The sequence below is a fragment of the Aricia agestis genome, chromosome 4 (assembly GCF_905147365.1).
Source record: "Aricia agestis chromosome 4, ilAriAges1.1, whole genome shotgun sequence".
Taxonomy (NCBI): Eukaryota; Metazoa; Arthropoda; class Insecta; order Lepidoptera; family Lycaenidae; genus Aricia; species Aricia agestis.
Genome location: NC_056409.1, coordinates 4,420,327 through 4,542,070, shown reverse-complemented (window position 1 = coordinate 4,542,070; position 121,744 = coordinate 4,420,327). Strand labels below are relative to the sequence as shown.

General features: G+C 36.1%; 7 protein-coding genes and 2 non-coding genes across 12 annotated transcripts; 6 read left to right on the top strand and 3 right to left on the bottom strand.

Annotated features, from left to right (window-relative positions):
- Positions 1–18,457: 18,457 nt before the first annotated feature.
- Positions 18,458–21,616, top strand: LOC121725850. Its single transcript, XM_042112972.1, has 3 exons — positions 18,458–18,509; positions 18,735–18,775; positions 19,019–21,616. Exons 1-3 carry the CDS (start codon positions 18,495–18,497, stop codon positions 21,513–21,515), a joined length of 2,553 nt encoding a protein of 850 aa, XP_041968906.1. The 5' UTR covers positions 18,458–18,494; the 3' UTR covers positions 21,516–21,616.
- A 1,107-nt stretch (positions 21,617–22,723) lies between these two features.
- On the top strand, positions 22,724–71,933 carry LOC121725852 (torso-like protein). 3 transcript variants are annotated; one of them, XM_042112974.1, is made up of 8 exons: positions 22,724–22,989; positions 60,386–60,498; positions 67,335–67,559; positions 68,327–68,449; positions 68,748–68,922; positions 70,038–70,172; positions 71,099–71,233; positions 71,528–71,933. In XM_042112974.1, the coding sequence occupies exons 2-8, from the start codon at positions 60,401–60,403 to the stop codon at positions 71,786–71,788; spliced, it is 1,152 nt and encodes a 383-aa protein (XP_041968908.1). In that variant the 5' UTR covers positions 22,724–22,989; positions 60,386–60,400; the 3' UTR covers positions 71,789–71,933. The 3 variants fall into 3 exon arrangements, with proteins under 3 accessions (XP_041968908.1, XP_041968910.1, XP_041968909.1); XM_042112976.1 differs by lacking the exon at positions 70,038–70,172; XM_042112975.1 differs by lacking the exon at positions 71,099–71,233.
- Trnal-caa lies at positions 57,793–57,907 on the top strand. Its single transcript has 2 exons — positions 57,793–57,830; positions 57,863–57,907. It is a non-coding gene; the product is annotated as a tRNA-Leu (tRNA).
- Positions 58,192–58,263, top strand: Trnad-guc. Its single transcript has one exon. It is a non-coding gene; the product is annotated as a tRNA-Asp (tRNA).
- A 6,987-nt stretch (positions 71,934–78,920) lies between the features above and the next one.
- LOC121725853 (torso-like protein) lies at positions 78,921–101,316 on the top strand. Of its 2 annotated transcripts, XR_006035448.1 has the most exons (7): positions 78,921–79,062; positions 90,378–90,590; positions 90,969–91,110; positions 91,618–91,770; positions 92,147–92,281; positions 93,194–93,642; positions 101,305–101,316. XR_006035448.1 is itself a non-coding variant. In XM_042112978.1 (6 exons), the coding sequence occupies exons 1-6, from the start codon at positions 78,953–78,955 to the stop codon at positions 93,452–93,454; spliced, it is 1,014 nt and encodes a 337-aa protein (XP_041968912.1). In that variant the 5' UTR covers positions 78,921–78,952; the 3' UTR covers positions 93,455–93,675. The 2 variants fall into 2 exon arrangements, 1 of the variants encoding a protein (XP_041968912.1); XM_042112978.1 differs by lacking the exon at positions 101,305–101,316 and having other exon boundaries at positions 93,194–93,675.
- Positions 97,269–103,721, bottom strand: LOC121725851 (tetratricopeptide repeat protein 5-like). Its single transcript, XM_042112973.1, has 8 exons — positions 103,555–103,721; positions 103,326–103,458; positions 102,993–103,216; positions 102,531–102,827; positions 102,143–102,328; positions 101,825–102,003; positions 100,409–100,553; positions 97,269–97,492 (listed from the first exon to the last, which is right to left on the bottom strand). The coding sequence occupies exons 1-8, from the start codon at positions 103,627–103,629 to the stop codon at positions 97,373–97,375; spliced, it is 1,359 nt and encodes a 452-aa protein (XP_041968907.1). The 5' UTR covers positions 103,630–103,721; the 3' UTR covers positions 97,269–97,372.
- A 2,713-nt stretch (positions 103,722–106,434) lies between these two features.
- Positions 106,435–107,682, top strand: LOC121726456. Its single transcript, XM_042113839.1, has one exon. The coding sequence runs from the start codon at positions 106,604–106,606 to the stop codon at positions 107,348–107,350; it is 747 nt and encodes a 248-aa protein (XP_041969773.1). The 5' UTR covers positions 106,435–106,603; the 3' UTR covers positions 107,351–107,682.
- Positions 107,683–108,797: 1,115 nt separating this feature from the next.
- On the bottom strand, positions 108,798–111,348 carry LOC121726277. Its single transcript, XM_042113554.1, has 7 exons — positions 111,114–111,348; positions 110,733–110,940; positions 110,336–110,541; positions 110,130–110,223; positions 109,878–110,006; positions 109,169–109,392; positions 108,798–109,017 (listed from the first exon to the last, which is right to left on the bottom strand). Exons 1-7 carry the CDS (start codon positions 111,287–111,289, stop codon positions 108,801–108,803), a joined length of 1,254 nt encoding a protein of 417 aa, XP_041969488.1. The 5' UTR covers positions 111,290–111,348; the 3' UTR covers positions 108,798–108,800.
- A 210-nt stretch (positions 111,349–111,558) lies between these two features.
- On the bottom strand, positions 111,559–118,889 carry LOC121726059 (pickpocket protein 28-like). Its single transcript, XM_042113282.1, has 9 exons — positions 118,697–118,889; positions 118,259–118,373; positions 117,483–117,640; positions 116,914–117,139; positions 116,346–116,613; positions 115,297–115,362; positions 113,627–113,807; positions 113,104–113,195; positions 111,559–111,689 (listed from the first exon to the last, which is right to left on the bottom strand). Exons 1-9 carry the CDS (start codon positions 118,882–118,884, stop codon positions 111,559–111,561), a joined length of 1,425 nt encoding a protein of 474 aa, XP_041969216.1. The 5' UTR covers positions 118,885–118,889.
- Between the last annotated feature and the right edge of the window lie 2,855 nt (positions 118,890–121,744).

Sequence of the window (121,744 nt, the reverse complement as noted above, 5' to 3'; positions counted from 1 at the left end):
ATCTCAAACTTTTGTCGCAGACTTATTTTTGTCTTAGATTATAGATATAAAAGTTTTACCGCAATTGTAGGTAACTTGTAAGTAGTAACTACACTGCAACGAAACGACACGACACTTCACTTTCCATAGCATGGCCACAGCAGAAATGCGAAAGAATAGAAACGCTGACAGTTTTTGCGGACAAACTGACAGATTTCATTTGTTCATCCATCAATTTGTCACTTTACCATAAGAATAAACCTTTCTAAGGTGGCCATGCTGAGCCTGCTGCAGTGCCGTGTCTGGTAGCTGCATGAATCATGATGCGGTTTCGCTCATACAATTATTACATAGTCGCCAAGTGCGGTCTCACTTTAAAAAGTGCTAAAGTGCTAACGCTCTCACATAATTGATAATATGCATCGAATCGTAACTGGGGTTTCAGTGTGCAAAGATTCGTGCAATATTAATAAATATACTTACTGTAACAATGAAAGTTGAAACACATGTTAATGGTGCATATACAGGGTGTAACCAAAATAAGTGATAATATTGTTCCTTGTAGAGAGTTCACTGTGAAAGTAGCAGCGCTGAAAGACCAATTTTTTTTACTTTTGTATGGGGAAACTCGTGACGCTCGGGCCCTTTCCCAAACAAAAGAGAAAAAAAAATCGTCTTTCAGCGCTGCTACTTTCACAGTGAACTCTCTACAAGGAACACGTACACACCCTAAAGTATTATCACTTATTTTTGTTACACACTGTATAAGTACTATTTCTTGAATTAATTAATTATTTTGGCTTACTTCGTGGTTAAATTATGCAATAGAATAATAAAAGCAATGAGAAAAAATACTAAAAATATTAATTGATTACTCGCAAATTTTTTATAAAGTTTGAGCACCATCGACGATGTATCGAACATGATGGATGGTCGTTCAGCCGGCGAGGTGTCGGACCGCGGACGTCCCGTAATCGGACGATAATCGTTATCGCGACATCCAACGGCCGACAATTCGGAACTTTTGATATAATGGATGACTCGTGTCCGACATTATACCGACTTGTCAGACGTCGGAGGATTCGCAAAAAGGATTAACAGGATTAACATCTAGGTATGGCGGCCATGTTGATACATGTATCAACAGGGCCGCTATATTGTATAATAGCGAACAACCTTAGAAAAAACGCGCGAGACCAATCATTTATCTAAGCGAAAAACCATAAATTAACCGACTTCCAAAAAGGAGGAGGTTATATTGTATATTTTTATCATAATTTCAATTCCGTAGAGAAACGAAGATTTTAAAGCTTATTATGCTAGTGCTGTAAATAATGTAAGTAAATCATGATCATTAATCGAGTATAACTTATAAATTATAATTATGTCCGCTGCCTGTTTTCATCTACAATCACACAACAAGTGACGAAAATCGAACTTACGAAAGTTTTGCGCTGTCCCTTCATGCTTTGCGACAACACATTGAACAATACTGACAACAACGACGCAAAGATCACTCTCCTATGAAAGTTGAGAGGTTCTACTTAATTTCACCATCATTAATTTAAGTAGCGTTTAAGCAATGTAAAGTTTAGGAACCGTAGACAATAGAGACATTGTCACCTCGGCGCGCGCGCCGCTCGAGCGTGGCGGACCACTTACCTAATGGGACGACTGACGCCCAGCTCGACCGTTATAATTACATGACATACATACATACGTAGCATATCTAATACCTATCTATCTATCTTAATATATATATTTCTTGTGTGCGTGTGTATGTGACTGAACTCCTCCTAAACGACTGGACCAATTTTGATGAAATTTTTTGTGTGTGTTCGTGGAGATTTGAGAATGGTTTAGATTTACAGTTTGGTCTACTGGAAAATGTTTTTTCAATTAATTTCTTATTTATAAGGAGTTGTTGATTTTGGAATGTTTTACATTAGATCCGGCGGACGGCGCTATCATCGCATTCAATATTATTCTATTTCAATTTTAGTTTGTCCTGACAGATGGTGCTACGATTAATTTGAAAAAAAATTTGTTATTCAATTCATGTGCTGATTAAAATATTAAATAAATAACACATAGGCTACAATTTTAACCGACTTTCAAAATGGGGGAGGTGTTATGTTCGTTTTCTTATATTCAACGATTACTCCGCCGTTTGTTAACCGATTTTCAAAATTTTTCTTTTGGTATATAGGCTATCATCCCAATTTGGTATTATATTCAGAAAAGTGGTGATCTGATGAAGGATCCATAAGTAATCGAGGGAACTCCTCAAAACTTATAGGGAAACATATGGTGACTTCGGTTTCGTGAGAAGTATTCTAAGCATATGCTACCAACAAGTAAGATTTTGCACCGAGATATACCTGGTATACCGTGGTTCGGAAGGTGCTGAGAGAATTCCTGATTCTTTATAGATACAAGTTTGGGAGTTTCGGCGTTGTTTTAAGAACAGAAAGCATATGCTACTATGCAAATTACATTCTTCATCATCATCATCATCATCATCACTACCATATTATACCATTTCATAGTCTTTTAGATCGAGACTCGAGTTTGTCAAGCGATAATTAAAAAAAATCTATATCTACCTAATATTATAAACCTGAAGAGTATGTTTGCTTGAACGCGTCAATCTCAGAAACTACAGGTCCGATTTAAAAACTTATCTCAGTGTTAGATAGATCATTTATCGAGTAAGACTCATCATTTATCGAGAAGGTTATATTATATTATTACTCTAAGACTAATACGACAGAAGAAACTCAGGAAAATGTGGGAAAAACGGGGGAAATATTTTTTATGGGAAAATGTAGCTACGGATTCTGTAAAATTTCTAATTTACGCGGGCGAAGCCGCGCGGGACATCTAGTATACTTATAAAATTACATGTCCTGACTGACTGACTGACTGATTCATCATCGCTGAGCAAAAACTGTAAAGTTACAGCCACGAAATTTGGTGAGTAGGGTTGTTTTATTAAGTAGACACCCACTAAGGAAGGAATATTGAAAATTTTACCCCGAAGGGGGTGAAATAAGGGTTGAAAGTTTTAATGAAAGTCCGTCATTTCTTGAGTTAGAAACATGAAACTATATTTTTGGGTTACTGATTAAAAATTAATGGATAGGTTTTTAAGCGTTTTTAGAAATTCTACCCCCAAGGGGGTGAAATTGGAGTTGAAAGTTTGAATGAAAGTCCGTCATTTCTTGAGTTAGAAACATGAAACTTTATTTTTGTACTACTGATTAAAAATGAATGGATACGTATTTAAGTGTTTCTGGTAATTCTACCCCCAAGGGGGTGAAATTGGGGTAAAAAGTTTCAATGAAAGTCCGTCATTTCTTGAGTTAGAAACATGAAAGTTTATTGACGTTTGCGTTTGACGTTTGCTTAAATAGGGTCCGTTTTTTACCCTTTGTATAAGGAACCACAAAAACAAAAATGAGAAAACTATCCATCTTTGTTATTATACTATGTTAACGCGGATGAAGTCGCGGGCAACAGCTAGTCGTTTATATTATGCGAGTTTACCAGAGGCTTTGATTTTTATTATAGGGGTAGGAGGGGTATTTTGTTCTCTAACTACCTACTGCCGCACTATTAGATAACTTTAAAATTAAGATTTTGAAATATCTTCATTAAATTGAAGTTTAATCATCATTAAAATATGTCTCTGACTCGGGAGTTAGGTTTACAGACTACAGTGCGTCACATCAAAAGCTTTAAGTTCAAAACGTGCGATATTCGAGAGAGGAGCTTATAGTTGCTGAATTTTGCCAAACAGTACACTAATAGCCTAGTAACTTCTTCAAAGCGGATTGTATGATAGCTAATGATTAAATTGTCATATTTTCATCCTTATCTTATTTATTCAGCTCATAACTAATATTATGTTCTCTTTTTTTCTATAAAATCCCTAGCTGCTGATCTTCACATTTCAAAAGCATGTCAATAGCTCCAAACAGTATGTCATAACCGCTGTTTTTTCTGTGGACCGCCCAGTAGACACCAGTAGACAGTAGAACTCGGTAGCAACAATACACGCCGTATTAACTCCTCATTGTTAGAACTTACTGGCCAAAAGTTAATTTAAAATCACTGAGACGGGCAAAAAACTTTGTGGTGAGCGTCAGGCCTTAAGCATTTGTGGAATAGATTATTATGAAAAGATTAGGAGCTTATGATCGTTGGTTATATAAAATTCATCTTCACAATATTATATTATGCTTACAATAACTTGTAGGAGCATTCTATCGGTAAAAAATGAGTATTTTGAATCGCCCTTGAGGTCTCAATATCTCCATGTTGGTTTTTTTTTATGAAATAAGGGGGCAACTCGATTGCCCCCTTATTTCATGCAAACGGGTCACCTGATGGAAAGCAACTTACGTCGCCCATGGACACTCGCAACATCAGAAGAGCCGCAGGTGCGTTGCCGGCGTTTTAATAAGGGAGGGTAAGGAAGGGAATAGAGAAGGATAGGGACTAGGGAAGTGAATAGGGTAGGGGATTCAGCCTCTGGTAAACTCACTCACTCGGCGAAACACAGCGCAAGCGCTGTTTCACGCCGGTTTTCTGTGAGACCGTGGTATTTCCCTGGTTGAGCCGGCCCATTCGTGCCGAAGCATGGCTCTACCATGTAAAATTGAATCGGTAAAGCCCCCTCATAACAGCTTTAAGCTCGAACTGCATTATTATAAATTACCTAATTGTCATTAGCAGCTTTCGTATGTTTTTAATCGTAGAACTATAAAAGGAGTTTACAGAAACAGCCAAACTAACCTAAGGTAACGGACCACAGCTTAGCAAATTACAGAAGAGGATTATCCAAATAAAATAACAGGTAGTTTATAAACAAAACAATAACATACTTAAAATATCCTCTCGAGTACCTAAAGTGGTATTAAAAACTTTTAAATCTTTACAAAGAAATGACATTATATTAATCTTCTTTCTGAATTTCTTTCTCTTTGCTTCTTGCCCCTAAAACTTCAAGGAAAAGTATGTTTAGATGAATATTATGATAATATAGATGAATAATTTAATTACAAATAAACTAGTCGGAAATAGATAATTTTTATAATATATTAATTAGTGTTATGTTTTGTTAAGTACCATGTTTTGTTTCTTTCAAAATTATAAATCCGACTACTTATGTCGGCCTTAACTCGAATTATTTTAAAGATTATTTTTTATCTTCATTGTAACAAACATACCTAATTATTATATCTCAACCCTTTTTTCCTATATATTATATAGGAAAAAGCGGTTGTAAGGGGGTGAAAATACGAAAATTTGTTCAAATCAAGTTAGTTCCAAAAATTCATACTAGATGGCGCTATGCGTCTCTTACATCGCGCTAACGCTTGCCCAACATCTTTCTATAAGAGGTGGTATCATCATTCATTAGAGTTCCGATTATTTTCGGTTGTTATTTCTATTTTACATTATTTAATAAGTCAGTACTTTATCCTACTTCCTACTAATATTATAAAGGCGAAAGTTTGTTTGGATGTATGGATGTGTGGATGTGTGTATGTGTGGATGTATGGATGTTTGTTACTCTTTCACGCAAAAACTACTGAACGGATTTTAATGAAACTTTACAATAATATAGCATATACATCAGAATAACACATAGGCTACAATTTTAACCGACTTTCAAAATGAGGGAGGCGTTATGTTCGTTTTCTTATATTCAACGATTACTCCGCCATTTGTTAACCGATTTTCAAAATTTTTCTTTTGGTATATTTGGTATTATATTCACAAAAGTGGTGATCTAATGAAGGATCCATATGAAATCGAGGGAACTCCTCAAAACTTATAGGGAAACATGTGGTGACTTCGGTTTCGTGAGAAGTATTCTAAGCAAATGCTATCAACAAGTAAGATTTTGCACCGAGATATACCTGGTATACCGTGGTTCGGAAGGTGCTGAGAGAACTCCTGAATCTTTATAGATACAAGTTTGGGAGTTTCGGCGTTGTTTTAAGAACAGAAAGCATATGCTACTATGCAAATTACATTCATCATCATCACCATCATCATCACTACCATATTATACCATTTCATAGTCTTTTAGATCGAGACTCGAGTTTGTCAAGCGATAATTAAAAAAAATCTATACCTACCTAATATTATAAACCTGAAGAGTATGTTTGCTTGAACGCGTCAATCTCAGGAACTACAGGTCCGATTTAAAAACCTATCTCAGTGTTAGATAGATCATTTATCGAGTAAGACTATAGGCTATATTATATTATCACGCTAAAACTAATACGACCGAAGAAACTCAGGAAAATGTGGGAAAAACGGGGGAAATATTTTTTATGGGAAAATCTATGGTTTCTGTAAAATTCCTAATTTACGCGGACGAAGCCGCGCGGGACATTTAGTAGTACTATAATATTGTGTATTCCTGTTTATAGAGTCCGAGACATCTCCAATAAAGATAACGATTATGATGATGATGATAATAATGTTATACTCACCAGCTCCTTATTTCCAGCACTTCCAGCTGTGATAATTACAGATGTAAATAAAGCTGTATGAGATGAAATTTAATTTTTGATAGTTGTCAGGGCGAAACGAATTGAATAGGAGTTGACCTCTGTCCGGCAGCGGCAGGCAGCGGGGTGCGGCAGCGGCAGGCAGCGGGGTGCGCCTGCGCCGGTAATCGTCTTGTCGTGATTAATGGTGGGACGCGAATCCTATTCATAAAAGTATCAAAACTCGTTGGTCGGGTTAAGTTTTTTTTTTTTTAATGAAATAAGGGGGCAAACGAGCAAACGGGTCACCTGATGGAAAGCAACTTCCGTCGCCCATGGACACTCGCAGCATCAGAAGAGCTGCAAGTGCGTTGCCGGCCTTTTAAGAGGGAATAGGGTAATAGGGGAGGGTAGGGAAGGAAAGGGAAGGGAATAGTTGAGGGTAGGGAAGGGAATAGGGTAGGGGTTAGGGGATTGGGCCTCCGGTGAACTCACTCACTCGGCGAAACACAGCGCAAGCGCTGTTTCACGCCGGTTTTCTGTGAGAGCGTGGTATTTATCCGGTCGAGCCGCCCCATTCGTGCCGAAGCATGGCTCTCCCACGTTTGTTGATTGATATACTACAAGTACTATCAGAGAAATTGATCCATAGGCAGATGGCGGACCTACGTAGTTTAGTCGGGTTTTGCCAAACCCAACTGACTAATCACGACTAATATTGAATTGACTCATCTCGACCAAATGACGTTGGTCCGTCAACTGCCTGTGAATTAATTTCTTCGATGGTACATACTTGGTCAAAATGTCTGTAGATACTTTACCAGTTGATGACGAGGAGTGCAGAGGACCGCGCAGGACATATTGCATTATGCATAATATAGTTTGCGGCGTCTGCAGATAATTATTTTGATTGTACTGTATTTGGTTTTAGATTAATTATAATTATTATATTAGAGAGAAAGATAGCAAGATATTTAATATTATTAAAATGTATGTTAAGGTATCAATACGGCCACATGGTAAATGGTCATAATAAGTATTTCAATTAAAGTAAGAAGGATAAATGTACGGAATGCCGAATGTACGATCAGAGAAGTTGATTCATATACAGATGAGGGACCCACGTAATTTGGTCGCGTTACGTCAATACATTGTATCATTGAATCGATATGATCCGAATTCCAATCAAGTGACGTTGGTCTGCCAACTGGAAATTAATCAATTTCCTCGACGGTACATACCGCAAGCGTTTTAAGCTTACTTAAAATAATCACTATGTTTTTTTAATTCACACGTACCCAAATAAAGTTGTCCCGAAACCATCAATCATTAAAAGTTATTAAAACAACAAAACAAGTTAGACCAGTGTTCCAATAAAAGACAATAAAACAAATACAGCAAAAACTATCATTAGTATCGATCAGACGCAAAACAGTAGCTCGAGAAGTAATAAAGAGGATTTGGTGCGATGACCCAATACATTTTAATATTGTACAGTTAGCAGGAGAAATCGTTAACCATTTCTTAAAGAATAATCCACGCCAAAATAACTTATAACCACTTGAGTCGCTATGGTTTGATTTGATAAACATAGGTAGCTAACAAATCTTATAACGTGAATGAAACTCTAATATTTCCCCGATTTGAGCAAACCGGGGTGAATTTTTGCATTTATTATGATTCATGACATTTGAAACACCTCTATTTCTGCACAAATGGTGTCTTACTTTTTAGGTTTCAGATTAATTATAATTATTATATTAGAAAGAAAGATAGCAAGATATTTAATATTATTAAAATGTATGTTAAGGTATCAATACGGCCACATGGTAAATGGTCATAATAAGTATTTCAATTAAAGTAAGAAGGATAAATGTACGGAATGCCGAATGTACGATCAGAGAAGTTGATTCATATACAGATGAGGGACCCACGTAATTTGGTCAAACGTCAAACCCAGCCGACAGATTACATTGTAACATTGAATCGATATGATCCGAATTCCAATCAAGTGACGTTGGTCTGCCAACTGGAAATTAATCAATTTCCTCGACGGTACATACCGCAAGCGTTTTAAGCTTACTTAAAATAATCACTAATATGTTTTTTTAATTCACACGTACCCAAATAAAGTTGTCCCGAAACCATCAATCATTAAAAGTTATTAAAACAACAAAACAAGATAGACCAGTGTTCCAATAAAAGACAATAAAACAAATACAGCAAAAACTATCATTAGTATCGATCAGACGCAAAACAGTAGCTCGAGAAGTAATAAAGAGGATTTGGTGCGATGACCCAATACATTTTAATATTGTACAGTTAGCAGGAGAAATCGTTAACCATTTCTTAAAGAATAATCTACGCCAAAATAACTTATAACCACTTGAGTCGCTATGGTTTGATTTGATAATCATAGGTAGCTAACAAATCTTATAACGTGAATGAAACTCTAATATTTCCCCGATTTGAGCAAACCGGGGTGAATTTTTGCATTTATTATGATTCATGACATTTGAAACACCTCTATTTCTGCACAAATGGTGTCTTACTTTTTAACTTAAAGATGAGGTTACTAAAATTTTGTAAGCCGAGAGGAACACTAGCGAGCTCGATTTTCTGCTGTTTCGTCCGAACCATTTAAGGTAACGCCGCATTAAAGTAAAAAACCGTGTCGGATACGTTTTAGATTGCTTGTTTTCTATGAGAGGCCGGCCCGGCCTCTCATATTTAAAAACAAGCAATGGAACAGCGAAAAATGGAAAGGGTGTAAGCGACAAAATGGTTTTTGTCGCGTAATTTAAAAACCTTAAATACATTTCATAATATAAGCTATGGGCAAATTAAAGTGTATGCTTGAACCAATCTATGTACAAATTTTGGAAGCTTAAATCACTCTCCTCTGTTGGCAAAATAGGAATTCCTTTTTTTACAGTGGTCTTTTTGATTGATTATTCTGTGTTATAAAAGTTGACCAATCGTGTTATGCTATGGGTAATTCAAAGACAAAGACATGATGAATACTTTAATTTCTTAGCTTTAGCCATTGCTGAGAAAAATCGATATCGCTACAGCCAAATTATCAAGGCGTCGCCTTAATCTATCGAAGCAAAATCCCGCAGTTTATTACAATACACACTTAAATGACTAATTTCAAACAACAATAAGTAATTAAGTAAATAATTTGTGCGGTTTTGCTTCCATTGTTGCTTTTGTGTACAGATTATCGGCTTGTCTTTTCCTATGAACAGACAAAAGGCAGTAGCCAAAAACAATGAGTTGAATTTGAAGAGGTTTCTTAAAACCCCTAATCCTGTCTTTTACTGTTTGTAAAATAATATTTAAATTGAAAGTGGTATTAGCTAGTGAGTTTTAATACCGATAATACTTCTTAACTAAATAGTAAAAAGGCGTGCGCCGTGGATGAAAGGGGCTAAATGATATCGCTGAAATAATTGTGATTAGTCGATTTTTCATAAACTTTCCCTATACTAAGTTAAAATCAAAATACCGATAGAGAATTTCATAAAAAAATTTAAAGTATGCAGGTTAAAGGTTTAAGCCTCGATTCGCCGTTTAAACGTACCTGAAAAGATTAAATAAGTGTAGAAACAAAACCCATACTCACATTATAAATGCGAAAGTGTGTCTGTCTGTCTGTTGCCTCCTCACGCCCAACCCCTGAACCGTCTTTGCTAAAATTAAGTACGGAGATACTTCGAGTCGCGTGAAAGGACATAGGATACTTTTTATCCCAGAAAAATGTACGGTTCCCACGCGATAAACGAATTTAGGCGCAACGGAGTTGAGATCTCCCTAGTTCTTCAGAAATTGCTTATTGTATGAGTAACATGTTTACAAGTTATTGGCGTTGAGTGTACATTTTTTAATTAGTCTTCACCGTATGGTGTGAACCGCGCTCGGTATATCGCATGTATGCCCGTCAAGTGCGCTGATGCGGAATACAAACTTACATCTGCATTATGTATGCATTTATAATACTGAACATTGTGCGAGGGAGACAAGTATATTTCAAGCACTAGGTAAAGGTTAAAGAAACAAAGAAACGTCAGAAGTGGATGATTACCATAAAGTTAATATACCTAGGTATATAGGTATATTAACTTTATGATGATTACCTACTAGGTGGAGACACAGAATGTAGAGTTTAATATCACGTCACGTTTAGAGACTACAATACATAAGTTAGTGTTTATTAAAAATTAAAATCATGTCTCTTTCTTCTTTCAGCACATTTCACTTACCATGCGTTTTTAAAAATTCACTGCTTCTATGGCCTATACCTACTTGTCTAAAATCTGAATTACAGTTAACAAAATCATTTTTCCAGACTGAAATCTACTTATCCTGTTGAAACAGGATAAGTAGATTGAACATACGTTGACCAAACAATCTTCAAAGACACACTTCTGAAAGCATTCGGCACTATGAAAGGTACTTAAGCCACTGATCTATCGCGTGCAAAAAACGCCGACGAAAACGCACGAGCGTCGGTCATCTAGAAAGTGTATTGTATCTGTATTACACTGACCGGCTATTTATGCTCTGCTGCATATCCATTACACACAACAATATTTATCCGCTCCTAATCTTCGGATCACTTCAACACTAAAGAGATGCCGAAGTGTTTCCCCGAACGGCCGTAAGACTGTTGTTTTATTGTTGTTGTTCTAAAAGATGGCGAGGATTATCTCAAAATCATCTGGATTTGACCACACAGAAAAGGGTAATAGCAAAACTACAGAAGAGAGGGTTCGGCCTTGTTAAACATAATCTAGAATTTAGAACAGTTCTAGGTACTAGCGGATTCTGCGACCTAAAATGCAGCGTAAGTAGTTATATAGAAGAGCACTGCATTTTTGTAAAGACATTGCCTACACACTTTGCCTACCAGTGAAGAAGGTTGTTTACTTTTTAGAAAGATATCTAGTTTTTTAGTCCATCATTCCTTATCATACTTCCATCTGAAGGAGATTCACAGCAAGGCCCTAGCCTGAATATCATCTTCCAAATTTTTTTTTTTTATGAAATAAGGGGGCAAACGAGCAAACGGGTCACCTGATGGAAAGCAACTTCCGTCGCCCATGGACACTCGCATCATTAGAAGAGCTGCATGTGCGTTGCCGGCCTTTTAAGAGGGAATAGGGTAATAGGGGATGGTAGGGAAGGGAAGGGAATAGGGGAGGGTAGGAAAGGGAATAGGGTAGGGGATTGGGCCTCCGGTAAACTCACTCACTCACTCGGCGAAACACAGCGCAAGCGCTGTTTCACGCCGGTTTTCTGTGAGAACGTGGTATTTATCCGGTCCAGCCGGCCCATTCGTGCCGAAGCATGGCTCTCCCACGTATAAACTTTATTACTTACACTCTACCTATTATACAATCATTGTGCAGTAGGCAGTAGCTAGTTTTGGAGGAACTTTAGAATATAAGAGGTAAGAACCAATGGGGAATGTTAAAGAACTTATAGAAACCTTACGTCGGTGCCTACTGCTTATTGCTTAATCAAAATTGTATTTTTTTAATCAACACGGCATACAATACAAGCTTACTATTACCGTGCCATTACTTACTGAACAATGGCATTGCGGATTCTTGGGTGGTATCGGCACTTTGTGGGATTATCCTCGATCTGAGGCTACTCCTGCCGAATTGTTGCTTGCTGCTTATTCGTTTGTTGCTGTTTATTCGGCCAGAAATTAGGAACACTTTGTAACACCGGCAAGCGGCGTGTTGCCTGTTTTTTGGCAAACGCGACAGTCCTGAAAATTGCATAGCGCTTTCAATGTCTTCATTCTGGGCACCTTATTGCTTATAGCTCTACATCGAAGTAGTGTTCTTGTAGTTTAGGTATTATGGTTGCGTACATTCTCTTGCCAATTATTATCACCAAAACTTATTTATCTGCCAACTGCCAAGTAATAATTATCTACTCTTATTTAGCTTAAATTTGCTTTTTGAACGCTTGCTTGAAGATTGTAGAGCCAGTTTCAGGTCCTGAAAAATAGAGTTGTTATAGTAAGTTTTAATTTAAATCAAAACGGAAAAAGAATTAGCGCGTTGTACATGTTGATATTCTGAGCATCTTTTCATGATAAAAGTTAACGACTGCAGTTCACAAAATTGTGCGCTTCCGTTGCACCATACAAGTTATTTCACAATACTTTCTTTCTCCGTGTATCAAGGAAAATATCAGTAACGTGAGCTTAATTATTATCAATTGAATCTGTAATGTATGCCAATCGCCGACTGACTTCGTGTGTTCTATTACTAAAGCCATAAGGTTAAAAATCCCGGAGGTGTTCGCTACAACAGTAGCGGCGGCCGCCGGCCACACAAAGGCGCGGCGCGTTTGATCCACAACAACTCGTTTGAATATCGAATCTCAGTTTAATTCGAGCTGACGCAGAGGGCGCTGTCATGATAAAACGCACCTGCGAACTCTCTCAACTCTCTGGTGGTGTGGATGTGTAAGAGAAATTAAATAAGCGTCGCTTAATCAGCTATGTAGAGAAAGGAAAAGCCAATGGTAAGTAACAAAGCACAAAAAGACTGCCAAGAAGGGAAATACATAGTTTCACGGTTCACCCCATCCTCTTTGTAAAACATAAAAGTAAGCATACACGTTAAACATTACCAGTTAAACGAAATACGTAACTTACAGTAGACCATTTTCCAATCCGGATCGTGCAAACGCACACATGGGCATGATAACAGATATCTTGAAGCAACAAAAGTCAAAACATCCAATATCACTTTACGCGCACGCAGCACGTGACACTTCTCTTCTTATTGAGCTAGTTTAATTTCAAGACCATGTTAGTCTATTCTACTGTATGAAAATTATACTGTGGGTTTACATAGTAAAGAAATCACGAATTACCTTACCCGGAGCCCGGAGGTCGGATCTATCATTTTAGCGCGATCAATCATCTCGATGGCGCGGTAGATCGTTGACTTCATGATTATTGGTTTTGAGTCTAACTGTAACAGCATTATTGCTATTGAATTGAAATAAAAAGGGATTGATTTGAGTATGATCTTTTGGAATGAATTTATTAAAATTATGCTGAGTCTATTCGTGTAAGACGACATTGTATACAGAGTCTGTTACAGCAATAGCGCACTAGCGTTTAGGCCGCAGCGGCCAGGTCGCGTCGGCCTTCGCGAGAGCTTGGTGTGGCTAATATAATATGCCATAGCATAGACCACGTGCACCTGGCCACCATGCGGCCAGCGGCCACACAAAGCTCTCGAAGGCCGTCGCGACCTAGCCGCTGCGGCCTAGCTGCTAGTGCGCTATTGCTCTTATTGTAATCATCATCGTCAAGCGTGACCCAAACTTTGTTGTGACGTCACAGTCACCCCATTCGAAGTGTCGGTAATTAAAAAGTGTGCGATGATTTATGGTCGGTATTCCTGTCCGGTCCCGGCTGACAGCGCCTGTTAACTCGCAGGCCGGACCGCACTGCGCCCGCGCTGAAGAGGTACTGTGAACAAAGAAATAAAGAAAAAAATTAAGGAATGCTAAAAACAAGAAACGAGTGTTTTTGTGCCGCGCCACTATGTATTTACATGCAATTGCTTGTGATCTCGCGAAGTTATTCGAAGGGCGAAACGCATATAAAGCGAGCCTCAATACAACAGTGGAACCTACTGAAGAATCTAGTAAATTTTGTTTGAAGTTATAACTATCTATAAGATAATTTTACAAGTTTTTCAGGTATATCCCACTCAGGGATCTTATTTTTTTTTTTATGATATAAGGGGGCAAACGAGCAAACGGGTCACCTGATGGAAAGCAACTTCCGTCGCCCATAGACACTCGCAGCATCAGAAGAGCTGCAGGTGCGTTGCCGGCCTTTTAATAGGGAATAGGGAAATATGAGAGGGTAGGGAAGGGAAGGGAATAGGGGAGGGTATGGAAGGGAATAGGGTAGGGGATTGGGCCTCCGGTAAACTCACTCACTCGGCGAAACACAGCGCAAGCGCTGTTTCACGCCGGTTTTCTGTGAGGACGTGGTATTTCTCCGGTCGAGCCGGCCCATTCGTGCCGAAGCATGGCTCTCCCACGTACAAAACTTGTACAAAATTCTGTGTTAAAACTTAAAACATCACTTTTTATTATAATTTATACCAAGAATGACCATATTTTACCGAGGATCAACTTCCACTTACACTATTTTAAGTAGGTAGGAAGAATTGGTTCTAAGGTTTTCACGGTAAAGACTCATGAATTAGCTCAAAAGCTCTTCTTTGGATTTTGCTGATCGTATGACGAGGCAGACTCAAGAATATTAGCTCAAAAGCTCTTCTTTGGATTTTGCTGATGACTCGTATGACAAGGCAGACTCAAAAATATTTGCTCAAAAGCTCTTCTTTGGATTTTGCTGATGACCCGTATGACGAGGGAGACTCAAGAATATTAGATTTAAAGCTCTCCTTTAGTTTTTGCTGACGACTTCGTACGAGGCAGTTCTGCGGGAATCTTACCGTAGTGTCACAGTATAGCAATATGACATAATATGGGACTAATATTGCTATACTGTGGTAGTGTTATGTGTCTCCGTGCACATCATATTATTTTGTACTTTAGTCGTAAAAACAAACGGATACACATATTTTATAGTCTTAGAGCAATAATAATACAGTTTTCTTGAACTTATTCCACTTTTACATATTTATTTGCTGACGGTCCATACGGGAGCCACGACGTGCGCAGCGTGAGGCCAATCTGTGCATCATCTCGTCCCGTCTCCCCTGACAACCAACAGCTGATCATCAGAAGGCAACTCTATCTGGGATTTAATTGCATAACTGTTTCCTTTACAACTAGTTTACTGTATGCCCTGGTGTCAGTGATGGGACTATGTTAAGGTTAAACGAAATTGTAGAGGACCCAGAAGACTGTGTACAATGAAGTTTGAACTGAAACCTAAAGACTCAAAACTATTTTGCGTACAGTTAAGCTTGAGTGAAAATGTAGAGAATCAGAAATAAACAACAAAAACGAAGAGAAACTTTAGATTAGATTAGAGAATAGATAGTAGAGACTGTAGATGGAAATTGAAATAAAGAAGAGAAAAAGAGATGCTGAGCACAGTTTATTGTTAAATTAAAATCATCTCAGTTACTTTCAAAGGAATTTGAACGAAAAGTTCCTTTATACTTCGCCGAATACATTTTTTTTGTTGATCGACTCAATAACTTATGAAGTCTTCCGAGCCGTGATAGTTCTCCTTTTAAATTCAGCATATTTCCTACTCCTGTGAATTTTTTTACATTTTTTTACATTTCCAGAAGCCACAGTTTAGCTGGTAGAAGGGGGTGACACTGGACTCTAACGATATTTTCCACTTTAAAACTTAAAATTTTACAAACGGATCCCTAAATCGGAAAATAATCTATGAATACTCATAATATTTTTAAAAAACCTATCCAACGACACTCCACACGATGGAGTGGACGCGAAAAAAAATATGTCATCCCCGCTTGATGTGTAGGGAAGGTACCATAAAAAGAAATATTTTTTTAAGATTTCATGTACCATTTTGTCGGCATCATTAATATACAACTGTGCATTCATGCCAAATTACAGCTTTGTAGGTCCTATAGTCTCTGAGCAAAACCGTGGACAGACAGACGGGCGGGTGGTGTACCTACCCGCCAAGCCGCGTGTTCGAGCGGACGCATATTTTTAACCGACTTCCAAAAAACGAGGAGGTTATATATTCGGCTGTGGATATTTTTTTTTTGTATGTTCGACCACTCCTATTTCTGGGTGTTGTGGTCTAAGTTCCAACCTAACCTAACCTACTTTTGGACTTTCTGGATGGTGTTTGTTTTTGTTTTTGGGGGACGGGGGGTCGCAGCCCCCCCTTTAGGGGGGCTGCGACCCCCCGTCCCCCCCTTCGGTATCCGTGGCTAGGTAGTTAAGTAAGACCCACTCATCACAGCCTTGAGATGCCTTAAAAATACTTCGTAAACATCAGAAAACCGATGATCTTATCTGAAGATTACGAAAATCTCAAATGCGAATTTCTTCTAAACGGAGAGTTTACTGGCGGTGGAAACGGCAAGTAGGAGTTTTTCTCACCCAAAACAATCCTCCTTAACCCATGTCACCAACATTTAATTGACGTAGGTTCCTAAACCTTAGCCAAATTTTTCTAAGTATTTTCGCCATACTAACGAGGGTCACATTTCGGCCTGTCATTCGACAGGGGTTGATTTTTGAGAAAAGTTTATCTGAGCTTTTTTGCTTCCCTTGGCGCGGGCGCCCCCTATAGATTGGTTTAATAAAAAGGGGTGGTCATTGGGGGTTGTATTTTTTCGTCACAATTTTTTAAGTCTTTTTCCCATAGTGCCCAGTTTCCTTCAGGCCAACCGAACAAAAAAAAATACAATGTTGGCGTTGCGTTCTTTGACGTATTAAATTATTGAATGCGCCAATACGAATTGAATGAAAGAAGATGACGAAAATTGAAGATGAAAGTGTACAGTGTGGACATACATAGCTAATCTACATCGTAATAGGAATAAGAAACACAATCGCAATTAGTATAAAAAATACTTCGTTTATACGGTTTATATTTACACGATTTTGATACATATACAGATCGAATTTCTGTGCAAGTTTATAGGTACAATAATTGCCTAGCGGCTAGCACGTGTTTACTGTTCACTTCGATTTTTTTAAATGTATTGTATAAAATTATCTACCTGATATTTGTGAGCACGACGTCTGACTAAGAATTAAGATACGTAGAATATTAAATATACTTACGCGATGGTTAGTAGGTAACTAAAAAGAGTGAAATTATTATTTTTAACAAAAAATTAAAACCGACTTCCAAGGTTAAAACAATAATAACATCCTTATAATATGAACTAAAAAGTATTAAATAATTTTTCCTATCTAATAGTGCCTTTTTCCGAATTCGGCTAAACCTCAACTATTTCTGTACTCAATCTTCATAATTTTGAAGTCGGTGCCAGTTCCAAAAGTTTCAAATATTCTGTCAGAGAACTAAAGATTCAGCTATCTGGTACCGACTTCAAAATGATGAAGATTGAGTACAGAAATAGTTGAGGTTTAGCCGAATTCGGAAAAAGGCACTATTAGATAGGAAAAATTATTTAATACTTTTTAGTTCATATTATAAGGATGTTATTATTGTTTTTATCTTGGAAGTCGGTTTTAATTTTTTGTTAAAAATAATAATATAAATCAGACTTATTTTGTGAACCGAATTATATTTTAGCGCTCCCATTGTTTCAATTTTAAATGCATCCTGATGAAATAAATCACTCCTCAAGACTCATCCCTTCAGTCCCTCAGCGCCCACAAAGGGGCGTTATCGCCCACTTTGGGAAAAACTAGGCCTTTACATCCGTTGTGGATGATTTATACAGTATTTTTCAGAGCGAAGTAACCACTCCTCAAATACTGTAGTGCCTGGGACAAGATTTTTAAATGTCCTTATGGTTACCCAAGCGCATACGGCATTCTCGCATCATAGTCGGCCTAGTCCAGAGGAAAGAACTAGTCAATACGTCTGGGACCAACTATGTGCGGGCGTACGAGCGTCCGTATTATGTACTTGAGATCAGAAAATGTCTCATAGGTACACGCCTCCACCCGGGTTCGAACCTGCACCCTCTAGGAGTGCGAACCGAAGACCCATTAGACCACGGACGCTCTTACTTTGGGAAAGGCTGTTATAAATCGAGCCTAAACAGACGTAGGCGCCGACAGCAACTAGTTTTTGTTTTTCACACTTCTAAATATAATTAGCAACCGTATAACGCACACTGAGTGTTAATTGCAATATTTACTATATTATTTCATCATTGCACCATTAAAATTAGTTTTAGTATGTAATTATTTTCTTTTACGCATTTCATTATAATATTATATTAATTAGAGTATACCTGTATATAAATAGACAAAATATTCTCTACTTGGTAGTTATGGTTTTCTGATATGGATGTGATGAAGGTATGATTTTTTATTTTTTTTAGACTTTAAGCATATTAAATATAGTTTCTTTTCTACTAACGTCACTACGGTTACCTACTTTTTCTATTAATTTAAGCTAAACGGAACGGATTTATTAACAAAAACAATGTTTTGCAATGATAACTTCCTGTATTATTTTCTTGATTATCCGTTTTACGTAAAACGTTTTTTTATGCAAAACATTATATTATTTTGATTTTTCAGATATTCCTGTTGTTCTTCATATCGATAGAATACTCTATAAGGTATTTATTTTTATTTTGGGGCAAATATCAGAATTTTCTAAGCTGTTTTATAATATCGAGAACTTTTGCAAAATCAAAACATAGATTTTTCAACCATTAAAATATTTAAATGGTTGAAAAATCTATGTTTTGATTTAGCAAAAGTAAAAAGCCTAAAAATATTAATTTTAGGCTATAATATAAATCTATTTTGGGTGCAGACAATGACTGAAACTTAAATGCATTTATTTTATTCCTTTTCAGTCAAAAAATAGAAGAAAACCAAGATGTAGCAGAGCCTAGGATAGATTTGAACATAAACTACCCTCCAAACAGCAAAGGCAACTGCTATGGAAAGTTTTGTAAGCAGATAAAAAGTAAATATGCTCACAACGAACGATGCACTTGCTTCCCTTTGAACAACTACAACACACCAGTACTGGAGTATTTAACAAATGGTTTTGAAAAACCAATAGAGAGGACGGTGGTGTACATTTACACCGTTGGTAAAAAAAATGCACTTTACGTGCCAAATTTACATAAACAGTCCCTTTTTACTGATCTCACACTCGACGACGGTGATGTTTTAAGGCCTCTCCCATCACATAATGTAAATGTACTGACGGCGCTAGAAGAGCTTCCCCAAGAGGAAAATGAGGATCATAGTAGTCGAACTAATGCTCATATTATAACAATCAATGAAAATCAACCCATAAATGAGCAAAATCTACAAAAGTCTATCTCACCAACTAGTAGTGAGAGGATAAGCAAAGAAGCTCTGAAGCATATTTTCGAAGATAAATTACATTTGTTAGCATCGTATGAGTATCCTTCATCACAAGATTTTGACGGAATAGGAGAATCAAATTTGTATGACGATGATGATAGTCAATCAGTATTTGGAATATATCCTGACGAAGATGATGAGTACACTGAGAACGTTGAAGAACCAAATCCAGTGTTAGTATCCAAACCAGGTAGCAAAAATGTACTTGTAGATGATACGGTTAGATCTCAAGAAAAATTATATCTCAATACTGGTGCTGTTAAAGAACCGTCTGTTTTTGTATCCGTTGAACATGGCTTAGATCCTATTGTAAATGAACTATTTTCACATGAAGTTATTAAACCTAAAAATATTGTCGCACCTCTTAACATTCCTAGGCCTAACTTTGGAAATATCGACCTGAAACCTAATGCGCAACAGGTAAAATTCCCGTATAAAGGATTTGGGTATAATGAAGATGAGAATCAATCACAAAACGCTTTTAAACCAGAACCCCTTAACCAGGCAGAAGAGGTGTTAAATATTAATGGTCCTTTAGCTATTCCGAACTTACACAACGCTGATCGACCAGTAAAAGTTTTCGAATCAAAACCCAGCGAGGAAATCATAGATGAACATGGCAAAGCTCCTAAAATAGATTATGGACTAAATTTAAATAAAGATTATTTTCCTTTATACCATAATTCAAAACCACAGAAAATTGTCGGGTTAAACTCAAATAAAAATAAGAAACTTGTAGAAAACATTGCGAAACCTCAAAATTTGTACGGAGTTGATAATTTACAACCACAGAATGGTTTTGGATTCGGTTCACCATGGAATACTTTGCCAGTAGACATTTATGAATCAACGCATAGTAAAGAGTTGAATTTAAACAGTATTTACGACCCTCGCAGAAAGGTTGAAATAGAAATCGATGAGGAAAATTTAGCTTCTGCGAGTCTCATCAAGCACCGACCGGACATTAGCTGCTCATCTGGTATTTGTAAGCTTCATATTTATTGCTCAAGATATGAATGTCCCAAATATTTGAAATCAATATCCAAGCTACACACTAGTATACACAAACACCCATACTTGGAGAATACTTTCGTCGCAATAAATAATGTCGGGGGTAATGAGAATAGTACAGATTCACAGCTGAAATCTTTCTACAACTTGATTGGGTTAGAAAACGCTGAGAATAAGATACAAAATATCCATGGCGTCCAGTTAGAAGAAGAAAATCCAAACAATTACTTGAGCCATGTCCAAAGAAAACAAGTACCAAGATCAATTCCGATGAGTTTCGATCCTTTATTTAGTACGTTAAAGCAAGGATCGGCCCTTCAAAGCCTTCCTTTCTCTAGCCCGATTAAAGATCAGCTAGTTAAATTTTACCCAGAAAACAAACAAATACTTTCAACACAAATTCTGAATCCACCTCAATATCGGGGTATTTACTTTCCAATGCCACATCATGATCAACATAACAATATAAAAATCACACCAGTTACTCCAAACAAGAAAGATCCATCGCAAAATTTGAAAATTATACCGGTAACTCCAGAAAAGAAAGACTCACCGAAATATCGGGATATTTACTTCCCGATGCCACACCATGATCAAAAACCTAACAACATAAAAATTACTCCAGTAATTCCAGCAACACCAGAAAAGAAAGACTCACCGAAATATCGAGGTATTTACTTCCCTATGCCACACAATGATCAACTAGTAACCCCAGAAAAGAAAGACCCTCTAAAGGATCTACTACTTTTGCCGTCTAAAATCCATAACGAAGGAATGAAAACGGTAGCTGATCTGATACCAGGTCTGAGCTTACGAAGACATAATGTGGTGGAGGAAGATGTACCTGATGAAATCGAGGTTCCTGTTGATGAAGAGGATATAAAAATAAAAATAATCGGTGGACAGCCAGCTGTTAGCAGTGGAACGCCAATGCAAATCAAAGCGAGGTTAGGAGACATTTAGGAGATGAAGCAAACAAAGAAATCTACATGATAACACAGCATTCTAACGGACTATGATGAATTATTGAATCATTTTATTATAACACGAGCATTACAAAATCATGGCGTTTTAATTCTTTTAAAACCTAGTTCATATTTTTTATACATGAGTTTTTTTTTGGTATTTTACGCTAGCTAATAAATTATTATGATATTAATTTATTAATAATTTTTGCTTGCTTTTACATTTTCTAATAGAAGCTAGAAATAACCGGCCTGGGTTTTTTTAATTTTTTATTTAGATTGTTAGCATTATTTTAAACAAATATGTAAGCAGTTAAAATTAATTTATTATAAGATTCATAATATTATTATATTGTTGAGTGAATAAATAAAAAATATAAGAAATCTAAAATTTTACTTAAGTACCTACTAGAAAATTAATAAGTAAGGTTTTTTTTTAAGTACACGAATTTTACTATACACACTGGTGTTATTTTTATTTACGAAAATTACAGTTATTAAACTTCGTGGCGTAAAATTTTTAGAACAGGTTTTTAAAGGTGTTACAGAGGAGAAAACCCAAGTTTGGTAACATGCTACTTGTAACTTGTAGCACACCACGAAGTATTTGTTGGCCATAAAATGAAATTTAAGTATATTATAAATAGAATACAAAACAAAAACATAATAAAATAAAAATATTAAATTAAATATAAATATATTCCAGAGATATTATTATGAATTCTAATTCAATACCAAGGTTTTGAATTAGGATTAGTATAGTTCACTTTGTTCATTCTACTTTCTGAAAAACCTTTAAAAGCGCCATCTATATTATTCATGATTCACCACGATCAGTCTTCTGAACGTGCGAACGAACGTGCAGTCTACTGCAGTGTCATTTAGTTCCAATACATAAGCATAGATGTCACTTTTTATTGTTAAGGAGTACCGATAGATGGCAGTTAAGATTAAACATTTTTAAAATTAAAATTTTCTGTGAAATTAATAAATGATTTAAAATAAAACTTATAAATAATAAACTAGGTCAATGTTTGCATGTAAATAATTTCTAAGTTTGTATCAATAAATAAGATTGCGCCATTAAGTTCATTACGTCAATTTGTAAAATGAAGTCAGGCAAGTTAGCCGAAGTAAGTTCAGTCAGTCACAGTCAGTGACCGAGTCGAATCGCAGGAGTGTGTCGCCTCGCGCTAAAAATATCGAAACCGTAGCTTCGTTTTAAAATCCGCTAAGGAAACTTGGATTTCTGTGACTTGAATGAAGATTGCCACGAAGGACGTTCGACCTGCCTTCTCTTGAAAATAATGATAGTCCACATGTTTTTATAAATAAGTTTGTTTTCTGTGAACTGTCAGTCCCGCGCGGTGTCCCATTGTTTGTGTCGGTGTTATGGCTTTGAGAGGATGTTAACATTATTGAACTAATTTCCGTGTAACTGATATTTCACATTTCATGGGATTGCACTTCGGGTGAGTAATATTTATATCTTTCTTAGTCTTTATTTACACTTGTTTAATGAGTTGTCTTATAAGAATTGCAATAAAGATAAAGGCAAGTGCTTCTAAGGTTGCTTGCAATTTTATATTAATTAAGTTTAATTAGATAAAAATTGAAACTTCAAGATAGTCAATTACGGTAAGTACCTAATTAGTTTTTAATTTGTGTCTAATTTGTTATTATTTAATTATTTATTTATTCTAAATTATTGGAAACTCCTGTTTGATAATATTGAATGAAACTTCTCCAAAAACAATAAACATCCTTTAACGTTTTGCTAGTTTAGGGATGTATTTTAATTGCCTATCTAATTATGGATAATTTATGTCCATAGCTCTAGTTCCAGTCGTTAGTTTTGTAGCTTTACTTACTAAAAATATATTTAGCTCAGGTGTACGTTCACCTTCAAAATATAAACGTCAAAAATAATCATTCCTTAGCCATTGATAACTTGACCGTACTTTTCAATTTTCAAAATTGCTGGCATACTGCACTACATACAGTTAACAATATTAATTTATATTTAATCGTTTTTGTTCTTTATATGGGTATTATTGCTGAATGCTGATTGTTAATATCGAGGCGGTAATCGCATCAATTTTTTTATCGAACTGTATAAAAACTAATTGGTACTCTAAAGGCCCTTTTGCCTTTTTTTAAATAAAAGGCTAGTTATCTGTCTTTGATTATTTACACGTCGTACACGTGTAAGTAATCAAGAAACTCTAAGCGTGAATAAATTTTATATTTTCCTCGTTCTCCAAAGTTACAAAAGAGATGGCATGATATTTGATGGACAATTAGTAACTGGACTTATGAAGTAAGCTCTCTTTAACTATTAAACGTGATTGCGTACTAAAGCAATTCGAGTCTTTAGCGATATTTATCAAAACGTTACGAATTAAAGTAGCAATTGTGTCTCAATCGACAATCAACGATTTAACAGAGCAATGACTGTCGAAAATGTTTTCTTCATTAATTGACTGTGATTGAGTTAATATAGCTTAGCTTTTTTAATACTTAAGCAATATTATACCTAATACTTTTCTAGAAAAACATGACCATGCTGAGGTAATTTATTGAAATTGATTCCCCATTTTTTTCCTTCCTTCTCCTTTTCCTTAGCTTGACGTCAAGTGCAATGTCTTGTTAGCTCATTCAATCCATTATTGGTGTTAAATAAAATATTTCTCTTCGCCTTTTATTTTCTTCTCCCTGTTTTTTAAGATCAATAGATGTCAATAGTCTTCTCCTCTTCAGTTTCTTCAATATTTCAATCTCTTGCTACTAGTTTGATTCTAATTCTTTATTTTTCTTCGCCCTTGTTTCTTTTACCTGAAAGTTACGATCTTAACGCTTATTTTCTTCAGTTTCTTCAATCTTTTCTCTTGCTACTTTGTACTTTGGTTCAAAATCTTTAACCAGATAATAAGATTACCGCTAACCTCGGCCACCGTTGCACAATTCATCTGCTATTGTTTAAATTTCATGCCCCAGCGGCCTTGGGTGTCGTCAGGTTTGGAAATTAAATTAAAACGACCAGTCGCCCATGAATGCCCATGATTATTGCGAATATCATAATCACCAAAACCTCTTTTTTCATAATTTTAATTAATAGGGGTTGGTTTTCATAGATTTTCATTTTATAATCGGGTGTTGTTTTTTTTAGATTTTATTTTGATTGATTTTTTTAGATTTTATACCATTTGCATTAGGTCACCTGATTTTGTTTTATTTTGAGTTATTCCATTTATTTTTGTTGTGATTTAACTGTCAAGGTTATCAAACCTTTTTTTGATTTACGTCTTGGTTGTTTTTTGCACTAATTTGATGAACCTAATAATTGAAGATATAAATGGATGTACCGGGTAACTAACATTAAAAATATGTTAGTTACCAAGGAAAAAATTGAGTAATTGCTCTTCTGTTGTAAATAACAGAAGAGCAATAACTCAAATTTTTTCCCTATAATTTGAACCTACTCCATTATCCGGCCAATATCATACCTCGCTAATCGCTATGTATAGACATAACATCCACATTCCCAGGCGTAAGTCTCCATTAATAATTCAAGAAACGGCAAATTTTCAAATTGTTATCTTCAATTTTTTTATTATGTTACATTTTTAACACAAAAACATAATATATTTTTATGTACGCAAGCCGGTATTCCAAGTATTATTATATCCTGTTATACAGTACCTGATTCTTTAAGTGCCAATTCACTTGTTACTAAATCTAGGTTAAAAGTTATACCACTCGTACAGCGGATATTAAATCAGCTTTTGTTACTCTTGAACCAGTTCTACAAAGGCTGGACTGAACCTTAACTGGTGCATTGTTGATATGATTCACAGTTATATTACCATTAACAGGACCTTACACGAACGACATAAAGACGATAATAGAAACTCTGAGATGAAGATCTGTCTGTGACGTCTTCTCAGTCTGACTCGCGACGGATGCAAAAAGACACATTTTTTATTTGAGCGGTGTAAGTGATTTTTTGCTCCTCTTCTGCCTTTCTTCTTTTGCTTCTCTGAACGATCGATGTTTTTTTTTTACTTAAACCTTATCCATATGAGTGTCCTAAAGGTCCTTAAAAGTTACTTAATGTATTTTTAATGTTTTGGTACACTTGTAAAATGCCCATTATCAGAAATTATTTTAATATAATGATGACTCTTTATATACAATTTACGTTTTGACCTCTGAGTTCCTACGGTTCTCAAAAATGTAATTTTTAGGTACTTAGGTTCTCTCTCATTACATTTAATTTTTGTGACGTTTTTGTAAAGAGATAATTAGTGACAGTAAAATTCCACGAGAACCAAGGGAAAGTAAACAATATAAAAATCATAAAGTGAACAATGAGTAGAAAATTTATAATCACGTTCAAACTTTCTTCATTTAAGAAGTTAGTAGCCAATAGGTACATAATAAAGATTATCATTTTTGGTTCAATTTAAAAAAATAACGTTTTATGCTGGACAATGCGATTACGGTCTACTTATGGCACATAATTAATGTCGTAATTAATGATTATTATTTATTAGTGCCAAGTTATCCTTATATTATTTCTTCATGCATTTCTGTTATTTAAAAACAAACATTCAAATATTTTAATAAGTATTTAAATTTATTCTCTTTTTAAAATCCTGTAGCTTCATATACATTCTCTATGGCTAATCTACGAATGTATGTTAGATTTTAACCTCTTTACTTACACGAAATTGGGTTAAAGTTAACTGTGGGTTAAATATTATGCTGTCCCTTTCATCAAAAACGAGGTGTTACCACCTCGTCCCATTGTGCATGTAGGTTATAGGATCAACTGCCAATATCGGACGGGAAGACACAATCTACAAGAGCGAGGTCAATTGACCTTTTGTTTTATGTTGTCGGGACTCGGGACGCGGGAAACATGAGTCTCGAGTCTCGACGGAGGTCGGAGTCTGAGTTTATTTGAAGTCATGAGTAGATGAAGTGAGTAACTAACAATTTGTAAATTATCGTTTTTTGCATAAATGGAGGCTTCAGGGCCAAGAAAATGATTTAAAAAATATCGGCTAAATGCGAGTCAAACTTGCGCACGAAAGGTTCCGTACCGTTACCTATAGCGGAAAAATGGGCCGAAAATTGTGTTTGTATATAAAAACACAATTTTCGGCCCATTTTTCCGCTATAGGTAACGGTACGGAACCTTTCGTGCGCGAGTTTGACTCGCATTTAGCCGATTTTTTAAAATTCATTTTCATAAATAAATAAAATAAAAATAAAATTTGAAACCCCGGGGGCCGGGGTCACATCACGCGCGGGCGACGCGTCGCGTCGTGTCCATTAATTGTAGTGTTTTTTAGGATAAGTTTCGAAAGCTATTTCTCAACATTTTAGTACTGAGTGATAATAAAAGAAAAAATAAAAGAAATAATCCACTCATGTCTTCATTTGTGAAGACATGAGTGGATGAAATGAGTTCTTTAAAATGAGTATATTTCTTAATTAAATGTACCTTAATTAATTAATAAATAAAATATGCCTAGATTTACAACTAAGAATTCTAGGTTGATGAGATTGGTCAGTATGCATATTTTGCCCCATTAAATGGTAAAATACCACCGATATAATATAAAACATATTATCGATTACGTAATAGCGATATAATAATTTACATATAGAATCTCTGTTTACCTTGACCAGATGTGATATTTGTGGTACCACATACGTGGTGTATGAAAGCTGTGTGCCATATCTGGGAGTTCTATAGTTCATTAGATCGCTGAACATTGGCTTTTTTATTATTTATAGTTGCCTCCACCATCGCCTGTTCCAATGAAAAATAATACGAGAGCTGCAGGTGCGTTGCCGAGCTTTTAAGAGGAAATAGAGTAATTGAGGAGGGTAGGGATGGGAAGGGAAGAGAACGCTGGTTTTCTGTGAGAACGTGGTATTTCTCCGGTCGACTCGGTGACTCGCATTTAGCCGATTTTATATATATATATATATATATATATATATAGTCGAGCATCGTCGAGTACAATTTTTTCAACTTTTTGGATAAGTTCTGGCGTGGTCACCTCGATGCTTCTGCCCGGCCTCGGTTCGTCTTCAAGGGACTCCCTTCCTTGTTTAAATAAACTATGCCACTTGTAAACCATGGTTTTTCCAGTACAAGAGTCGCCGTAAACCGATAACATCTCATTCATTATGGTCGCAACTGATTTTCCTTGCTTGGTAAGAAACTTTATAACGGCTCGAAATTCGATTTTTTCCATATTTCACTTTTCTCTCCCGATTATGTTGCTTGATTGACGATAAGTCAAAGACTAATTGCCTAATGATAATGAAACCTCGTATTTATACTAATAATGAGTCCCTTAACCGTTACGGGTCTAATGAGCCTCATCACCCCCCTCCAACCCTCTCATTCCGCGAACTTAAAAACGCACCCTCGTATATTGAAATTTTGGAAATCAATTTTGAAGTTGATATATCTACTTCAAAATTGATTTACAAAATTTAACCCGAACATACATACTTACATACATACAGAGCAAGTTAAATAAAATACACTGTTCTATAGCTTCTATGCAAATACATGCAAACGACGATGTAATTAAACACTAAATTCCCAAAAAGTAAAAACTCAAATGTCACATCAGCAACATTATCTAAATGTGAGTCTTTATGATATTTTAGATCTGTGATGCTGATGAGTGACGACTTGAGCACGAGTCGCGCAGAATTTTCAAAGGTTATTCTTGTGCAACTTAAGATTATTCGATTCATTTAATAAGACCTATCTCTTAATATTATCCAATTAATTTAAAACAAGAAACTTGCATGGTTACCTACTTGTATTCATGTTAAATTAAAACGAAGCATGGAGCTGCCTTCTTAGAACAGGTAGAGATATTTGAAAAGCAAAGCTCCACAGAAGATTACCAGCAGTGTTTAGATCTAAAGTACTAACTTTCAACTTATTTCTCACAAAATATACTTTTGAAATTTCGGTTTACTGTAATTAAATTTTTGTAAATTCCATCGTTTATAGGTAGTCCAAAATAAGACCGTAACGAAAGTTGTTCCTAAAGGTCAATCTGTTTTAAATAATTCATACATAAGCTTAATTTTACACCAGTCAGGCTCAGAGCATATGTTGCAATATGTATTTTTAAGCCTTGCACCTCGGCTGGGGTATTCACGTAAGACCTTCTATGGAAAACCAGCTTTATCTGTTTCATTTTTAAATCGATTTTCGTTTGCGCCTCATGGAAGTACGGTTTGCATACAAATAAGCAGAACCTTGCCGTCAAAACTACATCCTATTCGAATCTGTAACCTCTAAAACAGGTTATAACTTATCTGTTTATTTCGACGATGATTATGGTAATTAAATATCTACCTGCATTGTTCAAGGTTTGTTAATATCTTTTTATATTTCCCATCTTTATGACTTATGAAGTAAACTCTTTGCTTCGCCAGTCTCATTATTCATAATTTTAAAGAATATTGTTACTTTATGTCTTCTAGTTCATAATATGATGATAAATCAATATATTTTCCTGATAATCTTCGACATAAATCTTAAGGATTTACACTTTACTTCTAATCTAAGTTCTAGCTAATATTATGTGGGTCACGTTACTTAACATGAGCTGTTTTTTATGCTCGTTTACTTGTTTTTCCTCTTAGATACATCACTATGATAAAGAACTTGCTTTTATCGCACGTACACATTCCACTTTTGCCGCCAATTTTACCAGATTCATGTGACAGTTTATTTTTTTAATTCCAACTTTAGGTACTGGCTTGGAACTGGGACAGCCCTACTTCTTATGTAATCTGTGATATAACGTTTATAACTGGAGTTTTCACACATACTTATTAAGTAAATATATTATGTATCCAGAAAATTATTATTCTGGATTAGAGGATTATAGGTCAAACCAAATATTGAAAGCATTGCAGTTTGCAGGTTCTTTTTTAACTCTTCAATTTTTGTTACCTACACCTGCATAACCCATTGTCACTAAGTAAGCTCATCTCTTGCTATGCCTCACATCATTTTACATCTCGCCTAACCAATAACCATCCTAAATACAGAATATAGAAACTTTCCGCCACTGCAAAATATACAGTTCATAACTTTTCCTACCTACAGACCAGGCACACATTGATTTCAACATACTATAACATCACGTATGCTCTTTTTACTTCTCAATATTATTCACGTGTTAAATCTATATATATAAAACTCAAAGGTGACTGACTGACATGGTGATCTATCAACGCACAGCCCAAACCACTGGACCGATCGGACTGAAATTTGGCATGCAGGTAGATGTTATGACGTAGGCATCCGCTAAGAAAGGATTTTGATCAATTCCACCTCCAAGGGGTTAAAATAGGGGATAAAGTTTGTATATAATAATACTTCTTAACGCGAGCGAAGCCACGGGCAAAAGCTCGTGTTTAATAAAGGTGTTATTATCTAAAAATGCGTGAGTAGTAAACAAGGACGAAGACGTTACTGTTTATGTAATTGGACCCCAGTTATATTACTTGTTAATATGTAAATACTTTTACTTTATCTTGCCTACGTTTATTTAGGATCAGATTACTAATAGTTCCCGACCCGGAATTCTAAATGAGTATTTTACAATACCAATTTTAAGAAACAAAATTTTATTTTAAGTTTAATTTAGGTTTAATTATTAAAGGTTTTTTTGAGGTCGGTTACAAAGCCATCGTTACAAATGTTAGCAACACGTAAGAAAGCTTAGAAGAATCTGTATATATCTAGTTAGAAATTTTGAGTCAGACAGTACATGTAGACGTGATGTAGACTGTAAAGTGTAGCCGTAGAGCTCGTTTATATAGTAAAGATATTGCTGAGATAAGTTTGACAGTGGATTCAAATCATAAGATACGAGTAGGTAAACTTGTCCGATCTCCCTGGAAAAGTAATATTTGCTAGTAAACTTATATTTAACATAGCAACCTATAAAATAATATTGACCAAATGAATAAAAATTAGCATGTCATCGCTAAATGTGCATGAAAGGTGCATGTGACCTTGTCGCGGAGTACACAAACGTGAACGCACTGATTGCATAGAGCCGTGCACTTGGACTAGCTTAGCGATTAGCGGGTGATGCTGCCGAAGTAGGTACTCAGCTGACGTATCTCTGTTTCAACTTTCAATGCCTAGAAAGGAAGTACACGTACAGCTTCATTCTACTAATATTATAAAGGCGAAAGTTTGTTTGGATGTATGGATGTGTGGATGTATGGATGTTTGTTACTCTTTCACGCAAAAACTACTAAACGGATTTTAATGAAACTTTACGATAATATAGCTTATACATCAGAATAACACATAGGCTACAATTTTAACCGACTTTCAAAATGGGGGAGGTGTTATGTTCGTTTTCTTATGTTCAACGATTACTCCACTGTTAGTTTACCGATTTTCAAAATTTTTCTTTTGGTATATGGGTGAATTTCAACAAATGACCTTTTTTATCATATCGGTGAACTTTTTTATTTATACATATTTTATATACTTTTCAGGTTTTATGTATTCTTTAGGATACAAAATGTTCCCAAATTTAATATCATTAACGTATCATTTTAATAATTTTAAATTATCATTTTAAGTTTACTAGCAAAATTCAGTTTGAATTCTGGTTTCCACCGATATGATAAACCGGCACCGATTTTTATTTCTGTGCACCGATATGATAAGCTTAACCACCGAAATGACATACTAATCCAGCGTTGTGATACTATTATTTTTATAATATTATATTTATGTATTTATTTCGATCAGGGTGCTTAAAATAAAATTAAAATATTTTTAAAATGTTTTACAATATTTGAGTGGATTTCAACAAATTGCATTTTTATATAATTTTTGTGGAAATTTTTGTTTCCACCAAAATTGGAGATTAGGTGTTTACGAGAAACTGGTACGACAACCACCACCTAGACGAGTTAGCTTATGACAGAATGAGGTGAATGGCGTATTTTGTATGCTTCAAGAATCAATGGTATTTTGTAAAAATAATGTTTTACACACCCTCTTACCCACCAAAATTGGAATTTGCGAGAAAAATAATCATTAAAAAAATTCGTGCACTAAAGTTATAGCACATTAACTTAACTATAAACAAACCAAAACTACCTAAAAAAAAGTACGTGTAATATTTATAGCTGTCTCCCTTACCTCAAGCCTATACCGTAGAACGCGATAGAGACAACTGCAGAAAATCAACGATTCGTTGTCCCCTGATTCCTTCTCCAAAACTTAACCGATTTAAGTACTTTTTTCATTAAAGATTAAAGAAAGGCTTGATCTGTGTTTTTATGTTTTTTTTTTTTTTTAATTTAGCCAAATCTGTTTTCTGGATGTTTGAACACAGCGAAAAATCTGGCCATTTTTTGGGTTTTTGAACGTTTGTATCTTATTTAATAATTAAATTATGAAAAAAAAGAAAACATAGGGACATTCTATTAGTGGCCGTAGATATTCAGGAAAAAAATCATAACTCTACTATCATTATCCAGGGAGGAAACAGGGGACAACGTTTGTATGGAAAAAAGAGCGGTGTGGACTCCTCTTAAGTACACCAAAATTGCATAAAATCGGGGGATTTGTGATAAAACGGTTTTCTTTCATTTCTGGCTGGAAACTGGTGCGACCCAGCCCACAGCCACCTCCTAAACGGGTTAGCGTGTGAATGAAGTATTTTTTATGCTTAAGGGATCAATGGTATTTTTTAGAAACAACGTTTCGTAAATCCCACCAAAATTTAAAAATTCTCCGCGACAGACCTAAACTGTGTCATAAAAACTCAACTACAGAAGTTAGAACAATAAAATTGATATATTATAAAGAGTCAACTATATAAAACGACTAAATAAAAATAAAAATCTAATCCAGTATCAAGTTTTCTGTTAATCGGTCTAGATATTGAGTAAAATAGTTCGGCGACAAGCCACCAAAATTGGAAATCACCTATAAATTATGTTTATTTTCTTGGAAAATAATAATTATTAAAAAAATAATAAAGATAGGCCCAAATTATAAGCGTTATGTTTTACTTTTAAATTAAAAATGAAAACGATATCTTGAAAAAATAAGATAGCTTTCAGCCTTGCCGCGCAAAAAAGTGGTTTGGGAAATCCAGTTTTGATGTAGGGATATAGAATAAATAAAATAATATAATTTATCATCGTTGCCTTTATTAAAATGAACTAGATATGAAAAGAAAAATAAAGTAAAAACTTTAAATGGCCCATCATACATCTTTACATCCATTCATTTTTACTATCATGCGCATTTGTGATTTCTTTGTATACTTAACGAAATGCCTATATGATAAAACAATTCACCGATATGGTGAAATTATCAACCGATATGATAAAACAATCCACCGATGTGACAAAACTGTGCGTTGTTCCTGATTCCAAACACCGATATTAGATTTAAGACACCGATTCGTTTTTTCTTATAATTTCGGTGTAAATTATCATATCGGTGGTTAAAATGACCACCGATTACACCGATATGAGAGCAGCGACGTGAGAATAAAAGCACTTATTAGGAAATTATAAAAAATGAATTATATCTAAGATAAATTTGGTTACAGATAATGAAGCTTAATCACTTAATACATTCATTTGAACCAAACAACAATTTGAAAACTATTATTTACATTAAAAAAATTCAATCACCGATATTATAAAATAATTGCCCGAGAACATTTTAATGGCATACTTATATTGTTGGCACGAATATGCAGCGGTTTGACGAAAATCTGTCTTGACTGCGTGGAAGCACATAATAAGGAGTAAATTAAAATTGGGGTGGGGAGACTGCCCGACTCGTCGATGAAAAGTAATGCTCAAATTTCTTTTATCCAGCGATATGAGGAAAATTCTCAGGACAAGTACATTTGTGCCTCTAAGTAACTATAGTCATTAATTATGTAATAAAATATGGTATATAATAATAGATTTACTAATATTCTACGAAATAATATAAGTTATATCCTTAAATTATTAATATTTTCTAGTATGTAAGCGTTTTTGTTTGTAAAAAAAAGTAGAGGGAGAGCACCGATTTGATAAAAATAGATCTTCAAGTTATTTATTTCTACCTTTGTAATAGTCCTAGGCATATTATATTTTTGCCACAATCCTATAGCTACCCATTGAATAGTAAAACAAATAATTTACAACAATTTTCCCTTTTTTTAATAGTAATTTCAACGAAGACAAAAGAAAAGCCGTTTGGGAAATCCACCCATATAGGGTATCATCCCAATTTTGTATTATATTCACAAAAGTGGTGATCTGATGAAGGATGCATAAGTAATCGAGGGAACTCCTCAAAATTTATATGGAAACACGTGACTTCGGTTTCGTGAGAAATATTCTAAGCATATGCTACCAACAAGTAAGATTTTGCACCGAGATATACCTGGTATACCGTGGTTCGGAAGGTGCTGAGAGAACTCCTGATTCTTTATAGATACAAGTTTGGGAGTTTCGGCGTTGTTTTAAGAACGGAAAGCATATGCTACTATGCAAATTACATTCATCATCATCATCATCATCATCATCACTACCATTTTATACTATACATCGTCCCATGGTTATGACTTATGAGCCTATAATGACCCTGTCATTGGTACTTTTCATAATCTTTTAGATCGAGACTCGAGTTTGTCAAGCGATAATTGAAAAAAAATCTATACTTAATATTGCTTGAGAGTATGTTTGCTTGAACGCGCTAATCTCAGGAACTACTGGTCTGATTTAAAAACTTATTTCAGTGTTAGATAGCTAATTTATCGAGTAAGACTATAGGCTATATAATATTATCACGCTAAGACTAAGACGACCGAAGAAACTCAGGAAAATGTTGGAAAAACGGGGGAAATATTAGAAATTACGAACTACTGGAGCAATTTTTATGGCAATATTTGGCACAGATATAGAGTAAACCAAGTGAAGGGAGTAGGGACATAAGAGCTATTTTTTATGGGAAAATGTACGGTTTCCGTAAAATTCCTAATTGACGCGGGCGAAGCCGCGCGGGACATCTAGTTTTAAAATAAAGCTTTTTTTAGTTCAAGTTAATAATAATATCTATGGACGCTTAATAAATAAGTTAAAATCAAAGTGTATTAAGTTGAATGTTTTCTCCCTTGTTCTTCGCATTTGTGTTAAAGAAGGCATAATAATATCATTTTGACAAACAAATAAGTAAAAATAATCCAGACTGGCAAAATTGGGTCTTAAAGGGCTTCTAAAATTGACTTAATTTTCAATTATCTACGTTGAATTATTGTTACTGTATAATTAGCTTTACGTTTCTCGAATTAGGTACCTAACACTACATCGCAAAAATCGCTTCTCGCTTGTTGCTCACATTCTCCGCATTTCTCTATTGCGGCGTTAGAGTTATTGCTAAGCACACGGACAGACGTATGTACACAATACACATTAACTTGGCTGTGTAAACATCCTCGTGGCGTGTCAATATTATGGTTACAGCCGATCGCGAATAGTTGATCAAACATCGATTTGATCGCTCTGATTAATGACTGTTTGGTCAACTCAAACTTTTGCACGTGCTAAATTCTTAAAAAGGCTATTTTGGGATCTTCTTGGCATAGGATCTACTGATAAGTAAAAAGTTTGGGCAATGGGCATATTATTCCAATTTACAAAGTTATCTGAACATTTTTTGGAGTTTTTTTGCCAAATGTTTTACAGATTTGATTCTAACATTTTTTAATTTCTCTTACCGAATCTTGTTTTGACTAAGTAAGCCAATATTTACGCAAAATTGATGAACGGATTTAACCCACAAAATAACCACATTATTACTACTAAACGTCGTCGTGTGACGCCTTAAAATCTATCAACTCAGATATGCACATTTTTATGGATCTCATCATAATATTATTACACAACATAATATTATTTAGTTGATTGATGGAATATTTTTATAATTCAATCGATTTAGGCCTCTACAAGGTAGGGCGGAAAAATGTATTCAAACGAACACACGACTCACGAAGCATGTTTTTGCCGCTGAGGTAATCCGTCTACCATCAACAGGATTCTACGCCCGTCCTCGCCCGATTAACGCGTAACCACTAATAGAACCACTAACAGAACCACTAACAGATACTAATAGAACGCTAATAAGCTGTCATTTTAGTTCCTTTTAGTACACGTAGGACATTGATCTTACTCACAAGTCACAAGATGTCCCCAAAAGTAATACTTCGATACCGTACCTGTACTTTGAACTACCTGTGTTTTCCATCAAAAAAATAGAATTTTATTTTCCTTTTTACTTCAAAAAACTGTTTCGGCCAACATGTTTTGACGGACGGCGAAGTTTTCGAACTTCACTAAATAGGTGTCGAAATTAATCAAATGCACATTCGCCAAATCTCAAGCCCCCTTATTAATAAACATTGTATAAGCTTAGAATAGTTATGCAGTGTTTTGTTCCTGTCACACAAGTGACATTTTTAATTGGATTGTAGAAGACAAAACATCGTGTAACTATTCAAAGCTTATACAACGTTTATTAATAAGGGGGTTAAGGTATAATATGACCCCAGTTTTAGGATACCCATTTTTATTCCTTTTTCGAAACTTGGCTCATGATTGGCTTAAACGAGGAAGTTATACCGAATGTCTTATTGGACTCAAGGCTGTCAATTTGCTGACTGCATTATACGAAGTTATACAACTTGATCACGTGTTTCCGTCGGAGTTTTTGCTGATTTAGATATTACGATAACAAGGTCATTGTGAGATCTCGGTTTTCTTATCGAAACATCTTTTATAATAACGAAATAATCGGCCAAGTGCGAGTCGGAGGGTTCTGTAACATTATAGAGCAAAATTAGGCAAAAAATTGTGTTTTTGTATGGGAGGCCCCCTTAATTTTTTATTTTATTCTAGTATTAAAATAAAATATTAAAGTACACATATAACTAAGGACTTTGAGAAAAATTCAAGTACCTACCTGTTGCCATTTTTGATATAGAGCAAAAAAGGCCAAAAAAATCACGTTTGTTGTATGGGAGCCCCCCCTTAATTATTCATTTTATTTTGTTTTTAGTATTTGTTGTTATAGCGGCAACAGATATACATAACCTGTGAAAATTTCAACTCTCTAGCTATTGCCGTTCTTAAGTTACAGCCTGGAGACAGACAGACAAAGAAGTCTTAGTTATAGGGTCCCGTTTTTACCCTTTGGGTACGGAACCCTAAAAAGACGTTTGATTATTGACTTTTGAAATCTGATCTAGTATAGCTTCTTCTATAGAGATGTAGAGTACTATCTCATTATCGATTTTAGAAGAATATTGCAATACCATGTGGTATCTTGCTATAATAATTTCAGTAATTTCAGTTCGTTTCGATTAATTTACTAACAGATATTTTATTTATAAAATACTAGCTGTCCCGGTGAACTTCGTGTCACTTTAAAACCTTCCCTGGACTTCTACGAATATTTTAAGACTAAAATTAGCCCAACCCGTTCAGCCGCTTCCGAGTTTTAGCGTTACTAACACAATTGAAAATCCATTTTTATATATTTGACTTTTAATAAGTATTATCACAAATCTTTTGTATGGGAGTATAGAAAAGTGTTGTTTTTAGACTTTTTCAGGAAATGTAATTTTTTTTTTAGAATTTTTCTCTCCGTAAGAACCATCCTCGTACTTCAAGGAATATTTTAAAAAAAGAATTAGCGAAATCGGTCCAACCGTTCCCGAGTTTTGCGCTTAGCAACACATTCAGCGACTCATTTTTATATTATAGATAGATTATGTCAATTTACAATGCTACTAGACGTTCCGCGCGGATTCGCCCGCGTAAATTATTACGGAATCCGTACATTATTTCGCAAATCGTAGTCTATGTCCTTCCAAGTAGTCTACTCTATATCTGTACCAAATAAAATTAAAATTGTTCCAGTATTTCGTGAGATAAGCCCTTTCAAATAATTTTCCCCGTTTTTTCCATATTTTCCTTTGTTTCTTCGCTCGTATTAGTCTTAGCGTGATAATATATGGCCTACAGCCTTCCTCGATAAATGAGCTATCTTACACTGAAAGGATTTTTCAAATCGGACCAGTGCTTTTTGAGATTAGTGCGTTCAAACAAACAAACTCTTCAGCTTTATAATAATTATTAAGTATAGATTATATTTAAAAATATTGAATGTAACCTAAACCTGTATCCGTAGATATTAAGTCAGCATTGAACATTTTTACTATTCATCTTCTATATATCTATAAATATTCATTATAATATAGGTATTGAAACTTAAGCAAATGTGGCTTTTGCGAAAATTATCTTAATTTTTTTTACGTAAGTGATATAAATTATCTGATCAAAATAAACAAGGTGGCGAATTGGTCGCGTTGTGCAAGATATAAGGCGGGTTATGTAACGAATGTCGGTCAATGTTAGCTAACGTCGCCAACTGGTTGTTACAACTCACTGGTTGCAGCTTACAAGCTCGTGCTGTTTGTAGCACGTGCTGTGTTTAATTGGCAAGCTGTTCCGCCTGTTGTTATCAAGTAGCTATTTCAGCTGATAGATTATTTTCTACATCTTCTCAGTACTTTTCGGCACTAATGTTTCGTTTTGTGTTGCGTCGGTTAGGGTGCGTTTCCACCGGAGCTGCGTTGCTTGGAATGTGTTTTTGAGAACCAATAGAATCGCTTCATTTGCCTGACCTCGCAAAACGCAGCGATTCTATTGGTTCTCAAAAACACATTCCACGCAACGTATCTGCGGTGGAAACGCAGCTTTACGCTAAAATGATTGATATAATTTGAGGCTGTTACTATGTACCTACTTTTGTAATATTTGTAAATTTTTTCGTTTGTTTTTCAACGGAAGTTCGTAACTAAAGAAAGATTCAAATTAGCCAAAACCTTGACCATTCAATCAAGTAGGTACTGACATATCATTGGTACTGACCAATGTGACCATAATATTATCTGAACTTGACATTTCTGTCCCATTGTCCGAGATTTATCCTACCACCTACACCGTCCTACGGAATATCTCGTTAATAAACAACCTAATTATTATTATTATGATTAGCGAAGCCGAAATGGTTAGTGACACCTACGTCCTATACCATTCTACGACATTTATTATGTACTTAAATATAATTATAAAATAACAATCTTGTAATAAAAAGTCCAAAAGTATTTATTTTAGTCTATTTGTATTTTTTACCTTAGGTTTTACAACTTGTTATTGGCTACTCTATCTGCCGCATTTAGAGACAATGACTATTTTATTTAATTCAGAGTTTGATCGAAAATGTATGAAGTGTATGTCAAAATCTTCATTCATTAAAGTTCTTTTTGAGTTCCGCCATGTATATTCAATGTGTAGGAAGTTTACGCGATTTAATAATTTTAACATCCTATTTAAGACCCTTGGCATTCAAATTAAAAATAAAATAAGCAAATTGTCAGTTTCCTAAATCCATTTCAATAACGGAAACTCTACCTCGGCATTAACCTTCAGAGAAGCTAATCTTTTTGCTCATTACCAATCAAAATATTGTATAATCAGTATTAATACTTATAACTATTATGTGACCTTATAATATCCTTAGGGACGTAAGTCATAAGGAAATACTTAATTTTCAATAATATTTTTACTGTCCGGTCATTTTTTATCACTAGGGACATTAATTCTGCTGTTTAGGTACCTGTTTTTTTTTTAACTTTCAATAATGATAAATGAACACAGAAATAAACAGACAGAAACATGGCTGAAATTTAATTACCATTTTAGAGTGTCTTAAATAGAGTTTGGGCGCGTAGAGTTAGTAGCTTAGGCCGGTATAAATAGTCAGTACTTAAGATGCGATTCGGCTCTGTGATTGGTCCAAATTTTGACAGCCAACCAATCACAGAGCCTGAACCGTGTCTTGAGACCGAGATGCATCTTGAGTACTGAATATTTATACTGGCCTAAGTATAATATGGTTTTACAATATGACACGTACCATAACAATAAGTAATAATAGGCACGTTTTGGATTTATTTTACGTAAAAAAAACCAATTAGCCTCCATTATCCTTACAAAAAACTCGCCTAAAGCACTCACATTAAATGGTCGATTGTTGAAAAACTGGAGAACCATAGACAAGAAATGCGTGGTTCTACTTGACCCGGTGAGGTCAGGTGCAGGGCAAGGTTATCTGTCAATTACACTTCGTTTGTTAATAGCTGACTGCTTGTTGACGCGATTATCCTAACGATAGCGAAGCGAAGGCTTAACGAAGTTTCGGATATTTTCAGAGCCCCTTGCGTTTTCTTTATAGCTTCTTTATTATATAGAATCCCTGATCAAAATGTATGCAATTGACAAGCGTTCGATAATACAAACATTCGACTCAATGTCATGTTTTTTTATCGGCGATTCTAATTTCTATAAAGAAGCGATACAGAAAACGTGTTGGCTAGAGGCTTTGGGGTTTTCAAGTATGTGTTATTTTTTTGTCAGACACGTTTAGGTTAAATCTGTTAGCATAGCAGCTGCGGATAGTAATTGGAAGAATAAATATTATGAACCATCGAGGAAATTTATTCCTAGGCAGTTGACAGACCAACGCGACGTCATTTGGTCGGATCATGTCAGTTCAATGTTAATTGTAATCTGTCCGCTGGGTTGGGTGGGCGACCAAACCAAGTAGGTCCCCATCTGCCTAGCAATCAACTTCTCTGAGAGTACATAAATCATAATAATACATATACGTGGGAGAGCCATGCTTCGGCACGAATGGGCCGGCTCGACCGGATAAATACCACGTTCTCACAGAAAACCGGCGTGAAACAGCGCTTGCGCTGTGTTTCGCCGAGTGAGTGAGTTTACCGGAGGCCCAATCCCCTACCCTATTCCCTTTCCTACCCTCCCCTATTCCATTCCCTTCCCTACCCTACCTAAGAGGGAATAGGGTAATAGGGGATATTACCCTATTCCCTCTTAAAAGGCCGGCAACGCACATGCAGCTCTTCTGATGCTGCGAGTGTCCATGGGCGACGGATGTTGCTTTCCATCAGGTGACCCGTTTGCTCGTTTGCCCCCTTATTTCATAAAAAAAAATATTATGTTAAAACTTAAAATACTTAAAAAAACATGCAAGTTTTATCTTACTGTACACTCTACATGGTATGACAGTCTTCGCTATTGTCTATTTTCATACAGTTTAGATAATATCATTTTTATTTTGGGGCTACTGATTTAAAACTTTAAACACTAAATGGGCTTAGATTAAAAAGACTAGGCCGCGTTTGATGAACACAGACAAAACGAAACAAACCAAGGAGAAGTCTCGATTTTCTGTGATTTCGGTAATACAATATTGTTGTATTTCTAATTCTGGGTACATTTACCGTTCATTTACCCAGTAAAAAGAAACTCGATTATTTGTAAATTGTAACAGCTTACAGTTCTAACAGTGATTCGATCAGACGTTCACACGACTTGACTTTTTACAAGAAGGCACTTGGTAAATGAGAACGTTGAACCTTCTAATAGATACTTCATTGATACTTACAACAGATAACAGAATCAAAGCTAGATAACACAAAATATCTGCACATCCTTTGAGTGTGTATATAATCAAAGTGCTCATCATTTAAAATCCTTATGGGAATAATAAAATATGACCATTCGTTTAGACGACGAGTTAGGATGTAGGTCTCGAAAGAGGTATTGTGAAGCAGACAATTTGCGATCATATAAATTCAGATTTACGTATTTACATGATATATTTTGTGTTATGTGTATGTAGTTAATAGAATCAGGCGTTACTTTGCGGAAATCCATAGCTTAAAATTTAGTTTGTTATCATTTTTAGCAATATTCCGCGAAATAAACCTCAACCTTTAAGTAAATGAGTGAGTGTACGCATAGGCATGCGTACAGCACCTCCCTCCTCCCACACTGTTCTTGCATGCGAGTGTACGCATAGGCGTACACTCGCATGCAAGAACCCGCAAACACCACCACCACACAAGCAATAATGTTGGCAAATCCGTGCAAGGCCCCTCACCACCATGCAGGTAGAAAACCTCGACGCGCGTTACGAACAACGTCCGTCCGTCAAGTACTTGGGAGAGGATCCCGGTGCTGTACGCATGTACGCATGCCTACGAGTATGCGTACACTCATTTACTTAAAGGTTGAGGTTTATTCCACGGAATATTGCTAAAAATGATAAGAAACTACATTTTAAGATAATATGTGTGTTTAAATTATTTATTATAGAACCCATCTTACCCATCACATTCGTGACTGAATTAGCATACAGTGCTGATTTATGCTGAATATTGTCACGTTACGCCTCGAAAAGGATTATCACATTTCGACCCTATTTCACAGATTATAAGATTGAAATTATACACAACAGTCCGCAAGATTATCACTGCATTGTTATGAGGTACATCCGAAGACAGGTTTGAATGCAAATGGGTATAAATATGAACAAGAAAGTAAAGTGATGAAAATTTTATTTCAAAGTTATTACTTTTACGTATTGGTGACGCCTGCAACTCCGTTGCGCCAAAATCCGTTTATCGTGGGGAACCATATTATATTTTTCCGAGATAAAAAGGAACCCAAATCCTTCCCCGGGACTAAGTAACTATCTCTCTGAGCTAGCACGTACATTGCTGATCCTACATAACGAAGCGTACGGCAAAGTGCATACTCTAGGGCAGCTCGCTATAAGTTACAACTCATTGTTAGCATATGGACGCTGTTGAAACTCCAAAGTGCTATTTTGCTCTTTGGATTTGTCTAATTGCCTAGTTGTAGCTATAAAAGCGCTTTTCATAATAGTGATTGTTATTAATTTGTCTAATGTTTCGCCCGTGGCTTTTGAAACGGTGTGGCAATGTTAGTGAGAGGTTGCACCGAATTTGATACAATTTCAGACCAGCTGGTTGGTACTACAACTCTAATATCAGATAAAATATGGTCATTCGCATACAATATATATTCCATACCACTTTATGTGCACAGTATACTAATATTAAGAGAAAAAGGAGATGTTTTCTTTTTTCATAGGCTTTGAAGCTGCGTGACCAACTTTGGTGATGTTTGTTTCTAATAAATAAAAGAAAACACTGCGCGAATGAACTTCTGCTACGTCAACTTAAATAAAACAACATTTTTGTATGGTTGACGATCAGAAGTCGGCGATTCATAAAATAACACAAATCTTGCTCGTAGAAAAAGTCTTAAGAATTTTGTTATTACCAATTTATTTAGTAATTTTTCTATAGAAACTTTATTTTGTTGTTTATTTAATTTGTGTCTTTGAGGAATTAAAATTAGGTGACCTAACGAATATAATTTATTTAGACCAGCTATCCCCAACCCGCGGCCCGCGGGCCGCATGTGGCCCGCCGTGACTTTATCTGTGGCCCGCGTGATGTTAAATAATTTTAAAATTCACGCCCACCGGCAAAATAATGTAAATTCGTCGTGGAAGACATGAAATTTTTTCCACTATTAAATCGTTTATTTTGAAGAAATTTATTTTTTAAACCTAAAAAATTTTTGTTGAGGCCTGTGACATCAAAACCAAGACATGTTTGTGGCCCGTATGAAAAGAAGGTTGGGGACCACGGATTTAGACCCAAACTGTCCTCGCTATGAGTATTGAGTAACTTGCTAGTGAAAGGACATAAGGAAAGGCGCAGACTTGCCGTTTATTATCACGAGACTGTTATCAAAGTATCGCGTTCCAGATTAATATTATTATTAGGGCGACTACTATAGAGATAGAATAGAAATAGTGGAAATAAACGGTACCGTACTAAAAAATAAAAATCGATCTAGTACAGGAGTTATATTGATATAACAGCGGACGGCATACAGCGCTAGACCGTAGTCGGATTCATTAATACTCATGATATCAGCTTCCAAAGTAATACCAAATACCAATTTATTAAAATTCCAGCATACTTTCAGTATCTCAATTCCAGCATACTTTCAGTATCTCAATTCCAGCATACTTTCAGTATCTCCCTAGTATTCACAAAGTACTTTTATTTGAAACACACGCCAATAGATCGCTACATATTCCCCGTTTGAATTTTTTTACGTCAATTTTGAACTAAGATAAGTAAAAAAGGATTTTAGTGGGATCTCGGCAACGCGGCAAATGTATGGTCAAGGTCGTTTGCTCGGGGGATAGCCTTAAGTGTGATAGTCATGGTGAAGTAAGGGCTCCGTAGTAGGCGAATAACGATAAAAATAACTACCTAAAGCCGAGTCCAGACGAGTGTAACGTGTAATGTAATTCACCGTGTAATGTAACACGAATTCTAGGTGTGGACGGCACTACAAGCATTACATGTAACGCTCGGGGTTTATCCATCGGCTGTCGGTTATCGCGCGAGCACAAATGCTCGTTTGGACAATTCGCTTTGAGTTCGTATACCGTCCACACGATTGACGCTAAATTACACGTAATCTTACATTACACTCGTCTGGACCCGGCTTAACGCTCAACGTGAGCCAGTCCTATAAGCGCACAATATAGAATCGAGCGCAGGGGTCTGGGAAAATGTAACACGTGTTGTGGTCTGTGGACACGCAGGGGAGAGGGGAGGGGCATTGTTTGTTTAATATAGAAAAAATTACTTACATATTGTTCAAAAGCATTTGACTACTAAAAGCGATATTTCCCATCAAAGAAAATGTTTCATGAGATTATACAGGGTGTAACAAAACTAAGTGATAATACTTTAGGGTGTGTATGTGCCCCTTATAGAGTTTAATGTGAAAGTAGCAGCGCTGAAAGAGCAACGTTTTTAAAAGTTTGTATGGGAGAATGCATGATGCTGGGGCGTCGTTGCCCATACAAATCACAAAAAAAATGCTCTTTCAGCGCTGCTACTTTAGACATTGTACACCTAAGGGGCACGCATACACTCTCTAAAATATTATCACTTAGTTTTGTTACACCATGTATATTAGTCACTACGCTGATAGGCGATAAGTTTTATAATTTTCAAGATACTTGAAATATTTAAAACAAAAGTGAAAATGTTAACAACGAATAGTAGCCTTGTATTTTAATATAGAATGTGGTGCTTATAGAGCTGTTGAGTGCTTATTATCAGAAGTAATAATATGGGAGCAATTACCACAGTATAAGTCAAGGTCTATAGTCTATACTCTATGTAGTAGAGTAACTCAGCCATGTCCTTGATATCAATTTGCTCAAGACTAGTCAAGACGCAGATTTTTAGCGTACGCACAGTGACACTGCAATTTTTGGTACGAAAAGTTTATTAATCTAAAATTACGTTTAACTGTTTGTATCACAGAGATAATACGAGTATCTAATGAAGTGTTTTCTTATGGCTTTACGTAGCATAATATTACAATTAGTGATCGAATGATCAGCGGGGCTAAAATGGTCGCTTTGAAAAATCATGATATGAATCTTATTATGATTCATTTTTCTAAAATCGCAAAATGCAACTCTGCTTGCAATTTATTTCTATATTTTTGTACTGATTTGACATTTGTCAGTTTGACAGTTTTGACAATTGTCAAAATACAATTACAATATAATACAATAGCAATTCCTCTCAAACAATTCAGCAAATGAATTCATTTGCTGAATTGATTGAGAGGAATTGCTAAATGTGACCATTTTAGCCCCGCTGTCTAGACTAGAGAGTAGAACCTACTACCTACAAAGAAAATAGTTTGAAGAATTTGGAAAAAAAAACTTTTCTCAGTTTCCATATTTTTCCTCCTTTTCCTTCCTCTTCTTTATTTACGTCGAAGTACCGTAATTCGTAGCCAATATAAGTAGGATTCTATAAAATCTCTATCTTCTTGGCAGATCACCTAGCTGAGGTCTGAGGATAATATGACATTATACAAGGTGTAACAAAACTAAGTGATAATACTTTAGGCTGTGTATGGGTACCCTGTATAGAGTTCGCTGTGAAAGTAGCAGCTGTGAAAGAGCATATTTTTTGTAATTTGTATGAGCAAGCGCCCCTGCGTCACGAATTTTTCCATACAAAGGTGAAAAAGTTACTCTTTTAGCGCTGCTACTTTCACAGCGAACTCTATACAGGGTACCTAATAAGTACCTATACACGCCCTAATGTATTATCACTTAGTTTTGTTACACCTTGTAGAGCCCAGCTAAAATAGGTACGCAATTTATTTTAGACATTGACAAGATAGCCACAAGTTTCTACCGAGGCCTAGAATCTTGTACCATCTTCTAGATTAGCTCAATACAAACAGGCTAAGAGTCAACTCTCTGCCAATAACAATGTTTATAAAGAGTGTTGGTTCACTTGGTAGTTTGTACGTCACTACGTGACATTTACCACTGCTAGTGCGATGAGCCAACAGCCAATATAAGTTCAAGGTTCCAATTTCAAATTATAATTTCGTTAAAAGATTATACTTTGGAATGTGTCACTATAATTGAATGCTACCTATATCTTTTTGATACTTTGAGTCTACCTTTGAGTTGAACTTCGTAGACTATAATAATTTATATTGATGGTACCTACTAACGACTATAGTAAAAGGTTAATTTACATAATTTAGAATCTTTTGACTTATTATTATTTTCTATAGATAGACAAAGGTTATTTGGCACGTTGTGGCTTTTGTAACTAAAGGTGGTTTAAGGCTCTCCGATACCGCAAGCGACTGCGACCGACAAAACTTCAAATAATTCTTGTTAGTCGCGGTTGTTTGCCGCGTTGATAGGAATGACGGTTCCTTATGGCTGCCATACATGCTGCGGTGTACCTGTGAGGACACCTGTGCAGGTGAGCCTGCGCAGGTGTCAGTCGAAAGAATTGATTTTCGATTTTGCGCCGGTAGCCTGCGCAGGTTCAAAAAACTGCACAGGTCTATTCCGGTCTACCTGCGCGGGCATTCCTGCACAGGTGGACCTACCCGGTAGACCGTAGCGTTACCTAACAAGGAAATAATAAGTATTTATAGCTTGTTGATGGGAAATATTCTCAATATTTTCCTCAGATACAAAACACAGACAGAAATGCTATAAAAAATAAATTATTACTGACGTAAGCTAACAAGAATTTAGGTATTTTTTCTTTATTGTTATCAAGGCTCCAAGCAATTTAATATACGCTATAAAAGGAAGGCAAATTACATTATATCTTTGAACATTTGATGTTTTCCTTAAATGACTTATTGTGGCAAAACTTTTTATTGCCTGTAATAAAATAATGACAATAATATTTATTATTATTATATCTCAACAAACTTAAAATTTATTATTTTAATATTATTATCATCACACATAAAAATAAAAATATAGTTACTGGTGTTGTCTATACCTGAGATTTCAACGCGCGTAAAGCTAGTACATACTACATACTACATGATATCAAGTTTTTTAGGGTTCCGTACCCAAAGAGTAAAAACGGGACCCTATTACTAAGACTTCGATGTCTGTCTGTCTGCCCGTCTGTTCGCCTGTCTGTGTGTCTCCAGCCTGTATCTCAAGGATGGTAATAGCTATAGAGTTGAAATTTTCACAGACTTTGTATTTCTGTTGCCGCTATAACAACAAATACTAAAAACAAAATAAATTAAATATTTAAGGCGGGCTCCCATACAACAAAAGTGATTTTTCAAACATTTTTTGCTCGGTATCAATGATGACAACAGGTAGGGACTTGAAATTTTCACAAAAGTCTTAATTGTATGTGTACTTTAATATTAAATAATAATATTTAAATAAAATAAAAATTTTAGGGGGCTCCCATACAAAAAACACATATATGGCCTATTTCTCTATAATCTATATTACGGTACCGAACCCTTCGTGCGCGAGTCCGACTCGCACTTGGCAGATTATTTCTTTACTACTTAGGTACTTTTAAATTATTGCTATCATAATGGCATAAAGCTCAAGGTCCCATTTCGATTCAGTTTCATCTTAATTGAAAAGTATATGCGGTTTTAATATTACCAATATCACTTACCTTAAATACTTACGGTCTATCATATCCGTAATAATAAAATGCCAAGCTTTTTTGTTTTGATTAAATCGATAAAAACGAAATACCATAATATACATTCCAAATCAGATAACATGAATAATATTATAAACTTTAGATTTAATTTTAAATACTAAAAAACAAACAACAAAGTCTTGTTATGACAGAGTTATGATTAGACTCGCATATGGTAAGAGACGCTGGCCACAGGCTAGATAAGTCATCCCTGTGAGTCTTCCAATACCATCATCATGCCATCATTGGCATTTGAGAATTCCTCGCGAGTCGAGGACGAGTAGTCACGCTTCTGTCATTTTGTTGCTGATCTAGTGCATGGGTAATTTTGATACAATTACTGTAATTTTAAGATGATGAGCGCACCTTATGGTCAGGCGCAGTCGTTTAATTTGACCTTTCAATTGGGGGGGGGGGGGGGGGGGGGTCATGTCCCCTGTTACCCCCCCCCCCCTTCGGACCGCGCCTGCTTATGGTAGGGCAGTGCGGGTCGCGTTTACCACACACTTTATCACCTATCGTGCGTTCAGGCAAAAAATATTTGTGGAATTTAAAAATAAACCCCCGTTCTAAAATTTTAAGTAGAAACCCAAACTTTTTAGCAGGCTGATGATGATGATCTATAGCTAAGAAAACTCTCAATAATGTCAGCTTTCAAAGAGCAAAAAAAACTTGTTTAAAAACTGCCCAGCCATTTGGATGCTATGATGCCACGGACAGACACTCACACAGACAGACAAACAGACAGACACATCAAACTTATAACACCCTCTCTTTTTTGTCGGGGGTTAAAAAGCGGCTAGAGCCTGCATCGTCACAGTGTGCGTAAAAAAAGTACTGTAAAGGTCAGTGCACACACAAGGGGTGGCAGCCTCGTCAAGGCTTATCTAATTATGCGTAATTTTTAGCCCCAGTTCAGATATTAGGGGGGTGAGCCAAAATCTTCTCGTTTTCGCTTCGTTAAAGAATCGCCGATGAAAATGTATGGAATTGACATAAGCGTTCGTTAATATGACGTTGACGTTCGACTCGTCTAATGTCAATTCCATACATTTTGATTCTATAACGAAGCGAAAACGAAAAAGTTTCGGCTAAATGACCTGACGTCTAACATCCTTATGCTTTTCAACCGTCGCGTCGTCGCAGGAGTTAAAAACACTCCGTGTGTTTTTAGCCGTCTGTTAAAAACACACGGACGCACAAACAATTAATTATCACAAAAGGTTTCCCGCGGTTACTGCTGTGTCTGATCTAGTTATTAGACAAATAAATCACGTACATTATAAATATGACACAAGGTAACCTACTAAATAATAAGTAACACATTCCAATGGATTCGCTGTTCTTGACACGACAGTCTGGTGACCAGCCTTGACATTACGACATCTCGATACGCCTGTCGTATTATTATTTATTTTATATTTTTGGGACTCTGACAGGCGTGGAGTCGCTTTCGATTAATTTTTAAAATTTTTCTTTTCTTGAGGAATTTGAGTTAAGATTTCATAGTGACCAAGTGTGTGCAGTATAACGACTGTCTTCCTTTGCTTTAAGTAAGAATTTTCATTCTTATCAGACAATCAGGTGAACAGCCTGCTGTATAGATCCCTAGAGTCACAACTCACGACCTTCAAGTCAAGAGCCACGTTTAAACCTCACTCAATTAGGCATTTATATTAATACGAGCTCTTGTTAGCAAGTATTATTATATACAAACTTTCATCCCTTATTTTGACCTCTTGGTGGTAAAATTGATCAAAATCCTTTCTTAGCAGATGCCTACGTCATAACATCTACGTACATGCCAAACAGCCCGATCCATCCAGTGGTTTGGGCTGTGCGTTGATAGATCACTATGTCAGTCAGTCACCTTTGAGTTTTATATATACAGTGTGTAACAAAAACTAGTGATAATACTTTAGGGTGTGTACATGTTCCTTGTAGAGAGTTCACTGTGAAAGTAGCAGCTCTGAAAGACGAACATTTTTTTTCACTTTTGTATGGGTAAGGGCCCGAGCGTCACGAGTTTCCCCATATAAAAGTGAAAAAAAATTTTGGTCTTTCAGCCCTGCTACTTTCACAGCGAAATCTCTACAAGGAACACGTACACACCCTAAAGTATTATCACTTGTTTTTGTTACAGCCTGTATATAGACTAAGTAGATGTCGACCGCAATAACTCCATTGCGCTGAAATTCGTATATCGTGCGATAATCGGACTTTTTTGGTATAAAAAGTATGCTTTAAGCTTTCCCGGGACTCAAAGTATCTGTATACCGAATTTCACCAAAATCGGTTCACAGGTTTGTGCGTGAAGAGATAACAAACAGACAGACACTACATGCTTTCGTATTTTTAATATTAAGTAGTATATTGGCTGTTTTGTAGATGTGTTGGTTGTTTTGATTATCTTAAATTTAATTGACCGAATTAATGAGCACATTGCAATAATAATTTTAGCTAGTACTTACAGTATTTGTTTACTATTTTGACATTTGACTTGACTAGATAGATAACTTGAGTGCACAAAATCAGTTCAAGTGGACTGATAATATCTAGGCATTTCTAGAACTAGGGTTCTAACTTCTAAACCTAAATTAGTTATTGTCTTATTTGAACGCTGTTAAGCATTCGTGTACTAACCCACACAAAAATTACGTATTGAGTTATGAATGCAGTTATGTTCTGTAGATGATTTAGAACAAGACTGCATTCAAAATTTAACAACAAAAAAAATTGTGGGTTAGGACACTAATGCTTAACAGCGACCATTTATAAGTTATAACTTACGACTGCACTCAGAGATTTAATGATTACTTAAGGGGGCGACTAAAGCAAACTAGATGATCTTATTTATAATAATTATTCATTTATGTACTTAACTTGATAATAATAAAAAATAAGAATAATAAGAATAAGCTTTAAATCGTTTCGCTTTTTAAACATAGATATAACATTATATTTGCGAGGGTCTGTACTTACTAGCGACAATACGATATCTTAAAATTTTCTCTATAGAAAAAAATCACAAAGATGCGTCTTATTTTCACGAAATTTTCATATACTAAGGGGCGATTTCACTAAAGAAATGGAACGCGTTAAAAGCACTCTGAACCGGTTCAAAACGTATAAACGCGATTATAACATCGAAATGCATTTCACCAGCATAAACTGAAAGCGTTCACAGCAAATCCGAGTTTTATCTTCTGAACGCCCAAAGTCCGAAGTTTAACGTCATAAAACCCTGCCCTGTGTCATGGCGGAACGAAAAACATCAAAAGAATTGTCAAGATGACAGTATTGACACATGCGTTTGTTAGTTTATGTATTGTTTCTTGCTATTTTGTAGTTACATTATTTTGTAGTTAAAAACGTGAAAAGGCTTTAAAATGATGAAAATATGTAAAAATAATTGCGTAACGTCATACATGACTTCACGATTATTAAATCTAAGTTTACGAACTTAGATTTAATAATCGCGATCAAAAGAAGTTTGCGAAATCCAATCGAAACAAAACGAGATTTACGTCGCAGCATGAACGCTTTCAATGGGAACTAAGTTTTATAAAACTAAGTTTTATGTGTGTTTGGTGAAATCGCACCTTATTGTCAAAACCGCGCTAAACTGAGTTTTAATATTTTAACACATTGTATAAAATTCACCGAGGGACTGACCTGGCGGATTTTTAAAATGTTGTTTATTATTTATCGGGTTATTAAGAAAAAACCTTGACGATGATTACGCGTCGTCATTTTTCGTCGTGCATTTGTATAAAACGAAATAAAATTTGTCTAAAACTAAAAACGAAAAAAAGATATATGGGTCAGTTCACATTGTTATTTATAAGTACTAACAAGCCATTGCGATGGATTTTTTAAATGTTCGACACTCGAGCAAGGCAATGTGTATCTTCTTGTGTAGGAAATAAAGTTTGGAATGGGTCATAAATTAAAAATGCATCGCATCGTCACATTGCAATATTCACTGACCGTTTAAGGCGACGCAAATACGGTATTTAGACCGACAAGTATCACCTGAAAATACAAAATTCATTTAAGATGCTTACAGAGATGCAACAAATGAACCGCATGGATTAAGCCAAATTATCAAATTTGGCTGTAGCGGTATCGATTTTTCTCAACAATGACTAAAGCTTAGAAATTAAAGTTCATTGTCAGTATCATGTCTTTGTCTTTGAATTACCCATAGCAGCATAACACGATTGGTCAACTTTTATAACACAGAATAATCAATCAAAAAGACCCCTGTAAAAATAGGGATTCCTATTTTGCCAACAGAGGAGAGTGAAGCTTCCAAAATTTGTACAAAAATTGGTTCCAGCATACACTTTTATTTGCCCATAGCTTATATGAAATGTATTTATGGTTTTCAAAGTACGCGACAAAAAAATCATTTTGTCGCTTACACCCCTTTCCATTTTTTGCTGTTCCATTGCTTGCAGCAATCTAAAACATATTCAACACGATTTTTTACTTTAACACGGCGTCACCTTAACCACTAGCCGCTAGCGTTTATAGTGGGACAGCCAGCCAGGGCAGCTAAATAGGCCTTCCCTTCAATAAAAGGGATGGCCTATTTAGACCCCCAGAATATATACAGACAGCCGGATACAACCGTCTAGTGCTCAGAGCGTTGACCCTAAGTACTGTTGGTTGCGGTAGTCTGTGGTAGCTTACATCGTAATACCGTACTTGAGGTTTAACATCTCAAGATGTACGATAATGTTAAACCAGTACTTGAGATAATATTATGTACAGTCGTATTACATAATGTTTAGCATGGCAGGGTTATTATGATGATGAATTATGATGATGACATGGTGTTATCTCAGCCTAGGTGCCGTCAAACGCTAGGCTTACCAATTTACATTTAGCAAGTAGTTAGTTATAGCAGTACCAAAAACTGAATTCAAAGATCAAAAATTTGGATTTCCTTACTGTCGCATGTAATTATGTATTTCAAAATTTTGACATAATCGCCATACATTAATTCTGCCAAACTCTTGATGGTTATTCATAATTAAGTGTCTCAAAATATGGCGGTTAGACACGAACAAATATACTCGTAGATGGCGAGAACGCCCTAAAGCAGGAGATGCTAAGATCTCCTGGCCTAAGCCCAGCTTTACCACTTAAATTTTATGTCATCTCTTGCCTCTTGGTACTTACGAAAAACGACAATAATTCTACGTGGATGTAACCAAACAAAAAGATTAAATTTTAATCCAGACTAGCGTAAGTAGGTCTAAGTTTAGTTAAAATTAATATAAACTTAGTTTATTCAATCTGAAAAATGCTACCGGAGAACTGACCTTCACTTTTCGCAACAAACTACAATATTGCATAAAAATATTTCAATTAATTCATCAACACAGACTTCCGTAAAGTAAAACTTATAATAAACATAATTCCTACATAAATAACAAATAATTAAGTGTAGATAAGCCTCGATTAACATAAATAATTTGAATTTAAAGTCTAGAATTGTAATAACTCAGCTTAAGTTGTATTTATAAATGCTAAACGTTATTAATTTGTGCAATAATAATTATTTTGTACCTAATCCTTAAATAGACCTCAGAGACATAGTACCAGACATAGTAAGTATAAGGCCATAAGTGTGACGACCAGCCCTTACTTATTTTTAAACAACTTCAACAAAGGATTTCTGTGGGGTTTCTGTGTTTGGCTACTATTTTTTTCTACATACCTATTTAAAATTTCGAGATTTAAGTACTTATCTTTAATTGAATGGAGAGTCTTTACAGATTTATAAAACTTTTGTCATTAATCATTATACATATTATAAGTACATTTTTTTACACCCTACTTTACTCAGGTAGGTATACAAAAATATACATAAATAAACACTTTCAATGATTATTATTATAGATAGGTTAAGCGGGTAAATACTTAACAATATATATTTTTTAATCATATTAAGTATAATTTTATTTTTTAATGATGGAAGATCGACTTTGCCTTTCCACGACGCGACGCACCAGCGTAGCTAGCACAAGCACGTAGACAAACGAAAGAAACTAAATTTTGACAGTTATACCGGAAAAACATTGGAGTAAAAGTTTCTTTCGTATCTCGATATCTTTCCCTTTTGAAAATCTATATGTCAAGCATGACGATCCGCTTATGACATTTAGTTTCTTGATTCTGTTTTTATTTTTATTATGGCACTTGGCTATAAAACCATGGCCAGTGTCGAGTAAATGGCGGCAAATTCAAAAAATCGATGTATAGCAACCCTGTCTATAGCCCTAATTATAGTTTTGATCTACAAACTACGAATAATAAAGTTCCTTAGTTTTTATTATTCGTATTACGTAGATCAAAACTATAATTCCGGCTATAGACAGGGTTGCTACACGTCGATTTTTTTAATTTGCCGCCATTTACTTGACACTGGCCATGATTTTATAGCCGAGGTGCCATAATAAAAAAAAAGAACCAAGAAACTAAATGTCAAAAAAAATAATTGCCGTTGCTTTAATGGTTGCTATGGAAAGAGTTTCTTGTCTTTGTCCACTGAAACTCAAGTCGATGGGTGGTGCCATGCTCGGGAAAAAGATATGTAGACATGGGAAAGAAACTGCCATTACTTTCTTCCGAAGAATCGACTGGGAAACCCCGTGCTAGCTATGCAGGGCGCCGAGGCGCACAGTTTGGGAACCCCTGGCTATAAATCATGAAATCTCTTCCTGAGTGTGGCCGTCAAACTGGTTCATAATATATTTTCCTAATGCAAATGTAAAGAACGCCTAATATTATTTTAGATTTACAAGTGTATTTACAGAATGTTACAAAATATTTCAAAATATAAAATAATAGGTTGGGGATAAAGTCTTTTCGCATTATAATATATTATAATATTTTATTTTTCCTTGTCTCCTACTATATGTTTTAAACAGAATATTGTTAATTAATAATACTCATTTCATTCACAATATTTCATTTCATTTCATCCCATTGTCGCAAAGCATGTTGTATTTCACCTTTCATTGGAACACATTTCATCCATAAAAAACTGTGCTGTATTTTGTATTTTGTTAAATGTGATTCTGTTGGTGAATCAATAAATAAATAAATAAATAGTATGTATGAACACAATAGACATAATTCTGTCTACTCTGGTATGAACTTGTCACAAAATCTCTTAGGCTATATCAATTGTATCTGGCTGATTTTGGCATCATTAAAAAGTTTTAATTTTACGCAATTTTACGGAAGACAGTTCCAAATTCAAATAAAATAAATGTGAGATTTACATTTGTTTTTCATATTGTTAAAATGAGTGATTCTAATGAAGAAATTCGATACATTTTAAAATTTTATTACAAAAAAGGTAAAAATGCAACACAAGCCACGAAAAAAATTTGTGATGTTTATGAACCTAATGCAGTATCTGTGAGAGTAGCGCAAATTTGGTTAAAAGCGTTTTCAATCCGGAAATTTTGATATCAAAGGTGCAACGTCGCTCTGGTCGCCCTTGGGTCGCCCTGTTACGGACAAAACTGATGCCATTTTTTAAAAAGTGGAGCAAGATCGACATAGTTACGATGAAGCTGAAGAACTGGGGATTGACCACAAAACGGTTTTGGCGCATTTGAAAAAAGCTGCAGGGTACACAAAAAAGCTCGATATTTGGCATGAGCTCACTGAAAGAAACTTACTTATAATGAACCGTGTACTCATTTGTGATTCTTTATTATCTACGACGTAATAAAACCAAACCATTTTTGAAGAAGCTGATAACTGATGATGAAAAGTGGATCATGTACGACAAGAACGTGCGAAAAAGATCGTGGTCAAAGGCCGGTCAGGCTTCACAGACTGTGGCGAAACCCGGGTTAACTCGCAACAAGGTGATGCTGTGTGTGTGGTGGGATTGGAAGGGCATTGTTCATTACGAACTGCTACCGCCAGGCAGGACAATCGATTCTGAACTGTCCTGCGAACAACTGATGAGATTAAAGCAAGAAGTTGAGAGAAAGCGGCCGGAATTAAACAACAGAAAGGGTGTAGTTTTTCACCATGATAACGCTAGATCTCACACATCTTTAGCCACTCAGCAAAAATTACGGGAGTTTGGCTGGGAGGTGTTAATGCATCCGCCGTATGGTCCTCACCTTGCACCTTCAGATTTCCACCTGTTGCGGTCGCTGCAGAGCTTCCTTAGGCAGTCGGCAGTGTCAGGTTGACATCACAAGAGGACTACCAAAACCGCTTGTCGCAGTTTTTTTTTATCAGAAGCCCCAAAATTTTTATAGCAATGGGATCATGTGCATGTCCCTACCAACAAGATGGCAAAAAGCTATCGAACAAAATGGCACCTATATACTTCAGTCAATTGTAAATAAACTTTATAAAAAAAACCTTATGAATTTTTATATAAGATGCGAAGTAACTTTTTCCGCAACCTAATAACTATATCAGAAAATTACTAAATACTATCAAAGTCTATACTTAATATTTAAGTACAAGGGCGACAATCGATCACGAATCACGATCTATTTTCATAACAATGAGCGATTTGTTCCCATGAGAGTTTCGATATTACCTAATCGAGACATTACTCAACTGATTACACGGCGAACTGCTACTAGTCCTAATTAACTATTTACGAGTCGTAATAACTTATGGTGCTATTTGGCACTTGTGCTTATTATATTTATTAGATTTCTAGTTATATTTTTAATATTTTTCGCTTAATCGCTTGTAGAAGTTTTTGCTTCAAAAGAGATATTTCTTAATCTATTGCAGCCTTTCCCAAAGCGGGCGATAACGCCCCCTTGTCCCAACAAAGGGGCGTTATGGCCCGCTTTGGGAAAGGCTGCTCACTGCTCAGCCCCTGCTGAAGGTCTAAAGAAGGTCTGGGTGTGAGACCCAGAAAAAAAATGAGGGCGTTGTTCTACACAAAGCCCCCATTTGAAATTATATTACAAATCACCCCCCAAAGGCTTGGGGGGTGATTTGTAATATAATTTCATCTAGATGAATTTTAAATTGAAACAATGAGGGGCGCTAAAACATAATATTTTGTTCTCGAAGTGGGCAATAAACAAAATAAGTTTAGGAACCCCTGATCTATTGTGTGGTAAGAGTAAGAAAAAAAACCTTATTAGTTAGTAACAGACTGCATCCGCTCATCAGCAGGTTTCTAGACGCTCGTTTTCCAGTTCAATGTGATACATCCATCTCATGAATAACTATGAATAGGTAACAAAAACCAACAAAACATCTGAAAATCTGAGTATTGAATATAAAATTGCCGTAATGATAATAATTACATTCATTGCATGAAAATTGTTTGTAGTAACAAAAAGTATCCGTGCAACACGATAAACGTGACCTTAGCTCAATTCCCCTGGTTTCATAAAAAAAAAAACTTGCGTTTCTTAGAGGGATAAAGTAGCTCATGTTTTCTGTTTCATGAACTGGTCCATTTTGGACTTCTTTAAAAATTTTATGACCATTAATTTTTTTTTTATCACATTATTCTTAAAGTACGATAAAGTAGGTACCAATCCTTACAAAAATAAGTACTTAGACTATGCTAGTTACTGATATTATAGCATAAGCATATCCCTATGTACCTAAATAGGCTATCTAACTGCTAAGACTCACGAAATCGGGACGAAAAAAAAAGAGTTAAAATTCATTGTTCAGTTCTAAATTAGGTACGTAAGTGCCATCAAAATCTCTGGCTTATACTAATGAGGTTTGATTCCTCAGTTATTTTGGTCATTGGTTGCCTCACGTCAGACCTCGAGTGCAGTCAAGTGCGGCTCAAATTCAATGTAATTAGTGTTTAATCGAACATCTTGCAACATTGCTGCAGCTGGCACGTCGATGATTGTTATTGCTTCTCATATAAATTTTAAATAGGTCTCATATTAACATACTTTGCTTGTTAGTGTTTTAGTTATTATGACTTGAAAAACTCACCAATTATGATTCAATGCATATAGATACGGGACCCTAAAATTATTCCAGGTTGTATTAAGGGAAAAATTAAAACTACCAAAATTTTATACATCTAGCGCCATCTATTATCTCGCGGTTGTAACACAACGCTTTTAAAACTGAATACTAATTTCGCCGCAATGCATATCTGTCAGGATGGCCGAGCGGTCTAAGGCGCCAGACTCAAGGGTACCCTTGCCTGCAAATCAGGTTCGAGTTGTTCTGGTCCTCTCTGAGGGCGTGGGTTCGAATCCCACTTCTGACAAAACTTTTTAGTTTTTTACTTTGTAAAATATTATTTTTATTGCAGGAATATAATATTTTATTATTTTTAACTTTTTTCTGGAACAAATTATTGTGACTTATGTTTTTGGCTTTACTACCTTGCGAAATCTACTTACTCATAATAATAATAATAGTTAATACTTAATATTATAATAATTGTAATTAATAATTATATTTTTTTATATTAAAAAAAAGATGTATCTTAAATTAAGTAGTGGGTTAAATTAGCCTTATAAGTTTCATAAATTCGCCACGAATAACAAGTCTTCGGTAGTATAGTGGTCAGTATCCCCGCCTGTCACGCGGGAGACCGGGGTTCGATTCCCCGCCGGAGAGGTCTCTTTTAACTTTTTACGTTTCGATAATAATTATTTTTATTCTTTACTAGCTGTTACCCGTGACTTCGTCCGCGTCAACAAAATGTAAAAAGACAGACATACAGACAGACAAAAATTCTAAAAATTGTTATTTTGGTGTAAGTACCGTCTAAATATTCATATGCATGTAGTAAAAAAAGGTTATATTAATATTACAAACAGACACTCCAATTTTATTTATATGTATAGATTATAATATATTTTTCTTTAAGATTTAAATAAATTTCCTATTTTTTAACTATTGGCAAGAAAAAAATATACTAAAATCACAATACAGGTGGTAAAAGTAAATACCGAAATCCGTTTATTATATTGTGGTTTTTCCAAATAACAATAATCGGCCAAGTGCGAGTCGGACTCGCGCACGAAGGGTTCCGTAGCGTTTATAGTATAGAGCAAAAATAGACCAAAAATATTCTTTTTTGTATGAAACCCCCCTTAATTCTTATTTTATTTAAATATTATCATAAATTATTAAAGCATATTATATTTAAGGTCTTTGTGAAAATTTCAAGTGTCTACCTGTTGCCATTATTGATATCGAGCATAAAAGGCCAAAAAAATAAAATTTGTTGTATAGGAGCCCCCCCTTAAATATTAGTATTATTTTGTTTTTAGTATTTGTTGTTATAGCGGCAACAGACATACACAATCTGTCAAAATTTCAGAAATCTAGCTATAGCGGTTCTTGAGTTACAGCCTGGAGACACACAGACAGACAGACAGACAGACATTGAAGTCTTTGTCTAAATAGGGTCCCGTTTTTACCCTTTGGGTACGGAACCCTAAAAAAACTATCTTATGTCCTTTCTCGTCTCTCAAAATATTTCCATAAAGGGAAACCACTATCTGATAAGTGCAGGATAGCCTATCTACCACTTAACTTGACAGATAGAGTATGGAGAATCTGTCAAAAAAGTTGTGGATAGCCTATCCGGCACTTTATCAGAAAGTGCTGAAACAGGCCCTAATAATATTATCAATTATCATAACTGCTGTTTGACCAAGCTTTGCTCGGTATTCGATAAAACACGAATAAAATGACATTTTCTCTCTCATAAACTCATAATTTATTAAAATAATAAAAATACAGCAATTATCTTCAGCATAATATGAACATTCCTTTCTCCGTTATTAATCTATACTAATATTATAAATGCGAAAGTATCTCTGTCTGTCTGTCTGTGTCGCTTTCACGCCAAAACTACCGAACCGATTGTAATGAAATTTTGTATACAGATAGTCTAAAGCCTGAGAAAGGACATAGGCTACTTTTTTATTGGAAAAAAGGGTTGTAAGGGGGTGAAAATACGAAAATTTGTTCAAATTAAGTTAGTTAGAAAAATTCATACTAGATGGCGCCGTGCGTGTCGTACATCGCGCTAACGCTTGCCCAACATCTTTCTATAAGAGGTGGTATCATCATACATTCGAGTTCCGATTTTTTTCGATTGTTATTTCTTATGTTATTTAATAAGTCGTGCTATACTATATTATATACAGTGACGTAACCTTAAACCTATCAATGATTTATAGTTTATGGGTAAAGTTGTGTAATTGGGGGGCTAAATAAGCTTTAAAATTAGGCATAAAATATAAAGTTTAATATTAAAAAATGAAATATTATGTGCACACTGCACAGCTGTTTTGATTTAAGGGGTACCAGGGTTTTTCTTATAAAAGCTTTTGACACCAATTTTGTTACGCGCTATAAACTGAAGTCCACGCGGACGAAGTCGCGGGCAACAGCTAGTTTCCTATTTTTGTTTATTATACTCATATCATGGTATCAGCTTCAAAAGTAATACCAATTCAGTATCTCCCTAGTATTTACAAATTATTTATTTAAAACACACGTCAATTATACTTAGATCGACAATTTAATTCATTAACTATAATATATTTGCCGTTTGATTTTTTTAGGTCAATTTTGAACTAAGATTAGTAAAAAAAATAGGATTTTGGTGCGACAAATGTATGGTCAAGGTCGTTTGCTCGGGGGATGACCTTAACGTACTTAACTTTATTATCAGTTTTTATATACTTATGTTTATTAATATTGTGTTATGAATTGTCATCAGGTGCCGGTCAGTGTGATGCGGGCGGCGGTGCTGCTGGCGGCGGTCGCACTGTGCCATGCTGCCTCGCTGGACTCCGAGCTGGGTGTTGGCAAGTCCATCAATATATTTATGAGGTAAGCTTTACTCAATTTTTAGGGTTCCGTAGTCAACAAGGAACCCTTATAGTTTTTTTACTAACACTATAAAATCTAGTCAAGTTCATATCTCATCTTATATCTTTATAACGAGCAATTCTTGTATATATGTATATATAAGCTATGTACACATCCACAACCAATCTATGTACACATTTTGGAAGCTTAAATCACTCTCCCCTGTTGGCAAAATAGGAATAGGTACCTTTTTTCCAGAGGTATTTTTGATTGATTATTCTGTGTTATAAAAGTTGACCAATCGTGTTACGCTATGGGAAATTTTAGAACGCTCTGTATATCATCAACTTCAATCTTTCTTTAACATGCACAATCTATTAAATCCACTACAATCAGGATTTCGTTTCGGACATAGCACTTCCACAGCCCTGGTGAAAATTGCTGATGATATTCGTCTTGGGATGGATAATCATTATTTAACTATATACTTACACTCCTAGATTTTAGTAACGCTTTCAATTCGGTAGATCATGATATTCTACTGCTTCTTCTCAGCTCGCTCAATCTATCTCCTATCGTAGTTGAATGGTTTCGCAGTTTCCTTCAGGGACGCCGGCAGCGCATTAAAATTGACAACATATCGTCATCTTGTGTGCCTCAAGGCAGTGTGTTATCCCCTCTCCTGTTTTCCATCTTCATCAATTCTATTTCTCGTAAAATCTCCTCTTCCTATCATATGTATGCCGATGACCTTCAAATATATATTCAGGTTCTGCTTCCCTTACTATCTCACGGTATTGCCCAAATGAATGCTGATTTAGAGAACATTCGGGAGTGGAGCAATGCCTATGGTTTGGTCCTCAATCCAATAAAAAATCAATGCATCGTAATTGGCAGCAGGCAGCTTATTGCGAAAGTAGACTGGAAGACCTTACCTGACATTCTTCTTGATGGAAATATTATTCCCTACAGCTCCTCCGTGCGTAATCTTGGAATTCACTTTGACCGCACCCTCTCATGGGATTTCCAGGTCCAAGAACTACGCAAAAAGCTGAATGCTGCCACTGCATCTCTTAGGCGATTGAGCAATTTCCTGCCAGTTGCAACCAAAATAAAACTAGCCACTACTATACTTTTCCCAATTCTTGACTATGCTGACGATAGCTACTGTGATCTAAACGAAAATCTTATCTCTTCCCTTCAACGCCTTCAAAATTTGTGCATCCGTTTTATATTTGGCCTTCGCAAATTTGATCATGTGTCTGAATACCGGTCTCAGCTCAAGTGGCTTCCGATCAAGATGCGTCGAAATTCTCACGTCCTGCATTTACTTTACAATATCCTTTTTAATCCCTCAACTCCTGCCTACCTAAAATCAAATTTCAATTTTCTAGGTCATGGCAATCCTATTCTTCGCTCTGCAAATAAATTTTCACTTGCCTTCCCTTCCCATAAAACTTCGTTCTATGATTCTTCTTTCACCATCTCCGCTATTCGTCTCTAGAACTCCTTACCTGATTCTATACAAAGCTCTGAATCCATAAATGTCTTTAAGAAACGTGTCAAGAAACACTACTTAGACCTATTTCCTTCAATATGAAAATTTTGGTGTTAGTACTAATATCTACTATAGTACTTATCATAAAATTCTTATCTCCTGTAATTTTTTCATATTTTTGCCTTATTATATCTATGTAAAGTATAAGTAGTTTATTTAATCTCATATTAAGTAGTGTAAGTAATAGTTTTATACTATTGTTTTTTCAATTATTTTATATTGACGGTTGCCTGGTAGAAACCGCGGTTTACAGCGGTAAGGCCGCCAATTTGCACATTTTTATAAATTTGTAAATTTTATTGTAATTGTATTGTCATTGTTTTATGTATCTTTTGTTGTGTTCTTCATTTTGTATGTTACCTTATGTGCAAATAAAGAATTTATAAATAAATAAATAAATAATTCAAAAACAAAGACATGATGAATACTGACAATGAACTTTAATTTCTAAGCTTTAGCCATTGCTGAGAAAAATTGATATCGCTACAGCCAAATTACACTACTCAACAAATTACTAACTTTTTTTATCTGAGTTACGACTATGTGATTATAATTCATTGTTATTGCCCTAATATAAATATGTAAATAAAATTTTTGGATCACATCTCATTTCCGAGATAAATTTCATTATTGAAACATATAATTTTGTAGCGAAATCAAGCTCATCTGTTAGGTTTTTTTGATGTTTTAATTAAAAAGGGAAAGATTTCTTGGTGCAGCTGGCTTTACACTTGTAGTAAGATCCTGGAGGTTCACTAATAAGGTTCCAATAGTAATCTGCTAGAATAGCAGGGCCCCATCTTGGAAATAATTTCAGCCATATCTTCATGAAAAAGTTTACCATGTTCATGGCCAACTGATCCCATATTTTTGGGAAAAAAGTCTAAGTACAAATTAAGTAAATGACATATTATAGCATTCCTTTCTAAGGATACCTACAGTCCAACATCAGTTTTATTTTTGGCGTTTAACCTCAACTATTTCTGTACTCAATCTTTATAATTTTGAAGTCTAGCACTATTAGATAGGAAAAATTATTTAATACTTTTTAGTTCATATTATAAGAATGTTATTATTGTTTTTACCTTGGAAGTCGGTTTTAATTTTTTGTTAAAAATAATTATGACATTGATTTTTGCCTCACTAAACTTTGGAAACTTGATAGAGAAATTGTAATGCAGGACTATCTTTGTTCAAGTGTTTTACGAAAATTTTTATAAGGCCTAATTTAATGTCTTACGGCAGCAAAATGATTTAATCGGGCTCAAGCAATGGACCAAATTTATCAATTTTCTGACCCGGTACGAGAGTCTGTCGTGATGGTCAGATTTTGGCGTAAGTTCGCCAAAAATGTAACAAAATAAGTTAGGCCTGCTAGCAGTCACGCATATCAAATAAAAGTTCATCAATGAAACTAACATTTAAAGTAAGTTTTGTTGGTAAAATAATCTTATTTTTGAAATACCAGCTACATATACATCAAACTTACGTCCACGTTACAGAAAATTTGAATTCATATTTATCAGTTTCTAGATGTGATATCAAAATAAAATGCCTACATATATTTATTAGTAGTCAACCTCGATATGAAATGATATGTAGCAAATCAGATTCTTTTTTAGCGTTGAGTAGTGTTATCAAGGCGTCGCCTTAAGTACTTTTTGTTTTTAATTATCTAGTAGTGCATAATATTATGATAATAAATAATAATTAATAGTACTTTCAATGTATGCAAAATAAAATGAATGATTATAAAAACATTTTAATAAAGTGACGCTGTAATACACATTTGGTATTTGAGTCCCATTGAAACATTCTCAGGTGTTTACAAACTTATCATGTCCTTTTATAATTTATTACAATACAATCAACATCGTTTACTGAGGAGTGAGGAGTAGATATGAGAGGTATGCACATTGCATACAATAAAGTAAAGTTTAACACCTCCGTGGTCTAGTGGTATAGAGCGCGGCTCTTGACTCGGAGGTCGTGGGTTCGATTCCCGCGTTGGAAACATGTTATTTCCAAGTTTGGTTAGGACAATGCAGGCTGATCACCTGATTGTCTGACAAGTAAGATGATCCATGCGTCGGATGGGCATGTAAAAAGTCGGTCCTGCGCCTGATCTCTCACCTCACCGGTCGTGTCGGTCTTCCGTCCCACTGGGTTATGAGAGTAAAGGAATAGAGAGTGCTCTTGTGTACTGCGCACACACTTGGGCACTATAAAATTACTCCTGCGTAGCTGGCCTGGTTTCAATGAAACCGGCCACCGTCACCGAAACCGGTGTGGGAGCTATTATAATTATTATATTATTATTATTACAATAAAGTTAGGAATTATAATATATCTAGGTACTCATTAGCCTCCTTTGGGTAGGGTTACCAGATAGCAAAATTCCTGACAAAAATCCTGATTTTCGGCCAAAATTCCCAACGCGAGCTATTTATTTGTTTATTTTTTAAACTATTGGTTCTTGTACCATCGAGGAAATTGATTCCTAGGGAATTGACGGACTTACTTCATGTGGTCGGATGTCAATTCAATGTGTGATCGGTCGGATGTTTGACTTAACGCGACCATTACTTAGATCCGTCAGCTACCTAGGAACCAACTTCTCTGATAGTACTACTGATGAACAGAGTAGAAGAGACACTCGATAGATAGATACAGCTGTTTATTGTAATATTGATAAGTCACACTGACGCTGAGACATAAGTGTAACTTGATCAGGCGTATACAACAAGGCTTAATAGTAACTTCTGTCATAAACAGTTTGTCATATTGTCATTTGTACATTATCAGTAATTGTTAAATATACTGTATTACATAATGATGTTATGTTATTCTAAATCACCTATTTACAACTCAAACGAAATGTATCAGCGCTAATATTTTATGTAAAACGCCATATACGGTGACTGTAAGTTATTATGAAGTACATTTTTACGTTAATACAATGCTATCTAATTCATAATATTTCATAGTAATTACAGTGTTATTGTAGGCTACATTCCACCATAGCCCTACAGGGTTGTCGCCTGTCAGTAGTAGCGTCAAATCTCAATTTCAAGCTCGTCAATCTTTGCACAGGATCTCAATTATACAAGTACGCTGGACTTATGATACCCAGCTGCTTTTTGTGCCTATTTGAAGCGGAATCAGCGCCATCCAATGCGGGAGAAGAGAACTAAATCTGACGTAAATTGCAAATGGCCGCATAATCGTTATTGGTTGTCATCACTAATATTAGTTCCAAGTACTCTCACTTCTACTATCAGCGCCAATATGGCGACTTTCAAACGTCATTTTTACGTCAGATTTAGTTCTCTTCCCCCGCATTGGGGGCGCTGATTCCGCTTCAAATAGGCACAAAAAATAGCTGTCATTTCAAAGGGTATCATAAGTCCAGCGTACTTGTATAATGGAGGTCAGTGAATAGGGAATATTAAGCAAAGGTCGGAGCAGAGGGCACTACTAAGTACTAGCACATACAGTAAATAATCCGACCAATGCAAATACCAATGTTGCACACGTCATACCAGAATATTGACAGAAATGTTGTCAACCGTCAAACAAAACTTTTTGTTTACTGCCTATGCTGGCGCTGCATCTAGGTAAATCAACCTATCGGCTATCAGCACGTCAATCACAAGTTACAACTGACAACCCTTATCCTACTTGCTTACTAATATCCTACCGACTGTTCTAAGAAAACACGTGTACTAATATAAATTATTGTTATTTTCATGCATAATAACACCGCCCTACAAATGCTTGTTTTGTCACTAACACTTGTATTGATATGGCATATGCTAATAGGAAATTTAAATATTAATAGTCGTTTCCACTTATATAGACAAGCGACAGAAATCTCGGCACATAATGATCTAAATAACAATATTGACAAAGAGGTGTGGAAATCTTTGTCTTCTATAGTCGCGAAGGAGTTAGCCAAACTATTTTCTCTTTGCACGATATAGGTCAGCTATTTCATTATAAGTTATAACATTCGGAGAAGTATTTGTAAAGTCAGCAGGTTATAAGTTACAAAACTATTAACAATAAGCTTAATCTCATGCCTGATGTTTGTAATGAAGTAGTTATTTCAATTATTTGCTTCTGTTTGAGAATTAGGGACAGTAACCAAAGCTACTGCCTCACTCATAACAGAGACTTTATATTTTATTTTGTTATTTACTAAGGGTGGATTCCACCAGAGGCGTATAGTTAAGGTTAAGGTTATAGTTAAATATGGCGTCCATTATGGACTTTTACTCGGGATTTGACAGTTCATTTGACATTTTGTTATGGTTAAATTTACCCACCTTTAATTGAATCTTTTGACATCTAGATCATCGGTCAAACTATAATTAAATTAAAGTTTGATCGTCAGTTAAATGTCTTTTATCGCGGACGTTAGAGTTATAAACAGTGCCGAATTTATATTTTTTATGAGAGTAGGCCATGTAATGTATTATATTTCTCTATAGTGGGCCTTCATTTCCGCCGCCCCATGTAGGTACGTAAATCGTAATCTGTAGGGACTCTATGGACGCTGCCGCCCCTAGGTCGCGACCTATAACGGTCTATTTATAAATCCGGGGCTGGTTATTAAGCAAATAAGCATCATGTGCCTCACTTAATAAGATTATACATATTATCTTGTTCTATAGATATATCGTAAATGTATTTTATTTAGAAACATCAGCGTCACCTTGAGCTAACATTTTGCAGAACCGGTGTTTATCTAAATTGTCTAGCACGTAACGATGACCACGCCATATTAGACAAAAATGTCGCAACATTTACACAAAAATTCTATTGTTTTATTATTTGTAATAAGTAAAATATTTATTGTATTGTCATAAACTTTGTGGCAGGTGTTGTATTAATTAAAGAGCTGCAATTATCCAATTATACCGTAATTGTATCTAAAGAATAATTATTAGGCAGAAAATGTTTGTCACTGGCAACAATACCTGGCCTACCTCATTCACCAGATCTATTTAATCTATAACGAATCTCCGGTAATTAGCTACTGGAGATGATGATGGAAGAGTATGATGTGCTGTCAGCAGGTTGCGTATTAGGCGTTTAACGGCTGACTAAATTAAAAAGTTATCTGTTGTCCCAACGTGAGATACTGTAGTACCTATCATAATGATGCTTCTTTATCCACATTGGCTGTCGCCTATAACTAGCTAACTTACCGAGTTCTCTTGCGTGTGGTCCCAACATTCAGTATCCGATTACCAATTCCCACTTATCTCGACCTCTAATTCCCTTATCTCCACAGATATGGCTACCTCAGCATCTGCATGCGCGTGGTCCCGAGAAACGACACGGAGGGCTGGGTGTTCCGGGAACCCACCGTGTCCGTATTCAGGGATGTGGAACAGCTGGCCATCGCGCCCAAGCCCCGCCAGGCCAAGACCCTCTTCGATGGAGATTTCCACATGGAGTTCTGCGATAACTTGAAGCAGCTTCTCCAGGCGTACTTCAGGGATTTTAGTTTTGAAAGGTAAAGGTTGAAATTATTAATGTGACCTCTTTGCCTGAGAATTCTATTGGTGGATAAATTCAGTGACCACGGTCCACGAGTCTGTGTGTGAAAATCTATTAGATAAAGTAATGTTATATTGTTAATGTGACAGACAAACTAACGACTTAGGTAATTAAGAGCAACCACTATATGGCGGATAAAATAATAGGAAGCGCTTGATTGCGTATATTTCAACCTAATTATTGATTTAAAATGTTTAAATCTAAAACATAGTATTTTGTGTATTTTGTGCATACTTAATTCGCCAAGTCCTTGACATCAAGGTACACTAGAACTGGGACGACCTTAATTAGGCACCGTTTTTTTGTCTCCAGTCTTGACCACATCTAAATTTACAGTGGCCTTGACTAGGTATAGCAAAATTAGACGGATATTTTTTGCGAGGTCCCTAATTTGGTTAGTTATCGTGCCAGCAAGCATACCATCGATAAAATTAGTTCATAGTCAAATGGCGGACCTAAGGTCTTAAGTGTATTTGATTTACTAAATATGAATCTGCCTATGAATCAATTTTACTGATAATACTAAAGCTATATTGTATGCCTAAACTAGTCGATGCTCGCAACTTAATAGCATTTCAGCAAAATCGGTTCAGCGGAAGCGTAAACAGGTTACGGTACCTCTTTTCGCTACCGACACATTTTCGCACTTACAATATTACCATGGATAACTGCGATCTTCGAGCTCTCTTCGAATCTTTTAAGAGGATATTCTGTCGTTTTCAGATTAGAGCGGCCATGGCGCGCGTTCACGGCGGGCTGGCCGACAGACATAATGGCGCGGAACCTCGGCATCAATTCCTCCTTCATCACCGGCGACCACTGCTACGTGCTCGTCAGAGTCTCGAGGTAATAAAGGTCTTATCCTAAAGAGCTGTGCCTGAGGGCCAAAAATGCAATCAACTGGGAATATAAAGAAGATATTGATGATTAGGAATCGGCTCTTGAATATTCTGTCAAGCGGCAAGCCCTAGGCTACACCCTCAAGAATGCAATGCTTGCAATGAGATGGTTTATCTAAAATATATACTTAATTATGATAAAGTAACTAAGTATATCATGTTCTTGGGATATTGGTATTGGGAAAATTCTTTCAAAGTTCTTTTTTGATGGCAAAAACCTCACCACAATCTTCAATAATTTCCAGGTTCCGCGAGATAGCCAAGTTAAAAGACCTGCCGCCAAACATAGCGGTGGAAGACGTGGTCTTCGATGCCATAGAGGATACTACCATAGGTGATACGGTCACTATTGCTGACTTCATCAGGAAATATGGATCACATTATATTGCCTCGTATATTACGGGTAATTCTTTGTATCAGGTAAGGAGTTTGTATTATCAGAGTTTTTGATAAAATATCCTATAACTCTACAGTATTATACTGTTTCTATCACTTGCAACATGCAATTACCGTATCAAATGTGGTTATGCTCTTTGTATTAGCTCCGTGGTTATGCTGCTTTTTCAGACATTGTTTCCAAAAATGGTCTTGTTGCTTTTTAATGTTCTGTTAACGTACTACATCGAGCAGGCCTCATTGCTCAGGCTGGAATCATGGCTTCTTCCATTACGATGTAGGGACGGGGGACCATGACTTTTGTTGCCATGCCATGTTCGATCCAACCCCCATAACACGTCCGCAGGTCACACGCAGTCATATGCTAATCCATTATGAGAGGCGATACCCATCTAAATGTTTGGCTACGGGCCATCGTTTTCACTGTCATGGCAGAAAAGTTTTTCTGTTATTTTCATGGCAGTATATTACTAGATACAGGGAAATTAAAAGATGAATGGCAACATCTCTATTTTTCTTTCGCAGCAAATCGCATACTTTGCAAGTCTCAAATTTTTTGTCCCTAAACCTGACCTTTTATAAAATAAGATTGTTACATGGCATATCAAATCTCTGTTTGTGGCAGAGGTGGCCATAAAATGCCATTAGCGTGTAATGTCACGTTAAAATCACTATTATCGAAAACGTGACTAACGTCTGCATGTTGATTATCTATTACGACCTACATCCATTAAGGATCTAGAATCTAGATCTAAATCCTTGATAGTTTCAATTGCTCTGTTATTATTGGGTACAGAGATAAATATCATTTGGTTGTAATTTGAAATCTTGCACAGTATTGCTTAATTCTACAAATGAGCCGTGTATGGCGCCAGCGTACCTCAAAGAAGCCTCTTGGCAAGCCATACAAATCACAAAAAATGCTCTTTCAGCGCTGCTTCTTTCACAGTGAACTCTATATAAGGAACACATACACACCCTAAAGTGGCTTATAGTATTATCACGTAGTTTAGACCACCTTGTATTATTATCAGTAGAAATTAATCATCCCGTGTGTACTTGTTTGCCTGGCGTGAGCTGGATTGGATTCTTCCAGCTCCGTAAAAAGTATTTCTCTGTTAATCCCTATCTACCTCCAGGTATTTGTGTTCACCCGGAGCGTGTACTCTCGGATCAAGGAGCGGGTGAAGACGCGCGGCATCGCCAGCATCCCCGCGTCGGAGATCAACAATCTGTTCTCGCCGCTCTTCGCGGAGCATGTCGGCGCGCTCAAGGTTTGTTGGGGTTTGGTTGTGTTCGTGGGAGTGGGAGGGATGGAAGTTCTTAGGTAAGAGAGGGATGCAAAAAGGCGAGGAATGGAAGGAATAATGCTGAAGATCAAACATTGCAAGATTAAAGAAGTAAGAATAATTAAAGGCAGAGAAAGTGGGTAAAAAAGATGAATGAAATATGTAAGGGATCAAAGAACTGAAGAGGTTGAATGAAAAATAGAGGAAGGATGAATGGTCTAAGGGTGATAGATAAATATAGAGAAAAATTAGGAGGTAGAAAATTACATCTTCTATAATCTTGGAAAAATGGGAAGAACGTGGTAGCGCCAAACTGTGATTATGATTACTGATTAAAGTATGAATGATGTAGAATTAATTTGTGTGTGTGGTTATATTCCCATCGAATGCAACCAAATCTCTTCATAAGCCTCATCTTGTCATGCGCGAAGTTCAAAAGCTGACAGACAGCTCCACTTCTTTTCTGTTTTCATATTATCATCTTCTCAAAACTACATTATATCTATAAAATCATAGCCTATATCGCATACTCTACATTTTTCGACTACATTTTTATCAGCTTCAAATTTTCATGATTTACCTAACTATTTTTGTTTTTGCATCTACTATTCGCACAGACCGATCAAAATTTATTTGCATTTTTAGTAAGACGGATGCACATTATGTTTTTATCTGATAAATCTGAATTGTAATAAAACGTTATCGGCAATGTTTGGTATTCTAAAGATACTTTGAACTACTCCAAAAAGATACATTATAGAACTATAATGATTAGCAAAAGAAGTACTAAGGATATTAGGTAGGTAAGATAATGATGTAAAATAGAAAAGAAGGCACCCGTCTCTTGATCCGCGGGTACACGCTCGTTGTACGCATGTTATACAATATACAGTGTCTTGCTCTCACTCTAGGTGTTTGTGTTCTCTAGAACCGCTTACTCTATGATCAAAGAGAGACTTAAAAGCAAAGGCGTTGCGGACATAACGGCCAAAGAGTTGGAGGGCTATTTCTCGCCCTGGCAGGCGAAACATATCGGCCAGATTAAGGTAAAATTATCAATAACTTATATGTTTTTGATGCTAAAAGTTTTTTTATAGAAAAGACAATAAAAAATCCAGAACGTTACCTGCCATAGAAGGTCTTTATAGAGTTTTGGCCCAAATAAGTTTTTAAATAAAGAGCGAGTAACGTCTCCAACTACAGGTAACCTAAAAGGCTTGATCGTATCAAACTCCCATCATCATCGTCAGTTTCAACCATTTCTAAAGCTTTCTCATGTCGAATCATAGATCATAATATACCAACCTCGTCACTTTTTATAACATAACTGTATTTTACAGGTGGCCAGCGGTAACAAAACAGTAGAAAGCTGGGCGATGAAGCGACTAAGAGTGCATTACTATATCTTCTCCTACCCAAGTCTACTTAAACTGCACGGAGAGCCATCTCTACTCAGAAACCTCGACACTCTTCTCGGCAACGAAGCCTTGCTCCAACTGGAACTAAAGACTTTATCACCAGCGTTCAAAGACATAAAGAAGAAAAAGTGGTTCGAAGAAGTGATAGACAATTATTTAAAACTCTGGGAGAGTAATATGTGACGAATAGAACAATTTTAGGTGAATTAAATGTGTTGTGAATGTGATACTGGTTGTGTGTTTAGATTAGTTTACTGCGAAACGAATGTAGATGGCGCTAGTCAGTGTTGCCAACTAAGTGGAATTTCCACTAGATCTGGTGGTTTAGACGTACCTTTCGGCGGGAAAAATTTGGTTCTAGTGGCTAGTGGATTTCTTAGTGGATTAGATTATTTAAGTTAGTGGTAGCTTCGACGTTAAACCACTAGTTTTTTTTTAATTATGTTTCTAACCCTTGAAGACGCACACTGGAAACTTAATAATATTATTATTATCTTTCTTCATTTTGCCGCATTCTAACGCTGATATAGAGCGATTATTTAGCATGATGAATGTTGTCAAGACTTAACAGAGAAACCGGATGAAGTTTGATCGCCTTTCTTTCGTGCAAGGTTAGCACACGAAGGCAAATGCTGTAATAACAACATAATACCAAATACCGTATAACAAAAATTAGAACTAAAGAAATTTATTCTTCACAAACTGAACAAGTAAATGACAATGATTCCTCTAAAGACGTTCATCTTTACTCTTTAGTTAAGTACCTACTTATACATAGGTACATTATAGGTAACTAAAGTTTTCCTTAATGTAGTAACAAAAATTATTTTATAATAATAATGATGTTGTTGTTGTATTATTTTCAAATTATATTCAGATAGGTTGTTGTTGTCTTTACGTTATTTAGTGGAATTCTGGTGGTTTGAGAGACCATTTAGGTTTTAGCGGTTTCTGGTGGTTTACGCTGCTGAATTTGGTGGGTTAGTAAAATAAAAGTTGGCAACACTGGCGCTAGTCGTCATAAAATGTACAGTCGCTATATTAAGTCTTCCCACATTGTATCGTAAAACGTAAATGATTGAAAATGACAGATTGAGCGAATTTGAGTGGGACCTCAAGTGGGACAGTGAGAGTAGATCTGTAAGTTTGTCCCGTAGCCAAATTATAGCAACGATGACAAAAGAATCAATGTTTCCCTCAGCTACGGTGACTGTAAAATGTTATAATATTTCTTTTTTAAACTGAAATGTGTTTAAGAATTTAGGTTTTTTAAATGTGTTTTCAGAAATGATGAGTTTTTATGAGTCGATCTTTACAATTTTAATAAATAATGTATTAGAAAATTCCATCCATTTAGATAATTATTAAGTAAGCGTATTATAAAAATAATATTTTCAAAGCTAAATACAAATAAAAGTGACATAATATTATCTAGAGATAGTTGTTCTAAGACAAAGACAAGAGGTATACCTTTAATATTTTTAAAATATTTCATTATATAATACTTAAAGTGATCAAAGTGCCTTAAATTTCAATTTAAATATATTTTGTGACGTAATATACAAAATAGTATTTATTTAATGTTATATTTATCAGTGCCATCAAGCGGTGGTTACATTAAAACTTTAAACAAAATGGCCAATGAATAATAATGTGTGTAATTGTTGCCATTCGGAATTGTTACAAAATGAATCTCAAATATTTTATACATCTTTAATAGACATGTGCAATAATAAAATACCTACGTATCGATAATAGATCATAGTAATGGATGTATTTATTATGATTTTACGATAAATATAAATATATAATAAAATATAAATGTACAAATAGTAATGCGGGATCATGCTTGAGAATGCATTTATATACAATTATGTGATGTAAATATTATACAAGAAATAAATTAAAATGTAAATAGATGTCTTGTTTTATTGACTTTTAATGTAAACTTTGCGTGTAAGGAATTCGTAGGAAGTTGTTACAATCCCATTTTGTTATAATTGCCTTGAGTCTTAACATTTACAATAATGTTTCCTCAACAATTGGTATTTTAATAATATAATAGCTACATAGTAATTATTCTAAATCTCACAGAGTTCTTCCTATTCAGAAATATACAATGAAATAGTGACAACTTCGAACAAGGATGAATTTAACACCTTTAAAATAATATTATTCAAATATTACAGCAGCTGCCCCCTAGAAGATAAAATTAACGTCAATTTTCCTGGTAAGTGGGGTACCTGGTAAAAACGTGTTACTGTCTGTGTTATTCTGCACAAAATGTTTTATGCCATACAGTTGTATGTTGCAATTTTCAAAAAACTATAAAATCGCAGGCGCAAAGTGTGTGACTGAAAGCGTACCAGCCGAGCCTTAGCGCCTGCAATTTATAGTTTTTTGATCGCCGTTATTTTATAAATCAATTAAATCGAGTCAAAAAACGAAACGCCCTAGATATATTCTTTGTCTTTAATTCAGTACAAAATTATCTGAAAATTCCAAATAATTTGGACATAGTAAGGCAATTTCGTTAAAAGAAGAGGTAACTTTGGGTTTTTTTTCTATTGCGTGAAGTTCAAGATATTGTGTAATGGAATATTAATTCCACAGTGTTAGATCCTTAACTAACACATATATTTTTTTCAGAATTTAAATTACTATATTTTTAAGCCTCCAGTCACTTTTAAATCTTGAAAATCGTCCGTTTCTGGGAATACAGGGCCTTAAAAACAAAACTTTCTTATTTCTGTCATTAAAAATAATTTTACTAGCGTTTATCCTAAAAAAAACTGAGCATGCTGAAAACCAAAGCAGAGGTCCTCATTTATTACTTTATTCAAGCTCTACTTTAATGTTAGGGAATGTTATTTAACTGACTCCGTATAAGGGCAAAGCTGCGGGCTAAAATGGTCACATTTAGCAATTCCTCTCAATCCACTCAGCAAATGAATTGTCAAAACTATCAAACTGACAAAATATGTCAAATTAGCACGAATTACTAGACATGAATTGCAGGCAGACTTGCATATTGAGATTTAAAAAAAATGAATCACATTTTGATTCATAATATGATTCTCCAAAGCGACCATTTTAGCCCCGCTGGATTTATATGCGTCCGCGTGAACGAGCGGTTCTGCCGCTACACTGCGAGATCCCGAGTACCTAGTAAGTAGTACCTAGGTACTTACTACCTATGTAACGATCTATTTAAATAGCGGCGCGGTCGCGCTGTCATTTACATACAATTCGCGGTCTAGCGGTCAGACCGCTCGTTCGGGCGGACATCCATACTAACTAATATTATAAATGCGAAAGTGTGTCTGTCTGTCTGTCTGTCTGTGTGTTATCTCTTCCCGCTCGAACCGCTGAACCGATTTTGCTGAAATTTGGCATGGAGATACTTTGAGTCCCGAGAAAGGACATAGGATAGTTTTTATCCCAGAAAAATGTACGGTTCCCGCTCGATAAACGAATTTTGGCGCAACGGAGTTGCGGATGTCATCTTGTATAATATTATAAATCGCCTAACTCCTAAGCCATTAAGCACGACTCACGAGTAATCCATCAACCTGATGTTTAAGCTCAAACATCCGCAGCTGTTATCGTTGTGAACTGGCACATACACCTGATAGCAAGTCGTTCAACTTCTGAATTCCTAACCCTATTGTCTTAATCGCAAATATCAAATAAATATTTTTTACAGTTTCCTGCAAAATTTTACTTAAATTAGAGTACCTATACTTACATAAAACTGCCACTGATATTACTTAGCTGTAAGTTTTCCATGTTATATAAATAAATACCTAAATAAATAAATAAATAAATTTAATTTTTCAGATATCAGAGTTTGACCCCTTTGGGCCCACTTGGGACCGTGCAGTGCGATGACACTGCCACTAGTGACGAGTAGCCGAAACTTTTACGAAAAAAAAATTTTATTGTCAAGCTCTAGGCAAGCTACAGAAGGAGGGTGTCTGAACACCCTCGATCAGACGTGTCTGCTGACGACCAGGCAGACGCCCGCTGATAGAACTGCGGTGGCCCCACATTTCCCGTGGTTCTGCGAGTAGCGGCGCAGAAAGGAACACGGTCGGGTTTTAGTGGGTAGAACTGCGGTCACTTACCATCTCATCGGCCGCAGCGAGTCCCACATACCCCGGTTGTCTTCCCCAGCACTGCCGGGGATGCATAATGGCATTTCCCGACTAAAAAAAAAAAAAAAAAAAAAAAAAGGCAAGCTACAGAAAATTTTATGATTTCTTGAGAAATTTTAGTGTTTTCGTGCATTGTTGCATTTCCGGATGTTCTAATACATACAAGACACTTACAAATAAAGGTAAATCGAACGATGTAAGTAACATTTTACTATTTTTCTGCTAAAAGTATTCACATGCCTTGGCTTATTGAAAAACGAAAGAAATGGATAAAAGCCGGTAAAAACGTACGTAAGCATTAAAAATGTTCCATGAATGTTATGCGTAGACTCGTAGAAACACTGAATTTTGTAGATTATAAACGTAAATTCATTTTTGATGAACACAATATAAACCTAACCTATAACCGTTGCTTCTTTCAGTAAACATCCCAACTGGCTTCCATCTAAATTGATATACATACCTACATAAGCACCGCTCATTTAATTAGCATAAATTTGCGTCAAAAGTAAGGATAATCTTGAGAAGTCCTGCCAGGAATTCAACACTGAGGATAGTATTAAACTTGAACCATCTTGTCAAGTGTTGGTTCTCAAAAGGATAATTCTTCAAGTAGAAAGAAGATTATAGTGCAGTCTTTGTGTGTTATTTAAAGAATACTTATATGGTGTTTGCACTGATGAGGTCCAGACTGAAATTAGTTAAAAATAGTGAGACAAAAGTTGTGAAGATGGTATCGAGCGAATCGCAGAAGGTTGATGAAATAAAAGCATTTATTTTAGTGAACTTGTTTTATTTTATTAATCCACAAGCATTTTCAGTAATTATTATATAAGTATTTTTGCATATTCATTATTTTATTGCAATATTTATCAAGTTTTTACTTTCTATGCTGATGGATGCTACTAATTACTTTTTCAGATATGTTTTATACAATTTTATTCACGCTTTTGTTCTTTGTTTACGGTTAGAAACTCATCCATACTCAATATTATAAATGCGAAAGTGTGTCTGTCTGTTAGCACTTCACGCCCAAACCGCTAAACCAATTTTGCTGAAATTTGGTATGGATTTACTTTGAGCCCCGTGAAAGGACATAGGATACTTTTTATCCCGGGAAGATGTACGGTTCTCGCGCTATAAATGATTTTTGGCGCAACGGAGTTGCGGGCGTCATCTAGTGTTTTACTTTAATCCTAGGATCGCGGGTTCTTGGAAATCTGTTGTTGTTCTCGCGGCCGCATGTGGTCACTTGGGAGTGTAAGTATTAAATCATTTTATAGTCTAAAACATAAAAAAATCACTTATAAACTGGCCGCGGTCAAAGAGAATGCGAAACCAAAGTCACTCACAAGTTACTTCTTTTACTCGCATCGTGTCGCTGCTGTCGAATTATGACGCCCTCTATAGTTTCTGCACGGTCCCTATAGTAAGTGTGTAAGTGTGCCCTATAGTAGTGTGCATATAGCGAAAAAACCAAATCTTGTGGAAGTAGTGTAGAGTTGTTTAATTTATTCCATAATTATATTGAATTAAGAGGAGTCCACACCGTCCTTTTTTCCATACAAACGTTGTCTCCTGTTTCCTCCCTGGATAATGCTAGTAAAGTTATAATTTTTTTTCCTGAATATCTACGGCCACTAATACAATGTCCCTATGTTTTCTTTTTTTTTTCATAATTTAATTTTTAAATAAGATATGAACGTTCAAAAACCCAAAAAAATGGCCAGATTTTCCGCCGTGTTCAAACGTCCAGAAAACAGATTTGGTTAGATTATACAAAAAAAGCAAAACATAGAAACACAGCTCAACCCTTTCTTTAATCTTTAATGAAAAAAGTACCTAAATCGGTTAAGTTTTGGAGATGGAATCAGGGGACAACGAATCGTTGATTTTCTGCAGTTGTCTCTATCGCGTTCTGCGGTATAGGCTTGAGGTAAGGGAGACAGCTATAGAAATTACACGTACTTTTTTTTCATTTCTCTAGCCCCTGTTGTATCCTCTTAACTGCTTGGTTTTGTACAAAAAACATCGGAAAATATCGATTTAGCTCCTGTAAAAAAGGTTACTTTGCGTGTAAATTATCGCATTCACACGAATAGTAACCTGATACTAAAATACTTAAATAGCACTAATTTACAAATTGATTAATAGATTTACATTAACGACAGAAAAGATAAATTAGTATCAACTTTAACCTAATAAATATCTATCATAATACATTTGACACACATACAACAAGTGTGAGTAATGGACGCGTAGAGTTTACACTTTGCTGCAGTCCCTTTGAATAACAATAAATCGGAAAACTTATTTCTGTGAGCCGGTTTGAGGGTGTAAAAAAGACATTTTATTTAACATAATTTTAAAAAATAATCGAATAGTATGTAGCGTTAATTTTGATAATAGTTTTCGGTGAACTTCGTTCGTGATAACTCTACAATTTTAATTTGATTAGAACAATCCATTCACATCCATAATTTCCAAAATGGTTGTAGGTATTTAATATTTACTAGAGATCGCCCAATGGTCGAAATTCGACCTTAGTTTCAACGACATTTGACTTAATCATATTTTTTTCAACTCTTGTCTCTAGGACTCAGCTGATCTCAGACTGGCCGTGTACACTGCATTGTCTGTATGTAAGATTCAATAAAAAATACAATAATCTATTTTCAATTTGTCACCTTGTTGTCAACAGACTTCAACCATGAATAAAAGATTATAATTCGTATGTATAGGCTTGTCACTCATAAATCTGTAATTTTTCCTAGTGTGTTGTAGTGTGTGTAATGTTTTATTTGTTAAAAAAAGGTATGATAAAAGCATAATTTCAAAATAATATTAGCTCGATGCACTCCTTCACCATATAAACTATAACTGTGCAAAATTTCATTCACCTACTTTCCCCCATTTTTCGTCAAAAGGGATACAAAGATTTTGGCTCACGTATTAATATATAGATGCTATTTTAAACGAGGTAGAATCTCCGGTACTATTTATAATGGAATCGCATTATAGTGAAAAATCTAATATACAATCTAAACATCACGTCTCTACATAACATACTATGTAGTCTACACATACACTATATTGCAGTGATACGCTCCTAATCTGCAGGTCAAGTTCATGAGATATTGGCGAAATACGAAAAAATTGTCAGTTGTGCCGCGGGGCGCGTGTTGTCGCGATGTTTCTGTCGCGTCGTGCTGTCGTGTTGCTGTCGCTGTGTTGTGTTTGTTGTGACGAGGACCTGGGATACACTCTGACCATCGGCAATGCTATTGACGTGTTTGCCAAGTGAGTTAAGGAGAGATTTAGGTTTAAGGACGTCCTTAAATGGGAAAGTTATAGTTGAAAAACATAACATAGTTGTTAATTATAGATTGAACTTAGTTAAAATTTTAAATATTTTATTGATGGCCTAAATAACCATTACTTATATATAAATCTTCCAGTAAAATTTACACACACGAACATAATTTAAATTCATTAGAAATTCATGTCTCGATTTATTTTTATTAAACTTTAAGAAAAGTTTTCTATTGGTAAGTAAGGAACAAAGTATTTAAAACCACCACACCACATCACGTCACCATCTCGATAGAATTCAATACAATGAATATTAAGGTGGTATCCGTAGGTGGATATTATTATGTTGCCTATTATTATGTTGCCTATATGGGTATTACTTATTGATGGGTATTCAATTTGATTACATTAAAATTACAAAATTATTAAATTCTCTAACACAAAGTAGAGTCGAAAAGTTTACAGTATCTATCTTGGCTATATTTAACTCTGTAACCTTCAGTATACCTTCCTATTATGAGACTAACATTTAAATTTTAACGACCATTAAAAAAAAGGGGTTAACGAAATCAATAGCGTTTCCGCAATAATTGTACGTAGTTTTTGTTAAATCTACAGATTGCGAGCAAAACAGACGTCTGTTATCTGCGCACACACGCCAGATACAATGTAAATCATAGATAAATTCGCGAGCAAATACGAAAATCGTATGTCGTATGTTTGCTCTAGGATACACTTTATTTAATTAGCCACAGCATAGTAAAAGTAAATATGAAACATGTTACTAGAGTCAGGACTAGGAACCTAATGGTTCGAATGGTTCACACTTATCCACTTGCTGAAAAAATGTAGTAAAGCTAAGGTAGATGAAAATGCATCACAAACTAAAATATCCATAGCTGATCACATAACCTTCACCTTTGGAAGTCGGTTTAGAAGTCGAATATATTATGAGGTTATAATTATTTAAGTACTTTTAAAATTTGTTTTCCGGCACTGGAACCTAGCATTTTATGCATTGTCACCGGTTCCCATCTTGAGTGCTAGCGCCGGCAGCCGTTGTTTTACGTCTCGGTTGCCGGCAGTATACTTACCGCCGGTTCCCATTACTGATATTTTTGGTAGCCGGCGCCGCGCCGGCAGCGGAGGCACTCCCTAAGGTTAATATTTCTGCAGGATGTCATTCTATAGAAATAAGTGACGAATGAATTGACAACGACTATAATTGCTAAGCTCTATTAAGAAACTGATAACTGTTTATTAATACTTACCTACCTTATAACGTAGCAGACTAGCAGTGCCTACAAGAACGCTCTACATTCTATACTATAGACTGTAGAGCGTTCTCTACTGTCTAACAGTCTACAGTCTACACCAATAAAATTGATTCAAAGAAATCATACAAAATTATCAGTTCCATTAAGTATCTACATAATACATTAGGTAGTTACCTCAAACAAAAATCTTTGATACCTACTCCTCTTAGTTAAACCTCAAATCTACAATCACGCCAACCATCCATTAAGGAACAGCTAGCCCGACGAACCAAAGAAGTCATGTCTATAGATTTCCTTATTCTAAAGTCGCCAAGGTATCTGGTGCATCTTCAACTGTAACACGATAACCACAAGCGTGGGCTATAAATGGTCATTAGATCAGTAGGTAGAGACTAGATTTACTCAGATGCAACAATATGCTCTGACCCGCATCATATTATTTACTAATCACTATACAGTCATGTCTATTTTTACACAAAAATACTTAAAATAGTCTAGTCGGTAATTAGTAGAACTGATATGAAATGCTGTTATATAATATGGGAATAACATTTTATTATTATTTATTACTAGCTGTCCCGGTGGACTTCGTGTCACTTTAAAACCTCCCTGGAATTCTACGAATATTTTAAGACTAAAATTAGCCCAATCGGTTCAGCCGTTTTCGAGTTTTAGCGTTACTAACACAATTGAAAATCATTTTTTATATATTATATACTTATATAGATTATTATAAATTGTGATAGGTTACGTCTAGAATCCTATCTATCCTTATATGTATAGATAGGAATTAGAATAGATCTATAAAATATCAAATTAATTTGTAAAAGAGTAAAGACAGCGACAGCCAGCCATTCGTCATCTTATAAAAGCATATCGGAGCGTGCGAAGTGGGTGGAGGGGATAAAGAAAGCGATTGCCGCGCTTGCCGTGGCAAAAATATGCAACCAAAGGGGTTCAGTTAGTAGTCAAACAAACTTGTCAATCTTGTTTTGAAATTTTTAGAAATTGGTCTTAATGGTTTTTGTATCGTAGACTGCAAAAATAACAGCAAAAATAAGTAGTCAGTATACAAATTTAACGTTTTTCCTAAATCCAATAGGAAATTAAATCAGATAGCTGCTGTAAAAATGAAAAAGTATGTGATTCGATATAACCAAAAATTGCATTATCAGTCAAGTCAATTTTATTTAAGTTGCATTTTATAAAGATATTAATTGAAGAACTATCGTTTTAGTTTTGATGAATGATGGACCACCATGTTCTCAAAAACACGACGACAAAACTTGCAGTGATAGTTTCATAGAATACCTATTTTATTTAAATCCAAAGTATCAGTGTTTTAGTTAATTTATAGACTCCGATTTTCTTACAGAGTATTAATATTGTAAAAAATAAATAAAAACAAGATTTTTAAAAACATTACATTTATTTTTTTCAAGTATAAAGTATTGCTTGTATTTTTGTTAGGTACTGATTAAAGCAGCAATATGTTTGCACTTGCCACTCTGGCTATAAACGCAGCTGCATTTTACTCCAGCAACAACCGATCATTATTATCTATCTGTAAGAATGAATAAAAATGTTTAAACTACCTTTATCTAAATGCTTAGTTACGTTTTTGGTTGGTTCATTACTTACGTTTGAACTTGTTTTATAGGGTGCTAAAGTCACCGATGTTCAACGAATTATATTGCCATTAGTTCTTAGCTCTTCTACATCCCTTACATGTCCTGCTAACACCAATTTATTTCCTTTTAGCATAGATTGGGCCTTGAAACTTATTGGGTGTTTTATACTTTCAAAACCAGTTTTTTATGATTATATTCATTTTCCACAAGTAGCAACTAAATCTAACTCAAATACCATTAATTATTGTTCTAAATATATTTTATTTGCTATAATATTTACAAAATAAACAAACTCTTGTTTATTTTTTGACACATGCCCCTAAAACAAAGAGAATATAATCACTACGTTTTACCCTAAAACTTCGTTTGAAATATGTCACTACTGACGTGCACGTTCCGAACGACCTGTAGAGCTAAGATTTAAGAACGACCAGCAAGTAGCAACTATGGAGTTTCGGTCGCGGCTACTTCAGGTCTTAACAGGTATCCAGTTCTAAAGGTCTATCTAACCTACATATGTTCAATATTGAATAAAGTTCAATTTTTTATCTTATTTTCTTCTGTAGGAATCTCGTATTGCTTACGTACTTCCAGACATTTTTGACAGTAAAAGGCAGGCAATAAAAGGCAGAGAAATGTCTCATATCTTATGAGTGTCCGGAACTGGGAAACTGACGACAGAAAGTCATAAAGCGATGATAAATTACAAAAATATGTGACCTATACCTTGGGTTAGCCAGATCCTCGAAATGGGCGTTGGGCCTAAGCTTATTATGTGCTAAAATTTGGCTAAAATAGGGAGGAGAATCCACCCGTTATCATTGTTCATTACACAATTGGACTAAACTAATGTTAGCACAGAACGGGGTCAATGACAATACATTTCGTCATCATTATCAGCGCACTATAAAATATATCATGCAGTAGTGTAACTTTGACGTGTCCTTGAAACAAAACTTGATCAACAGAGACAATTGTGTAAAGCATTCACATGAAACACGGATAAGTATAAAAGACAGACTATTTTAGTACGAAATATTTGTTACTCAGATTTGTATAAGAATAGACTATCATAAGAGATAAGACTAATGTAAGTGGTAGCACCGCGCGTACGAAGAAGGGTTACAGCATTTTGCTAATTGAATCGATGATTTCTAAAACAACATAACTAACATTTTTGTCGAAATCGAGTTTATAGCGATTTTGGATTTAGTCTATGACCATTAATAAATTGTGCATTAAAACAACACAATTGCTTTGCGTTTTCTATGTAAATTGAACTACTGAAAATACCGCTTAGTGTTAGAACAACATAACTGACTGACATTTCTCTTCGGTGATTGTTAGAACAACACAAGTGCATACAATGGGGATTGTCCATTTTTTTAAATTTTGCTCATTACAAAAACATTTCGAGGAATAAGGTCAGTGATCGTTTTTCTGTATTTAAACGAAAAAAATACCCATTAGTTACTTATATTTTTGAACAAATACGTTTAACCCAAGTTTAACCTTTGTTTGACCTTCAATGGCGTAAATTAGCAATAAATTCGACCAACATTACGTTTCGAACTTTTGGTACCGATAAATATAAAAAAAATCAAAAAATTAATTTCCTATGTCCCTGACACCTTTAAAGACTTCTATGATGAAATTTTGGACTGGCCAACCACAACAGTAGAAACTGTAGATGAAGTGGGAGATGATGCATAACTATAAAAGTAGGCATAGGCAATAGCAACATTATGTTATGATTTTAAGATTAATAAAGTTGAATAAATATGAGTATTTGAGTTATTATTTTATGTTACAGTAGTTTCTTGGGTATCAAAACAACACAAGTAACAGATTTAATGTCAAAAGCACATAAGTGAAAAACTTTATTATCCATTTATTTATACTAAAATAAAATAAAAAGATGTATAAAAATACATTATTAGGAGCTATATATACAGAAATATAAAATATAATATACATAATTATAAATTACTTGCATTATCAAAAATTATCCAGGTTTTTGTGTCTCCTGAAAATTTTACTTTTAGTTACTTATGGTGTTTTAGAAATCATTGATTCAATTCAAGTCACCCGAAATCACACGTATGTGTGTGTGCGGCAAAGAGTTCTATTTAATAGAATAAAGAATTCTTTGGTGTGCGGTCGATTCCGGCAGACCAATATGATAGTCTACTGTATATTATTTATATTGTGTTATCATCGTATTTTGTCTAAATGAGATCATGAACTAACCCCTACCTTTATTTACATTAATTTAATTAAATATTTACTTTACTTATCTCATAAAATATTTCTTGGGAAACTTTTATTGCAATGTTAAACGGTTATATCAACATTGAATGTCCGACAATAAAGATATTATTCCTAAATTATACCTACATTCCTAATTAATTAATGCGACAATAATATTATAATAATTCATAAATTATGGCTCTTGAATCTTCACACTAGATATTAGGTAGATTTAAAGTATAACATAACTCATTTTATAATAATAATAATTAATATGATTCCTAATCAGATACAAGTACAACTGAAGGAATCTATTTTCTATTGATGATCAACAGATATCAAATAAGTTCATTTTGTAAAGCGACATATTTCAGTGCAACTGAATCAACATACTGATATTACGGTTACAATAAACAATACCATATTGTGAAACCTTCTACAGACACTCATTTTTGTTAGGAGCTAACTTGAACTAAATAATTAATGATTAAACGAACTTACTTGTACCTACGTGAAGTTCTATCATAATTATACGAAGTGTTTCGTCCGAAGAGATTAGTATCTAAATATTATTTTCTAAAACACAATGTAGTATCGCGTTAAGTGATACCACCTCGCACTATAGTTGAAAGCTGCTGTCAACACCACAGAAAAAAAAAAAAAGTTATCCCCACTCAAACTCAACTTTCCCCAGACTGGAGGCCCGGCTTCATTTAGTTGAGATAAACAATAATTATTGTGATATTTCTTATACTCATGTAAGGGCTGTATTGGGTGGGTGGGTATCACTAATCTTTTCGGATGAAACACTTCGTATAATTATGATAGAACTTCACGTACAAGTAAGTTCGTTTAATCATTAATTATACTCGTGTTTCGTCCTCAAGATTAGTATCTAAATATTATTTTCTAAAACACAATGTAGATGTTTAGAGTAAGAAATATCACGCACAGGTATTTATAAAAAAACCTTTAATATGAGTACACAACTTAATTAAATTATTATAATCAGAAATAGAAAATTCTAAGAGCTAATTATAACAACTTCTTATACTTTAAGTTCAAATTAAAGTTAGATATTATAAATCTTATTTAATCAGTGAACACAAATACTTAGCTAGAGCAATATTATGATTCTCTACTATTGGTCTGTCATAGAATTTAGCGAAGATAGTGGAATTGCCGCTCCATCCTGCAGTTTGCCTGATGGCGTCGAGGTTAACACCTAGCTTTTTTGCCATCGAGGTAGAAGCATGGCGAGTGCTATATGATGAGAAAATAGATACGTCAATTCCACAATCTTTCAAAGTTGATTTTTTCCAGCGGCTAATAGTTTGGCTGGAAACCGTTTTGTGAGGTTTGCGAATACTAATAAACAGTTTTTTGGACTTTCTCAGATCTTTTGTTTTCTCTATATAAACTTTAAGAGTGTCAACTGGACAAATTTCGGGGCGTTCATCAAAAAACGGTAAATACAAAATTGGTTGCTTTGTACCTATTTTAGAAGACTTTATAAAATCACATATTTTTATAATTACTTGATTATTAGAAATCACAATTTCATCTACTTTTATTTTAGAGATAGTTTGTACTCTGTGGGCGGTTACTAGAGCAAGCAATGTGACACATTTTGTACACAATTGGTCTAAGGATAAATTTTGATTAGGAAACCATGAAGCTAAATAATTAATCACTACACTAACGTCCCATGTATAATTGTAACGAGGCAATGGTAGTTTTAATTTATAAACAACTTTACAAAATCTAGAGATCCTATCGTCATCTGATAAATTTTGGATAACTAATGACAAAGCGGACCGATAACTATTAATAGTTCCATACTGGCCCCCATCATTATAAACTTCCGTGAGGAATTTTAATATCACCGGGATAGACGGTTGGTAAACATCAACAGAGTTAATATGACAAAATGCATACCACTTTTTAAAACAAACGTCATATTGTTTGAGTGTATTGTCCGACAGGGAAGCTATCATTATCTCTATTGCGGATTGTGGGATACCTCTTTGCAGCATCGCCTTCCCGATAAAATTCCTGCAACCAGGGTAAGGTGGCTGTGTATGTTTCTGGAATTAGATATAATAAAATTATTAGAATCTATTCTCACTAATTTTGATGTTAACAATTGCGTAAACATGGGGTACCAGGGCGGTGTAGGCCAATCCGGTACAACTATGATCCCTTTTGCCCTATCTGTAACAATTTTTCTCAATACTTTAAGAACCATCGCTACAGGTGGAAAGGCGTAAAAATTTAGTTTAGACCAATCCAAGGTAAAGGCATCAATAGCAAAGGCGTCTGGATCTCTATGCCAAGAGACGAACTTACTACACTTTTTGTTAATTCGAGTAGCAAATAAATCAATTTGGGGAAAAAATGAAAGTGTGTGTACCAACGTTGTTTATCTATCCACCGATAGTTCCCATTCTATATCTGGATGAATCCGTCTAGATTCTTTATCGGCTATAGTATTTTCACTCGATTTGATATAAGAAGCGAACACGAATATTTTACGGTTTTCACACCACTGCCATATGTCCTTGGCGACTCTAGAAAGGTGAGGGTGTTGTATACCGCCCATACGGTTTATATAACTGACCGCTGTGGTATTATCGATACGCATTAATACCTGACAGTTCCTGTACTCTTTAGCAAAAATTTTAAGGGAATAAAGTGCAGCCAAAAGTTCAAGATGATTAATATGTAGGTTTAGCTCTGTAGTAGACCACCGACCGTTAGCCGTTTGGCCCTCACAACACCCGCCCCACCCCGTTGTTGAGGCGTCAGAGAATATTTCCAGATGATATTGATCATCTTTGATTTTATGAGAAGAATGATCGATATTATTAATCCACCAATTTATGTCCGGCAATAATGAATCGGGCAGGGACATAATTTTGTCGTAATCTTCGTTATTTTTTAGATTAAGGTACTTACATCTTTCGAGTTCTTTGGTATATAACCAGCCATATTCTATTGCCGGACATGCAGAAACTAACAAACCTAACGTCTGTCTAATGTTTAGCTAACGTCCTTATTTTAAAACGACTTAATTTTTTTATTTTAATAAGTTCAGATTTAATCCGTATTCTTTTCTCTAGTGGTAGACTTAAGGACCATTTACTGGTATCAATAATAGAACCTAAGTACTTTACCGATTTTGATGGCTGTATCACACTTTTTTCGTTATTTATGATAAATCCTAAGTGTCTTAATAATTTTCGAGTAATATCTACATTTTCGACACATTCTTCATAAGTACCCCCAAATAATTTTGGTAAAAATATATGGAGCTGTACATAAGCCAAACGGTAAAACATTGAATTCATATAATTCATGACCAACAGAAAATCTTAGATATTTTCGTGAATCGGGATGAATATTAATTAAAAAATAGGCATCTTTTAAATCGAGGGTAGCTAAATAACAATTTCTTGAGATTAATTTTAAAACTGTGCGGATATCCTCCAACTTAAAATGACGGGTATTTATTTTCATAAATTTTTCATTTAAAATGAATCTCATTTTTCCATTAGGCTTAGGTATTAAAAAGACACGGGATACATATTGTTCTTGACAAGGTTCACAACGAGAAATAGCACCTATTAACAGTAAACTATCAACGGCTTCTCGCAATTCTATTGAAGGCGAATTAAAAACTTGTACACTATTTTGATAAACTGGTTCGTTAAATTTGATTTGATATCCTTTAATGCAGGACAATACGGACCGATCAGATGTAATGAGCGTCCATTACTTATAAAATCGAGCAAGTCTGCCCGCGTAACGTCCCTCGTCTATTGGTGGCGGGTCTGTTTGGAGTGCCGCGAGTATGTTTGAGCAGCTTGCCTCGGAGGTGGAGCCCTCGGAGCGGCAGACTGTTGATGCCGCAGTGCTTGGCCCGTCGGCTGTCTGCGAGCCGAGGTCCCCGCCTTCCAGTTTAAATTATGCCTTGTCGGTGCAGGTTTTACCTGTTTTTGTAGTTCTGCCTTCAGGTCCGAACTTGACTTCGAAACTGCTTTAGCAGTTTTTAACGTTTCGGCTAAATTTTCGCCAAATAGATAACTGTCAATCTTTGTCAAATCTAGGTGGTCTTTTAAATTCTTTTTAACGAAGTTTAAGGCTAAATTTCGCCTAGCAGTTGATTGAGAATGTTGTATGTCGCATAATAAGTGACCCAGGTCCATTAAATCTCGCATTAAAGAGTTGTTATCGCACTTATTAATTAAGATATTGGACATTATAGATCCTAACGACGAAATAGCTGCCGCCATCTGGTTTTGTCTGCCATCGCCATCCGATAGGGCCGCTTTAATTTCAGCATTAAGACGTGGCGCTGCAATGTTAATGCAATTGCCTGGGACCTTATGTTTCTCAATTAGAAGTTTGCGGTTATTTTTGTCCAAACCGGAAGTACAAATGTGTGTAAATCTGGATGCAATTTCTTTATGTATTTCAGGCCCATAGTCACCTATGGCCGTTGACGGGTCTTCACCTAAAATCTCGATTAACTCGTTTTGTGGCCTTTCCTCATTTGAAGCAACGTTTTCGGTCACGGGAACAACATCCGTTGAAGTTCCCGGACAGGGCTGTTCCGGTACATCCGGAACAGCGTTTTCGATCGGAAAAGAGTTATTTATTTCCGCTGGTATATTGCCTTCCATTTCTGGAATACAAGGAATAAAAATCTCTTGTATAATTCTACATCTATATAGCCCATGCGACTATTCTGATGCAAAATATTAATAACCGTTAACCCACTACATCTATATAGTCCTGATGACTATTCTGATGCAAGGAATTGGTTATAGCAATGATTTTTAATTTTTTATTTTTAAATCACTTACCGTTAAGAACTTCCGGTGCGATTCCGATTGAAGCTATCTATGAATTTGAAAAACTACTTGACGAACTGGAGCTGGATCTTGATCTTCTATTATAATAGCGATCACGTTTTATTTCCTTTTCTAATATTCTCAACTTTTTAACTACCTATATAATCAAGACTATTATCGTCACTTTGCCTTTTAGACATTTTTTTATTATTTAATATTAAATTTTAATTTAATTTAAACGTGAAACAAAATGAGATGCGAAGTGGTTGAGCACTAAAATGCGAATGAAGCCGGGCCTCCAGTCTGGGGAAAGTTGAGTTTGGATCGGGGGATAACGACTTTTTTTTTCTGTGGTGTTGACAGCAGCTTTCAACTATAGTGCGAGGTGGTATCACTTAACGCGATACTACATTGTGTTTTAGAAAATAATATTTAGATACTAATTTTGAGGACGAAACACGAGTATAATTCAAGAATCAAACACCACATATAGTATTTCATATTAAATCAAAGATTTAGAAGAAAGTAACGACAAATAGGAGTAGCTGCTAAATATCCTAAATAAGCTGGTGATGAAGAATACTTGTCAATTGAAGACAATATGAGTGGATAATCCGGGTAACTAATATTAGCCAGACTAGGTAAGTATACCTATACGTAGAATCCACATTTTTTTATTTCACAGCCTCTATTTATGAAAGAAACGTCAGTTTTATAATTGTTATCTGTTACTTACCCGCTTCATCCAGTCATGTCTAGTCTAAATAGACTCAGGAAAAGTTTTCGCGCGCGATGCTTCTGGGTTGCCACTAATTTTGCGGTCAATCATTTCTATTCATATCCTTAGAGGGGGTCGGCAAGTAATTTTAGGTGGGGTCCGGATACTGTGGGAAATTTTTAACGAGGTCCAGAAAAAAACACATTTGTCCTATGTAGCTTAAAAATATTATTTTAATTAATACTTGATATAAAATACATTACAATATTTCGCGGTCCGAGATTCAACCTTTCGCGTTCCGCATACGGACCGCGGTCCGCCTGTTGCCTACCGCTGCCTTAGAGTATACAGAATGTAACAAAACATAGTGATTGTTAAATACTTAGGGTGGAGTGTTAGATACTTAGGGTGGTTAGAGGTACTTATAGATACTTTATTTGTCCCTTATAATATAGAGTTCACGGGGAAAGTAGCAGCGCTAAAAGATTTATATGGGCAAACGCTCCAGCATCATGAATTTTCCCATACAAAAGTTAAAAACTATAACTCCTACCTACTTTCCACATTCCAGCTACGGTGACCTGTCCCAGGTGACGCAGGTGGTGTCAGCAGACTACGATGACAACGAGGGCTCGGAACCCTTCAGGGAGAAGAACATCAGACTGTTTGAGAACATCAGCAGCCGCCAGACGCCGGGGGATTCCCACTTCGACATGAACATACAGCTGTGCGAGACCTTCGATGACTTATTGGCAGTGTACTTCAAGAACTTCAAAATAGAAGGGTGAGTTTTGTAATTTGTTGAATCTTTATACCTATATAGTTATTATAGTCGACAACTGGCTTTAGCAAAGATAATGAGTTTTCTCGAAGTTTTCCGAACTCTCAACATAATATTTTATGGTCGTACCTATTCTAAAACATGCAATTTATATACCTAGTACCTAACTTATTCGAAAGGATACAGCCTGGTCGAGATTCTTTCTTTATTTTTTATCAAAAAGCTAGTTTTCTCATAACACCTATGCTGACAGTCTGCTGGGAAAGACCTTCAAGATCCTCGAACGCTTTCATTCCTAAGCCACTATTGGCCAGCTAATAAGCTCAGTTTACAATGAAATTCGCAACATATTTAGAATACAAGCATAGGTATTATTTTCAGTACAGACAAACCATGGAAGGCTTTCTTAGGAGATTGGATACTGGACGAGATCATGCGGACTTTCGGTATCGAGTACGACGCGCGGCCTGACAACTGCTGCTACGTGCTCGTGAAGTTGACCAAGGTCCACACTGCGGTGCAGGTTGGTGACCAAAAATACTATAGGTATATTTGTATTGCGTTGTGTCCCTCTGGATCCTGGATCTAGATCTAGAGATAAAATTGCCCATCGCAAAAATCAAGTAAGCAAGAGAAATAAGAGCGTAGGTAGCTTTGTTAATTCTGCAAAGGTGAGGCAAACGGTTGCATTGATGATGATTGATGAATTCTTTTAAGACTCAAAGCAAATGTAATTTTCATTTTCACGCCAGAACCATATTCACTCATGTCGTGTTGTCAACATTGGCAGACTCTATGACCCGACTGTACGGCGTACGCTCGGCAGCTCTTTATATTACCTATGCGACGAAGTTCCAGCTCAACTATTCTCGAGAAGACATCAAATCAAAACGTTTGAAACTTGAACAAAATGAAATAAGTATAACTTCAATTTACAATATTATGATCCATCAGCACTATCACATTTTTTTTTCAAAGTGGTAAATCGGCATCTTTGTCAACGATATAATCAAATAACCGCTTATTTCAGGTAGAGTCAATGGAACGAGTCCGCGTGCGGGAGTACGTACAGCGCGCGGTGAACAGCCTCAACGTGAGCGACGGCGTCGCGATCAGACAGTTCATGAAGAGCTACGGCACGCACTACATCGAGTCCTTCGCGACCGGCAACTTTATATACCAGGTGACGTTCATGGGTATATCATCCTTTAACAATTACCTCTTTGATAACTTTTATGCGGTAAAGCTTGGGGTTTAGACTGGCCATAGACGGACCGCAAGTTCCAGTCGTCAGTCGGACAGCGGTCGCGTTCGTAAATATAATAAATCGTACACGACTGCAACACAACCGCATCATGCAGTCGACCATACATACATACCTTGGTTGGAAACTCGACTGCAAAACAACTGCTCCGACCGCTAAGAACTGCTCGAGCGGTCCGTGCATTGCAGAATGCGGATATGGATTTAGTATGGAAACTACAGATCGTCGTGCGGCAACCGCATCTTGCAATCGGTCTCGACTGCAAGATGCAGTTATTTAAAGTTAAATCTTTCAGGTGTTTAAGTACAAGCGGTCTGGGTACAACCGTCTGAAGGCGTACATCAGGCTGCGGGAGAAACACCAGATCAACTCCGACAGTCTCAGGTTCTACTTCTCCTCGTACTTCCTCAAGCAAGTCGGAGATATCCGAGTAAGCATTCATATCGACTAAGAGCTGACGACCAAATCATTCATGTAGCTTCAGCTGTATTAAAACACGGTTAGCTACTTCCCTGAACAACCCTTTCTGATAATCTTCGTGCTGGCAGGCCGTGGGCGGTGGTTGTGGTACTCCCACACCCACCGCCCACCAGCACGCAGATTATCAGAAAGGGTTGTTCAGGAGTACCACACCCACCGCTCACGGCCTGCCAGCACGAAGATTATCAGAAAGGATAGTTCCGGGAAGGAGCTAATGGAGTTTTAGTACAGCTGAAGCCACATGACCTTTTTGGTCGCCAGCTCTCCGTCGAATAATCTTATATCATCATAACAATTCTAACAAGTAGTTGTACAACTTCTCTACTTTATAAAATCTTCTGCAAAAAAGAACAATAAGCTTAGGGTTTACAAAATAACAATATAGAGATAATAAGTAATCATAGATCTTAATATTCTAAAGGCCACTTAGGATAGTCTGGGTCATCCATAATAATTGGTCATCGAATTATCATATTATTAACCTACGATGCAAAAAAGGGGTGTTTATATGTTTAACTTGTCAGTTGTCTTTGTGTTTTGTTTTGTTTGTCTGTAGTCTGTAGCCAGTAGCACTACGGTACCCAAACCTTTGAAGCAATTTCAAATAATTAGTACAGAAAACGGAAACGAACATAATGATTTTGCTATTCTTAGGCGGGCACTAGACATGTCATCAAATACGCAAATTCGCCAAGTGTAGCACTGACATTTGCCAATTTGTGCAAAGTTAATTGCTGGCATTTTCCTATTTGTTCAAAGTTTGCTCAAACTTTGAAGCCCATGTCTGGCGCCGGCTTTACCACCTTCACTTCACAGAAACTTGACTACTAGCGCCATCTTATCGATATCTTCTAACTTCCAGATAGCAAGCGGCAACAAAGTAATAGAGGAGTGGGCGCGAGACAATCTCAGAGACAGCCAGTATCTTTTCTCACGACCGAGTCTACTCCGACTGCACTTCAACCCAATACTGGCGTTCAAACTCAACGAAATGCTGGACAACGGAGCGCTCCTATCGTTGAGTTTGAGAACACTCAAACCGCTATTCAAAGACGAATACAAAGGAAGGGTATTTGCGGAGTACGTGGAAAACGATATGAGGCTATGGGAAATCAATGCTTAGATTTGAAATTTTGTAGAAAGAATGACATGGAGTTAATTTTCAAGATGCAGGTACGGTTAAATAGTCAATACTTATGACGAGAGTATGAAAGAAATACAATGGTGAGAATTATAATAATAGATTTTAAATTTTTAATGTTGGTGAAATATTTACTTAAGTTCACCAATAGATGGCGTAACGTTCATATAGTACTAAGGCCGGTATAAATAGTCAGTACTTAAGATGCGACCCGGTCTCAAGACGCGGTTCGGCTCTGAGATTGGTCCAAATTTTGACAGCCAACCAATCACAGAGCCTGAACCGTGTCTTGAGACCGAGATGCATCTTGAGTACCGACTATTTATACCGGCTTAAAAATGAGTGCCGTGTCGAGCATTTTTAAAACTAGAAATATTGAAATATAACAGAAATTAGAAACATCTACATAATATGTTTATATGCTAAAAGATACTTTAATTCTACTTACATAATATTATTAGCCAAGTGACTTACTGCCAAATAAATAAAAATATTATATTGTACAAATAAGAAGGATATTGTATACTGTAAAAACTATAATTGTATTTAGTATTAAAATAATTATAATTAGGATAAACTGAAATAAAATTAAGTGTGTTACATAATTCTTTTATTAATAAAACATAATACATTTATTAAACGTATTGATTCGTTTTTATTAAACTGTTAGAGTATTGATATTATCATAGACGAATTATACAATAATAATATTTTATTATTGAGATACGAACATATTTTTAACTAAGAGTGAGTTTACCAAAACGAAACGTGACGCGACGATGCCTAGCAACTATAAGATTAACATGTCAATAGCCGCGTACTGACCAAGCGAGCAGTCTCGCGAGGCAGTTTCTCGGTCAGTCAGGACGTGCCTCGCCCGAGGGAAACGCATGCGTTGCCTCGCCCGAGCGTTTCGCGGCCCGAGCCGAGCGTTGTCGGTTTTTGTCGATGCTCAAAGGCGCCTCGGTACGTTTGCCGCGCTCTCTAGACACGTCCTGACCGACCGAGTAACTGCCTCGCGAGGCTGCTCGCTTGGTCAGTACGCGGCTATTGACATGTTAATCAGTACGCAGCGTATGAATATTTTCATTTACTTAGATTTTTTTCCAAGCTTATTGCCAAGTTACGCCTCATTTTGGTATGAAGTAACTCCCAGATTTTGAGACAGACAGCAAATAATGATGTAAAACAGATTTTAAAATACATAATATAAAAACGTGTAATATTTTGTGCTTAAAGCTTTTTACAAGTGCTAAATGGACGTACAAAAATTTGTTACTGGCATCAAAGAGCCTATTTATAACAATATAATATGTATATTATAATACCAATTATATTATATATATTTTTAATTTCAATACAAAGATTAGAGATCATAATTTTTAAACTAAAATTAAAATTAATGAGCTAATAATTATAATTATTAGAGCTTGCAATTTATTCGATTTCATAGTAATTACTATCTACCTTAATTTAGGTAATTACAATAACATTATAACTTATTTTTATTCAATTTTAGTGTTACACTAATAGAATTAGGTTTTTAAAGTTTTAATTTTATTTTTTAATTTTGAAAGCGTAAGAATTATTATTATCTTGCAAATATGGTTTTGAGCTCAATGATAGAAGTGTTTTTGTACTTTAAATATTATCATTGAGGTGTATGTTAAAGTGTTGTAGACTATGAAAAAAATGATATATTAATAATAATTATGTTAAAGCATTATAGTCTAAGAAAATTAGTTTCAAAATCGACGATCAGACCGAATAATTCGTGTAGTTTTGAAAGTTGGTACAGTTGTTCCTAAAGGTGTCCAGATGAATATACTAAAAGTCCCCGAGGGTGGGACAAGAGCCGGCGGTGGGGGAGGGGGGGAATGGTCTCTTAAAACTACAAAACTACACGAATTATTCGGTCTGAATTCCTTAATTTTCAAAGGCTATTATTTTTGGAAAGAACACGTCTTATTCTATTAGTTTTTTTTTTTTCTTATGAATGATATGAAAGCCTCAACGTAGAAACAAAATTGGCAACATCAATCTATAATGTTTTTATACTAATTAGTAATTACTAATTACTAACTTCTCATTGCCAGGATTCAAATGACTACAATATACTCTGTTCAAACCCTGTGACCGAGTATTTTAAATCGTTGTTTCGATATCTACAACCTACGTATTTAATTTTTGTATCCTAATTTACATCGCTGGCATATCTCTTTCTGGCATCTCTCGAATAATTAACAATAAATTCCCTAATCAATTATTCACATAAATAAGAGATAGACAGATGCCGCTTATGTGCTGAGTATTACATTTCTCACAAATTACAATAGATGTACATATTTGCTGTGGATATTATTAGTTAAGCGTAATCGGTAATCAGTAAGTTTCTTCATGATTATTGTACGAATTAAGTTGGCAAATTATTTAATTAATTCTATGTATTATCAGAGATTTATAAGCAGGTATAGGGTTGCCAGACGTCCGGATAGAGCCGGAAACAGTCAGGCTTAGACGGTTTTACACCTAATAAAATGTAAAATTTTACGTTAAATTGTTTTAATAAAACAAACAAGTACGAACGTATTGCTACACTAAGATTTCAGATTCTAAGTACTCGACAGCAGGACTTTTTTGTAAAAATGTCCGGACAAGCTGGCTGCTTTGTCCGGCTTTTCGGTTTAGCGACCTGGCAACCCTAAGCAAATAGTAGACCTACTTCGTTATTTAGCTGGGTAATGTCAAGGCAATGTTAGTCATGAATTCATGATCTGTCAGATGAGCTTGACATAACTTGACCAAATAACCTAGCCGCCATCAGCCTACGAATTCTGAATTCTCTGTTTTCAAGCAAACACCGAATGTGAAAAGAAAATCAATAAGCATAATATGAGAGAAAGAGAGCCTATGATTATCCTCATAACTAACATTTTCTTGGCCTCATAAAATATGAAAAATCTTTCCTATCATTTCCACACTTGGGTGAATCTACCATAGCAAACATACCAGTATACAGAACACTGATTGCTGGGTGTAAAAAAACACAGTGTGACCCCTTCTTATACAAAGTTCACTGTTAAAGTTACAGCACTGAAAGAGTTGAGTACTTTTGACGTTTATGGTTCCGTACCCAAAGGGTAAAAATGGGACCCTATTACTAAGACTTAGTTGTCTGTCCGTCTGTCTGTCTCCAGGCTGTATCTCAAGAACCGGTATAGCTAGACTTCTGAAATTTTCACTGATTGTGTATTTCTGCTGCCGCTTTATAATAAAATAAAATTAATATTTAAGGGGGGCTCCCATACAACAAATGTGATTTTTTCGGCCTTTTTCGCTCTATCAATAATGGCAAGAGGTAGGCACTTTAATTTTTCACTCATTCTTTTGTTATATGTGTACTTTAATATTTAATAAGAATATTAAAATAAAAAATCATTAAGGGGATCTCCCATACAAAAAAACACAATTTAAGCCTATTTTTGCTCTATATCGGTACGGAACCGATTTTTTATATTAAAAATGCGCCCAAACTCATGGAATTATCCCTGGCAAAATTTAACGAAGTTCCAGCACTGCTATTTCCACAGTGAATTCTTTACAAGGGACTCATACACACCCTCAAGTATTATCACATTGTTTTGTTACACCTCATACTACTCGTATCGAAGAAATTGATTCCTAGGCAGTTGACGGACCTACGTCTTTTGGTCGGTTTTAATGTCAATCCAATATTAGTATTTAGTTGTGATCTGACGGCTAGGTTTGACGTAACTCGACGAAATTATGTAGGTCCGCCATCTGCCTAGGAATCAACTTCTCTGAATATACAACACACATACAGTATCATACATGTTTAGTCCGCGTCGTAGTTTACGTGAGCCGTCTGTTGGCGAGTCGTCATTGCGCCTCGTAGGTGCTGGTTACGAGTGTGCTGGCGACCTGGTTGCGGCCGACCCGCCGCCCGTTCACCAGCAGCAGCATCGGATTGTTCACACGGATGGACTTGAACTCGTACTTCTGGAAATTTGAATACAGGTTACAAAACTAAGAAATAATACTTTAGTGTTTTTTTTTTTATGAAATAAGGGGGCAAACGAGCAAACGGGTCACCTGATGGAAAGCAACTTCCGTCGCCCATGGACACTCGCAGCATCAAAAGAGCTGCAGGCGCGTTGCCGGCCTTTTAAGAGGGAATAGGGTAATAGGGGAGGGTAGGAAAGGGAATAGGGTAGGGGATTGGGCCTCCGGTAAACTCACTCACTCGGCGAAACACAGCGCAAGCGCTGTTTCACGCCGGTTTTCTGTGAGAACGTGGTATTTCTCCGGTCGAGCCGGCCCATTTGTGCCGAAGCATGGCTCTCCCACGTATTGAATATACGTGTGTGTATATGTTCCCCTTTGGAGAGTTTACTGTGAAAGTAGCAGCCTGATTTTTTTTTATTTTGTGTGGGCAAGTGCCTTAGTGTCACGAGTTGAGATAAAGCCATACAAAATGTAAAAAAAAAATGGTCTTTACGAGGGCTGCTATTTATGTATCCGGAATTAAAAAAAGAAACAAACATATATCATTTAATATGGTTTTATTGCTTTTCAAAATATTCGCCGCGATGATCGACACACTTTTGCATACGCTGGAACCAATTTTCATAGCACTTTTTCCATTCTGATTGAGGTATCTCCAAAACGTGCATTTTGAACGCATCAACAGCCTCTTCGCGGCTCGAAAAACGTTGACCACGTAATTTGTTCTTCGCGTATGGAAATAAAAAAAAATCGTTAGGTGCCAAATCAGGGCTGTACGGCGGATGACCAGTCAATTCGATCTTTTGACCCTCCAAAAACTGAGTTGTTTCAGCTGAGGTGTGACAGCTAGCATTGTCGTGATGTAATATGATTCTGCGTTGTCGGTTGTCCTTTCTTATTTCTTCAAAGACTTCTGGTAAACAAATGGTCGTATACCATTCAGAATTAACCGTTTTACGATTCTCTAATGGCACTGTAGCCACATGTCCATTAATTCTAAAAAAACAGGCGACCATTTGCTTCAAAGTACTTTTTGCACGAGTAACTTTTGTTGGTTTCGGCTCATCTTGGAACACCCACACCGACTTGACTGTTGTTTAGTTTCGGGGTCATATGCATAGATCCAAGATTCATCACCTGTGTAGATATTATAAACGGCTTTTGACGTACCACGGTTGTATTTTTTTATCATTTTTTTGCACCAATCGACACGAGCCCGTTTTTGATCGATTGTCAAGTTGTGCGGAATCCAACGCGAACATATTTTTTTTACAGCCAAATGTTCGTGTAATGTCTTATGTATGCTCGTCATACTTATGCCTAAGGACGCCTCTATCTCGCGATATGTAACATGACGATCACGCATTATTAGTTCCCGCACAGCATCTATATTTTGTGGGACAACAGCTATTTTTGGGCGACCTTCTTTATTTTCATCCGTGAGCATAGACCGCCCACGATTAAACTCACTGTACCAGTGATAAACAGTGGTTTTTGATGGTGCTTCATCTCCAAAAGTTGCGGTGAGTTGAATAAAGCACTGTTGTTGATTTAGCCCACGCCGAAAATCGTAGTAAATCATTGCACGAAAATGTTCACGCGTTAAATCCATGGCAAATGAAGACACACAATTTTCAAAATGACGCCACAATGGAAAAATAATTGACAGTCACATGAAACAAAATGTATTCTTCAACCAAAGAGTTCTATTTTCAAATGTTGTAATTACTTTTTAAATATTGTTCTTGTAAGTGGCCAGTTCCGGATACATAAATAGCAGCCCTCGTACAATACTCTGAGGAACACGTACCCGTTTTATGAAATAAGGGGGCAAAGGAGCAAACGGGTCACCTGATGGAAAGCAACTTCCGTCGCCCATGGACACTTGCAGCATCAGTAGAGCTGCAGGTGCGTTGCCGGCCTTTTAAGAGGGAATAGGGTAATAGGGGAGGTTAGGGATGGGAAGGAAAGGGAAAGGAATAGGGGAGGGTTGGGAAGGGCATAGGGTAGGGGATTGGGTCTCCGGTAAACTCACTCACTCGGCGAAACACAGCGCAAGCGCTGTTTCACGCCGGTTTTCTGTGAGAACGTGGTATTTCTCCGGTCGAGCCGGCCCATTCGTGCCGAAGCATGGCTCTCCCACGTATAATACCCTAAAGTATTATCACTTATTTTTGTTACACCTTGAATATGTTTTAAGAGTTGTTATCAGTTGTTATCAGTTACTTCAACAGTACAATAACTGTACTTTATAATATTTTCAGTGGTAGGTTACTTGTCTTTCCTAGTGGTTTTGTAGTATTACTTAATAATTATTATATCCCGTGAAGCCCTGTTAACACAAGCCCAGTACGGGCTTTTTAATAATGTTATTTGATAACTGTATATCATTTTCTTACGGCCGTTCCCAATATTCAATCTATCTCTGGTTTGACATACAACCGATCGCAGCTATATAACATTGAATTGACATAAAATATATGTCTCTAATGTCTAATGTGAGCTATTCCTATCTCTAGTAGGGCAAAACCAGAGATAGATCAAATATTGGGAACGGCCGTGAATAAATAAATAATAATAAAAAAGTAAATCTGAGTTGTGATCTACACTTACCAGAAAGTACTCACAATAGATAAGTAAAATAACTAATAAGCTATTTAAGGACTCTCTGAGTAAACATTTGCTTAATCTTATTATCATTATATAATGTAAAGAGTAGATACATAATAATTATTATGTTACATCTAAAGTGCCAAAAGTTTTCACTGAGTACATGTAGGTTTGCTTCTAAGTTCTAACTAAAGTCGAGACACTTTACTAGGGTATATTAATTTTAATCAATTTTTTTAACACACTGCGTACACATTTTCGCTCGTACTCACATGCATTTATATTACGTAACCTACTTACCGCTACATCGGAACTGTGTTTGTGCGTTTTAACAACGGGCTCCGGGAGACAGACGGCGTCGCCGATGATGGCGCCGCGCCCGCCGGCCCAGTTGTACACCGTGACGCAAACACACGACATACTGGAGTCCACGATCGCGAATGTGCTGGAATAGAGATTTATGATTAAGGTGACCGGTGACGCCGCGTTAAAGTAAAAAACCGTGTTGAATATGTTTTAGATTGCTTGTTTTCTATGACAGGCTGCCATGGAACAGCAAAAAATGGAAAGGGCGATCGACAAAAATTGTTTTTGTCGCGTAATTTAAAAACCATAAATACATTTCATATAAGCTGTGTGCAAATTAAAGTGTATGCTTGAACTAATCTATGTACAAATTTTGGAAGCTTAAATCACTCTCCTCTGTTGGCTAAATAGGAATCCCTTTTTTTACAGAGGTCTTTTTGATTGATTATTCTGTGTTATAAAAGTTGACCAATCGTGTTATGCTATGGGTAATTCAAAGACATGATGAATACTGGCACTGCGAAACGCGAAATATCTGCGAAACAAGATTAGAGCGAGACGCCATATAACGCATTGCCGAGTGGCGAGTGAGACAGCAAATCGGTTCGCCGCTGTTTCGCGTTTCGCAGCGTCGGTGGACTAGAGGCGTTAATAATGAAAAATTATTGTTAGCAACAAATATTTAACTACTTTAATGCATAACAATTTTATTTTTATATTGTTATTTGTGACCATTAATAACAAGGGTTCATATCAAATCTTTAATTTTCACAATAACATGCAAATATAATATTTATAAAAAATTTGCTATTAAAATGTTAAAAAAATATAAAAGAAGGGCCACTGCAAAGTTAATATTTTATAAAATATTGTTTTTTTACAAAAATTAGGAATTAAAAAGTAACTTGAAACGGAATGGATTTCAAAACACCAATCAGCGTTCAGTGACGTCACACATGCTATCCCCGCGTTCCATTTAGCGTTAAAAACGATCAAAATGAATCAATTTTGAGCATTTTGATCTTTTTAATGCTAAACTTGTGGTCTATTCTACATGGAGTTCTTTACAATAAACACAAAAATAAAATATCACATCTTCCCTATTCTACCATTCTGAAACGGTGTTAAGGACTTTTTGGCTCCTTCATTATTGGATGTTTTACTAACAATATCCACAGCCAAACACATAACCTCCTCCTTTTTGGAAGTCGGTTAAAAAGTCACAATACACCCATGCTTGACATGCTTGAGCTTGACAAATACGAGCCAGGTTGGCCTACGGCTGTGTTGGGTCGACAGAACTGGAAGACTTTGGGGGAGGTCTTTGCCCAGCAGTGGGACAGCATAGGCTCTTAAAAAAAAAATACACCCATATCCATCGCAATGACCCTAGAGCTCAAAAATACTTACAAAGGTACAGAATTGTTGTTATGTATCGAACCAACGACTCGGCCTAGGATGACTGAGCCTTCATTGGTTCCCTCTTGCAGTGCGTCCAGTCTCGTCAATTTAAGCTGCACATTTTTTCTTGTACCGAATGTATGGAATGTGCTAGGTCCATATTCACCAAGCATCTTTTCATCTATGGACTGTGAACAAGAATTCTTTTATAAAAATGCTGCTCAGCAACTTCTTCTGTGACTTTTTTTATAACACAAAGTTTAAAATTAACATTAAATAACTTTGAAAACTACAACAGAATACAAAGTAAATTAAAGGAGTTCATACCTGAATCATTTGTGCTAATCTTTTCCCTTTTAGTTTACCCCTTGTGCGTTGTAGTTGCTGTGAGTCGTTGAGATATTGTAAAAGTTCTGTCAGAGCTTGCTGAGGTGGCTCCCACCCTGGATCCAGACGACTCGCTTTCATAAACGACTCTAAGGCTACACCATAACACTCTTCATATTTAAGAGCCTGTGTGACAAGATTTCATTGCACATAAGTTTAAAAAAAACTGGGATTTCTTTTTTACTTTATTATAGAAAGATAACAGGATTTGCAAATGCATTTTTGTGTCGCTTTACATAACAAATTACATGAAATTGCAACTATATTATACTACGAAAATTACGATAAGTCAACAAAATATAATTTTAAATGATTAGAATACACTTACAACTCCTTCATTGTAGTATAAATCTGGCTGTCCCTTTGCTATGGGATCTAACTTTGCTTGTTTATAAGCACTCATACATAACTTCAATGTAGCCGGATCTTGAGATATGATGAAGAATTGACATAGATATGCATTTCCTAATACTGTCCACGACACTCCGTCTTTTGTATCGAGAGCGACAGCTTCCTTAGCCATTTCTACACTCTTGAGAACCGAATCTGTTGTTTCACTTTTTCGACCAAATCTTTCTTGCCGAACTATGATTGATAAGCAGCGAAGGGACAAACGATTACGCTCCTGAAAATATTAAATGTTGTGGATTTTACAAGGTGAAAGACTTCTTAACAATGGGAAATCTTTAAAGTTCAATATTGATGTAGCTTAAAGTGGTAAAATAGTGTTAGTATACTATATATTTATGTTGAATAAAAATATTAAAATAATAAAGACTGCTTTACACACATGTTTGAGAGCTCCTTCAAAACTTGCTTTAGCCTCTTTAATATTCATATTCTTCCAATAGCATTCCCCCAGTTCATTCCAAGCACTGACCATGTGTGGGTTGAGCTTGACAGCTTTGCTGAGGCATTGAATAGCACTTGAGTCGTAGGACGGACTTATGTTATAGCATTTGCCTTTCAAATAGTGAAACTGTGCACGAAGTTGTATTGGGATTTGAGTTTCAACTAAAATTAATAAACATTTTAATGTAAACTCTAAAAAATAAAACTCTAATGCAATTTTATGGAAACTTTCTGATTATGGTAGTGACCATATTACATAATATTTAATTACCGTCTATATCTTCAAATTTTTCCAGTAACAATATTTTTTTCTCTTCAATAAGTTTATTTTTTTCTGAAGCCATTTCTACTGGATGTTTCTCAAAGAACAAATCTCTGTAGGAATATAATTCCTGAAGTTCGACCTAAAATTTTATGTAGAAACATTAGAAGTTAAATTCACTAATCAATTTCTTTTCAGGATAGGTAGTTAATAAATTAATATTCAAAAGATTGCACACCGATAACTTTTGTAAAATTTCTTTTGCATCTTCTAAATTATCTTGGTTACTATCTTCATCCGAATTGTTAGGCATTTTGTATTAATTAATTTCTTCTACGATGTTTGATACGGTCTGTTTTATTCGTAGATATTATAATAATTTGATAATAATATAATAAAGTTTGGTCTTCAAATTCTTGGCCAGAGAAAATAAAATAAGAGCGGTGATTGACAATGACAGTTCACAATTGACACGAGGTTGACACTGACAAATTACATTTTTTTTAGTATGGCACTTTGGCTATATAACCATGGCCATGGCAATATTATGGCGGGAAAACAATGAGGGATTTTCCTTTATTTTTAATTTGATTGTCTATTGACCGATATTCACACCAAATGTCACAGGAATTAATAATTATACATTTTGGTTTTGACAACATCTTACCTGCACTTGTGCAAGATAACGGATATTTAATGCAGGGCTTCATAATGTTATCGAATACCCGAAAAATATCGTTACGTACCGGTATTTTCATAATGGTAGCCAGATAACGGTATTTTTTTATCGATATCTAGTAACATAACCAAAAAATATCGTTATGACAATACCGCTAAATATAACGATATTTTCTGGTATCAGGTATGCGGCATACCTGATACCAGAAAATATGCACGACGCATACCGCATACCGTATGCGTTATGCGTCGTGCACCAAATCTCACTCGCAGCCCAACTTCCGACTTCCGAGCACCTGTTTTTATATACGTGGGAGAGCCATGCTTCGGCACGAATGGGCCGGCTCGACCGAAATACCACGTTCTAATAGAAAAACGGCGTGAAACAGCGCATGCGCTGTGTTTCGCCGAGTGAGTGAGTTTACCGGAGGCATAATCCCCTCCCCTATTCTTCCCTACCCTCCCCTATTACCCTATTCCCTCTTAAAAGCCGGCAACGCACCTGCAGCTCTTCTGATGCTGTGAGTGTCCATGGGTGACGGAAGTTGCTTTCCATCAGGTGACCCGTTTGCTCGTTCGCCCCCTTATTTTCATAAAAAAAAAACTTTTATTTAACAAGTCAAGATGGTGCTGCAATTTGTTTAGTCAATGAATGCAGAAAATTATGCAAGGTACCTATGTCCGTATTTATTTACTTGTTTTAATTATGGCGAATGCGGGGGATTGGCAAAATATGGATAATTATTTGTATGTCTTAGTATTTATTACTAGAATTCTAAGTTTAATACATATATATTTTGTAGACTGTAGTTAAAAATATCAACACATTTAAAAAAGGAAGCACAAAATTATATGATAGCATTTACAAAATATGTAGGTATTATAACACGGAGAATATTTTAATTAAGGAGTGTATCCCATCGGATCAGAGGCGCTTTGCACACGACGGGGCAGGGCGGACCGGTCAATTTCGCCGCGAACGATAGCACAAAGGGAATCCTACAATATGTATTACCAACGCACACCAAGGGCAAAAAGACCGCTCCGCAGGTCCCCGGCAGGCTCTGGCGGCGCGGCATGTCCGTGGATCACACAAACCAGTTTACATGCAGTAACGCAGACGGCGCGGCGGCGCGAGGCGGCAGCTAGCTCTATTCTCTCTATTTCCACTAGAACGAACGTCCTGAACTGACTGCCTCCACTCGTCGTGTGCTTTGTGTACCACCTCGCCCCGTCGTCTGCAAAACAACAGAGTCCGTCCGACAGCCAGCGCATGGCGCACGTGCTGACAATACAATAATTTATATATACAAACCATAAATTAGTAATATTTGAACAAAGATACTGAGCACTGAACTACTGAGTACTGACCATGTCATTCTCATTAGACATCATTTTTCCTATAATATATACCTACTGGTAACTAGACACGTCTAGTTTAATTTTGTGCATACTGCATACTGAATTGCCTGATTAAATTAAGTATTTATTTTACAAAAGGTAGGTAACGTTATCAAAGAACATATATTTACCGTTATAAATCCTATTTACCGTTATAACATTTACCGGTATTAATTCCAATTTTTACCGTTATTTCTAGTATCGGGTAAATTTTCATACCGTTATCTATGCCCTTGAAGCAATAACGTTATGAAAAAATACCGGTATTTGAAGCCTTGATTTAATGGCTAATATTTTACCAATAATGAATATCAAAAACCCAAATAACACAATTTGGGAAAAAACAATAAAAACCACACCAACAATAAAAAGTAGAAGTTTGAAAGTGACATGCCCGCCAAAACTCTTCTTCTTCTTCTTTTAAAAATGGCCGCCTCGGTGAGTTGCCAATGTCAGAGTGGCTTAAAGGACTTTGCTCTATGTAGCGAAGGTCTGGTGAAGTAACAAGACGTGTACGGTTACAAAACAAAATTACATATTTACAGGAGTTGATTAACCTAAAACAAACACAAACACAAATGTTAGTAGAGACATCACAATCTTATATTGTTATCACGAATATATGTACACAAAATCTCAATAAAAGGAGTATTTACATAACCGCCAAAACTCTTTCAGTTGTCAAGTTTCAGTTTGACAAGTTTTTATTATGTCAGCGTGTTCCTAAATTATTACTAGTGTACTGGTCTAATCGCTTAGGCCAATGACCGCTTAGATTTAAGATATTTTGATTTATGTCACACTTGACAGTACACTGATATTTTTTAGAAACACAACCCATATGTAGTCAGTGATGCCAACCTGCAGATAATTTCAGATCGGTGAGGAACCAATAGAAAATCTAGAAGTGTCTATCCTTACGCCATCTAGTTATGATTGTTAAAATTAAAATTAAAAAATATAAATGAAAATCCCTCATAGCTAAAGTGAAGTGCCATAATAAAAAAGGTAAATGTCAAAATTGTGAAAAATGAAAAGTCAAAATTCAAGTGATAAAAATAAAAAAAGCTGATAATTCCAGAAATAATCAAATAAGATTCTAAATATTTACAGCATTTACAAAAACAACCCATAAAGTTATATTAAAACTATAATACGAAAGTTATTTTCGTGGACTTTAAACTTTAGAGACTGGGTCTCTTGCCATAATGAAAACAGGTTTGCTATACGGGATCGTAGCAAGCTCAAAAACTCGCGTACGATGTATCTTCTGCGGTGTGTTTATACCGAAAGCGAGTAAATGCATCGAAGAACATGCTAGCGGTACGAAACATAAAGAAAACATACAGCAAATGTCCGAAAATGGAATCACTTGCAACGACAAGGAGCTATATTGCCAACCGTGCGACTACTACTTCACCGAAGACGACTCCGTGGTTTCTCACCTAGACGGCGACGACCACGAAAACTGGATGGTCGCACTATACGACTTGATAGACGGTGAGTTCATCAATGTCGATGCATTTCTAGCTTGCGAGAGTAAAGAGGCACATTGTGACGTCTGTAAACTCAACATCCATTGCTCATTACTAAACGTCGAAGAACATGTGAACGCGATGTCCCACCGTATTAACGTTTGCGAGGAACTCAAGCCATCCAATGCAATATTCCGTGTTGAGGATGATACCGAACTGTGGTGTAAATTATGTGATGCTTACATCGATAATACAATCACAAGCGTAATGAAGCATGTCGATGATGATGAGGAGCATGTGGGCTGGTTTGCAGAAATCGAGGAGTTGATCGAGGGCCACGATATATCCATCGAAAACTTTCTTAAAAATGAGCATGAAAAATATGCTTTTTGCAACAAGTGTCAAATGGAAGTGATCTGCGACACTCAAAACATACAGAGCCACGTTGATAGCGAATCTCATTTGAATCAATTCAGTTAATACCACAACATCAGTTATCACAATGGCCACCACTTAAAAATTACCTACCCTCATGCTGGTCTTATCACAAGGAAATGTGATTGATAATATTCTAAGCTACAAATAATTGTTTAAAAAGCAGTGAGCACAATTTGCTATCATTCATATGGTGGCCATGGAACAGAAGCTCTCTATGATTGTTATTTTTCTATTGTTTATTTGATTAATTTTGGAGCAATAAAAACATGCTTTTTACGGTTGTATATACACTGTGTTAGTGTAAAACACCATTATCCTTGAAACTATCAAATGAGACCGTCAAAATGAACAACTTTTTCTATGAGAATAATGCTGGGAACTAAAAAATGCCGTCTTCATACCCATACAAATGCCCGGATCGGCAATTTGTATGGGTATGAAGACGGTTTTTTTTGGGTTCCCAGCATTGTTCTCATAGAAAAAGTTGTTCATTTTGACGGGCTTATTTGATGGTTTCAAGGATAACGGTGTTACACTAACATCTTGTATAGAGTGCTCTCTAAGTCTTATTTCTTCTACATATATAAATATCTCTTACTCTGCCATATTATTGCAATAAAAACTATTAAGAAGACCAGTTTGCTACTTCATAAGAAGATTTGTAAATATTCTAGAAATGTGATTGAACTGGTACAACATATTATTGTAAGACAATAATATTTACAATATTATATTTTTATAGTAATTGTTTCAACCTTTATTTAGAAATCTTGTTTTGGCTTTAATGTCTGTCTTGACTGTTTTAGTTAAGAAATTAAAATTACTTTATCATTATTATTATTACACAAATGACATGTATTATTATAAAAATACCCTGTTTTATGGATGGATGAGAAGTAAAACTGATTTTTATGTATTCAATAATTTCATTGCATGAATATAAGCATAATACATCCGCACAAAACATAATATTTGGCCTGCATGTAAAGTTAAAAAAAATCTGCTATTTATTGCTAAATGCTAATTAAAGTATATTCAATGTGTTAAACAACATCTTATTGTTATTTTACTAAACATTGCTGTGCATGATATTTTGTTTAGGTTTTTAAGTAAAACTTTGAATTCCCTACTATCTTGAGGATTTTTTAGCACATTCCCCTTTGTTTTAGTATCACCGTTACGTGTTCTACGGCTTGTTAAATTATTGAATATTGACATTAAATAAAGTTGTTAAAAAAAGCACAAACATATGTTTTAATTTAAAAACTTCTGGTAAGTATAGTGATTACTCATTAACACAATAGTAAATCAAGAAAAGGATTTTGGCACGATATATCAATAGTGGCATTTCTACCCCTAAGCACTGTTTTCCCTGCAAAGCGAGCGGCGTCTTGTCACGCGTATATAAGCGCTTCAAATGTTTTAAAAAAAACTTGAAACAACTAACAAGATCTCAAAAGTATATTTTTAGTTTAACTTTTTGTGACATGTCTCATTCATCAAATGGGTAGTCATAATCATCTTCTTCCTGTATAACGGGTAATGTGAAATACATCTGTCTGGTGCTAACTTCATTGGGCTTGGCATCAACATTGTAAGTGGTTTGTCTTGCCTCTATTCTATATTCGTCTAATTTCACGACATGCAATAAGTCTTCTTCAACGCAACTTATATCCATGATCGTCCCTTTTAAACTGTCTTGTAATGATCTGAAAGTTTTAACTTTGATAAATAATCAAAATTATGGTTATTATTTTGATGATTAATGCTTGTAGTAAGTTGCAAAAGTGAATATGAAAATTTTAAAGTGACATTTCTGTAAAATATAGCAATCAAACATTCGAAATTAGGAAATCTTACAATATTCTCTTTATGTTGCTCCTCAATTCCTTGGTATATAGCTGCAGTTGTCTCCTTTCATCTCGAAGCTTGGAATCTACCTTGTCTAGGATTCGCTCTTGGCTTGGCCTGTTGAAACGATCAGCAATCCTGGCGTTAGCAACTCTTTCCATGTCCAGTGTTTGTAATAATCTGCTTTCGGAGGCAACCAATTCTGCATCCAAGGTTTCATAGTCTTTTTGGGCCTGTATAAAACCAATTCTTTGATAAATAATAGTATCAATAATCGTCAAAACCGCTTGAAAAAGATTCGCCTTGAGCAGAATCTTTTTCATTTCATGAAAGATATATAATAGAATAGAAAATTCTTTATTTGTACTAACAGAGAAGTTGATTCCTAGGCAGATGGCGGACCGAAGTGATTTGGTCGCGTTAAGTCAAACCCATCCGACCGATCACAGTTATTCACAGCTAACATTGCAAATTCACATAAGCCGACCACATGACGTAGGTCCGTCAACTGCCTAGGATTCAATTTCCTCGGTGGTACAATTTAAAACTAAACTTAAACTTGTACAAATAGGTAGGCGGTCTTATTGCAGCAGTTTCTACCAGACAACATTTAATATTATCTATAATTTGTGACACGGAATTTTCTTGCAGCTTATTTACGACAAGCTTAACGATAAGCCATACCTGTGGCTTATCGTTGTATTATGCAGGAAAGTACCTCGTCTTTCCGCCAGCTTAAGTCCTGTAGCTTGATTTGATTTTGATGAAGCCGTCTTCGTAGAGCCGCGTCTACGCGAGCCGCATACATTTGGGCGGCGATCGACAGCTGTAACCTGGCCCCTCGTATCTGAAGGAAGAATTATCTAGATGATGATGATATTGATGTAGCATTTTATAGTATAGTAAATATAGCTTACCTTAAAGCTTACCACTAAAGCTTACACGTAATGACTTCCTAAAAGAAACCTACCTGTTGTCTCGTAATCAAAGCACTGCAGAGACATTTAAGTCCAACCCTTTTTACCGATGCGCAGCGGCTTAACCATCGTCGCAAAGGATATTCTCTGTACAGCAAAATATCATAATATTATCATTACAAATCTTGTTGACGACATTCGCACAAATCGGCGACGATTTACGACCCTCGCATACAGTTATTAGGATACAGATTCGAACCTTTTCTTTTTCTTCTTCCATTCTTCTACGACTGCATCAGAATAATCTTTCTCAGCGCACATCTTATCTATTGCTAATGCTTGCTTCTTCTCAAGCGCGTCTTTTGATATTTTACTTTTACATCTTTTCACTTTTGCTATTTCTTTGTCAACTTCGAGTAATATCTGTTCGAATTCTTTTTTCTGATCGCGAAGAAAGTCGTGTTCCTGTGTAATCAAAACACCTAATTCTGACCAAAATGCATCAATTAAGTATATCAACAAATATCTACATAATAAAACATCATCATCATATTTTAATTAAAGTCTTTGTCTTAAATCCTGTTTTAAACCCTTTTTTTTCAGAACCTATCTACCTATGTATTTTTACCTAGTATCTTCAACGCAAGCAACAGAACCTGTTTAATAGCTTTCTCAACGCAGTCGACTATTGGTGCAAGAGCGCCTGGCCTAGTGGCCTTCAGGGAGAGTTGCTGTACTTCATCCTCTAACCGCTTGGTGACCACTTCGACGGCGTTCCTCTCATGATCCAGAGCATCCAGAGAATCTTCTAGGCGTTTTACGAGATCTTCTAGAACCCAGCACCAAGATGACACATCGGATACTCTACAGGAAGCAGAGTTTAGTTTAATGTCTAACTTACATAGGCTCTTAGGCATGAATTTTACAAGACGTTATTCCTAATGCCTAGCACTTAGCACTAGTAGGTGTAGGTTTTTATGCAGCTGTTTATGTACTTATATCTAAGTATGAAACTAAGTATAACATTTTCATTGTACCTCTGTTCTATAGTCTTCCTAAGATTATAGTCATTAATTTCATGCGTAAAATCGTTTAACATGACCAGTTCCTGGGATCCACTGACTCGATCAACAACTTCGAAGTTAAGAGAATCTGTTGTGGTCTTTAGATTCTCGATAGTTGGTGATTCACAAAGACAGCCCTCTTGGTACATTTTTTGAATTTTATTCAGGCCTAGTTCAACGTTATGTACCGTACTTAATTAAAATTAATACAAAATTATACTGCCTTTTACTGAAATCTCTGAAACTGTCAAACATATTATTCAGAATTTGACAGAATACTTAGTTAAAAATGATTTGTCGAATTTTTTAGACATCATTGCCAAAGGTCTTTGGTAAAAATCGTAAGAAGTGGAGATTTCCTTATCGGAATAAAACACTTGCATAAGCGTCCATACTTTATTAAGAGTACTGTAACGATCTATCGATGAATTTTATTGAAGGTCCTCTTGAATGCAATGTGTATCGGCTTCAAAATGACGAAATAGACCAGTTCTGCCACACTGATGATGCTGAAACCAAGAAATAGGCTTAGGAGTCCACCGATGGCACCTGGAAGAATATTTGCATTATTATTATTATTACGGCGTAAAAAGCTTTCAGTTAAGGCGACGCCTTGATAATTTGGCTGTAGCGATATCGATTTTTCTCAGCAATGACTAAAGCTAAGAAGTTAAAGTTTATTGTCAGTATTCATCAAGTCTTTGTCTTTGAATTACCCATAGCATAACACGATTGGTCAACTTTTATAACACAGAATAATCGATCAAAAAGACCTCTGTAAAAAAAACATTCCTATTTTGCCAACAGAGGAGAGTGATTTAAGCTTCCAAAATTTGTACATAAATTGATTCAAGCATATACTTTAATTTGCCGATAGCTTATTGAAATGTATTTATTGTTTTTAAATTACGCGACAAAAACCATTTTGTCGCTTACGCCCTTTCAATTTTTTGCTGTTCCATTGCTTGTTTTCTGTGAGAAAGGCCTCTCATAGAAAACAAGCAATCTATAAAACATATTATCCAACACGGTTTTTTACTTTAACGCGGCGTCTTAACGTATTTTTGTATTTTTCATGCATTGATATGCTGCACGAGTGCTATTTCACATTATATCATAATATTATCGTCAATACCATGTTTTTGCAAATAGACGTTCTTCTTATTTTTTATGAAGAAAACATTATTGCCGAAAGCTTCAAGCTAGTTGGTTTTAGTGCACAAGTACTTCCACCAAAAGTCCAGCTGGAATGACTCCTTAGCATTTTCTTTAACACCGAAAATGGATGCCTCAACCAACAAAAAAGTTATTTTCTACAAGGTTTAAAAAGGCACACAATCAGCAGCCAATTAAATGGTCTAAACTCTAAAGGTTTTCAAGTCCCGAAAATGAAAAAAATATTCCTACCTAACGAAATAATCTTAACCTTGAAGCAACAAACAGGATCTTGGGTACTCCCCTGTGTGCTCTACTGCTACTTATTGTAAACCATAATGTACTTACAGAGGTCATTAACCGTTATGAACCCTGCAGGGCTCATCATACGAAGGTTACAGGTGTGGGAACAAGTATTAATTTAGATTTCACAAAGTGTTAAATACTGTTTATTACTACTTTAGAAAAACATAAATACTTACCTCATTTTCTCAGAAATATAGGTGAAGCTAGTAGCTACCGCTATATAAATATAATGTCCCCTAATACAGGGAACCAGTGTAGGAAAAGAAATGCTTAGATAAAGAGAAACATAAAAACTTCGGATAAAACCATTTAGGACCTGTTTCACCACTTCCCGTTAAAGTGCCGGATAGGCTATCCACAACTTATTTGACAGATTCTCCATACTCTATCTCTCAAGTTAAGTTGTGGATAGCCTATCCGGCACTTATCAGGAAGTGGTGAAACAGGCCTTTAGTGTCTAGATAAGAAATTACCCTACACCTCGTTATCTTTTAACACTCACCTGCAAAGTAATAGTCATCGTATTGAGCATGTCGGTGCTGCCCCAGAAATATGTCCTCGTGGAAATGAACGTTTATACTGGTCAGCTCTCCTCTGAAACAATGATCAAGTTTGAAATTGAATATTATTGCTTACTTTGTGTAACCACCACTTTTTTTTTTCGGAAAAATATAGTGTCTTGTCGAAATAGCTGCTGGCGGAAGTGGTATAGTATATCGCAAAAGCAATTCATAGTATGCGCGATTCACCTTACCTTAGCCAGAGCCTTAGCGGACCCTAGATGATCAATTTTATTGAGCAATATCACTCATTGTGTAATATTGTTAACCGTCTAGGGTTGATATTGAACGCGCCTGGCCTTCAATCTTATTGTCAAATAAAATGTTCAAGAATATTGTTCAATGATATTGCGCAATCAAATTTATCCGCTTATGCAGAACCAGTGTCGGTCTGTCACGTGTTTTTCCCACTTAAAAACGCCCAATGCGTTTAAGCTTCCACTTAAACAAGGAGAAAATACAAACTTCCTCGGCGACTTCCACTCGAAGCGCGAGTACCGCGGCTCTTTCACCAGGTCGGAGTAGTAGACTTGGGTGTAGTACAGCACGTCGTTGCAGGCGGGAAAACACGACACCGCCTCGTGGGGAGACCGCTGCTCCTCGCTGTCAGCGTAGAAGTTGTGCATCAGCTGGTCGTCTACTCGTTCTGTGGCAAATGTCAGAGTTTTTGGTCTGAAAGTCGTGCTATTAGGGCGTAGTCGTGCGCCCACCTGACCGTCGCGAGCGGCCGCGTCGGTCACCCGTCTCTCGCAGCGGCCAGTATAATTTCGATCGCGCGGGTTGTACAGTATATACCTATGGATTTTTATTGATATATTACCTAGCCTACAGACGACGACGCCGACGTGTACAAAGGCGTCAGCCGATCAGCCCATTTGTCACGTCTAGATTGTTGACCTGTCGCCCGCGGGGCGGGCACCGTTGCACGTGCCGCGTGCGACGGCTGAACCGCCTGACACGGCGCTACTTTATGGGATGACATGAAACAAGCACGCCTCGCGGGTGACCGCGCCGGGCGCACGCTTAACGCAGCGCCCTTAGAAGTGGCAGCATACAATTTTCTCGTGACATGTTAGCTGTGTCATACGCCATAGAAGTTGGATATTATGTCCCGCCATAGATGTTGCAAACCTTTTGTAGGTTTCAAAGTTAGAAAAAATGACAGCCCCTACTTTTTTCAATTCATAGAATATTCAGAAACGGAAGCCTATATAATTATATGCTTGTTTGACGTGGAAAATTAAGATGGGTTTTGTTCAGAGTAGAACCTTCTAAAGTGTAATTTGAGGGAGATAGGTACAATCGTTTTCTAAATGACACGGCTCCCGTGTTAAACGCCACACGTTAAAAACCCATACGTGGCTGCCGTGTAATCCGCAAAAAAAAAAAAATATCACACAATATTTCCTGAATCATAAAATATTATATCCACAGCACAGCGTAGCGGAAGGTTAATACTGATATCTCTAATCCATTTTTTATATATTTTAAGATCTGCAATACCTATGTAAATAATGCTAAGTTTCTGTTGTTTTATTGGAATCCAGAATTTTTGCGAGAAAGAACTTTTTTTTCAATCGTGATTCGTAGCTAGAAGCTACGAAAATAAAGTGCGTAGGCCGTAGCCCGTAGCCTGTAGCCCGAAGGCCGTAGCATAACTACAATACTACGGCGTAGGCTGTTTGGAATACAATTTTTAAGTTTATTGTTTCTTCAAGTTTTTGAATGAAGGAAAGTGTTCATTACAGTGAGGGTCGGTTCACACCTCGTTCACACTATTTCGAAGCTTGCCGATACGCAATGCAAAGATTACATGGCAATACAAAATTGAAATATCAAAAGGTGAGAGTATTTTTGTGTGGATTAGCCATAAGCTTCACTAAGTCACGTTTTGTTTCGGTATGACCGACATTGAGTTTGTAACATCTGAATTATTATTGATAAGTAATTGTAAAACCATCCACGCTTGCTGATGATGCAGTCTTTTCTGAAAGTGCAAACGAGATTTTAGGTGAAAGCACTTTTCTCTGATAATTATATTGTTGTGAGTTGAGATTAATTAGTTTAAGCGTAAACAATTAATGGAATAATGAAACAGAAACAAAAAAGTTTGTGAAGATAATTAATCTGCTTACCTTTAATGTCGTCGACGCATTTAAAGTCGGACAGCGTAGAACAAATTGGGTTTTCGACGCGCTCTCCTGAAGTGAAAGTTATGACGTAATAGTAATATAAGTAGGATTTAATAAAAGTAATCAGAGCGAGCGAACGAGCGAAATCCCACAACCTGTACATTTTGTGATACACTTTACGGAAAAACTATCACGCCTATTGATTTGTGCTTTAACATAGTAATTTTTATTTATATTATGTAGACGTGTTATCATCAATCAGTCAAGGTTTTTTTATATGTAGTTGTGTCATCATCAGTCAGCCAAGGTGTGACGACGCTACCCCTTACAAAGCTCGGCCTTTAGCTAGTACATATTTACTAATTTACATTATCGGCTTCCTTCATAATATTATATTAAGCTTTTAGTCGTTGCTTTTAGTTAAGAATTAGTAAGTCTGTTTGTTTGACACTTTATACTTGCATACCTACTGTAAATTAACTTGTTTGTTGGAAACACTAGTTTATTTTCAGTAGTTATACAATATAATATATCACATTGTTATGAAGATAACTTTAACCGCATTTAACTATATCAATTAAGGGCGGGTTGCACCAGAGGCGTGGTTAAAGTTAAAGTGATGGTTATAGTTAAGGCTAATTTAACTTTAACCTTAACTTTGACCACAGAATTTGACAGAAGACGTTGCTGGTCTGACAAGGCTTTAAATGAATGTGGGCGGAGGCGCTGCTGGTAAATGGGAACTGTCAAATGGCGTTTTTGTATGATGACAGCGTTAGTTCCTTTTTTCGCCACGTGCACTTAAAGCCTTGTCGAGCTCTATGGTTTTATGGTTAAATATGGCGTCCATTTTTGACTTTAACTGCTTTAACTAAAGATTTGACATTTTACATTGTAGTTAAAGTTACAGTTATAGTTAAAGTAAGTTGGTGCAACCCACCCTTGAAGGAGAACCCCACAATACTGCAATTATGTAAAATTAAAGGAAAAGAAAGTTTTTTTATTTTATTTTTTGATTTTTTGATCAATGAATGTCCTACATAAGAACTTACTCGGCCAATTATACAGCACGCAGTTACAGTACTTCCACGTCTCCTGTATCCACATGTTGTGCTTGCAGTTGCTGTCCGTGTAGTACTCGTACAGCTCGAGTTCCCTCTCGTTCTGGAAAAAGCACTGCCGCTGGTCTGGGGTCAGGCTGCGGAGTGAGGAGTCTGTCTTGTACGTGGTTGGCGTGACCTCGATGGTCGTCATCCGGTCCATGGGCAGGCGGAGGACGGCGCTGGTGTAGGCGTGGTCGGTTGGGGAGTTAATGAGGATCTACAAAAGAGTTTTTATACAGATTATTTATTAAGTACTTACAGAAAATTTTGAAGTTGAATTTAGTTATAAGTTTACGCTGGGATTTGGATGTAATTTTTTTTACATTCTTTGTGTACGAATTTCTATCTTCACCATCACTTTAATGCTTTGTAAAAGAACTAGAAACTTTGTTATAAAGATCATAATACTTTGTTATATGCTCATCACTATAGTCTATTCTCTTTCTTTAGGTTAAACTCCAAAGTTAAAACTTTGAACTATAGAGTCATCGTCATTCTGACCTGAATCACAACTTACGTTAAATCCAACATGGTTGCCGTCACAATCGTACTGGTGTTCGCTGATGTTGAGGAATAGGTCTATCCCCAGGCCGTGGACCTCCCCCGACGCCGTCACCCGGAATGGCCTCATGTTGGGCTTGGGGGGAAACACCTTCGGGTACCCGGTGTCCAAGTCCCATTCCAGTTTCCGCGCTGTAGCGTTCTCGTTGAATGTCTTCTGCCATTCTATTGTTGCGTTTGTTCTGTTGGACGATGTTATATAAAATTTAGCAAGCATTACTTATTTTAGTGCCAGTTTTAAATTCTTTGCTGATCAAATGATAATCTAGATGTGTCACCTAAAGATTTTATCTGTGTATCACCACTCGTCCCAAAGGTCGATATAAGATTAAGCAAGTGACCACGGTTATTTGGAAGTACATTTTGATGGCATATAGCTCTGTATTGATTTCGATTTTCAATTGAAGGCGAAGCAAAGACCGCATTGCGTAAAGTGTTAAAGGCGGTGCGGTCTTTCTTTCGTAGTAGCTATTGTTGCAGGTGTCCTTGCCGTTACAAAAACTTATAACTCTGAAAGACCCTTACAGCCCACTGAGCGGCAGGCCGTTGAAGGCGTAGCATAGGCCATACTGCGTGAAGACCGGCGTGAGCAGCTTTTCGCAGCAGTCCTCCGTGAACCACTCCGTGCCGTGGCTCGACCGCCAGTAGCACATCTGCACCATGTCAGAGCATTTGGGGGAGCCCTGACGGTATTAAGGTTTCTTTCAGGTGTCATGCAGGTTTTTCTTACATAGTCGAGTTTGGTCTTTCAAATTTATGTGTAAACGAAAATATTCTTTGCCGGTGCTACGAGTGTAAGCTAATCTCACATTCATAGTCAAATCCTAGTAATTCTAATAATATTTGCTGTAGTGACGACTCGTCCAAAATATAAAAACGAGCTTTTGCCCGCGGCTTCGCTCGCATTAAGAAGTATTATTACATACAAACTTTCATCCCCCATTGAACCCCTTGGGGTTGGAATTTATCAAAATCCTTTCTTAGCGGATGCCTACGTCATAACATCTACCTGCATGCCAAATTTCAGCCTGATCCGTCCAGTGGTTTGGGTTGTGCGTTGATAGATCACTATGTCAATCAGTCAGTCAGTCACCTTTAAATTTTATATATATATATATATATATATATATATATATATATATATATATATATATATATATATATATATATATATATATATATATATATATATATATATAGATATTTGATATTCGACACTACCGATTTTTTAAAATATTTTTTAAATGTTTGTACGCTCTAACCACAACTTTATAATCTTGCATTAAACCTTTAAATACTACCTTTTTAATAAATTCCTGTAAAACTTTGTTTTGTTCGGGGTTAAGTCGTTCCTTCAATGTGATTTTTTCAGCGTTCATTTGTGGACACACGAGAGATGCGTAGAATCTCTCAACCCTGAAAACATAGAAGCCTGTGTTTATTCGTCATATATAGTGTTTCTTTAAATTCTAAAAGATGGCTATTAATCTCAATAACAAATGCGTAAAGCCCAAACAACTGAGTACCAAGTTTTAATAGGATTTTGAGCAACCATCTAAACGCGACCGTTTCAAACAATAATTACTACGAATAACCTAATTTTAAGTTAATTTACCTTTTAACTATAACTATTATTAAGTTTAAGTACAACGTAAACCTAACCTTTAAATACACAATATAAAGCAAAAAAAGTCAGGCGGTCTTACTAGTAACAGTAGTTCTTCGCAACCTTTACTTACTGTTTAAGCTTAGTAACATTACAATACGACATCTGCACATGTAGATGCGGGCACAGCACCACACTGGGAAAGGGTATGGCGTATATTGGCGTCGGTAATGGATCTATCACATTGACGAACGGAGTCGACGTCCACTTGGACACTATCTGGTAGATGTTCATAGCGCATATCGTGATGCTGATCACCATGATTATCACCCAGGACACCCGCTCCTTGCGACTGAAGGACGGCTTGAAAATGTATCTGTAATCCATGCTAAGATTATGAATGTGAAGTAGGTCTTTTGTCACTCTTGTTATTGATAGTTTTTCCTAAAATGCACAATAATTTCCGCCAAAACGAAGTTGCGAGTATCAGCTAGTACAGAGGTCACCAATTTGAGGCTCGCAAACCACATGCTGTTATTTTGATGCAATGCTGCATCTCTTTTATTCAGCAGGCATGTTCTAAATAATTTTTTGCGCAGATAAGTATTATAATTATTATTACAACAAATATATCGTTTTTGGCTCTCTCCAGATCAATTGTTGCCGACACCTGATCTAGTTAAAAGATAAAATATGATTGTTCTCGCTATATGCCTAAACAAGCTGAATACAGTAGTGTTTGATTGTTATACAGCCACAAAATCAAAGGACGCAAACACTGTAGGACATAGTATAAAACGTACTAATTAAGATTTTAATATTATTATTTTTTTATGATAGAAGGGGGCAAACGAGCAAACGGGGCACCTGATGGAAAGCAACTTCCGTCGCCCATGGACACTCGCAGCATCAGAAGAGCTGCAGGTGCGTTGCCGGCCTTTTAAGAGGGAATAGGGTAATAGGGGAGGGTAGGGATGGGAAGGGAAGGGAATAGGGGAGGATAGGGAAGGGAATTGGGCCTCCGGTAAACTCACTCACTCGGCGAAATACAGCGCAAGCGCTGTTTCACGCCGGTTTTCTGTGAGAACGTGGTATTTCTCCGGTCGAGCCGGCCCATTCGTGCCGAAGCATGGCTCTCCCCCGTATTTATACAAATTGTACAACGGCAACATATTATTTGAGTATAAAATATACTATTCATTACCCCACGATTAATTGACAGTAAGGCCATTCATATCTTCGGAGGTTCAAAGGTACACTCCTGAATAGACTCAATTAAACACTTACTTGACTCCATGAAGGGAGCCCTCGTAAAGGAATTGTTTGAGTCCTTTCACCACCTCCCGAAACCACAGCCGTCCGAACAATTTGCAACTACCCTCCCTTCTGGGTACCACCTTGCTCTTCAAAATCTCCGGACTGATATACTTGAAATCTTTCACGTAAAAATCACCCACGTATCCGACTTCTGTCTCTTTAACTTTGCCCATGTTGAATAGATTCAACTTGACTTCGTCCATAGCGACTTTGCTGATCGACTGAACTGAAAAACTTATTTCCGTAATTGCTATGCAATTAAACGAATGCATCGGAGGCATTGGAGGCTTGTTTATGGTTAGTTGTATTAATGCAATGTAATTAAGATAGCATTGAATTTATTTCATTGTTAAAAGACAGGTTTACGCTTTCTGGAATTTATTTAAGCTTTCGTCTCCGAGAAGTCTGATATTTTCAAGAGACACCAAACTTCTTTCCATCCGTATTTCTTTGTGAATTAGTACAGACTATGAGACATTTTAGTGACTGAATCGGTAGCGTAACACGATCAAAATACAGTAGTGACGTCACAACAGCTAGAGTGCACTCAAGTTAATTGTACCACCGAACTGCGCCGATACAATTTAATTATAAAACTAATGGAGATATACAGTGTAGAGTATTATCTATTGTTTTCGGTCATTAGGTCTGTTAGGCTATTAGGTGTGTTAGCTTACACGTGGCAATCATTTAAACTAGCTATTCTTAAACTGCTCCGCTAAGCCCTTTTTTGCGTTGGGGGAATGCATTTATGCATCCCCGGGGTCTGGGGAGGACCACAAAGGTATGTGGGACTCGCCGGGGCGGACGGAAGACGCACCCGGGACTACCCACTAAAACCCCAACGGTGTTCCTGCTCCTGAAGGTGGAACTACGGGAAACGAGTGATACACGACCGCAGCCCCACCACCTCTGCCTCTTCAGGCTCAACTCGTGGATATGTCGCAGCCAACTGGTTTAAATAGCCGTTCAATCAAACATATATTTACGAAAAATATCTTAATATAACAACAAAACACTGGTTAGTTAACGCCATTTTGTAAATATAACGCACCTAGCGCCACGGTGGTGAGTGCTGAACAAATTCAATCAAACGGCGGCTTTTGAATCAGCTGTAGTGTTGAACGTTTTGAGCGACCTAAATATTCAATGAAAAAGCTAGACGTGTGATTGAATGGCGTTGTTCAGTCAAAGGGCTAGAGCTGTTTCATTGAATGGCTTTTTTAACCAGTCGACTGCGACAGATACACCATTACTCCGCGAAGCCCTGGGTCTCCGCAAAGGCCTTTTAGGGGATTCTCGAGCGATACATACATTGTTTTTAGAATTGTCATCAGACACCAGCATGGAGAAAATTCATACAAAGATAAAACATATTTTTTGTGTGTCCGTAAAAATGTAACTTCTTAAAAGGGTTCCGCCACCAAAAAACGTGGGAGAGCCATGCTTCGGCACGAATGGGCCGGCTCGACCGGAGAGATACCACGTTCTCACAGAAAACCGGCGTGAAACAGCGCTTGCGCTGTGTTTCGCCGAGTGAGTGAGTTTACCGGAGACCCAATTCCCTTCCCTAACCTCCCCTATTACCCTATTCCCTCTTAAAAGGCCGGCAACGCACCTGCAGCTCTTCTGATGCTGCGAGTGTCCATGGGCGACGGAAGTTGCTTTCCATCAGGTGACCCGTTTGCTCGTTTGCCCCCTTATTTCATAAAAAAAAAATGTCCTGATATTCGACACAAATTAGCCAGCAGCTGAAAAAGTTCGCTCAGCTTCCAAGCTGGTTGGTACAATTATTATCATTTAAAGTAAACTAAACTGTGTACCGCTTCTTGACATGAGAATCATTTTCATCACCTTAATCACA

Bases quoted from the DNA above. Each gene is read 5' to 3' on its own strand.
- LOC121725850 (XM_042112972.1), top strand. The intron at 18,776-19,018 runs GTATTTATTTTT...ATTCCTTTTCAG, and splicing joins TCGATAGAATACTCTATAAG to TCAAAAAATAGAAGAAAACC.
- LOC121725852 (XM_042112974.1), top strand. From the start codon at position 60,401: ATGCGGGCGGCGGTGCTGCTGGCGGCGGTCGCACTGTGCCATGCTGCC. The intron at 60,499-67,334 runs GTAAGCTTTACT...TTATCTCCACAG, and splicing joins TCCATCAATATATTTATGAG to ATATGGCTACCTCAGCATCT. The intron at 67,560-68,326 runs GTAAAGGTTGAA...TGTCGTTTTCAG, and splicing joins AGGGATTTTAGTTTTGAAAG to ATTAGAGCGGCCATGGCGCG.
- LOC121725853 (XM_042112978.1), top strand. From the start codon at position 78,953: ATGTTTCTGTCGCGTCGTGCTGTCGTGTTGCTGTCGCTGTGTTGTGTT. The intron at 79,063-90,377 runs GTGAGTTAAGGA...TCCACATTCCAG, and splicing joins GCTATTGACGTGTTTGCCAA to CTACGGTGACCTGTCCCAGG. The intron at 90,591-90,968 runs GTGAGTTTTGTA...TATTATTTTCAG, and splicing joins AAGAACTTCAAAATAGAAGG to TACAGACAAACCATGGAAGG.
- LOC121725851 (XM_042112973.1), bottom strand. From the start codon at position 103,629: ATGCCTAACAATTCGGATGAAGATAGTAACCAAGATAATTTAGAAGAT. The intron at 102,004-102,142 runs GTATGAACTCCT...TCTTGTTCACAG, and splicing joins GATTAGCACAAATGATTCAG to TCCATAGATGAAAAGATGCT. The intron at 100,554-101,824 runs GTAAGTATTTTT...TCTCTATTCCAG, and splicing joins AACAACAATTCTGTACCTTT to CACATTCGCGATCGTGGACT.
- LOC121726456 (XM_042113839.1), top strand. From the start codon at position 106,604: ATGAAAACAGGTTTGCTATACGGGATCGTAGCAAGCTCAAAAACTCGC.
- LOC121726277 (XM_042113554.1), bottom strand. From the start codon at position 111,289: ATGTACCAAGAGGGCTGTCTTTGTGAATCACCAACTATCGAGAATCTA. The intron at 110,542-110,732 runs GTTCTGTTGCTT...TTGATTACACAG, and splicing joins TTGAGAAAGCTATTAAACAG to GAACACGACTTTCTTCGCGA. The intron at 109,018-109,168 runs GTAAGATTTCCT...TAAAACTTTCAG, and splicing joins AGCAACATAAAGAGAATATT to ATCATTACAAGACAGTTTAA.
- LOC121726059 (XM_042113282.1), bottom strand. From the start codon at position 118,884: ATGGTGATCAGCATCACGATATGCGCTATGAACATCTACCAGATAGTG. The intron at 118,374-118,696 runs GTAAGTAAAGGT...CTATGTTTTCAG, and splicing joins AATGTTACTAAGCTTAAACA to GGTTGAGAGATTCTACGCAT. The intron at 116,614-116,913 runs GTAAGTTGTGAT...ACTCTTTTGTAG, and splicing joins GCAACCATGTTGGATTTAAC to ATCCTCATTAACTCCCCAAC.